The sequence below is a fragment of the Zootoca vivipara genome, chromosome 1 (assembly GCF_963506605.1).
Source record: "Zootoca vivipara chromosome 1, rZooViv1.1, whole genome shotgun sequence".
NCBI classification, from domain to species: domain Eukaryota; kingdom Metazoa; phylum Chordata; class Lepidosauria; order Squamata; family Lacertidae; genus Zootoca; species Zootoca vivipara.
Window position 1 is genome coordinate 97,640,997 of NC_083276.1, and position 144,179 is coordinate 97,785,175.

General features: G+C 41.4%; 3 protein-coding genes across 7 annotated transcripts; 1 reads left to right on the forward strand and 2 right to left on the reverse strand.

Annotated features, from left to right (window-relative positions):
* The first annotated feature begins 913 nt into the window (after window positions 1-913).
* SPOPL (speckle type BTB/POZ protein like) lies at window positions 914-35,341 on the forward strand. Of its 3 annotated transcripts, none has more exons than XM_035130727.2 (11): window positions 914-1,366; window positions 17,961-18,098; window positions 18,740-18,861; window positions 19,835-19,986; window positions 22,297-22,424; window positions 26,877-27,054; window positions 27,140-27,195; window positions 28,041-28,163; window positions 29,339-29,481; window positions 29,577-29,630; window positions 30,880-35,341. In XM_035130727.2, the coding sequence occupies exons 2-11, from the start codon at window positions 18,021-18,023 to the stop codon at window positions 31,022-31,024; spliced, it is 1,179 nt and encodes a 392-aa protein (XP_034986618.1). In that variant the 5' UTR covers window positions 914-1,366; window positions 17,961-18,020; the 3' UTR covers window positions 31,025-35,341. The 3 variants fall into 3 exon arrangements, with proteins under 3 accessions (XP_034986618.1, XP_034986629.1, XP_034986648.1); XM_035130738.2 differs by lacking the exon at window positions 914-1,366 and adding an exon at window positions 3,377-5,567; XM_035130757.2 differs by lacking the exon at window positions 914-1,366 and having other exon boundaries at window positions 8,644-18,098.
* A 15,179-nt stretch (window positions 35,342-50,520) lies between these two features.
* NXPH2 (neurexophilin 2) lies at window positions 50,521-81,741 on the reverse strand. Its single transcript, XM_035130779.2, has 2 exons — window positions 81,605-81,741; window positions 50,521-51,272 (listed from the first exon to the last, which is right to left on the reverse strand). The coding sequence occupies exons 1-2, from the start codon at window positions 81,662-81,664 to the stop codon at window positions 50,529-50,531; spliced, it is 804 nt and encodes a 267-aa protein (XP_034986670.1). The 5' UTR covers window positions 81,665-81,741; the 3' UTR covers window positions 50,521-50,528.
* A 35,401-nt stretch (window positions 81,742-117,142) lies between these two features.
* Window positions 117,143-122,789, reverse strand: LOC118092584 (basic helix-loop-helix transcription factor scleraxis). 3 transcript variants are annotated; one of them, XR_004693558.2, is made up of 3 exons: window positions 122,172-122,789; window positions 121,166-121,263; window positions 117,143-120,123 (listed from the first exon to the last, which is right to left on the reverse strand). XR_004693558.2 is itself a non-coding variant. In XM_035130791.2 (2 exons), the coding sequence occupies exons 1-2, from the start codon at window positions 122,649-122,651 to the stop codon at window positions 121,231-121,233; spliced, it is 513 nt and encodes a 170-aa protein (XP_034986682.1). In that variant the 5' UTR covers window positions 122,652-122,789; the 3' UTR covers window positions 117,143-121,230. The 3 variants fall into 3 exon arrangements, 1 of the variants encoding a protein (XP_034986682.1); XR_004693557.2 differs by having other exon boundaries at window positions 121,162-121,263; XM_035130791.2 differs by having other exon boundaries at window positions 117,143-121,263.
* Window positions 122,790-144,179: the final 21,390 nt, after the last annotated feature.

Genomic DNA, 144,179 nt, shown 5'->3' on the forward strand with positions numbered 1-144,179 from the left:
TCATGAAGAGTGGTCTACAGATACACTCATTGCCTGGTAGCAATAGTAATTATATTTAGGTGGGTAGGCTGTTGGTAGACGAAGCATGTTTGATTTCCATGTTGGCTGTGGAGGAAGGAAGCCTGTCCCCTCTGCTCAGTTGGTAATGGATTTTACAGGTCTGTGCTTGTTACTATGCTCCGTGTCAATGCCAAGAAAGAGAGTGAGAGATGGCGTTGCACACACTTGCATTGTATACACACTTGCATTGTATACCCTCCTTCCCTCTGCCAGCTGAGTGGTCATGGACAGCTGAGCCAAGTGGGACCAAATCTGTCCTTCATGTTGCCCAGGGCAGGCAAATTCTGTGACCAGCTACAGTAAAGGTTTGTGAAGCCTAAAAGACTAAATTTTAACATGGGATAAAAGCATTTGTCAACTAGAGCACAGTTCATCAGATGAACTATAACCCTCACTTGGTGGTTTGCATATACTGTACAGTACATATATTCTCTCTGTGTGTATGTGTAAACGTGTAATTTCCGTTTGTTTGTTTGTTTGTGTATACATCTATATATCTAAACACACACACACACACATATATGTGTGTGGGCTGTATATGCGCCCAAAGGCAAGTTCCTATAATATGGAATTGGGCACGGGCTCCTACAAGTACCTACGTTCTTCCCACAGCAGAACCGGAGCTTCCCTTGCAAGTACCCGGATGGAGGCGTTCGGTTTTTTTTTTTTTAAAAAAAAAACATAAAAATATTATAGTACTCCCCACCCCAAGTAAGTCCTCCTACAGAACGGCGCAGCTCTTTTTTGGGGGGGGGGGACCCCCACACCCCCACACGCGCAAATGCCCTGGCTGCGTCATGACGTCACACACACGCCGCGTCGCTCCCGGAAGTGAGGAAGCGGCGGCGGCAGCAGTAATAGCAACAAGCAGCTGCCTACGGCCGTCGCCGCCGCCTTCTCTGTGAGGGTTTCTCTCTCTCATTTGCTCTCTCTCTCTCCCCCCACCCCCCAGACCCGTTTCCCTCCCCCCTCTTTTTCTTCCTCGTGTACGGGAGCCGAGAGGGGCCCCGCGCCCGTGCGCGAAGGTGGGCCGATCGGGCTCCCCACTTTCGCTTCCCCACCTGAGGGGTGGCCGAGGAGGCTTGTGACGGGAGGAGAGAGAGGGGGAAATGCGGCTCCGCCGCCAGCAGCTCTGCCCGGACGCGACGCTTCCGCCACAGCCCCCTCCGCCGCCGCCTCCTCCTCCTCCCTCCTCGCCCTCTTCCCCTCACGCCATCGTCAGCGGGGGCCACGGACTAGCGGAGCCCCCTCTTCCAGTCCCGTCAGTATGAGGCCGGCCGAGACCCCCCGCCAGCGCCGAACTCCGGTAAAAGGATCGAGGGGGGTGATGATTCAGTCTGGGTCGTGGTCGTTATGGGGCAGCACTTCTCCCCTCTCCTCTCTGTGGGCGGGGGCTGTATTGGCACTCGGGTAACACACTTCGCACACTTGGCTCTCTCTCTCTCTCTCTCTCACACACACACACACAATATGCACACACGCACTTCTCACGGAAGGCTCCTCTTACTTCCTCCCCATGAAATTGTTACTGATGATTCTGCCCCCCCCCTCCAAAAAAGAGAGAGGTTGGTGCCCAAGAGACGTGGGTGGGGGCAGCCTGGGATGTTTGTGCACCTTCTTTTCCGGATACTTTTTTTTTTTTAGGAAATCCCAGGTGCCTTTGCATATTTATACACTTTTCTTTTATCGTATGCTTTCTGGTAAACACACACACATATGAAAGCTTCATTATGATGCAGTGCTGTCATTTTATGTCTAATTCAAACCTCTTTGGAATGTGATTCGTTGGACAAGGGCTTTCTCTACTTGCTACTCTATGAGTCTTCCTCTCAATTTCTGCCTCTGTTTATCTCTCTCTCTCTCTCTCTCACCCCTCCCCACCAACCTTCTTCCTGTGGTGTTTTGCTCTCCTTCATGTTTGTTCAGAAACTAAATATCAGCAGGACTTAATTCCCCCTGTAAGATTGCAGCCTTAGAGAGGCAGGGTCAAGATGTCATTGTAGGTGTTTCATGACCAACTTCCTCAGGGTTTTAATTATAGGACAGTCCTAATCATTCTGTTGAAGAAGAGTACTGTAGTCATGAAAAATACCCGGTGATCTTGTGACAACTTAAAGCAGGCATCCCCAAACTTCGGCCCTCCAGATGTTTTGGACTACATTTCCCATCTTCCCCGACCACTGGTCCTGTTAGCTAGGGATCATGGGAGTTTTAGGCCAAAACATCTGGAGGGCTGCAGTTTGGGGATGCCTGACTTAAAGGCTAACAAATGTGCCTTAGCATAATCTTTTGCGGTCTAAGAACATGTGTCAGAAAAATCTAGACCCCCCCCCAGGTGCTGCAAGAGTCTCATTGGTTAAGGAGTTGAGGCCTACTGATCTCACAGATGACTCCCCCCAAAACCCACACTTTGGCAATGCCTTTATTGAGACCAGCCATAATGTTACAAAAGTGTGACAAGTTTTTGAGTTCTCCAGAGCTTGTCATCAGGCAGGATGTTCTGAAGAACTCAAAAACATGTCATACTTCTGTGAACTTTTGGTTCGTCTCAAAAAAGGTATTGCCCAAATGTGGATTTTGAAGGTTTTTTCTTATATTATTTGAAGGCATATGCTACAGTATATTTGTCTGTCTTGAAGGTGCTATAGGATTATTTGTTCTTTTATATCTTGCCACTCCCCATTCTTGGTACAAATTTGGCAGGAATTATTGGATTTACCAAGGTATTTTGCTGTGAATTTTTACCCACACTTTATTTCAAATTCTGACTTGTTATAAGTTAAAATTCACATTGGTCTCTGGTGTTAATTTTTCTCATTTGTTTCTTTTGATGCCTAACCTTCACTTGACCATCCTGTATTTCAGATGGACATATTTAACTAGTGTTTTGACTATTGTGTTTACAAAGGGGAAGTCCTTTAGAATATTGCCTGATACAGTTTTCTTATCATAATTTGTTTTTTCCCCAAAAAAATTATTCATTTTATAATAACACAACATAAACAAATAAAAACATAATACAACACAATAAACGCTAACAATTAAACAATTTCTTATCATAATTTGAGTACATGCATCCATTTTTTTGAAGGAAGCTCCCCTTGAAAATGTGTGTGGGCAAAGAAGACTTTTTCCATTTGGAGAAATCTCCAGTCCCAAAGTACAGTACTACACACATCAGTCTAGTTTATCCTACCATAAAGTACTATTTATGTTCTTCTCAATGAGGTGCTAGATACACTGTTGCTCTTGATGGGTCTCTCCCTCTCCCTCCCATCCCCCCTCTCTCTCCCCCCCCTCCCACTCCTTCTGTCTCCCGCTTTCCCCTCCAGTGTGGTATTGACATTTTTCTCATAAGTAAGTGATTGGTTGAACAGGTCGTCTTTGGAACATGTAGGGGGAAAACTGAAAGACTAGTTCCTCACCCATTCCTGCCTTCTGTGTGTTTACTAGTAATTTTATGTTTTAGTTTCAGGGCCCGGTTGTTTAAATAACTTAAATAAAAAATTGGCTGTGGTAGTTCAGTTCATAATTTCTTCTTTGTTGTGCATATCTCAGGAATATGGGTTTTCTGGACAATGTTCTGATGGCCCCTATTGGTTAGAATCTAATTTAGAATTGTAGTTTAGTAAACAAAACTTCAAAAAGCCAATTATGTTAATGTTACACAGGCTATACAAATGTCTTGAGTTTCCCCCCCTGGTAACTAAAATTAGATTAATTAAAATATTTGATTAGGAATAATATATTTCCCTTATTCTGGCCTTGTTTGCATGCAGTGCTTAACTATAGTGTATGAACACTTATCTCTTCTCTTTCTGCTGACTGTCCCCATGTGAGGGAGGAAACAAGCCTCATTCTGGCTTGTCATAATGGGCAAAGCTGGCATTTCTACCTTTGTGTTTGTTTGCAAAGAAATAGCCATGAGCGCTCATTTGCACAAGCAAACCCTGCTCAAAATAAACTTGACTTTTGCTTATTTCTCTCCCTTTGCATAACAAAGACAGGAGTAGGGAAGCAAAAGCACTCATACATGTTAACCTATAGTTTATTTGTATTTGAAGCTGTGGTTTCACAGTGTTTACAAATCTGGGAATTATTTATATTTTATGGAAAGTCTTGAAGACATAAACAGATGATATAATACTATTAGCATGCTTAAAGAATGGTACATTATATCTGTTTCTTGAGGGACAGTCAACAAAAAAAATGTGAATGGCAACTTTTGAACTTCGTAAATTGTTGTAATAATTTAAAGTATAAAACTGATTTAATAATAAATTCCCCAACCCCCCATGGAATCCTATCCACCTCACTAGCAATCCTTGCCTTTTCTCATTATCATTTTTTGTTTTTTTAAAAAATGCTTGAATTTTTACAGCAGTCTTTTACTTTAGCAAACCTTATCTGACATGAAGCCTGCTTTGAGTTCTGTAGCTCATGCATTTAAGAATAAATGAGAGACAGAACAACATTTGAAATAGCCTTTTATTTAAGAGGATTTTTAGCACTTATCTTTAAGTCCTAAACACATTTTTCAGGAAACCAGTTACATTGTTCAGTTGGAACTTCAGTGCAGTTTGTTTGGAGCTTGAAAGATTATTATTTATTAAATTTATATCCTGCCCTTCCTGCAGAGGAACCCAGCCCAAAGGAAAATGTATGGCTCAAATTAATCTGTTTTGACCTTCCTCTCCTACACGGGAAATGAATTCCTATTGCTATTGGCTGCTTACACTGCTGTAGTCATATTGTAGTAAATGAATCACTCTTGTTTACTACAAATTATGTGTCTCCACCTTTCTGGCATGGAGGCCTGGAAATCGCAGTAGATTATTCTAATAAATGCTTTTTATATCCACTCAGTATTTCAAATTGCATTGCATTGCTTTATACTTTTAACATAAAGGGAAAGTTTGTGTCATTTGGGAAATAAAATTATCCCTCCAAAATTGGTATGCAAGTATGTAAATTATTAGTTTATCTGGATCTGGCTTTATGTTTGTGAAGGGATGCCAATTGCAACCTCCTAATGTAGATTGCTTAAAAGGTTTGCTTTATTAACAATGGTTACCTTGAAGATGGTTTGGAAGCTGCAACTGACGTACAATGCCACTACTTGTGTGTTGTCAGGAGCAATGCCAGTGAAATATGCCAAGCCGAATTCAAGGGGTTGGTACTAACATATAAAGCCCTAAACAGCTCAAGCTCTAAGCATTTGAAGGGTCATGCCGCCCAGTACCAGCCAACCAGAGTTTAAGATCTGGAGTGGGGAGAGGCTTTGGTACTACTGCTGTTGATGTGTTCATGGGGGAGCCACATGAAGCAGTGCATTCTCAGTGATGATGCCCTGCTTATGGAAATCTGCCCATTTAGAAATCAGGTTGGCACCTACACTGGTTTTGTTTAGGTGTCAGGTAAAAACTTGTCTATTCCTACAGGTCTCTAGCCTGATGACTGAAGACACTTGAAGTTAACACAAAAAATCCTGAGTAAAGTATTAACTTGTAAGCAAAATTAATGTTACCTGCATCACCTGACTAAATTGCTGTGTTATACCTGTTGCAATATGTTGTTGTTGTTGTTGTTGTTTAGTCGTTTAGTCGTGTCCGACTCTTCGTGACCCCATGGACCATAGCACGCCAGGCACTCCTGTCTTGCACTGCCTCCCGTAGTTTGGTCAAACTCATGTTCGTAGCTTCGAGAACACTGTCCAACCATCTCGTCCTCTGTCGTCCCCTTCTCCTAGTGCCCTCAATCTTTCCCAACATCAGAGTCTTTTCCAAGGATTCTTCTCTTCTCATGAGGTGGCCAAAGTATTGGAGCCTCAGCTTCACGATCTGTCCTTCCAGGGAGCACTCAGGGCTGATTTCCTTAAGAATTGATAGGTTTGATCTTCTAGCAGTCCATGGGACTCTCAAGAGTCTCCTCCAGCACCATAATTCAAAAGCATCAATTCTTCGGCGATCAGCCTTCTTTATGGTCCAGCTCTCACTTCCATACATCACTACTGGGAAAACCATAGCTTTAACTATACGGACCTTTGTCGGCAAGGTGATGTCTCTGCTTTTTAAGATGCTGTCTAGGTTTGTCATTGCTTTTCTCCCAAGAAGCAGGCGTCTTTTAATTTCGTGACTCCTGTCACCATCTGCAGTGATCAAGGAGCCCAAGAAAGTAAAATCTCTCACTGCCTCCATTTCTTCCCCTTCTATTTGCCAGGAGGTGATGGGACCAGTGGCCATGATCTTGGTTTTTTTGATGTTGAGCTTCAGACCATATTTTGCGCTCTCCTCTTTCACCCTCATTAAAAGGTTCTTTAATTCCTCCTCACTTTCTGCCATCAAGGTTGTGTCATCTGCATATCTGAGGTTGTTGATATTTCTTCCGGCAATCTTAATTCCTGCTTGGGATTCATCTAGTCCAGCCTTTCGCATGATGAATTCTGCATATAAGTTAAATAAGCAGGGAGACAATATACAACCTTGTCGTACTCCTTTCCCAATTTTGAACCAATCAGTTGTTCCATATCCAGTTCTAACTGTAGCTTCTTGTCCCACATAGAGATTTCTCAGGAGACAGATGAGGTGATCAGGCACTCCCATTTCTTTAAGAACTTGCCATAGTTTGCTGTGGTCGACACAGTCAAAGGCTTTTGCATAGTCAATGAAGCAGAAGTAGACATTTTTCTGGAACTCTCTAGCTTTCTCCATAATCCAGCGCATGTTTGCTATTTGGTCTCTGGTTCCTCTGCCCTTTCGAAATCCAGCTTGCACTTCTGGGAGTTCTCGGTCCACATACTGCCTAAGCCTGCCTTGTAGAATTTTAAGCATAACCTTGCTAGCGTGTGAAATGAGCGCAATTGTGCAGTAGTTGGAGCATTCTTTGGCACTGCCCTTCTTTGGAATTGGGATGTAGACTGATCTTCTCCAATCCTCTGGCCATTGCTGAGTTTTCCAAACTTGCTGGCATATTGGGTGTAGCACCTTAACAGCATCATCTTTTAAAATTTTAAATAGTTCAGCTGGAATATCATCACTTCCACTGGCTTTGTTATTAGCAGTGCTTTCTAAGGCCCATTTGACTTCACTCTCCAAGATGTCTGGCTCAAGGTCAGCAACCACACTACCTGGGGTGTACGAGATCTCCATATCTTTCTGGTATAATTCCTCTGTGTATTCTTGCCACCTCTTCTTGATGTCTTCTGCTTCTGTTAGGTCCTTACCACTTTTGTCCTTGATTATGGTAATCTTTGTACGAAATGTTCCTTTCATATCTCCAATTTTCTTGAACAGATCTCTGGTTTTCCCCATTCTATTGTTTTCCTCTATTTCTTTGCATTGCTCATTTAAGAAGACCCTCTTATCTCTCCTTGCTGTTTTTTGGAAATCTGCATTCAGTTTCCTGTATCTTTCCCTATCTCCCTTGCATTTTGCTTGCCTCCTCTCCTCCGCTATTCGTAAGGCCTCGTTGGACAGCCATTTTGCCTTCTTGCATTTCCTTTTCCTTGGGATGGTTTTCGTTGCTGCCTCCTGTATAATGTTACGAGCCTCCATCCATAGTTCTTCAGGCACTCTGTCCACCAAATCTAAATCCTTAAACCTGTTCCTCACTTCCACTGTGTATTCATAAGGGATTTGATTCAGATTGTATCTTACTGGCCCAGTGGTTTTTCCTACTTTCTTCAGTTTAAGCTGGAATTTTGCTATAAGAAGCTGATGATCTGAGTTACAGTCAGCTCCAGGTCTTGTTTTTGCTGACTGTATAGAGCTTCTCCATCTTTGGCTGCAGAGAATATAATCAATCTGATTTCGATGCTGCCCATTTGGTGATATCCATGTGTAGAGTCGTCTCTTGTGTTGTTGGAAGAGAGTGTTTGTGATGACCAGCTTGTTCTCTTGACAGAACTCTATTAGCCTTTGCCCTGCTTCATTTTGAACTCCAAGGCCAAACTTGCCAGTTGTTCCTTTTATCTCTTGATTCCCTACTTTAGCATTCCAATCCCCTGTAATGAGAAGAACATCCTTCTTTGGTGTCATTTCTAGAAGGTGTTGTAGGTCTTCATAGAATTGGTCAATTTCACTTTCTTCAGCACCGGTAGTTGGTGCATAAACTTGGATTACTGTGATGTTAAAAGGTCTGCCTTGGATTCGTATCGAGATCATTCTGTCATTTTTGAGATTGCATCCCATTACAGCTTTTGCCACTCTTTTGTTGACTATGAGGGCCACTCCATTTCTTCTACAGGATTCTTGCCCACAGTAGTAGATATGATAGTCACCCGAACTGAATTCACCCATTCCCTTCCATTTTAGTTCACTGATGCCCAGGATGTCGATATTTATTCTTGTCATCTCATTTTTGACCACATCCAGCTTACCTCTATTCATGGTTCTTACATTCCAGGTTCCTATGCAATATTTTTCTTTACAGCATCGGACTTTCCTTTCGCTTCCAGGCATATCCGCAACTGAGTGTCCTTTCGGCTTTGGCCCAGCCGCTTCATCAGCTCTGAATCTACTTGTACTTGTCCTCCGCTCTTCCTCAGTAGCATGTTGGACGCCTTCCGACCTGAGGGGCTCATCTTCCAACGTCATAACTTTTATATGCCTGTTGTCTTTGTCCATGGAGTTTTCTTGGCAGGGATACTGGAGTGGCTTGCCAGTTCCTTCTCCAGGTGGATCACGTTTAGTCAAAACTCTCCACTATGACCTGTCCATCTTGGGTGGCCCTGCATGGCATAGCTCATAGCTTCTCTGAGTTATTCAAGCCCCTTCGCCACGACAAGGCATTGATCCATGAAGGGGATCAATGCAATATAGTCATTATGTATTTGCAGTTTTAAATGTAATTTTTAAGACTTTTTGTTAGCATGGTTTTATTAGAAATGTTAGAAATTTCAGAAGGAAGAATGGCGTAGAAGAAAACAACAACAACAATAAAAAATGTGAACTTCTTCAATTAATAAGACACCCATAGCAGCTTAGAGATAAATTTACAGGACTAAAATAAAATCCAAAATTCAGTCAAAAAGGCATAGACACGTATTTCTCTAAAATTTTAGATTAAAACTGTTTACAGCTCATATATTTATTGAAAGGTTTTTGCTATTGAAAGGTTTTGTCATACGTTGGTTCTCAAACAGAATCCGTTCCGGAAGTCTGTTTGACTTCCGAAAACATTCGAAAACCAAGGCGCAGCTTCCAATTGGCTGCAGGAGCTTCCTGCACTCAATTGGAAGCCGCGTTGGAGGTTCAGCTTCCAAAAAACACTCAGTCCCAGGTTTGTGGCATTTGGGAGCCAAAATCTTCGAGTCACAAGGCGTTCAAGAACCAGGGTACGACTGTATACCGCAAAACCTGGAAGGATCAAGAATAGCAGGGTGACAGTGCTTTGAAGTCCCAAAAATCAGCTGATGGTTTGGAATTCAAAGCAAAGTGCAAAGAAAGCTCATCAAAGGAGAGACCTGCTGCTGATAAAAACTGAGCTCCCTTGAAGACAGCAGCATTCAAAGCAGGGTTTCTCTTGTCCTCAGACTAAGTGGTGGTTCTCATGCTTGATCTGTCCAAATTAATTCTGTACTCAGGATTACTTTTTGGTAAACTTCAGTATTTGGTAAACTCCAAGCATCTTCAGTCATATAATTTTGGGAAGTACATCTGTATATGCTGAACACACAGGTTTGTCATATTCATACTTGACAAAATTAAAAATTATAAGAAGGAAGATAATTCAGTGAATTAGCTGCTACTTTTGAAAGAAAACTTGATTTGCTTCTCGGTCTCATGGAGTTGGTATAAGGGTCAGATGACAGAAACCCATATAAGCTGCCTTCAGTGTCTGGGAGATAGGTTATATATACACAGGTGGTGCTGTGGGTTAAACCACAGAGCCTAGGGCTTGCCGATCAGAAGTTCGGCGGTTCGAATCCCCACGACAGGGTGAGCTCCCATTGCTCGGTCCCAGCTCCTGCCAATCTAGCAGTTCAAAAGCATGTCAACAGTGCAAGTAGATAAATAGGTACCGCTACAGCGGGAAGGTAAACGGTGTTTCTGTGCGCTGCTCTGGTTCACCAGAAGCGGCTTTGTCATGCTGGCCACATGACCTGGAAGCTGTACGCTGGCTCCCTTGGTCAATAACGCGAGATGAGCGCTGCAAACCCAGAGTCGGTCACGACTGGACCTAATGGTCAGGGGTCCCTATATGTATATATATTAATGAGAATGAATGATATACAAAATCTAGTTTGATAAAATCATGTCTAATTTGGTAGCTTGGTATTATCTGCTCAGTTACTTTGGCACTGTAGCATTTCTCTTGGTTCTGAACACAAACTGAACTGTGGTTTGACTGCCTTGAAGAAACACTCAGGACAATGCATTCTGCACACTGCTGCCTGTTGTACACTCATTAAGGAGAGGAGTAGTGATTGGATTGTAACCCTCCACTCTTGGTAGATGGTCTCCAGGGCAGCATTTCTGTGAAAGAGGTAGACATTTAGAAGTGCAGTAATCCACTTGTTCTCCCTTTCCTGTATGTGTATTATGATTGCATGGCAGTGTCACTTCATTGATCTTGGGGCTCAGTGATATAGGTAAATGTTTCCTCAAAGTAATTTGTTTTGGTTTTTTTTTTGCTTGCAAGGTTATTCCTTTATAGTTTGGTGAGGGAATCTGCTTATTAGTACTTCATGTGTGCTGTGTAGTCCTAGTTCACTCCTACGGTTATGAGGAGTTGGAAAAGCTAGAACAGCAAACTCCACTACCCAAAGAAGGCCTCTTAGTTAAGAATGTAAGAAACTGTGTATGTTAGTTCCTAAGCATCTGTAATTTAGCAAGTGCTAATCGGGTTAAGCTTTTTCTAGATACTGGTATACCATGGAAGCGCACCATATTATTTTTGTCCTTGGATAATGGATGGCAAAAGGCAAATTTGCATTTAAAGTGCATGATGATATTATATTCATCTGGCTAATGCAGCAGCCTTTCTTATTTTGCCTTCCTGGATCCTAAGTTCTTGATGATGCTACAGAGTTATTTCTTACATTGACACCATTCCATAAATTCTTATTGGCCAGCTAAAATTCATTGCCAAAATGTAACGGCATAAAAGCTGCTGCTTTTCAGTACTGGATCTGTCCACCTGCAGTGGGGAACTATGGTTTGAATATTCATGTGCAACCTTGAGCTCCTGTGCTTCTTCTCCCTGCCCTGGATACACCTGTTCCAGCTCTCATTTCCTGGTTTGATCAAAACATAGTTGGCTGTTGTGTCCAAATTAGGCAAAATATGGCTTGATCAAGTCAGAAAGTGAAAAGGGGAATTTGCCCACAGAAGGGACAGGGAAGTGCATAAGTTCAAGGCTTTGGCATGAATATTTAAATTCTAAAGTGTGAGAATTGAAGGATATGAGGAGGGTGCAAAGTGTAAGCCCAATGTTCCAGCACAAACAGCCAAACAATTGTTTTGCATCATGTGTAAAAGGAGGTATAAAGCCTTCTTGGTTTGGCTGTCTGGGGCCAAGGTGCTCTGGCCCTCTTTACAGTGCCATGACCAAATAACCCCTAGAGCTGGGAAAGAGGCAGGGATTGCTCTGCAGCTACCAGGCTACTTCCCAACCACTGCTGTAGCTTCCAATTGAGACAGCTGGGGCTCATCCCATCTGCCAGAGGTGGTGGTATGCTCACCAAGGCAATAAGAATTATGGAAGACTGCTGCTAATGCTGTTTGGTTTTGGTAATTGTATAAACCTGTGTAATGATGTTTGGTGACATCACTGTCTGGGGTAAAAATGGTTTCAGAAAGCAAGATGAACTCTGATTATCAATTTATTTTGTGGTATGATGATGATGACGTATAAGCGAAAATCCTAAGAAAATAAATATGACTCAAAAGTGTAGACCCATTCTTTGACAATTGACTTGAATTTGTACTAACTTCATTTGTCAATTAACACCTTGGTATATACCCTTTACGTTTTTTACACCAAAAGAGATACGGCTATGTCTCTAGAGTTCATAACCTAGCACAAATCTGAACTTGACTTACTAAAGTAAGTAAAATCCTAAAGCTAATAAGGTAGAGCTGTTTGTGATTTATATATCTTTTGCTCATACGTTTCTGAAACAGACTAAATATTTTAGTTTGATATGCAATTCATAATACCTTTAAATTGGATTTCATGGTCTGTGCAGTAACTTTGCTGTAGTGTTCATGGAGTTATCTGTATAAGATGAGGCTTGTAGACTTGGCTAGATTTTTAAAAGATTGATCTATTGAAGTAGAACGTAAATAAGGTTCAGAAGTTTGTACTGCTCACTCTTTCAATTAAAATAAACATGCCTGTTACATTTTGCATGTATAAACTTGCAGTTAACCATTAGAAGCGGGTATCATATTTCTCAAGGTATGCACATAAAAGGATGCAGGTGGAGATCAGTGATCAATGTTTTGGACTTTTAAATGATATTTCTTTTAAAAGATAACAATTATTATTATTATTTCTATTTGTAGTGTGCCAGCCCAATAGTTAACCAGTGCCTCCCACCAGATCCAAGAATAAGTACTTGATCATCTGGTTCAGCAGAATGGGAGCGTTAAGTGGCTGCACCATCAGTATTGCTCTTACATGTTGCTGCTTGTGGTTATTAAATTAGATTAGTTTTTGGAAATGTGCCCTTGTGATAGGTCTGGGGTGGGAGCAGATGCCCTTGGACTCTTCTCTCCCTTCTTGGAAAATTGGAAGGGTTCTTCTGACAGCTGCTGCAAGGCACAGTGATACAGTCAAGTGCAGGCATCCCCAAACTTCGGCCCTCCAGATGTTTTGGACTACAATTCCCATCATCCCTAACCACAGGTCCTGTTAGCTAGGGATCATGGGAGTTGTAAGCCAAAACATCTGGAGGGCCGCAGTTTGGGGATGCCTGGCCAAGTGCTTCTCTCCCAATTCTGTGCATGCAGAAGACTCTACTATATCTATACCTACAGTTTCCTAATTTTAGAAGTGTGCTAGTGGTTAGTGCATTTGTTCCTAGGCTTCAGTAATAGGATAGAATATGGATGAATATATTATACTGTAGACAGATGTTTGGCTAAAGCTGACAGTTTGTAAACCAAGTTTAAATGAACCCCTCAAATTGTTCCTTGTGGGCATGAGATGCCTGGAGAAAATGTTGAGTTGAGTATATTAGAAAGGTTTGTTTTTAAGGAAGGTAGCATAACACAATATTAGTGCAAAGGAACTAATTTTAGTAGAAGTCCTGGTGATTAATATAATACGAGAAATCTGTGTGTGCCCTCGGTGTTCCAGCTACAGCTGGTCATCTTGAGCAAACTATTTTCTTGCTAACAAGACTAGATCATTGCATTACTGAGTGACTGTATCCCAGTTTGGTTTTGCTTGTACTGTAGAACAAAGTTGGCCTTAATACTAAGGAGTCTTCTTTATTATACAACTAATTACATAATTCAGCAAATGCTGCATCTTTAGCCAGAGCTCTAAAACAATAAAGCTGATTCTTAACTTGTTATTATTTTTAAATATATTTTAAATAAAGCATTATACAATTTTTAACCATTAAATGTGTTAAAAGAAGAGCACGATATTTTATATTGGTGTTTAGCAAAATATAGGAAACAGGATCTGGTGGTAATATGCTACCTGTTGTCCTAATGATACTGTCGAGTTTTATGTGCATTACTGCATTTCTGCATCTTTACACCTGCATTTGTCTGCTTTATGTTGAGCACTGAGATGTTTGCAGCTGTGGGTTTCCAGGGATGCTCATTTGATCAAACCTTACAAGTTTCTTCCTGTTCCCAGGGCACCAAATGCATTGAAGTAGTTCAGTGTAAACATATGAAAAGCGGATGTTATATACCTCCTCAGATCAGATCTATCTTTAAAAGCCTCCCTGTGCTGTCCTGTGAACCATGAAAGAAAGCTTGACAGTAGACAATTGTGAAGTGCTCTGACAGTTATTCATCTTAATCTTACTGTTACCTTGTCTATGTGTTTTGCGCTTCTGGTGTATATTGTCTTTGATCTTGAGTGGAGAAGACGTCAGTCATGTACAACACATAGCACAATGGGACTGCTAAGCATTAATAATGCTAGCACAAATTTAAGAATTAAGGCAAGAGACCACTTGAGGACAATTCAGCTTCATATTTGAGGCTTTGGGTTGTTTGCTGCAAATAGAAGCGGCTAGATTTATTTTTATTTTGTGAAATGAGCAACCCATACTGAACCTATGCTTTAGGAGTCACACTGATTAAATATCTACAATTACTTTTTGATAACTGCTGCAAGCAGAACGTTTAAAAGCATAGCCTGTAACTACCAACAGAATTTCCATAGTGATTTTAGATGTTCGTACACATATTGGCAAAGCTTCAGTTTAAAGCTGTACTCTCTCATTCTTACTGATAATCCATCTGACATAAATCCACACTAGGCACAATCCAGCCAAAGTTAAGCACTTTTAGATCCCATTTATTTAAATGGAAGAAGCTCAGTGTGTACTTGAATGCTCCATAGAAATCAGTGAGATTTAAGCTGCAGTCTTTTATTAGGAGCGAGATCCATGGAATGCAGTGGGACTTTGTTGAGTTTAGGAGGATGTTATAAATTGTTTAACTTGGCTGGGTTGTGTCTATTGTATTAAGCTTTTTAAAAATCTAATTCTGAAGTAGATGACAGTATAGTTTCTTCATGGGCAATGATAGAGTAGAAATTATTTTAAAACAAAAGTATTAATGCAAAGATATCTATTTAGTTTGTAACACAAACTATATGGTGTGCAGTGTCATTGGTTTCCAAAATATATAAACAACAAGGAGCCAATGGGCTCATATTCTTAAAGCATAAATATTTATCTTACAACCAAACTGAATGGTAAAAATATTGATAAAGATTCACACTTGAAAGTTGTCAAAATATGTGCTGCTGTGTATTGTTACAAGTATTGTTGGTGAGCAGCCCTTTACAATCACTTTCCGAGAAACCCAGAGTCACTTCCCATATTATATTAATTATCCAGTCGAGACTATTTTTGACTGGATAATCACATTTTTAGCGTTTCTACTTTTTGTTGTTGTTGTCTGCAGATGAGCTATAAATGTGCCAAGTTTATTCTTTCTAGCTTGTACATAAGTAAAACTATAGCAATTGTATAAATAAGCAACAACATCTATTTTGATTAAACATCCCCAAGCCCATTCAACTGCTGCACACAAAGAATAATAGAATCATAGAATTGGACAGGTTCCCAATGTAGTGCAACCCCCTACAGTGCAGGCATTGCAAACCATGGTCTGTTCCCTATCCAATTCGAAACCATACTGGACCCTGCTTAGCTTTGCAAATGTGCTAGCAGTTTTATTGCACTTACTAGTTGGAGGGATTATCATCAATGTTATTTATTGCACTTACTAGTTGCCCCCCCCCCCAAGGAACTCTGCATATGTCAGCCAGGCAGTGACAATACAATTTTCAATTTCATCTAGGAAAACTAAAAAAAAAGTCGCTTTTTTATTACATTTCTATACCACCATTTTCTTCCAAGGAGCTCAATGTGGTTTACATGGTTCTCCTACTCCCCATTTCATCCTTACAACAACCCTGTAAGGTAGTTTACTCTAAGAGATGGTGACTGGCCCAAAGTTACCCAGTGAGCTTCATGGCTGAGTGGGGATGTATTTTGGCTTAGGATATCCTAAGCAAAACTATATGTTGCGTCAGGAAAAGTGCACTTTTTACTATGCTCCCCTGGATTGATTTTCACTTGAGAAATCACATGGCCATCATTTGTTAGCCAATATGTTAATTCATAAACAAAAAATAAGAAACTTAACAGTTTTAGGGAGTATTTTTATATTCCAGGGTGATTGTCTATAAGGGTGAAAAAAGTCTCAAAATTACACGGCATTTGGGCTGAGTTTTGTTTGAAAAACTTCAAGGGGACAGCCCATTTGTAAGTTTTATTTGCTCTTCTTGGGATGTGTTTTGCTTCAGCCACTTTTTATTTACAGAAAGAAAACTGTAAATGACAAGTGGCTGAAACTTCCATATAGTTGACAATAAATTAAGCTACTTTGTGGGTCTACTTTTATGTAACTTTAATAATGAAAAGTCACCCTGAGTGGGTTACAACCCCATTTTCTGCGGGGGATATTTATTTATAGGAACAGTTATGATCACAGGGCAGCATGCAGAAATATGGCAAAGACATAGTAAGCAGAGGAAAGTGTTCGAAGAAGCAATTATAGGGCTGAGGCATAGGCAAACTCAGCCCTCCAGGTGTTTTGGGACTACAATTCCCATCATCCCTGACCACTGATCCTGTTAGCTAGGGATCATGGGAGTTGTAGTCCCAAAACATCTGGAGGGCCGAGTTTGCCTGTGTCTGGCTGAGATGCCGTTCATTTCATTTCTGCCTTATTTGATTGACCAACTAACTGGTTTCTACTAGATGAAATCTAGAACACACTTGTATCTTTTTATGTGGTTATCTGATAGTAATAGCAGGAGTGGGGGCTTCTTGCTCCTCAGCCCTAGAGGAGTCAGGGTCCCTCTTCAGGGAAATTTTATCCTTTCTTCACATTTAGCTTAGCTTTTAATGAGCATGTGCAGGCATCTTTGAACAGTAACACCACTTAGGGCAACTTGTAAATAAGCCCACAAAAGTTACCAGCCTTTTTTTTTTTTTACTAGTTTGGAAATAAGCTAGTATTTTGTGTTTTCATCCTGGCCACAGAGGCCAACCCCTCTCCTCTGTAGCCAACATGGAGATTCAAGCTACTAGCCTCTTAGAAGGCTATTTAAAAGATCTTCTACTAAGCACATTGGCAGAAAAGGGTTGAGGCAATTTGTCCTTCCTCTGGCAGTCTGCTCACTTGTCTTCATGGAATTTCATATCCTTATATCCATGGAATTCTGGTCTCTTATGACTACCAAGCAAGTTATTGAATACAAGACTGGTTTAGCAGAATGGAGGAATAAATAACACACAGTTGAACATCACAGTAGCCAGGTTATGAGTACCCAGGAGCCTGAGCTAACCAATCATTTGCATTTAATGAGAGGTAGACTCTTCATATTACATAGTGTGATGTTCTATAAAACTTCTTGGAAGGTGTAAAGTCCTAGGAGGCAGCTTTTAAATAATCAAAACAACTTGCTGTGCTCTTACTATTATTGTAAATTGGGACAGGAAGGTTATTCATGAAGAATTGGTAGTACAGTGGTACCTCGGGTTACAGATGCTTCAGGCTACAGACTCCACTAACCCAGACAATTTGGGATTGTTCCATGTAAAGACATGACAGCCATCCTGTAATAAAAAGTAAAGGCAATTGCACATACCAGAGCCTCTGAACTAAAGGGTACTTTTCAGTCAAGAACAGAGTAGAGAAGAACTTTTGGACAGACATAATGCATGAATGACTTCAGGTAGAAATATCTACTCTGATTCAGCTGCTGTAAAAGCCACCTGCTTTTCAAAAGATGGTCTTCGCAGAATTTCTAGTTGAGATGAATACATTTATTCTTCTATAGCACACAAATAACTTAACCAGTCTCCCACTGATTTCACACATCCCCAAGAGTAATACCGGTTTACAGATGTTTAGACAATCTCACTTTGACTGTGTGCCATCTGAAAATTGAGGGATGTCCTCCCCGGGGTACTAAATCACAAAATATCTTTCATTTACATGGGTGGAACACAAACATTTGTTGGTATTTGATATCTGGTCAATAGACTTTTCTTACAGTTGCCCTTGATATTTTTTCAGTAATTTATCTAACGTCTACCATAAGTAGTTAAAGCAATACCTTAATAGTGAGTACTTGGCTGTACCTTTTCTAAATACTAATGCATTGTTTGATCTTAATTTGTGTAGGAAGAATACTGACAATTGAATTGCTGCCTTTATACTGTAAAAAATTGCAATAAAGTGGGGATGTCAAGAGTCTCCACTCCTCCACCACCTGGAGAGATGTCCAGTGGTCCTATAGCTGAAAGCTGGTGTTACACACAGGTAAGCCACATACCTGTATGTATGTGTGTGTCCAGGTTTTGTTAATGACATGTTTAATAGCAGGACACTTTCAGATGTAGCTTCCATCAGTAATGCAATGTGACACCCATATGGTGACTATGAGATCAGCAATATAATAGGCAAGAAATCAAATACTGAAGGTTGTATAAAGTGATTGGGAGGGTTTGCAGAGGTGAGGGCACCCATTGAGAAACAGTCATTGTGCAAGTTGCCTTCTATTTGTGCAGCTATTGAATACAACTGAAGGTTGCTGAGGTGTAGGACAAATGAATTAACCACCTAAAGTCTACAATAATTCAACCTGTGGCTCTGAAAAAGCCTGCCGTTGCTGGTGGATAACTGATCAAATAAGGGGCCCCTAAGGAATGAATCTCGCTCAAATGTCCCAAATTGGTAGCTTATGGAATCCTATTCTGAAACATTGGCTTTTTTAAAACAAGTGCACAATATAAGCTTCAGTGACTCCTTAATTCTATGAGATATCCGCCCCCCCCCCAAAAAAAACAGTTTGAACTTTTCAGTTGAGGTTATTTCTTCAATAACTGTTTTTTTAAAAAAAAAATTAGCTGAAGAAAAGTGAATCTGGTGAATTTACGTGATTGTCTGCATCTCTTATTCAGGTTAAAGTTGTAAAATTTTCTTATATGTGGACCATTAATAACTTCAGCTTCTGCCGAGAAGAAATGGGGGAAGTTTTAAAGAGTTCTACTTTTTCATCAGGGCCAAATGACAAAATGAAATGGTAGGTATGAGTCATTTGTCAGTGGCTTCTCACTTTCTTTTCTTTAAGCATACGGTCTCTTGAGACTCTGTGAATATGTCATAAATAAAATCGCATGTATGGTGGTTTATCCTCCAGTGTTAAAACTGTTTTTATTGATGAAAGTGGGGCAAACTATCACTTATTTTCTGGTACATTGCAGAGATCCGAACAGCTAATAGTTTGAAATACTATATACAGTAGTTTGTGGCAAAATAAGGCAAGATGATGTAATGTGTTGGATTAGGGCCAGAGAGACATTGGGTTCAAATCTTCATCTGTGAGGTTACTGAGAGCAATTTGGGGGAATTCAGGGCCCCAGTTTGCATGTAATACTAAGCCAAGCCAAGTTCCTGGAAGGAAGATTGCTGCAGCTTTGCTGCTCTTTCATTGCAGCTCCCGCCACAGTGCTATGAGCAAAGCCATGGTAGCCCAGGGTAGTTGAATGACTTGCTGTCTTGTGACTTGTCTGGAGCAACATGCATTCCAAACTGGCCTTGTGATTTGCTAAGCAAATTATGGCTCAACTCCCATCCGTGTGGCACTAGCAGGGTTCCCTATTTGTAAACTGCCCTGTGATCCTTGAATGAAGGGTGGTATAGAAATGTAATAAATAATAATAATCTCATTTTGTTCAAGAGGGCCCCACCCTTCTGGAGACACATTTCAGGAGAACACCACTGTATATATGATCGCTCCTTGGAGTATTGAAAGGTGTGACAGCAGGAGAAGAGCAATAGGGATATATAGATATGAGCAACTGGAGGTCATGGGTATTGAATACATATGTAAGTTTAACTGATCTCCAGAACCCAGGGGACATCTTCTATACATGTAAAAAAAAAACATATCACAACAGTACTCCAATTTTTAAATATCTTAGCAGGTTAGGCCTTTATGGATTGGAGAACAAGTTGATGTTTCTAAGGCTTGCTTCTTATGTTCTTTATTTCAGGTGCCTGAGAGTAAACCCCAAAGGACTGGATGATGAAAGCAAAGATTACCTTTCACTGTATTTACTTCTAGTTAGTTGTCCAAAAAGTGAAGTGAGAGCAAAATTTAAATTTTCTCTTTTAAATGCAAAAAGAGAAGAAACGAAAGCAATGGGTAAGTGGATTTTAAAATGCTTCAAGAACGATAGGTTGTTTTCAGTTTAAGGAGTAAAAGGTCTGTCAAATCAGATTTTTATTTATTTATTTAAAAGCTGGTAAACTCAGATTTATTATTTTGTGTCTGTGTACAAGGTCAGTCACAGTGTAATGGCTTCCTCTGGTTTTGGTCAATGGTATAGTTTGGAGAATGGTATAGTTGGCAATTCAGAGGCAATTCAGTTATTTAAATCTAAATGAGATTTGACTGTCTTTCTTTTTGTATGCATTTCCTATTCAAACATGATTACATAAGTTTTCCTAATGTTTTGTGGTATATTTATTTATGATATAATTTTTCAAGTTGCCATGACAAGTATCCAGCTGTTGCCTGGGGAAAGCAGGACAAAGAGGGACTATTCACTGTTTGACAAGTTCTTTAAAAATAAAATCTCCATAGGGTTGGGGGGCCCCCTGGAGCATGTGGGGTGGGGACAAAGGGGAGGAGGAATCATCCAGAATGCTTCTCTCCCCTATTCTGCTGATGGATACTTTCTTTCAGAAGGGAGGAATGTTGGCTATTACCTTTTATCTACAAATCATGTTCGCATTTTAGCCTACAGGGGTTAATGAGACTACCAAGTGTGTTTTGTCGTTAAAAATCAGTTGTTCTGTTTTACATATCCTGAATAAAACTGACTTCAGTTTTTCGAATCCCACTTTCTGAAGTTTAATTTTGTCATAAATTATATCTTGCTAACTTGCACTATTATCACAAGCAAGATATTTGGACAGTGTGTGTGTGTGTGTGTGTGTGTGTGTTTTCAGCCATACTGAAAAAGAGTATGTATGGGAGCTGGTCTTGTGTGTCACCACATCAGGAATGAAACATGTGCCCTCTAGTACTGTATATGGTGTAGCCTTGGGTATATGGTTCAATAATAGACTGGTTCAGATCCTTGTCATTATAAACTTACTGAAGAAAGTGAGGAAATCAGCTGTTGCTTAACTTTGTATCATTCAATTATGGAAAAAATATCCTCTGCCCTTAATGGGATAAGGATTGTAAATTGTTCAAAGCACTAAAATGCTCCTAAAATGTAACAGCAGCTAATTGCAGGAAAAAATCCATTGTCTTTAATGGTCCAATTGCTGCTAACATTTGTTTTTAAAAAGTAATAATGCATTAACTTAGAACCAGAATAATGGGGGGGGGGTACCCTGGGCTGCCTAAGTGCTAGGGGAATTTTCACACCCCCACTGTAGCTCCCAGAAAATTTGTGGTATGTGGGCATAGAAGTGAAATTGGAGGTTGGAATCATGTGAGGAAGGGGCAGAGGGAGGACTAAATGGAATTCTATGAACTTAGCCATCTGCAGTGTCTCTGACATCAGTGGTTCCTCTGCTGCATCTGGGCTTATGAGAGATTTGGGGGGTGATTTATGAACTTCCAGCTGAAACGTGTGGCTGGAATTCTACTCTTGCACCAATCTCCTGTACTAAAAGGCATCTCGGAAAAGGAAGTGGTAATTCTACGAAACTGAACACAGTACTGTAGTCAGAATAATAGCAATTATTGTTATTGTTATACCCTACCCATTTGGCTGGGTTTCCCTAGCGACTCTGGGTGGTTTACAACATATATAAAACAGTAACATATCAAACATTAAAAAGAATCCCATGAGTTAAATTCAAGGCCTCTTGCCCACATGAAGTCCTTGTGCTGTGTCTCAAACCTTTTTTTGACTTTCTGAAGTTATTTCTACAGTGCTTTGGGTTCTGAATGTGAACATGATACGCAAACCTCCACCAACCCACCAAGCTTAATTTTAAAATATAGGGTTGGATCCAGATGTGCATTCAGTGACATTCCACTTGCACTTGGGAGGTGATTTGTACTGATTCTTCCTTCCCAATGCAACCCCTGAAAACTGCACTGGAGGGCTGGGGGACCCTACAGAATGACATGGGGTGTGCTACCTGGGGATGTGGGGGAAATCTGTACTGGAACCAATTCCATCTCCAAACATAGTGGTGGGGACCCTGTGGCTGTCCAGCTGGTGGTGTGTTTCAATTCCCATCAGCCCCAGCCAGGGATGATGGAAGTTGTAGCCCATTAACACCTGGAGGACCACCGCTTCCATGCCCAGGTATAAACAAAAGGAGTCTTTCTCTTAATGAAGGTGCTAATCTGGATACAGCTCATATTTTGCTTTAGTCTTTAGTACAATTGTTATCTTACTAAGTTTGATTTGGTTCTTGGATTTCACTTATTGTGTATGTATATTAAAACAGTTTTAATTGAATGTACTTAATCTGATTTATTTAGAAAGCCAAAGAGCATATCGATTTGTTCAAGGCAAAGATTGGGGTTTTAAAAAATTCATTCGAAGAGACTTCTTACTTGATGAAGCTAATGGTCTTTTACCAGATGATAAGCTTACGTTATTTTGTGAGGTAGGTAATCAACCAGTGCTTTTTAAAATAGAATATTGGTTTCCATGGCTATGACTGAAGAATATTTTCAAATGTTATGTTCATCCCTCTGCGATACAGAAATGCCCTGATAAAATATTTTAGCATAATAGTGGGTTTTTTAAAGTATTCGATGCAAGATTTTTCTATGTCAGCCATTGGGAGCATTCCTGTTTGGCATGTAGAGAAGGGAAAGCTGTAGAATGACCCTGGGATAAAAACTGCACTAGTCTTGTTTGGGTGGAAGAAGGTGTAACATATAAGGCAGGGTTGTGGGATCAATTTCCTAGGTTGGTACTCTATGATGGTCATTGTGGAGCTACAGAGAAGCCACAGTTGGTTTGTCTTTGAGAGGAAGTGAACTCCCCTTTACTATGATTTAAATTAATAATATGTCTGTGTTTAAATTGGACAGTGACAACTGAAGACCTGGATTTTTATGCTCCTGACTGCCAAATGTAGGGCTGAATTTGACATACAAGTGTTAGTAAAATCTCAGTCATCTGGACATAATTACATTATTATTATTAGTAGTAGTAGTAGTAGTAGTAGCAGCATGCCACTCTTCACCCGAAGATCACAAGGAAGTTCACAACATAGAAATATAAATAAGAACACAAAATATATAATAAAAACAAAAACAATAATTCCCCCACCCCCTACCACAAACACATTTAAAATGGTATAGGGTGTTAATCAGCCAAAGGCATGGTTGAAGAGGAACATTTTAGCCTTGTGCCTAAAGGTGTATAATGAAGGTGCCAGCCAAAGCTCCCTGGGGAAAGCATTCCTCAAACAAGGAGTCACTGCAGAAAAGGCCCATTCTCACATTGCTGCCTTTTGGACCTCCCATTGAGAAGGCACATGAATAATGGTCTCAGATGATGATCTCAGGATCCAGGTTGGTTCATATGGAAAGGGGGGGGGGTCCGTGAGGTATTCCGGTCCTAAGCCATTTAAGGCTTTATAGGTAGGGTTGCCAGACTCAATAGAGGACATGACTTCTGTGCCTTTAATTGCCCTGCTCTCTTTTGAGTCTGGAAACCTTAAAGAGAAACCAGCAGACCCTTTGTTTCCAAGCAAAGGGTCTGCTGGTTTCTCTTTAAGGTTTCTAGACTCAAAAGAGAGCAGGGCAATTAAACGCTCTATTGAGTCTGGCAACCCTATTTATAGGTCAAAACCAGCACTTCGAATTAGGCCCAAAAAGTAAATGGCAGCCTCTGCAGTTGAGTCAGGTTTGGTGTAATATGCTCAAACCATCTTCCCCCGGTGAGGAACCTGGCTGCCAAATTCTGCACCAGCTGAAGTTTCTGAACCATCTTCAGTGGCAGCCCTATGTCTAACCTCGAGGTTACCAGAGCATAGACAACAGTAGTTAGATTCAGGCAGGTAGCCGTGTTGGTCTGACACTTCTTCAGATACAGGTGTGCATGCACACAAAAGCTTATACCCAGAACAAACTTAGTTGGTCTCTAAGGTGCTACTGGACAATTATTTATTATTTATTTATTTATTTAAACAGTAGTTAGGCTATCCCTGTTCAGATAGGGGCGCAGCTGGGCCACCAGCCGAAGCTGATGGAAGGCACTCCAGGCCACTGAGGCCACCTGAGCCTCAAGCGACAGTAAAGGATCCAGAAGTACCCCCAAGCTACATACCTGCTCCTACAGAGGGAGTGTAACCCCATCAAGGGCAGGCAGCCTTCCGGTCTAGGGAACTGCCCACTAATAGTGCCTCAGTCTTATCTGGATTGAGCTTCAGTTTGTTGGCTCCCATCCAGTCCATGACTGAGGTGAGACAATGGTCCATGACATTCACTGCCTCACCTGCAGATGTAAAGGAGAAGTAGAGCTGTGTGTCATCAGCATATTATTACAATGTACTCCAAACCTCTGGATAACCCCACTGAATGGTGTCATGTAGATATTAAATAGCATACATAGGGGATAAAATTGAACACTGAAGAACCCCACGTTGAAGGTTCCATGGGGCTGAAGCACCCCCCTCTGGAAACATCCATCCAAGGAGGACGGGAACTACCAGAAAGCAATGTCACCCACCTCTAATTCAGACAGTTGCTCCAGAAGGATGCCATGGTTGATGGTATCAAAAGCCGCTGACAGGTTGAGGAGAATTAACAGAGACACATTTCCCCTTTCTTTCTCCCGACAGAGGTCATCATACAGGGCGACCAAAGCAGTTTCTGTGCCAAAACTGGGCCTAAACCCCGATTAAAATGGATCTGGAAAGTCAGTTTCCTCCAAGAGCGCCTGGATTTAGTCTGTGACTACCTGCTCAAGAACCTTGCCCAAGAAGGGGAGACTAGCAACTGCTGGTAGTTACTTAGATTTTCTGAATTCAGGGAGTGTTTTTTAAGGGACCACCCCGCAGGGAGGCATTAATCAAGTCCCTGCCCCAAACAGCTGTCTCCTCCCTGCTAGTTTTTTTCTTCAGTCAAGAGGGGCTAGGCTCCAGAGTACAAGTGGCCACCCTGAACGATCCAAGCATCTTGTCCACATCCTTGAGCCTTCCTGATTGAAACACATCCAACACAACAGGACTAGGCATTCTTAAAAGCGATTGTAACTTTCCATATATTGATAAGGTTTCTACAGCAATTATCCCTTGATAGCATTAGATATTTAGAAGCAAATTTATTATGGTACACTTCAGACTTAAGCCTGTTAACACAACATTACAAAATATTGGCAACCCCTGCTACACATGAGTGTTTGAGCAAGTGCATTTTACTTAGATTAATTGAAAAATCCAGTGAATATAGATTCTCTGGTGGAATAGATCTTTAGCCTCAGGGAGGAATATATGCACATAGCTAAAAATTATGCCGGAAACCTAAACAGTCTTAGTAAAATCCAGTAAGACTGCTTATGATACAGTACTTAAAAATGGAAGGTTATGATCCCAGTGCACTGAATGTTAAATATACATTGGCAGGTTATCACTGCTGCCCTGGACTGATTAGTGGCTTAGGAGGATGACATATGCTCTAACTGCTAATAAGTTTGCTTTGATCTGTGTATTTACAAGAAATGTGTACACAAAAAAAATCTTGGCAAGATTACAACTTAATTATGTGTCATTATGCTGTGTAGGAAGAATAATTGAAATGTGGCCCCTGAGACTAAATAGTGCAAATATACTGCATCTTATTTTATTTAGATAGACAGGCTAAATTAGCTGTGTGATGAATTTGTTATGAATACAATTATTCAGTTGGTAAGTGGATGTAACACATGTCTAGGTCTGAAAAGGATCCTTACTCCATAAAATATTTCTGATTCAAATAGTTTTTGCTGTAGATCAAAGTAGTTTTATAAGTGAATATTGACTAAGAGGTCAGAGGTTTCTGTAAAAGATGAAATATTTTGCACTGCAGTGGTTTGACTTGGGGGGAATCAAACCTTGCCCTTTGTTTTCACAACTTCTTTCAGGGAGTGCTCAGTTACTGCTTTGTTGAGCAAAGCAAGTCTTGAAGCATTAGCTTCATGTATTGGCTTTGAACACTACCTATCCATGAATTTGCTAAGGCTGATCTTGCTTGCAGGTCAAGAGTTATCCTAGGAACACGGGATGTGATCCAATAGTTTCACCTTGTGAAGCCATTATTTTGTTCCCAGAGCAAGAAGGTTGGATACCATCCATATGACGCAATCTTATTCCAGATCAGGCTATTTGTTGGGCATGTGTTTCACATTCTCTTCTACCTGATTTTTTTTTAAATGTTAAAAATAAAAACAAATAAATTGGATATTCCAGGGATTGAACCCTGGCCCTTTTTCAGTCCTTCTCCAATGTGGACTTCAGCCAGGAGAGGCCATTGTCTGTATCAGTGCCACTTCCTTCTGACCTTGGTTGAGCCACCTGCATTCTGTGTTGTTTTATTGTTTGTTTGTTTAAAACACTTGCTTTATCTCTAAATAGTACTATAAAATGTTAGCTAGCAGAATCTTTTCTGACCTATAAAAGCATTCCCGGGTGTTACAAAATTACGGTACTATTCTTCTGCTTAGTTTCTAATGATACTAACAGTGCAATCTCTTTTCAAGTCTGCTGTATTCTTGAATCTCACTTTCAGGGTAGGAACTTCTCAGGGTGCAAGCTGGAACAGTAGTACTATGTGATGCTGATTTTGTTGGTGGTGGATTTCAAAGAAATGTCCACCCCTGATTTTTTTATTTCTTCTGTGCTGGTTGTATAAAGAACTGTGCCAGTTGAGTGTGAGCTTATAGGGATAGCTGCTTCTGTGCTTCATTTTCTTCTTCCAGCTTATATTGGGATATCGGAATATCTGAACTAAAATGAAGTGTCACTGCTTGAGGATTGAAGAACTATCTATTTGTTTGTATTCTTAAATCTAGGTTAACCATAGGAGCTGTAACATCATGATCACATAAAATTACTGTTTTTTGCTAGGTGAGCGTGGTCCAAGACTCAGTGAATATATCAGGACAGTCCAGTACAAACACACTAAAGGTACCTGAATGCCGACTAGCAGAAGATCTAGGAAATCTCTGGGAAACAACAAGATTTACAGATTGTAGCTTTTATGTAGGTGGACAAGAGTTCAAAGCTCATAAATCTGTTCTTGCAGGTACCTCCTCCTTCTGTATTATAATTTGTTTGATAAAATTATTTTGACCTTAGTGTGGTACTAATGCTTTTGTCTCTTGCTACAGCTCGTTCACCTGTTTTTAATGCAATGTTTGAACACGAAATGGAGGAAAGCAAAAAGGTGAGAGAATGTTATCATCATATGACTTGTAGTCACTTAAAGGAGGATTTTTTTTTTTACAGAAAACTGTAAGCTTTTGGTGTAGATCAAGAATGCAGTAGCTGGGTAACTGGGTTAGGTTAACTGATTAAAAAAAACCTTACAATTAACTTAAAAGGTGATCAAGATTTTAACTGGACATTGTTTAAAATGGCAATTATTTATAGGGCAGAAAAACTATGGGTAATAGTGCCACATTAGATGGGGCATTTTGTCTTCATGCTCTCCCCGGGGGCAGGGGGCGGGCTGCATTTTCAACAAGACTAATGCATGGCACAATATGGCCTAGCTGCTCCTGAAACGGTCATTGTTACCAAACAAAATGAGGGGCAAAGGACATAGTTGCAAGGATTTAATATTGAGAAGCATTCAAATAAAACTGGCATTGCATTAAAATTTAAACTTTCCCTCAGAAATGGAAATGGAGGGACTAATTGTATGAGAAGCATAGAATTAACATGCCTGGCCCTTAAGATTACAACAGCTAGACAGATTCCATCCATTTCAGCAAGTGCAGTCTTATGGTTCAGCATGCTCTAGAAACCTGTCTGAAATGTATGTGGATGTTAAGATGTTAAGAGTTAGGCTCCCCCATTTTTAACTTTTGAATAGGATTTGAATGTGCCCACCTTTATTTTGATGCAAGGATTCCAAGCAACTACAGCAGGAGCTAAATATCTCCTGTCGCGTTACATCAGGACACTTTGGATATGAAATAGTAAGCTATTAGGAATTACACAGTGTAGGTGGATTGTAATATTTTAAGTCGGAACCATGACAAGTTTTTTCCCTGTTTCACGTAACAGAATCGTGTAGAAATAAATGATGTAGACCCTGACGTTTTTAAAGAGATGATGAGGTTCATTTATACCGGGAAAGCTCCAAACCTTGAAAAAATGGCTGACAGCTTGTTGGCAGCAGCAGACAAAGTAAGTAATTGCCTATACAAGGGCTTTATAGGTCATTTGAATGAAGCCCAAAAAGTGTTTGTTTTGAGAGATTTTTATATAGTTAAGAAAAGGGAACTGGATTATTAGCAGTAGAAATGTACTAGAAGACATAAGATCCTATGTAATTTAGCTAAATGCTTCCTCTCAGGTGTTCTGGGTGTCTTTAGAGAGAACTTGAGGAACAGCTGCCTTCCTGTGCTGTTGTGCAAATTGAATGGATTTGTTTACAAAGAGTAAATATGCAAAGACAAGTGATAGAGGACTAATTCAGGCCTATTGCATTTACGCTGTGTCCAGACATTATCACAGTGTCACGGATACAGAAGGTGAGCTTCAGATGCGAACCCTTAACATTTGTTTAAAGCTTGAGATGACAGCAGCAGGCTTTTATAGCTAATAGTGGACAAATTGTATTTAAGCTGTACAGTGGTACCTCGGTTTAAGTACACAATTGGTTCTGGAAGTCTGTACTTAACCTGAAGTGTACTTAACCTGAAGCAAACTTTCCCATTGAAAGTATTGGAAAGTTGATTAATCCGTTCCAGGCGGTCTGTGGAGTACTTAAACTGAAGCGTACTGAACCTGAAACGAACTTTCCCATTGAAAGTAATGGAAAGTGGATTAATCCATTCCAGACGGGTCCGCGGAGTACTCAACCTGAAGCGTACTTAACCCGAAGTATGAGTGTAATTGGTTCTGGAAGTCCGTACTTAACCTCAAGCGTACTTAACCTGAAGCGAACTTTCCCATTGAAAGTAATTGAAAGTGGACTAATCCGTTCCAGACGGATCCGTGGAGTACTTAAACTGAAAGTACTCAAACCGAAGCGTACTTAAACCGAGGTATGACTGTACATATATATATATATATATATATATATATATATATATATATAGGTTCTCTTCTGCCAGAGATACAACCGCCGGGTAACATAACCAGCCGGCACAGTCCCATTTCACCTCACACGGCCACTGAATGTGTGTTTGAAGGGAGTCTGTGTATTTCCTTCCATTAAAACAGTTGGCAATTCTTTGAGGGGCCAATTACTTCACAGTTACTTAGAAAGTATATACCTATTAGAAACATCTGCTTTTTAGATTAAGGTAGGAAAGAACAAATGTGAATGACAACGGGCTTTCTCCCTCTTCCTTTAGTATGCACTGGAACGGCTAAAGATCATGTGTGAAGAAGCTCTGTGTAGTAACCTCTCAGTAGAAAATGTTGCAGACATCCTCATCCTCGCAGATTTGCACAGTGCGGAGCAGTTGAAAGCACAAGCAATAGAGTTTATTAACAGGTATGTAATTGACTTCCTTCCTTTAAAAAGAATTTGCATCCCGTGAAGTGAAATCTCCTGAAAAATTAATATCTGGATATTCTTTCATGCCATAGGTGCAGTGTTCTTAGGCAACTTGGTTGTAAAGATGCGAAAAACTGGAACAGCAAGTATGTACTGGCTACGCTTCAAAGCTGTCTGTAAACAGGGTGTGGTATTTGGTGCAAGTCCTGTAATCGGAGTTGACCTATCAAATATGACTAAGGGTCATTAATTTGCTATACTCTGAGTAAAACATGATTGAATACAACCCAATCAGTTTTTGTTGTCTTGATCTTAAATTCTATCATAGTGGAATAAACAATGTATACCAAATGGAAACAATTAAAATACCAGTATCCATATAGATTTGTTCCCAACTTTCTCTTGCAAAAGAAATGAAGCCACTTTCTGTTAACAATTTCTTCCCTGTTTCTCCATTTTCTGTAGACTTAAGCAGAGTTGAAACTGAGACTATGGGTGGAATTCCATGTCACACTCTTCTGATTGTTCCATCAGCGCAAGCATTTCTGCTTGCCAGATGGAGCAGTCCCTCTTCTCCTCCCCCCCCCCGCCCCAAATGTACTCTTCTGGGGGTTTTCCTCATTCCCTAGAGCAAATTTGGGGGAGTGGGGGCACCATGTTTCAATAATGGGAGCCCTTCCCCTTGCTTCTGCTAGTACACTTGAGTTAGTTGAATCCGGGCCAGCAATTCTTTCCTTGTACATAGGGCACTGAAATTGACAGAGAATACCTTCCACTGTTCTCATACCACAAGTGCAGCGTCTTAAGTCACAGAAGATATTCTTGTAATGTCCATCTGGAACAGAATAGGGCCTTTGCTGAAACCTTAAACAAGCTTCCCATGTTGATCCAGGACTCGAAGATCTGAAAAACAGCTTTTGTAGTCATGGTCAAACTTAATCATGTGATACAGAGAAGCCAATGTTGGACTTACTGCAAGTTTTTAAATTCTGCTTTGGTAGCAGGGTGGCTGGAGCGACCTAGCGGGACGGGTGGGGTACAAATAATAAAAAATTGGCTTCAAATTGAAAAACAAGTTTGCTGCAGATTCTCCAAGAGCTAGATTGTCCTTTGCAGCCAAGTGCACAATTTCTAAAACAGCTGAAAAAAATGATCCTGGATAGTACAATGCTATGCATGCTTACTTGGAAGCAACTCTCATTGAGTTAATGGGGCTTGCTTTCAGAAAAGTATGCTCAGGATCGCAGGCACTCTTCTAATCCATGGCTTAGATATACCAGCAAGCTGATTTACCTGGGAGCATGTCCCACTGAACTTACTGTGTAACTTCCAAGTGGACATACATAGGATTGCATTGTCTCCTGAACCTGATTCTTGTAATTCTTTTATTGACAGCCAAGCCACGGACATCATGGAAACAGCCGGCTGGAAGTCAATGATCCACTCCCACCCCCACTTAGTAGCTGAGGCCTTTCGAGCGTTAGCATCTGCACAGTGTCCACAGTTTGGCATTCCACGCAAACGACTAAAACAGTCATGAAATCTTCCATGAACTATAGAGAGTAAAAGACTCCTCATCCCTGTCCAGAGGGGTTTCCACAGACCATCTGCCAGAATTTGCTACCCCCTGTCCACAGAACAGAAAGCTTTTAAGAGTGGATAATAATATATGGTTTAATAATCAGCTTTAATTTAGACTGATAACTCTCCAGTTCACTGAAAGGCCTTAACGTCAGTTACTCGAGTTCATTTGTGGTTTTTCTTTTCTTTTTTAAATTGTGCCTCGTCTTTTTGACTCGGCTATGTAGGATTGCACTAGCTCCATAATGCAGTAATGCTGATAAATGAAGACCGTTATTGAAAGGGATCTTCCTTTTAAAAAAACAAAAACAAAAACCCATAATGAAGAGTATAATTTGGTCTTGTGGTAACTGGAAGGTTTCAACTAGCCTCTTATTAAAAGCGCTTGAGTTGAGGGGCAGCAAGCACTCCAGTCAAAGTACTGTATTTAGGGTGCATCTGTCTACCTTCAGAGGGTGCTGTCAGGCATGCTGTGGCAATATATTACTCTGAATATAATTTATTTTTCATTGGTTCAGGTGAGTGAGAGAAATATGCAATGTCCTGGCCCAGAAATGTATTTTGCTAGAATTTCTAAATGCTTACTCCGTGAGTGTCTCCATCAGATGTTAAAAGAAACACACAGTAACCCTTTTTGGCCTGTGTTCATTGCTATTTTACATTTACATTGTACTGAACCAGAGCGAAAGCTAGTATGGAGAGAGAACAAGTGATATATGCTGGGGAAGAAGTGGTTATTTCTCACATGGGATACATGGAAGGTCAAGGATGCATAAGAATGACCAAATGTAAATTTCAGAAATGGGCCAAATTATGGATTCTCAGTATGCACTTTTAATGTGTAACTTTTGTATGTTGTGTGGTACATATATATTTTGGTTTTGATAAATATGGTACAGCAATTGTGGCCTAACTTTTGAAATACATTAAGATGCCCACAGCCACATGGGATTTAGTTTTGTTACTGCAAACAAGGAAAGCATGACTTTAGAGATGTTGATTCAAAGTGACTATCTCAAGTGTTCATGTTAGAATCCATTCTATTTTCACACTCTGGGCAGGCTTAGCTATGTTCCTTTAGTGTGTGTATGCACAAGCCTGTTCACACTAGTGGAAGTTGCACAGACACACACTTAACAGGAAGAATAGGAGTCTGAAATGTCAGTATTTATAAGCACTGACTTGCTGTTTTTAGCATTTGCTATTGTACTAGCATTGTGGATGGTATTGAAATTCTGCATAATGTGAAAAGGATATAACAACCTGTAAACTGCTTGTAAAGGGCCAGTTTTTCTATACAAACCTTCGCTTTAATGCCACCACTTCCAGTGTTTTTGCTAGCTTTGTTTACAGTTGGGAGGATTTGTCTGCAGCAGTGCACATTTGTAAACGCTTCTTGACTGATTGACAATGAATTTTACTTTAAACCTGGTGATGTGCTAGATCTGTTGCGTGGTAAAAGTTGTATTTAACATAGGAAAAGGGAATTGCTCTGAATTTTTAGCTAAATATTTTAATTGACCCGTTTGATTCACATGCTTACTCTATTAAGGTTTGTTTACCTTCTCAAAATGTGCCTCCTTTCTGTTTTCAGTGAGGAGCATTGACATGTTTAAAGTTCTCGAGCATGTTTATTAATTTGAGTAAACATTTATTAAAGAACAGTTGGGGGCAAACAGAGTGCTCCCAAGCCAGCACAGTGCTAAAATGTGAAACATACCCACTTTCTGGCTAAACTCACTCTTTAAGGTGACTTGAATGCAGTATTTAAATTATCATCCTTCAGGCACAATTAAAGGCCATTTTAATTGCACTCCTGGTGGTTTCAGTGGGCCCCAATATTATTCAGTGAACCAAACTGATACAGAGATGCATCATAGCTTATAACATTTATTGGCAGTTTCTCCTAATCCAAACTAAGGTTTTGTAGGTGTTTTATCAGGTAAGCTGTGTCCTTCCATCACAGAGAAACTTCTGCTGCAGTGTAAGAAATTATCATAATGAACAGCCTCGCAACGTGAAAGTTGCAGCTATAATATACAGCGTGACTTGACTATTTAATACCGTAATTGTCCATTTCAGCTTATTCAGAAACTGCTAGATAGAGCAATCAGATGGAAGATCTTAAGCATTTTGTTTACAAGTTTTTAAAAAGCATAATAGCACACTTTGTACCAAAAAAATAATAATGCTGTAGGATACATCTCTATGAAAAGTCCACTTGTCAAATTAACAAAATGTATGTCACATGGTACACTTAGCAGCCAATCATGATAACTGATATAAACGCAGGTCCCACTATGGAATAATCTTTATCTGGAATTTCAGTTATCTGTACACAAAGAATTACACCCAAACCTCACTACCCAAATGGCTGATTCAGATATCTGAACAGCCAGAGTTTACCCTCTTCCTTCCTTGTTTGTGGCTTGCTAGTCTGCAGCAGCCATTTCAGGCAGAAACCAGGCAGGGAGATCAGACAAATCATGGATTAGAAATGTTCCCATAGGAAACATTGGAAACCATCAGCTTGTTATGTGAACACTTGCCTAACAAATGATTTCCTGGAAATGCATTGTGTTCTGAAAGCAGGAGCTGTGTGTATATTGTTCAATGCATTTGCTATTAAAAATGCACAAAATGGGTTAAACAAATCCACATCCCCCCCCCTTAGTGAACCACATGCAGTGTTGTCACTCTTCCAATAGTGCTGGCAAGAACAATTTTCTCTGTCTCACTGCAGCCTGATTACATTTCCTCTTGTTCCATATTAAAAAATCCTGATTGGAACTAGACTTTTCTTTCCAGAGAAGAGATCTAAAGTCCGTTAGAGGTTCTCAGTGGGAAAAGGTGAGAAAGGTCATTTTCACTTCCTTCCTCCTTCAGCCTCAGCGCTCCATCTCCCAGCTGTCCTGCAGGTTCACCTGACCCCCTAGGGCAGCTTGGGGGGGTGCATGGGGCTAAGGGAGCAGGGAAAAATTGGTAGGAATCACCCCTTTCTCCACTGGAGGGCCCTGTTGATTTGGTTCTGCCCAGTGATAGTCTTGATCCTTCCCCTAGTGCTGCAGGAGAAAAGGTCTGTTTGCACATGCGTTTTATGGCTGAATACTTGACATTTGGTGAGAATAGGAACAGTCTACTCATTGGGATTTTCAGCACAGTTACCCAAGTGCCATGTTTGGCTTGCCAACTCTGTCCCTTCAATACCCACCGGCCATCACCATCAAACCCCCCCCCCCAAAGGGAGCACCCTGCATGTTTTGTGTAATGGTGTGTGAGTTTTTAACAGATTTATTTTTCAGAAAAATAGGACTCTATTTGCTGTTAGAAGTGGCTGAGGTTTCACTTAATTGAAGTATGTGACAATGTACTTCAGTGAAGGAAACTTCAGTAACCCATCCAGATTTCGACAGTCCATTTACTGCATGCTGAAGTATGAATGCATAGTGCCTTTTTGAAATATAATGGGATGAACTTGTTTTTGAAAATTCTTGGGAAAGGTATATAGGAGTACTGATGTATGAGGAATACATGAATGCAGAATAGAGTGGGTATGTGTACAACAGTTTGTCTATCTTCAGAAGCTACAGATGCAAAATATGTTTCAGATGTATATTTTCTCTGTGCTCAGTAAACTCTGAATTCTAAAATGAGGTTATTGATAGAAGAAAGGCTTAAGACGATTTGTGTTGGGGTTGTGTGTGTGTGTTTTTGTTGGCATGGTTTCATTATTTAAGTATGGAATTTCAATGAGTTTTTGATGACATCTGCCTTCTAAGCGTAAGACAGAGTACAATATCTTTGTTTGTCCCCTTATGAAGAGGCTGTTCCTTCAAAGTCAAGTCTAAGTAATTGTGCTAAGTAAAGTTCCTATAGAAATTGCTAGGTTAAACAGTGGGAGATGCTTTGTTTTTAGGCTATAACATATGATTTCTTAAACCAATTTATGTTTGTCCCAAGTTTTAATTCTTATTGGCTGGGTTGATTGAATTTTCTTAACACTTCCTACAAACTGTTAGGTACTGGTTTGTTTTACAACACAAGTGCATTGAATTGCTTGCTTTCTGCTTGCAGCAAATGGACTTCCCCTGAAATGGACACTCATTTTTGTCAGTGTTTGCTGTGGTTTGCGTTAATTATACTCTGTAATCTAGTTAATTCTGGATTTTTATATGTCAGAATGAAGGTTTCTCTTTAGTTCTGTTTTAGAATCTAAACATTGGAAGGACTTTAAACCTGGGTCTTAGCTGGGAGTTATTCACATTACCTATCATGTTAAACACTTGCATCAAACCATCCAGCCTTTTATATCCGCCTGATGTTAACAGTGAAATACTTTTTGTACCTTGTTGCTGAAAATATTTTTGCATTTCAGGACATCAAGTTACAATAAAGTTGTTACTTATACAGAAATCTTCTGTGTACCTTGTTGTCTTTGAGACACTGACTTTGCTACGTTTCCCTTGACATATAGCAACTTCAACAAGGATCACAATGTTGTTCACCGTCTTGACAATTTTTTAATTCAGAAATGAATAGAAAACAGATCACTTTGTATACACAGGTTTACAACTTCACACACACACACACATTATATTGATGCTGATTTTAGAGCTCCTTATAGACTGCTACATTGTAGGAAGTGTCATAAAGATTCATATTCAAAAGTTTGGAGTGGCATCGGTGTACATCTGCACCGAGAGCTAGCACACTGACCGCTTCCTACTGAATTTTCACTTGAAGAAGCCTTTCATAGCGAATAGAAGGTTGATTTCAGATCCCATTTTTTGGGTGGTGTTGGGGTGTTGGGTTACAGCTGGGGAGGGTAGAGTTGTGGCATGTGTGCTGCACACAACAATATCTCTGGTCTGTCTGGAATACCTTTTACTAACTAATTTGCCAGTTTGCAAATGTTGGAAGATAAAAACAGCTATTTGTCATCCGTGACGTCCAGATCGGACTACTGTAATGAGCTCCAAAGCACATCCCATTGAAGATGACTTGGAAACTTTAGGTGGTACAAAATGTTGCTGTCCATCTATGGAATGAAATGAGATGGTGAGAATATATTAATATGTTTTCAAGCCACCAGCATAGGTTGCCAGTTTGGGGCCTGATTTCAAATCCCTACTTTTGATCTGTAAAATTATCATCTGCCTAAAGCAGGGCTTTCTCTGTTTTGGCACCTGAGCTACAGAGTGCTCTCCCTAGAGAATCGTGTTTTGCCTTCTTTTCCTGGCCTCTTTTAAAATACTTTGGCAGAAATTACATTTGTTAACTTTGATCATTTTTACACTTGTTGGCAATGAGTTGGAGCTAGACCTGTTATCCTACAAATAGATGGACTCTTTCTGCTAGCAGAAAGGTCTTGAATCCAGCAGAAGCTCCCATGAACTGGGTGCCTCCTCAGGCAGACAGGGAAGTGATATATGCTAGACCCCCAACCCACTGAAGCAGATTTTTCTTTTGGGGAAGGGGAACAAGGTATTTGCAAGAGTTACTGGAATTCTGTTCTGTGCAACTCTGGATATTAGTCCTTGCATTACTAAGACTTTCCTTTTCCAGTATTCTTGTTTTAGTTTCACAAAAATGCAAAACGTTGAGTGATGATTTATAAGTATTGTTCATATCATACTCTGCAGGATTTCTAGGTATTTTCACCACACAAGTACTTTGATTGCTGACTTCCAGCTTAAGAGATGCCTTGGCTGTTTAATTGCTTCGTTATTAAAAGCATCTGCTCCGAACCAATAGTTTAAGAGACAGGTATTCATAACAGAACTATCTGCATTTCAAACTATTGGTTTGAAGCAGATGGTTAGCAATTTGATTTCCAGTCAGCATTTCAGCACAAACATTTTCAGCCACGGTCATCCTGGGGTAGATGGCTTCACCCAAAGTGTAGGCAAAGGACTGAAGAGGGAAGGGAGTGTTGTGAAATAATGGCTTGAAAAATAAAACTGCTTCCTTTCTAAAGCAGGCTGGCTTGTGAGGTACTGCAAAGATTGATGCCCAGTTTGGGACTGAGTCTGCCCCCCCCCCCGGCTTCCCAGCAGCACTTCATCCCATATTGTTTAGGAGGCCATATTGTTTAGAAGGTGAGTTTTTGAAAATGTATTTTTATACAACTCTGGATTTATAGCCATAGTTCTTTGCCAATAACATTCAACCGGGAGGCGGGGGGAGGGAACCACTCTGGTCAGGTCTGGTTAATTTGAAAGCAAACATTTTAAGAGGCTGTAAACTTTACTATTTGTTGGAGGGTGAGGTGGGAAGTGGGTGTGGAGCGAAAAAATGCTCTCCAGTCATTTAGATATTAATAGCAGACTCCTACTTTTGACAAGCTGACAGAATTAGAGAATTGAAACTTGATGAATCTTAATGTTTTCTGTCATGTAGCTCAATTTCCCCAAATTATTTCTCCAATTAGTTCTAGTCTTTTGTGAAGGAATGTCTAATGATAATTAATACATTCTTTTCCATTTGCATATTCAAGCTTGAGCATGTCTAAAACATGCAGATTTGTTTTGAGGGCAAGTCAGAATTTCTGCAGAGGTAAAGAAACGTCATAAATGCACACTACATGGATGAGCCCCCCCCCAGATTTTAAAGTACAACCTTTTCCCCCTCCTGAAGCACAGAATATTAATTAGCATACTTTAACTTGATCCTGTTAAGTGAGCTAGACAACAGTCTCCATTTCTCTATACAGACATCCCCCCACTTATGCGGGGTTACTTTCCGGTCCCTGCACACATAAGTAAAATTGTGTAAAAAACCTCTAAATGCCTATTTCCCCCTGCTTCCCAGCTCGCTCCCGCTCTCCAATCCAGACCAAAATATCTAGAGATGAAGCTCTGGGACCATCTAGAAGCTAACAGAAAGCACCTGCTGCTGTGCTACCCAGTATGTCAGCTGTTAGGCGGGGAAGCTGAGCAGTCTAAACAAAGTCCCAATGCAGCTCAGATTTATTCGAGACTTCCTCTGCCCACACTGACATCCTCTTCAGCCCCAGAGAGGGTTTCCTCACAAGCCACAAGGGCTCTCCAGCTCTCTTCCACCATTTCCTGGTATGATTCTATTTGTTTGTTTCTCGGCACCATGCATAAATGTACTTGCGCACAAATAGAATGCACATAAGTGTGTGGTGTGTGTGTCTGTGTCTGTATTTGCTTGCCCCATACCTGGATCTAGGCATCCAGGGAATTCTTTTACAGTATTTTACCATATGTATTTTTCAATTTAGCCAACTTACAAATCCAAAAACCCAGCACCCAGATCCTACTATCCAACCCAGTACTTTTAGGATTCCCAGGTGTAATCACCAAGAATTCTGCATATCAAGCATGTGGGTCCAGCCTGTAGGTTTCAAAGCCATGTCCGTTTCCACCTTAATGGTGTGTCCTCCTCTGAATCCGATGGCAAAAGTAACTTGCACTATTTGTTGGGCAAAGAAGTATGGTAGAAACCTAAACTTTCCACCCCACAGCTGTAATCCTATAGAGTACAGGCAGTTACCATTTTTGCAGGGTTTCTGTTCATGGCCCCTACGCACATCTGGGGAACGCGCATAAGCCTGCCTTGCCCCCATTCCTCCAGGTCCAAAAGGACGCATATGTTGGCAGTCACACATAAATTGAACATGCATGAAATGGTCACCGCCTGTAGCAGAATTGGTAGGATCCCTAAAAGGAGCAATGTTTCTTGACAAGAAGCAGAGCCAAACTTCCTCAAGCCAGGCTGTGATGTTCAAGCAATTTTAGAGGTATGATTAAAAGGCAGCAGATTGTCAATTACAGAGTTGTGTTGTTGTCACTATTAAGGGGTGTTATTTGGATTGATTGATTAATTGATTGGCTGATTATTTATTTATTTTCCTTGGACATTTATGGTACATATTGCTACCTGGTCCCACCAGTTTCAACAATAAAAGTCTGAGACTTATCACGATGGTAATGTTTTGCCAGTATATACATAATGCTTATTTAATTATTTAAATAATTCCTATATTTATTTATTTATTTATTCATTCATTCATTCATTTAAAAACTCGCAAGCAGTTCACAACCTAATTTAAAGCATCAAATAAAGCTTTACAAAATAAATGTTGCATACAAAGGTCAAATATAAAAGACATATTTAAAGCAGCACAGTTAACAGTAAAACAAAAAATATTATCTTAAATTTTAAAGCGTTGCGGATAAAAATCAAGTACAATAAACTCCCCTCAAAACAGCCTCATTCATAATAAAACAAAATAACAGTGACACAAGCTTCACCCACACTTCCCACATATAGTAGGCTTTAAATCTGCATCCCTTGTTTGTGGTTTTCACAAAGCAATTTACTCCACATCGCTGTGAATAGCTATTTACTTGTGTGTGTATGTCATCATTCTAGATGTGCAGCTGCAGGATGTGAAAAGTCAATCGCATGGTGATAGTCACGGTATAGGGTGAATTAACATGTGACTATATCACGCAAAACATGCCCCAGCCTAGAAGGGCTTAGAGAGATGAACTCCTTTCAACCTTGAGCATTGGCTAAGGTGGCTGAGGTTGGTGGGAATTGAAAATCCAACATCTGGAGGGCTTCAGGTTCTCTTCATTGCAGCCTTGACGCCTTTTCACTCTGGGCTGTATTGAAATATTCTCAAGTGTTTTAAACACAGTTTGAGAGAGTTCCTTCTTGCCACAGATATCTAATCAGCGAGTAGTAGTTTGGCTAGGTCTTTTGAACGGAGAAAAAACTTCTCACGCCAGCTGTTGGCTTGAAGATGGATAGACAGCTAATTTTAAAAATAAAAACTTATTCTAGACAAATATTGGAGAGAGCTTTATACTCTTGCACTGCGTTTATCACCCATCCTATTTAATATAGATTTATTACATTTTCTTTTTTATATGGAACTGGAAGACCAAAAGAAAAAAGAAAAAAAGATATTGCTTGTGAGTGGACAGGGAAAGTAATAACTTCCATCTGCCCGAAGTAGCCTTTGATTCAGGAATCCATGCCAACAATAGGAGTGCTATCAACTGTATTTGGACAGACTTTGCCATTACCTGACAAAGGGAGCAATTATGAGAGCCAATGTGAGCAATTTTGCTAATGCTACCTGACTTCATGCTTCTAAACAGAGCAATAATCAAATTTATTTGTGATGTGTGTTGGGGAGAATGCAAATGGAACACTCCACTGAACACTTGTGAACTGTAAATAGAGCATGAAATCACTTTTGCACAGTAATTCTAAAAAATCAGCACTCTCCCCCCCCCATCCCTCCCCCCACTTTTTGCAATTGGAGTTTTGCTGTGAGAATGTAAAATTTGGTACAGTACAATTTTCACTGGACTAGGCATTAGGAAATGGGGTGGAAGTTTAACAAGGAGGAAAGATCAAGTAGAAAGTCCTTTTTGCACAAAAATGCTCCAGCTGTGTTCAGTATAGAAAGTTTATTGATCTTAAGTCCTATTGAAACAATGGACTAATAATGCACTAAATAATGACCAAGTTATCTCATTGGTTTCATTGGGATATACAGTGACCACCTTTTCTATGGAGCGAGGTCCATGGTTTACAGACTGCAGGTTGATGGACATGCATTTTTATTTTGTAGGGGGAGGGATCATGCTGTGGAAGGTTGCATGTACGCACACACATAATTTTGCATCCCAAAGTTGAGCTATAGCAGGCACCCCCAAACTCGGCCCTCCAGCTGTTTTGGGACTACAGTTCCCATCATCCCTGACCACTGGTCCTGTTAGCTAGGGATGATGGGAGTTGTAGTCCCAAAACAGCTGGAGGGCCGAGTTTGGGGGTGCCTGGTCTATAGCTATTTGTAGACTCTTGGGATGGCCTGCTTCTTTCCCAATCTATTCTTTGTCCTAATACACAATTTAAAAACATTACCCTCTTCCCCTACCCCACAGAGGGTACTTCCAGGAAGGTGGAGGGTGGTGGTGAGAAAAAACATTTTTTGTAAGTTAACTTTTTTTAATAGGGACGGTACCCAGGGGCATCTCACTCATGTTCCTATTTTTCAAACTGATTGCCCCTAAAAAGAGGTATTGTGATTTTTATTTTCCAATCCTCAAGCAGTAAAGTATGTTGTTGCAAGAGACCGGTTGTACCTGTCTTTTGGAAAATTGTCACACTTTGCCCCCTCAGAAGAGGCAACCAGCTAGCAACTTGCATCCAATTCTGACAGAAAATAAAAGTTAGGGATTTCTTATTGGAAAAATTAGCCTGAAAATTAGTGGGCTTAATCCACTTGAAGAGTTCCTTTGCCTGAAAATTTCATCCACGTGTGAAAAAAAGTTAGCCATTTTTAGACTTCACATTATTAACAATGGGTACGAGCAGAACTTCAGATTTAACACAGATCATATCTGGACCTGAATGTCAATCTAATTGGGATAACAGAGCGGCTCTAAAACCGATTGCTCTGCTTCCAATGGACACAAGATTAATATTTTGGTCATTGCATACCCCTAGTATATGTCTAAGCCCGCCTCTCTCTCTGCCCCCCATTGCTTTTATGAACTCCATTCAAACAATATTCTCCCATCCCACTTGGTGTAATGCCTTTTCTACCATGGAAAATTTTGCTGCTCTTCCAGCAGCCATCATTAAAGCTGAATTCGGCTGGGAACATGGTCCCTTTTATTGATTGCAGTGCCTATCAAGTGTATTTATCTCACAATTTGCTAAGTTATCCAAAGCTGTATAAATAATCAGTAGTTTGAATAGCTAATCAAGCATGATAATCACAAAGGTGCAAATGTGTGTTGGAAGGATATTTCTTTCATTTAGTGTGTTCCTTCTGTCGTGAAACGGAATGTATTTTTCCGGTGCTCCGTACATTGTGCTTTCATATTCTGCAGCAGATTAAAATGTCAATCATCTTTTCCCTAGTTCATATAGTGTGTGCTCTAAGCCTCAGGGAAGGGGCGTGCATGTCTAGGTTTGCTTCTGCCCCACCAATAAAAAGAGCCGTGTGGAATGAAATATGTGTGAGGCGGCACAGCGAGGTGTCAAATTTGTCCCGAAATAATGAGTTAGCGCCAAATGCTAATTAAATATTGATGAAAGTCATACTTTCAATTATCTTCATTATGGCCTGATGTTTTATGTAGACATTAAGGGCTTGGAGAAGGAGCTCATATTGTAATTAGTTGTGCTGTACAGAAGCACAAGGTATTTTTCTTCTGGGACGAACTGAGGGCTGGGCTGAAAGTGAAGAGGAGGCACATTTTGCAATAATGCTCAGTACTTTCAGATTTCAGCATTTGGTGGCATTTTTTCCAAAGATAGTCAGATCATTTGTATACCCCATTTTCCACAGATTTGTGCTCAAAGCAGTTTACAACACCTAACGGTCTAAATACACAAATACAACAGCCGCAATAGACAATTAAAACTGTTGCAGCACTAGCAGTCCAACAATTAACAAGTATATGAAAATTAATGGAGCATGAAGCTTACCAACAGGTCATTTAATATCCCAAAGGAGCCCTAAATCTAGTGAGAGTTTTTTCTCCGTTCAGAAGGAAGACCTAGTCCTAGCCAAACTACCACTGCCGGATTAGGTATCTGTGGCAAGAAGGAACTCTCTCAAACTGTATTTCAAACACTTGGTGCTATTTCAATACAGCCCATAATCGGGGCGCTTCCAGATGACCTGTTTGTTGAGCATTTCTCCTGATTTGTTTGTAGAGCCATTCGATGAAGTTGTGCCAAAGCAAGTACTGTATTAACCTACACAGTGATGTGTGCATTTCTCCACCTATTCTAAAGAAGCCCAGCACATGGCCTCCAATGGGCAGGGATAAGTATTCCCAAGAAGAACCTCCCACAGAAGTTGCCAAAGCAAGATGGCGGAGATTATGGTAACAAACAAGAACTTTAAAAAATGAAATGGGCAAGCATTAGTCACACATAACCCTGTTACAAAGACAATGAGAGCTGTGTTTAAATAGTATGTCCTACTTTGATTGATGAGATCAAGGAGAGCTTGAAAGAAGCCACTGTGGGCTCCAGGGAATCGCGGTCCCATCCTTGGCAAAGGTGAAGAGCATTTTCTGTGGCAGCACCCCATTTTCAGGGAACATGTGGATTGCCCCCACAGCTGAGTCATTGAAATGACATTTGAAGACTTCTTTTTAAAACTCAAGCCATTAAGTTGACAATAGAACCAGTGCTGTGGTCTAAACCACAGCCTCTTGGGCTTGCTTATTGTAAGGTCAGGTTCGAATCCCTGTGACGGAGTGAGTTCCCGTTGCTCTGTCTCAGCTTCTGCCAACCTAGCAGTTTGAAAGCACACCAGTGAAAGTAGATAAATAGGTACTGCTGCGGCAGGAAGGTAAATGGCGTTTCTGTGTGCTCTGGTTTCCGTCACGGTGATCTGTTGCGCCAGAAGCGATTTAGTCATGCTGGCCACGTGACCCAGAAAGCTGTCTGTGGACAAACGCCAGCTCCCTTGGCCTGAAAGCGAGATGAGCGCAGCAACCCCATAGTCACCTTTGACTGGACTTAACTGACCAGGGGTCCTTTACCTTTACTTTTACCTTTGTTCGTTTAAATAATTGTTATGATCTGAACTGTTTAAAAGGTTGTACGCAATCATATCATTGCAAGGCATCCTGTGTCCTTAAGGGGGGGGTTAGGGTTACAAATAAAGAAAAATAAAATAAACCATTTACAGAAATGGTTCAAACATCTTTCAGGCAAAACCAAGCTACTTTAGGTCCATCCCAGGCTAAGAAGGATTTTTTTAGTATGTGAAAATGTCCTGTCTGAATCAGTCCATTATGCCCAGTATCAGTGGAAGTGACTCTCTGTGGTTATGACATTCTTAAGTGGAGATGCTTTATATCACTTGGAGAATTGTGATAATTATTAGAACTACTTTTTATGAAGAACAATGAAATGCTTGAAGTGACCCTAAGAATAGATACAGTATGGTACTTGTGGTTAGGTGAAAGAGAAAACGGGATTACAGAATACTACCAGCAATTGTTAGACGTTCAACAGTGGAAGCTCTGAATAGGTTGAGTGAGCACATCTCATGATGAGTTTGGGTTTCATCCTGCCTCATGGGAGGCAAACCTCTGAAGCCCTGATCCCAAAGATTCAATGATCCTAAAAATTAAAGCAAATCAGCTGAAGGGTAATAATACAAGTAAAAGGGAGGAGGGACCTGAGTACCAGCTGCTGTGAGGGCAATTTCAACACTCATAATGGTCTCCCCCCCCACTGTTAAAACTCCAACTTCAGAATTCTGCCACCCCACCAGGGGAAAGAAAGCCTCAGACTATGAGAAAGGAATCTGAATATCCAGAGGCGAAAGCAGGCGGAATTAATGATAGAATAATATTCCAAGGGCTGTTTAATTAAACCACTTTTGCTAATAATGCAGTGCAGAGGATCTGTGTTATGTAATTAAAGATAGTACATTGGTAAATGATAACTATGCAAATCCAAGTCATAAAATTTAAATGCGATTGGTGTTAAACCTAATGCAAGAGGGAACAGAAAGCCAAGTGAAAAAAGATTCTGAGTTATGTCTTCCAACTATAAATGTTAATCAAAATTTAGCAACAGGGTGTGATGAGTGTTGGTTAAATATCAAGTGTTTTAACCATAATTTAAAATATCAAGTTAGTATTAGTTTGCTTTGGTCGCCATTTTCTTCCACAGAGTTATTGGCTTGCATGTTTCCTGACAGTTTTCAATGTTTTGCTGATGCCATTTCTCTAGCTACCACATTTCACGGTAATTCTCTGGCAATGAATAGTCTCAGCTATCTATATGAGGTTCTTCACTGTGTCTTAATATGCTCCTTTTTAAAGCAGAGTGGAACCGCATCAGGGGCGACTTTAAAAATAAAAAAAATAGAGGCTTCCATCTGCATTATGCAGTTAAATCAGTACCATAGCACTTTAAAAAGTCGTTACTCCCCCCCCCCCCAGGATTTATGAGAATCGTAGTTCATTAAGGCTGCTGAGAATCATTAGGAGACCCCTATTCCCCTAACAGACCTACAATTCTCAGAGTTCCCTGAGAAAAGGGATTGACTGTTAAACCATTCAGATTGTTCTTACTAAAAACATGCCAATGCTGCTTTTGGGTGTGAGGTTCAATGGGGAAAAAATGCATACACAAAATGCATTGAAAATTCTGCGTTGGTGCATAGAGGGTGGTGGAAGCTTATTTTCTCCTGCTCTAGAGGCTAGGACCCAAACTAATGAATTCAAGTTGTAAGAAAAGAGAGTTAAACCACCAGGAAGAGCTTTAGTTGAACAGTGGAATGGGCTCCCTTGGGAGGTTTTGCTCTCTCCATCTTTGGAGATTTTTAAGCAGATGCTGGATAGCCATCCTTCATGGATGCTTTAGTTGAGATTCCTGCATTGCAGGGGGTTGGACTAATGACCCTCGGGACCCTTCCAACCTTACAATTCTATGATTCTGTAATTCTATGTTTGTCCTCCTCCTTTCACAATCAGGAGTCTTCCAATGAAGCTGAATGCTGGAAGGTTCAGGACAGACAGAAGGAAGTACTTCATGCAGGGTATGCTCATGAGATGTTGGCCACCAACTTGGAGAATTTGAGGATTAGACAAATTCAGGGAGGACAATGCTATCAATTGCTATCAGGATATTGCCTCCAGTATCAAGAGGCAGTATGGAGATCATGAGTGGTAGAGTTACTGCTTGTGTGCTTCCCATATGGATGCTGTGAGCAAGGGAGGACTTTGGCAATCTTCTGTAATATGGAGCCCTTTGCGAGGTCAAAATTTGACACCCCAAAATGGATGTCTTGTTATGAATCTTCACAGTTTTGGGCCCCCTCAGTTCAGCACCTTGTGTCAGGGAACTGCTGAACTAGATAAGCCTCTAGTCCGATGTCAAAAAGGGGCAGGGTGGGGGCAAAGGCAGAATGGGGAAATCCCCACCTGTGTGTCTTGGTGGTGTGCACAGTGGCCCGGAACAGAACCTCTTTGTAAGTGGGGATTCCCCTGTGCCCCAGCAGGACTTGTCTTATGTTACGACATACGGTATTCTTAGCTGGCCATGAACTTTGAAGCATCTTTTCTTCCAAGACCAGTCAAAACCCAAGTCTGAGAATCTTCTGGAGGAAGAAATGAAATGCATAAATGTGCTTTCCCTTAAGGTGGCTGTGAAAGTTTTAAATACAGCAGTGAAAACGATAAAGAAAGTGCTTGCTGTGCAAACACTCAAACATACTCTGGTTCTGCGGATCACAATCGCTGGCAACTATAGCAAACATCGTCTCGAAGAGTGTTTTCCCTGAGTGCTCACTAAGCAACTAAACCAAGGATGGGGGTTCTGTCACTCGCTAAATGTTGTTGGACAGCCCCAGCCAGCATGGCCACTGAATAGGTATGATGGGAATTGTAGTCCAACATTATCAGGAAGGCCACAGGCTACCAATTTTTGTGCTAAATAGTGCCCATTTTAGCATGCTGTTGGTTAATTTCTTTACATGTTTCTCTTCCTCCACACTTCCTGCTTAAAATAAAATCTCAGAGGAACTACAAATAGCGCCCCCTCCCCATCTCTTCTGTTCTAAATACCTGATTTCCAATCTGAAACCAATTACAACATATCACCTTTCAGGGAGATCACCGACTTATGTGGAATTGCTAAGATAAGGTAACCAAAGCTTAATTGCCTTTACTTATGATGAAAGAACAAGTGCTGTCTTGTGGCTAGGAACGAAGCGAGAGAATGTGTGTGCAGTATAAATTGGATTTGCATCTAAGGTTATCAAATTGGGAGTAAAAGCCACAAGGACAAATGAGGAGACTTGAATTGAGGACACAACCATAAATTGATTTGGAGCTTCTGGTGCTGCCTACCTGGTTCAGAATGGAGATATGGCAATGTTTTTATTCTGACATAAAAGGAAAGGTATTCACGAGGAAGTTTGGAAAACATTACAGTGCCGAAAGAATCAGGAATGACCTTGCCAAGTCAGACTAAGGTCAGTTTGGACCAGGAGTGGCTGATCTGTGGCCCTCCAAGTTACTGTTGCTGGACCAGTGGTGCATTTATGATCTGTACGCCGGCTCCCTCGGCCTATAGAGCGAGATGAGCGCCACAACCCCAGAGTCGTCCGCACCTGGACCTAATGGTCAGGGTTCCCTTTACCTTTAAGTCCCATTTAACTTAATAGGATTTAATTTAGAGTAGTATTGCACTGTGCCAGTAAATGCTGGACGTGTCTAATTGAAATAAGCCTTATTGAGTTTAATGGGGCATTATTCCAGGTAGGTGGGTGTAAGTAGGAGCCCTGATGAATTTTGATAAAGCGTCATCATAAAACATGGCATTTCGCTGTTGCATTGAGAAAAATAAATTTCAAAAGGAAATCTGACCTAACAAATGACAGATTTAACAAACTCTCTTTATTTACATAGAAATATGTGTACACATGTGTTCTGTACTTGTACACATACATTTCTAAGTATATATACATGTATAGTTTCCACATACTCTACAATAAATAACTTTTAGCTTGTGTTTTAAACTGCCTAGACTTGGGTAAAAATACATGTTCAAAAAATAATGACTTACGACTAAATTACAAAAGCACCTGAAATTGAACTCATAAATCTTCGCAACAAAACCTAGCTTATATACAGCTAAATCTAGGACACACAACACAAATGTGAACTAGAATTTTAGTGGTTCATTATCTTGGTAGAAAGGAACAACTGAAAGGGAACTTAATGCAAGAAACCAGTTTTCAACCCTGGGGGGGGGGGGGAGAGTAGCAGGGATCTGCTCAGGTTTATGACCAGCCAAATAAAACCCACATTTCTAAGCTGCTACCTTCTAATAAGTTCTCTTTAATAAAAAGGATTTTGGGGTGGAGATTTTACTACAAGGGAGAAGAGAACGGACAATATGATTTAGATGTAGGAGCGGATGTATTGATGACTGGGCGATCCAGTGTATTTGCTGCTCGCCCATTACTTAATCTGAATTGGAGTTTCTCACTGAAAGTCACAGGGGGTTCTCCACTAGACCAGAACCCCAGTGTGATCATACCTTTCATCAGAAGATGGGGCTCTTTGACCATGGAGCCCCAGTTCATCCCAGGGCAGGGTTAAGGACTATCTATTGTGCCTTCTGACAAATCAATGAATTGCTCCTGGAATTTTCCTTCTGTTGTGCTTTTGCAGCTACTTGTCTTCCCACACAACCTTCCACTTTCCTGTAACTCTCTCTTCCTTCCTTGGCATTCTCCACTGCTTACAAAGCAGAGACAGCCCCTCCTGCTCATTCCATATCTCTGCTTATCCCCTCCTGCCTGCTTTCTGGACAAGTAGTAAGAATGCATTGCTGTCTCCCAAATTCATGAAAATTAGGCAATACACTAGCAAGGCTCACCTCTGCTAACAGCCCCCAGATCATATTCTGGTCAGAAGGTAGTCTGATACTGAGAGTTTCATGCCATTTTGGGGTGGGGCCATAGGAAAAGTTGGTGGAGCAGCAAATGTACATTTGACCTTTGTACAGTAGGCTACTTTCTACACACACCTTTTTATCCTTCATCCAGGTAAGCAGGACGCAATATCTGAGTTCAGGGATACATTCCAATAGGGCAAAACAGTGAATGAGGAGTGTGGCCTGGGGAGGGGGTGGCCCCTGAAGAGTCTTGAGGGCCAGATAGAGTGGCCGAAGGGGCCACATTTGCCCTGACCTGAGGTCCCCCACCCCTGCACTAGAAGGAGTGAGATTGCATTGTGCTAATGACAGACTGTATGGATTCGCCTGCTTAAGCACAGCAACCATTTTTAAAATATATTTTTTTTATTTATGTGGCTCCATCGATACAGTTCTGTATGTTCTGACCACTGACATGGGAGGCAAGCTCCCTCTGTTTCCTGCACTTGGCTGATCATTTGTCAAAAGCACTTTTAAACTGCTTCATCTATACAGATGTTGGGGTGGTGTGGGGGTCTCACATTTAGAAAGAGCAAAAAAGAAACAAGCAGTACAGTACAAAGAAATAAACCCTTAAAATACGTCAACAGGTAACTGGAGCAGATAATAAGCAAGGGCAGACTGAACTAAAACAAATTAACTCACTACGCCAGGCATCCCCAAACTGCGGCCCTCCAGATGTTTTGGCCTACAACTCCCATGATCCCTAGCTAACAGGACCAGTGGTCGGGGAAGATGGGAATTGTAGTCCAAAACATCTGGAGGGCCGAAGTTTGGGGATGCCTGCACTACACCCTTAAAATGTCTGGGCTAAAAGATAAATTTTAATCTGGCACCAAAAAGATACTAGCCACACATCTGAAGGGGGAGGACACAGCCTAGAGTTGGGCAGTAAACCCAGTACACATTTTTTTTTTGCTCATTAGTGGGTCTCAGTCACTAACAACTATGAGAAAATGGAAGGTGTCATTCTAAAACATGGCTTTTAAGCATGGCTTCAGAGGTGAGCAACTGACCCACACTCACTTGCATTAACTGGGCTCAGTTCTGCTGTATTCAAGCTCAATGGCAAGTCAGTGACAGCTCTTGTGAATGATTCATTCATGAACACAGTTTATACAAATCTCATAGAAATTCTTTTAAATATTCAATTCCTACAGAACATTTGCCAAAGCTTTAGGCAAAATTCATAGGAACTCTAGGGTTGGGAGAGCCCCTCCCTATAATAGTTCCCCCATCCAAATCTTATGGAAATGCCTGACTTCCCTCTAAATTTCTATAGATGCTCATCTTAATGACATCTCTACTTGAACCTAAATATTTACCCAGACGTGTTTATTGGCAGTAGTATTATGACTTTCCTCTAACACCAATGAAGTGTGTTTCCCTCGTTCTAACTATTAATCTGCCGTTGCAGCAACTTCTAGAGAAGACAGATAATGTGCCATTGCTTGCATGGAGTCTGTTGTTTCTGCTTGTCCATATAGTGGCAGTGTCTGGTATTTCCTCTACAACTGATGGGAACAGACACAATAACAAATGATTATTCCTTTTTTGAAATGACATTTTGGTATCTGAATGCCTAAATATGTATAACAACAGCTTAGACTTAGGGCTAGTTCACATATTCATGAACATCACTTGCTTAGACATTATGTTGAACTTGCAGCTGAAATGGTGAGCTGATTTCACCGAAAGACTTCCAAATGCTATGAAAGTGCCATTTATGGTGTTTGATCTTTGAGGGTGTTCACTGACACATGCAAATTGCCACTTGATGTTGTAGCCACCAAGTGAAGAACATGCACAGGTGAACCAGCCCATTGAGAGAGGATTATTTTCTCTTGGGGGAGAGATTTTTGTTGCTATAACCTGATTAGGAAGCCCTGTCCAAAAGAAGCTTAAAGTGGAATTTTAGACAGTTTATCAATACACTGAATTATCAGTCATTGGGGTGTGTGTGTGTGTGTGTGTGTGTGTGGATTATATCACCCAGATGACAAATACGGTGTTTCACTGTGGTAGTTGTAATCAGGGCAGACTTTTTGCACCAGTTTGTAATCAACGCTGTAAAAAGCAATGTAAATACAGATGACTTTGAATGGTTTAGAACACAGCCAGGACACATGGCTTTGTGTCTGCTCTTGGTAGCAGATCTTCGAAGGGTCAAAATTACACAATGCAGTTTTCTTAGCCCTATCCGTTTTCTCGTATTCAATTCGACAGTTGAAAGACTTGGACTCCTTGGTCTCTAGCGTTGACTGCGGTGAGGATTCAAACTCCACCACCTTGGAAGGTGGCACCAAGCTCACAGAAACATTTCCAAGGCCTGTGGAATTGTGCCGGAAATAAACACTGAAGGTCCCATTGCCATGGTCAACAATTTTCCCTGTTATGAGAAGATTCAGCTTCACAGTTTTGATGTTAGAATGGAAGTCACCCCACCCAAACATTTTCTTGAATTTCCCAGTTTTTACAATTGGTCTGCGTTTAGTTCGCGCAAGAGATTCTTGAACCTCAGTGATGTTGGATAACCAATCCCAAAAGTTGTCTATGCTGTCTGAATATGGCATCTGTCCATGTTTCAGTGCTGGGGATGGCTTAACAAAGAGGCGTAAAGGGTTGATGATCCTCGAATTGACTACATTATCAACTAGTGTGTCTGCAGGATCTTTGTCTTCCCAGTTTAGTAAGTCTGTGGCATGGATGATCTGCTTGGCATCACAAAAGATCTGTTTCAAAAGAGAGAGAGAGAGAGAAGATAAATATTAAAAACTAACATGTGGTATTAAATTACATTAAAAGATTCTTGCCCTGACTTTACTGTGAAAACACTCAAGACAGCTTATATCTGTATTGTAATATTGAGTGATTCTTTTGTTAACTGGGGTCAGTTCTGCTAGGTTCTAGATACATGCTCTGCCCTTTTAGATGTGCCTGAATAAGTGGTGATCACAGCTGACTGCATCTGAAGAGAGAGTGGAGACTCCTTTGTTGGGCAAGATTCTGAACCTCATAAAATCTCCAATGCCGTAGCCCAATCTTTCTCCTGCCATCCTCAGTTACTATTAATGAGAGGCTTCCTAGATGTTTCTGCCCATCTCTCTGATCCTCAAAATAATCACTACCAGCAGGTCCCATCCTTTTCTCTCACAGAAATGGTTTCAGTAGGGCAATGGATTCTTTTGGTCATTCCCCTCCCTTTTTATCTGTAAGGAGCCACAGAGAAATGTGTGTTTTTTTCAAACAACAACAACACACTACATTCTAAGTACTTAAAAGAATGGTAAAATAAAATTAGTTAATAACTAGGTTGCAAGTACTTAATGAGCAGTAACCTTTTTGAATTATTCATACATGAATATAAAAAGATTAAAATCTTATTCTTAAATACCAGTTTTATGCGGAAAGTGCATTGCAGTTCTTTGCTAATCTTCCTCTTAATATAAATCTTTAATTCTTTCTCTCTCTTTTTTTAAAGAAGATTGTATTTGCTTAAAATAGAAACTGATACATACTGGACCTTGGGCAGAAAACTCATTCTGTGATAATGGTTTAGCGTTATATTTATTTCTGTATTTTAGAAAATCTACTTTTTATACAAATCAAGTGTGACCTATGAAGTCTATATCTTTCTACTTAACCCCCCACCAGCAAATGTACCCCAACAAAGCAATCCAAATAAAATACCTGGTAGAAGTTAATAAGCATGACACCATTTGCATGTAAAACAAAACATGTCTTTACTTAGACCTCCTCCTTTCCAGTAAAACAAAATAGTTGTTCATAAGTTATTGGGGTCAACAAAATCCCACAATGTAAAGTACAAACATCTTCTCAAATGATGTGTGAGATCTAAGCCTTTAAAAAAGCTTTAAAAATGTTTAGCAACATACGTAAAGCATAATTATAACAGTTGCACAAATACAACAGTGCAACAATCAGGAGTAACAACAACAACAAATATTGCATTTTCTTAATACTAAATTAATGGTGCAGGTTAACCCTAATGTTCTCCAAGATATGGGGCAGAAGCTTTCACAGAACATTCATTGCTTTCTCTGTTATGTGGATATCGGGGTTATATCCTAGTTCAAGGTTTTCATCTGCTTTATACTAAGGCAATCACCTGTTCATCTAGCTTGGTATTGTCTACAATGAAAGGCAATGGCTCTGCAGGGTTTCTGACACAGGTTTTCCCCAATCCTACATTAAGAATCCAGGAATTGAACATGCCCTGACCCTGAGCTCTGACTAATCATCTCCACAGACCCTGGTGCACCCCTGGAATCTTGCACCGCTCATGGAGATTGTGGTGGCGAGTAACAATATATTCTCTGGAAATGGCTATTGCTTAGTGGCAGGGCACATGCCTTCACATGTAGAAATAGGATCTCAGGCATTAATGTTAAGAAAGAGCTGTAAAGAAACCATTCAAATCACAACAAAAGGAAAATCTCTTATGCAGCCTCAAATTGGTTACTCCATGGTCTAGATTGCTTTCCTCCCCCCCCCTTTTTTGCTCAACTAACTTGAATGCTAGAACAAAGTAAACGTTTACATAATTCATGACTTGACAAAGCTTACTAATTCTGCAAGTGCATGCACATTAGATTCATGCAATATCATACAAGTTTTCAGCATCTTACACTCAAGCCTGGCAAGAACGAAGTCTCCAACTGTCCTCAATTACACTAAAAAAATGCAATCCTAAACTGATAACATTATATTCCATTACAATCCTCCTATTGTAAGAAAATTATAACAGACTCTAATAATTCAACATAATAAGCAGAGCCTGGACCTTACTGATAATTAAATGTGCTTTTCCTAAAGGCAAAGGCTGTGATAGGTTTTGTAGCAGCATATGTGATTGCTGTAAGGCATTAGGAATTTAAGTAGCATGTACTTATTAACTACACTATACTGAAAATCCATACCATATTCATTTTCTGGAATGTATTTTGTACCTGTGCTTGTGGTACTAACCTACAGTTCTAATACCCCCCCTAATTCCCCCACCCCCTGTTGCTAAAGCTTCTTAAACCAAAACCATTCTTAAAACGAGGCGCACTTTCCCTAATGAGGCCTCCCGCCACCAGTGCCATTCCACCATTCGGAATCCGTTCTTAGACCGAGGTAAAATGATCAAACTGGGACACTATTTCCAGTTTTGCGGAGTTTGCAAACCGAATCGTTCTTAAACTGGACTGTTCTTAAACCGAGGTACCACTGTATTCAATCTTATGCAGCAGAACAGTTCATATGTTTTACAGAATAGTAACAGAGTTAAGTCCTGGTGAAACCATGCCCTGAGACTTCTGCTAGTAGGACTCATTAGCTGGATCCTGCCCTTGGTTTGCACATTGTTTCAGAAGGGGTGAATGAGATAGGTTTGCCATTAAATGCAAACTGAAACAATCCCCCCCCCCCGCAATCGCCATCTTCCACTGCAGAATGCTTCCTCTCACACTGTATTTGGATACCTGTTTGGGTTTTTTTGAGTATTGACATTGTAGTCCAATGTTAACTGTGGATTTCATCTTTACACTTGGATCTTTTTAAATAGCCACCACACAATATGTGACTGTACCTATCCCCCCCATCATAGAAGTAATAAATGAAGAGTGAATTTCTGTGTTTGCAGTTTTAAAGTATCATTTGCGTAGCCATCTATTAAGTCAGATCAGCAATGACACAGCTTTCAAAGAAAGCAATTGAAGGCTGAACAATGTCTGGTCCCCTGTCCGCCCCCAGTCCCCAGTAGTATATCATAGGGTTGAGTGGAAAACAGGCTTTCACAAACAGTTCTGGGGTGGGGTGGGAGATCAGGTCGAGCCGCTATCACATTAGGAATGTACAAATTCTGTTTCCCACCCAGCAACTGGTAAAGCATCTTCTGTTATTACAGTTTTATTATGCTAATGAAAAGTGGCCAGAATTCCCTTGTTCAATAACATATATAATTGGATTGCTTTAACAATTCTGTCCTGTCTCCTGTAGTTAACTAAAATGACAAGCTGCTTCAGCAGGAAATAATGATTTTATTTTTTTAAAACCCCTCTCATGATCAAATCTTGCAGCCCATTAAATTTTCTGCTCGTAAATGAATCTTATAAAGAACTATCCTCCCTGTAGAGGTACAAGCATACCAACGTCTCTGCTGACAAAACTGGAAAGCAGATCCAGCTGCACAAAACACAGCTATCAATGATTAGTGGTGCAACTTCCCCCAAAGCCATATCTCTTCTGAATCTTTAGGGAATTGTCAGAGAAGCATAATAGGAAAATGACAGAAAGTAGATGAGGAATGACAGAAGTGAACTATATATCAGAATACTAATTGAAGATATTAATATTTTCCCGTGTAATATATCATTTTCTGAAAAGCTGCTGGTGCTGATAAATACTAATAGAAGCCTGGAACAAAACTCAACAAAGGAAGAAGGGAGATAATTGCAAACTTTGCTTGGCTTGCCCAAAGCTTTAACTTTTTTCTTTTAAAAAACTTTTTAGAAAATACCACCAAAAACTTGTTCAATTGACAGAGGGGGAAAACTTGCCACATTCAGCAAGGAAACTCTTTGCCTTGCGAAGGGCGATATCCAACTAAATCATACTTAAGAGTAGAACCTTTGAAACTAATTGGTCTTGCCTGAGCATGGTTTATATTCAACTGCATCCATTTTGACTCAGTTGTAGTTTTGACCTTGTTATCTAGCACTGCTTAAATAACCTTATTTTGTTGTTATTATACGGTATTTATTCATTTATATCCCACCTTCTCCCCAGACTGAGACTCAAGGTGGCTAACAGATGAAATGGAAAAAGCTGAAAGCTAGGAAAAATATTAAGTTCACACCTCCACATTCTGAAGAAGTGTGCATGCACACGAAAGCTCATACCTAAATAAAAACTTAGTTGGTCTTTAAGGTGCTACTGAAGGAATTTTTTTATTTTACTTCGACCCAGACCAACACGGCTACCTACCTGTAAACATTCTAAATAGTTAGCGATGAACTAGCAACTCATGCTACACTGTAATAAGTTGGGTAAGAAAATAGCAGCAACTGCTGCCATCTTGTTTTTGGAACAGACAGTTTATCATTATCAGAAATCAGTATGTATAGGCTAAAGCTCCCCTGTTGGCTAGCAAGGCTGATCTTAACAATTGTTGATATATACTACTGTTGTACTGTGTATTTGGGTTTATGGACCGCAATAAAGCTGTGTGTGTGTGTGTGTTTATCATGTGCTGGAGGTGCCACTGCATTTCCTTACTTAGGAAAGAAATTCAAGTACAGTACAGTAGTCTGGAACTGTCTAGGCTCCTGAAGGGATGCTGGACCTTTGATTAGTTGCTTTACATATCTTCCCACCAGCAATCGTCCAACAGCTTGCTGTCTCCACATTCTAGATTCTGCTACTTAATACTGCAGCCACCTGGCTAAATAGTGTCATAACGCCACCTGTGTATGCATGACCAGCAAAAGCACATTGAAAGTTTTAGTTTGGGAATCTATTTTCAGTTTGTTTGTTTGTTTGTTTGTTTTTAAAAAAACTTAAACCAAGGGGTAGCTAACATGTGGTCTGAACTTCCATCAGCCCTAGCCAGCATGGCAAACGATCCGCAATAATATGAGCTGTAGAACCACTTTGAGGTTGGTTGGTTTGCAATCAAGGGGCATATAAATTTTATGAAATAAATAAATAAATAGTCCAGCAATGACCAAAGATTAGTCACCTTTAAGCGTAATACAAGCAATATACTCAAACATAGTAGATTTATGTGCAGGGAAACTGGGGGAGAGCTTTGTCCTGAACTCCTAGGATGGCAGATGCGATAAAAATGCAATGCAATTCAGGAAAGGGTCTCCCCAACTGCTGCTTCCTATCTTTACAGTACCGGGGCATCTGCTTCATTCTTCTACAGCAGGGTTGGAGAACCTGTGCCCTCCAGCTGTTACGGCTTCCATCAGCCCTAATCAACATAGCCAATTGTCAGGGATTATGGGAACTGTAGTTCTGCAATATCTGGAGGGCCAGAGGCGCCTCAGCTCTACTCTATAGACAAAAATGATGATCGAGGACGATTATACCTGTGTTCCCCAAAAATGGGAACATAATTTTTTATGTGCATCAACCCTTAGTTAACTGCATGTTAAACATTTTCAATTTACCATTTAAATACTGGCTCCCCAAGAAGCATAAATGATTCCCATTTCCCCAAGAAATTACAATGCACATGCAGATGCTCCAACACCTCTCTGGACAGCACCCAAATTAGTTTTTTGTGGGTTGCTGATTGAAACAAGCACAGTTAGCACTCATTTTCAACCAGCACCTGCTGACCACCCATCTGCTGAACTTTAGAGTTTAATGATTCTCCCCTCCTGCATACTTTTTTTTTAATGCCTGGGAGATTTCATTTTACCTTTGCTAAAATCAGTTCATTAAAATACTAATTTCAAACTGTAATTATCTGTTGGTTAGCTCTGCTGGTTGAACAAGCTATAGTGCTGATATACTCCCAACTGCAGAAAAGTTCACAGATGTTCCAGTCCCCAGGAGGCTCCACTGTGCTCAGAGACAGTCTTGAAAGAGATTTAGGAAATGTGCTTTTAAGAGTGAAGCATTTGCACCCCAAGTGAATACATCAGGAAGAGTCGGGGGGGGTAGGCAGTGGGAGAGACACAGTAACAAAAGTCAGTGCGATCTTAATAAACTGACCTCTTATGAAAATGCCACCTGGTTTTCCTTTATGCACAACAAACCCTTAATTTTTTTTTAAAAAAGCAGAAAGTCTGAACAAACTGTCCTTGCAACTATCTCCTTCAAGACTTTGAGAGGTTCATAAATCCTGACCACCTGGCTAAACAACAGGTAACACTACTGATCAAAAAGGACCCTGTTGATAACTTACAACACTTTGGTCAATGTGTTGCTACAGAGAGTTAAAATAGAACATTTATGTTCACTTAACTTTTTGTAACATTTTGCTGTTAATCCAGCTGGTCCTGGAGACTTGCCACTTTTTGTCCATTTTATTGCCTCAAATACTTCTTGGGCTGTTACTTGGGCATTTAAAATCCCTAATTGTTCCTCTTTTCTTTTTTCCTTTTTCCTTTCAATTTCCTTTTTATTGAATTTTGTTGTATAAACAATCCCCTCATCACTGCCTTGCTTGCATCCCAGACCATTTGTAATTTTGTCTGGCCCTGGAGGTTTATTTCAAAAAAATTCCCCAAGGCCTTCTTTGCTTTTTCCATAAAAATTTGGTCTTCTAGTAAATCTTCACTCAGTCTCCATCTGAATGTAGTTTGGCTTTCCTTTTGAATTTCCATTATCATGGAATTGTGATCTGACAATGTTCTGGGATTAATTTCATTTTTTTTTTTTTACTTTGGGTTCCAACTCTTTGGAAATCCATAAAGCATCTATTCATGAACTGCTGTCATGAACATGTGAATAAAAAGTGAACTGTTTATCAAATAAATGTTTTACTCTCCAAATGTCTATCAAATTTAAAGTTTGAGCCAGTTCAAAAAAAGTCTTTGGTACCTTTATTCTGCCTTCTTTTGTGTATTTTTTCTTAGCTGATCTATCTTTTTCTAGTGATGGTACTCCATTTAAGTCCCCCATTAAAATGATTTTTTGATCTGCATATTCAAGTAATTCTGTTTCCATTTTTTTGGGGGGAAAACCCTGTTTTTTTCTCATTTGGGGCATATATTCCAACTAAGATTATCTTCTCTCCTTGAATTTTTATTTTTACTATTAAAATTCTACCCTTCTCATTTTTTTGAATCAATTTGGGTTCTAGTGCAGGATTAATGTAAAAAGACCACTCCTCTCTTTTTAGCATTGTCTGCTGAGATGAAGTCCATTCCTAATCTTTTGTTAATTGAAACTCTTTTGTGTGTTTTTTGCAATATGTGTTTCCTGGAGGCAAATTATATCCAATTCCTGTTTGGAGATTACATATTCAATTCTGTTGCATTTGGCTTTGTCGTTCAAACTGTTAACATTCCAGGTTAATATTTTAAGATTGGCCATTTTCAGGGCCACTTACAATACCTGCCCCCCCCACTGCTCCTTCCATTGACAGCCGCTCCAAAGCAGCTCTTTGTTCAGCTAGTGGGTCTGTTTTTTCTAGGTCTCTCCTGTGTTTTTCAAAAAATTCTCTGGCCTGGCTTTCTGTTGTCAGCCTGTATCTCTTTCTCATATACGTAAATGAGATCCTCTCTGGGTACTCTCATTTGTATTTTATATCTGCTCTTCTCAGAGCTGTTGTCAAAAACCTGTATCTTTGTCTTCTGATTCTAAGCTTAAACAGAATTTCCCTAAAAATGTACACTTTCTGTCCAGCAACCACAAGATTGTCCTCAAAGTTTTGTTTTTTTTAAGGATTGCACCCCTTGCTTTTTTTTGTAACAAATGTTAATGGCTGCTTTCTCTGTCTTGTTTCTCTCATGCATGTTCTGAAACAACTCTCAATCATTTCCACCACCTATTCATCGCTCTCCCCCATCCATTCTGAAATTGTTTTTGCCACATATGTTTCCAAATTCTGTTCTTCCTCTGCAATTGGTAACCCCCTTATTCTCAGCATTTCCTCCCCCTCTCCCGTAGCTGCAAAAGAAGGATCTGGTCCTCAAGATAATTTTGTCTTTCTTGGAGGCCTCCCACAGTTCCCATGACAGCTTTCTGTTCCTCTTTCAATTGACCCAGTTCCTCAGTGTTTTCTTTTCTAACTTGTCAAACTTAGATTCTAAATTATTAACCTTCTCACCTAGCTTCCTGAACTATTCCACCAATAAGCTAGTAAGTAGACCTTTCTAAAACTGAGTGCTGATGAATGAGATTTTAAAGACAGGTGAAATTCCAGGAACAAGGAAGGAAGCTTATATAACAGTGATTCCAAAGCAAAGTTCAGATTTAATGCAAATAAAAAATTACAGGCCTATCTCATTATTAAATAATGATTATAAATTATTTAAAAACATTTTAGCTAAATAGATTGAATTTTTTTTGAGTGAATATATACAGGTAGGGTTCCTTCCAGGTAGACAAATGAAAGAGAATATAATAAATATTCTGAATGTGATAGAATACCTGGGATTTTTTTTTTTAAAATAAAAGCAGCAATGATGTTTATAGATGCGGAAAAAGCTTTCGACAATGTTTCCTGGGATTTCATGAAAAAACTACTTGAAGAAATTAACTGCAGGCAGAAATTCCTAAAAGGAATACAAGCAATATATTCAGAACAAAATGCAAAATTAACTGTAAATCAGGTAATAACGAATGAATGTACGATACAAAAAGGAACTAGACAAGGATGTCCACTATCACCACTACTGTTCATTTTGGTCCTGGAAGTACTTGCAAAAATATAAGAGCAGATAAAGAGATTATAGGGATAAAAACTGGAAAAAATGAATTTAAATTGAAAGCCTTTGCTGATGATTTAGTAATTATGGTAGAAGACCCAAAAAATCTCTCTCCCTAAGGTAATAGAAAAAATTCAAAAATTTGTGAAAGTGACAGGATTTAAATAGAAACAAAACTAAATTATTAGTTAAAAATTTAAAAGAAGATGAGAAGAAAGATTTGATGCAAAGTATTGAGATAGAAATCCATAAAAAGTAAAATATCTAGGAATTTGGTTAACAATAAGAAATATAAATGTGTTTAAAGATAATTATGAAAAAGTGTGGAGTGAGATGAAAAGGAATTTAGAAATATGGAGCAGAATGAACCTCTCCCTATTAGGAAGAATAGCAGTAGTTAAAATGAATGTGTTGCCAAAGATGCTCTTCCTTTTTCAGACAGTCCCAGTAATGGTTAAAGATGATTGCCTCAAAAAATGGCAAAAGGATATTTCTATGTTTGTCGGGGGGGGGGCAAAAGGCCAAGGATTAAACATAAGATATTTACAGACACAAGAGACAGAGGAGGTTTCGCCCTCCCAGACCTTAAATTGTATTATGTGGCTGCATGTCTGGTCTGGATTAGGGACTGGATAAAACTGGAAAAGGAAGAAGCATTATATTTAGATATGGATTGCATGCAAACTTATGGTATGGGAGAGGGAAGGTACATAAAGGATTTTACAATCATATCATTAGGAGATCATTAATGAGAGTGTGGGAAAGGTATAGAGACCTAAAAGAACGAAAAACACCTTGGTGGTTATCACCAATTGAAGCTTCGTTACTCAAACCGCTTGACAAAAAAGAAAAGTGGCCTACATATAGAGATTTGCTGACAGATCAAGAATGAAAATGGAATATAAAGATTATGAGGAAATCAAAGACCATTTTCAGAGTTGGTTACATTTCAGACAATTACATGAGATGTACAAGGAAGATAATAAAAAAGGGTTTAGTTATACAATTTCTAGATTTCAAAAGGAGGTTATAGAAGAAGATGTGAAGTTATTGAAGAAAGTATATAGCATTCTGCTAGAATAGGAAATGAAAGATGAGGAGGTAAAATTGGCCATGATCAAATGGGCACAAGATATAGGACATAATATGCAATTTGAGGACTGGGGGAAATTGTGGAAAGTAGACCTGAAGTTTACACATTGCTCTTTTTTGAAGGAAAATTACATGAAAATGATATATACCGTGTTTCTCCTAAAATAAGACATGCCTATAAAATAAGCCATGGCACGATTTCCATGCGTTGAAAAAATATAAGACATACCCCGAAAATAAGCCGTAGTGCTACTTGGTGAAGAGGACAAAAGTGGCATTTGCGGTGGAGAGGAGAGGAAGGCACGAAGAAGAAAAGAGGAGCGATTAAAGACGCCTCGTGAATGACCTCCGTGTGCGTCTCTTTTTCTCCCCCTGTGCGCGTCTCTTTCTCTCCCCCTGTGCACGTCTTTCTTTCTCCCCCTGTGCGCGTCTCTTTCTCTCCCCCTGTGCGCGTCTCTTTCTCTCCCCCTGTGCGCGTCTCTTTCTCTCCCCCTGTGCGCGTCTTTCTTTTTCCCCCTGTGCGCGTCTTTCTTTCTCCCCCTGTGCGCGTCTCTTTCTCTCCCCCTGTGCGCGTCTTTCTTTCTCCCCCTGTGCGCGTCTTTCTTTCTCCCCCTGTGCGCGTCTCTTTCTCTCCCCTGTGCGCGTCTCTTTCTCTCCCCCTGTGCGCGTCTTTCTTTCTCCCCCTGTGCGCGTCTTTCTTTCTCCCCCTGTGCGCGTCTTTCTTTCTCCCCCTGTGCGCGTCTCTTTCTCTCCCCTGTGCGCGTCTCTTTCTCTCCCCCTGTGCGCGTCTTTCTTTCTCCCCCTGTGCGCGTCTTTCTTTCTCCCCCTGTGCACGTCTCTTTCTCTCCCCCTGTGCGCGTCTTTCTTTCTCCCCCTGTGCGCGTCTTTCTTTCTCCCCCTGTGCGCATCTTTCTTTCTCCCCCTGTGCGCGTCTCTTTCTCTCCCCTGTGCGCGTCTCTTTCTCTCCCCCTGTGCGCGTCTTTCTTTCTCCCCCTGTGCGCGTCTTTCTTTCTCCCCCTGTGCGCGTCTCTTTCTCTCCCCTGTGCGCGTCTCTTTCTCTCCCCCTGTGCGCGTCTTTCTTTCTCCCCCTGTGCACGTCTTTCTTTCTCCCCCTGTGCACGTCTCTTTCTCTCCCCCTGTGCGCGTCTTGCTTTCTCCCCCTGTGCGTCTCTCTCTCTCTCTCTCTCTCTCTCTCTCTCTCTCTCTCACACACACACACACACACACACACACAGAGAGAGAGAGAGCCCACCTCTCGCTTCCCCCCACCTTTTCCCCCTTCCATTCTACCGGTATGTGCCCAGCCATGAGTTGCCTGTTGATTTCCTCTTGATGGCCGAGACAGAGAGCGAGGCAGGCAAACTGCAGCTACGGTAGGAAAGTAGCAAGCTCTTGCAGACACGCGGGTGGTTTTTTTAAAACTGACATCCCCTCCCTTCTCGTTTTGCCGAGAGACCCAGACAACTTGCATTCCTAGGCTTCAAAGGTTATGCATATGAAAGAGGAGATTAAGGAGATAGATAAAGACAACTTCCTATTATCACCTTGCCTTTGTCCTGAAAGGTAGAAACCTTATGGTAGCCATGAGATCTGGGCATCAAAGGAAAGTACTTAACAGCTATTTGATAAAGCCAATTGTGATCTCAGGCAGCATCTGGCTAATCAGTCCTGAGAGAGAGAAACGTGATTTCTGTTGTACAGCATCTGTAAAATTCATATAAAAAATCATTTCCCTGTTATGATCCAGCCCCCAAATAAGACATACCTTGAAAATAAGCCATAGTGTGTTTTTTTGAGGAAAAAATAAATATAAGACGTGTCTTATTTTAGGAGAAACACGGTAGATGGTATATTACACCAGTAAAAATGGCAAAAATGTATAAAACTGGATCAAATATATGTTGGAAATGTAAAGAAAAAGAAGGTACCTTGTATCATATGTGGTGGGATGTAAAGAAGTTAAAAAAATTGGGAGATGATGTACAATGAACTGAAAAAAAATGTTCAAAGTGAAATTTATAAAATAACCGGAAACATTTTTGTTAGGGATTTTAGGACAAGACCTGCCAAAGAAAACAAAGAATCTATTCATATATGCTACAACAGCAGCAAGAGTCTTGTTAGCACGAGGATGGAAGAATGAGGAAGTCCTAACGAAAGAACAGTGGCAAGAAAAACTTATGAACTACAGTATGCGGAATTGGCAAAGTTAACATATAAACTACTTGAGAAGGACAACTGTGACTTCAATGAAGAATGGGAACTATTTACAAATTACTTAAAAAGACAACAAAGAGACTTGAACTCCTTGGCAGGTTTTGAATAAACATTCACAGATTTATTAGTAGAACATAGATTAGACAAGGCAATGATATGTACAACTTTATAACATGCAGAGAATGATATGTATAAACAAACCAGGGAGGGGAGCTGAGGTAAGTCCTGGGAGGGTGAGAGAGGGAGGGATGGGAGGGAATAAAAGGGGGGAATCATATTTGGAAACATTGGTTGATAATTTGTATTCGACTCAATAAAAACATTTTAAAAATAATAATAGAACATTTATGAGTTTCAAATAAGGTATCAGCACTTCTCTATCCTCCCAGCTCCACCAGTTCCATCTGCTTAAAGAAACTCAAACCTAAGACATTATAGTGTTAGAAACAATCCAAAGGTTACAATAGGATATATATTTTATTAGGATAGAATATTACTAATTGGTGAGCAGGATTGTAGTTTTCCAGAAGGCTTCTTCAAGTTGGACATTAAACGAAATGGGGGAAGGGAGGGAAAGCCAGGCAAGATACTCTAACCCCAAAGTCTGAAGTTTGCAAGAGTACTAATAGAGCCAAGGAGATATTATTTAGAGTTAGTTGGATTTGACTACGAGCAAAACAGGTTTCACGGTCCATTTCCTTCCAGTATTCACATCTGGAAGCACAGCACAGCTAGCTGTGATTTTGTTCCTCTCTGCTTTCTCCGAAGTTTGCAAACCAAACTGACCCACAGCAAGTCAATAGGGAAAAGCAAACTTGTAGTGACACAATATATGAACACTTGATTCAAGCAAGGCAATGTATTGTTTTGATGAATCTACAAAGCCTGTAATAAGAATTTAAGATTGATTATGCATTGTTGCTGTTCATTTTGGATAAGTCATTTTAATACTAATTTGAAATATATTACATGATACATGGATGGGTGCATGATAAGAAACACAAATGTAGCTCACATTTTATATAAGGTTGTGTGATGCTAATTGTAGTACAGTATGCAGATTCTCCTCTTGGCTGTCTACAAAGTTCTGTAGATATACTACAAAGTTCTGCAGATATACTTCATTTGGGAGACATGTTCCTTTGCAGGAAAAGGTAATAACTCAATACTGAGATGGGTGCTTTGCATTTGTATGTCTAAGTTTAGGACAGTTTTTTTTTTAAATCCCAAAACTTCTCCACTCTGTGCATAACTAAATCAAAGAATTCACTTCCCCTAAGGCAGCAAGGGGCGACCAGTCCTCCTGATTCACCTCCACCATTGAAGGTAGTTGCTGGGAATTGCAAACAGAAGTACTGTATGTTGTGCTCAGGTTCTGCTTTGCAGGCTTTTCATGGGAATCTGGCTGGCAACATGCAAGAACAGAGTGCAGGATCAGATGGGCCCTTGTCCTGATCCAGCAGGTGTCTGGTCTTGTGTTTTTAAGGTAAGGTCCAGAAGAAACTCCAACCCCTAACTTTTTTTCAAGGGGCGTGCTGCCACACCCAATACTGGCTGATAAGAAAAGACAGTAACAGAGTACATTTTTTTCTTAGATCCAAACAATATGTGACAGTACCTTTTTTTTTTTGCCTTTGCCTTGCTGTGTGTCAGTGTTTGTTTGCTTGTTTGTTTAAAAAAACATTCCCTGTCTGGCTTGGTTCCAGGCTGGGGGGAAATTGGTTGGAGCTATAGAGCAAAGGCAGAGAAGAGGGGAAGATTTCACTCATGTGAGGCACGGGATCCAGGCCTAGGGCCAGTTGGGTCCAAAGGGAGAGAGGTAGATGTCACGGTCTAAGATGGGCAAGCACATAATGAGGATCAAAGTGTGGCACGACCAGAGGAGTCGGTGAACCTTAAGCTGTTGCCTAGCCAAAGGAGGCTAGGGAATCCTGATTGGCCTGTGGGAGTCAGCTGACAGTATAGTACTGAGGTCCAGGGGGAGCCCTTTACCCATAGAGCCAACAGGGTTTGCCAGAGTTCTTCTGGAATAGGCATTTAAAATATCAATGACTCTAGTTTGAGACCACTTCTTCACTGGAGATTTACATCTCCCTTCTCCTGTGCACTCCATCTCATATAAAATAATAATAATTTCAATCTCTGCTTCATATGTGTACAGAACAAGTGTGTGAATAAATAAATAAATAAATGGGGTTGTCTGATATCTGCTCTGCTCCTTCTTCACTGAATACTTCTCAATAATTTGAGACAACTCCAGTATAATAATGTCCTGTCTAAGTCATGATTTTACTTTCTTGGGTTAGATGTTCACTGCAGATGGTGACAACAGTCACGAAATTAAAAGACACCTGCTTCTTGGGAGAAAAGCATTGACAAACATAGACAGCATCTTAAAAAGCAGAGGCATCACCTTGCCGACAAAGGTGCGTATAGTTAAAGCTATGGTTTTCCCAGTAGTGATGTATGGAAGTGAGAGCTGGACCATAAAGAAGGCTGCTCGCCGAAGAAATGATGCTTTTGAATTATGGTGCTGGAGGAGACTATTGAGAGTCCCATGGACTGCAAGAAGATCAAACCTATCCATTCTGAAGGAAATCAGCCCTGAGTGCTCACTGGAAGGACAGATCCTGAAGCTGAGGCTCCAATACTTTGGCCACCTCATGAGAAGAGAAGACTCCCTGGAAAAGACCCTGATGTTGGGAAAGATGGAAGGCACAAGGAGAAGGGGATGACAGAGGACGAGATGGCTGGACAGTGTTCTTGAAGCCACCAACATGAGTTTGACCAAACTGCGGGAGGCAGTGGAAGACAGGAGTGCCTGGCGTGCTCTGGTCCATGGGGTCATGAAGAGTCGGACACGACTAAACAACAACAAGAAGATATGATCTTACTACCACAAATTTGTCACAAACTACTTCCCATAACAGGCACAAAGTTCTTACAGCAAATGTTCTTTTTTATTTCCTACTTTTTTTCTGCCTCTCATCTTTTAAACTAGGGAATAAGAGTTTAGAACTATTTAATTAAAGCTAAAGGTATACCTTATAGCTCTGGTAGGCAGAAAGCTGAGTGAATTCCAGAACCTCTATTATTGTAACACATAAGAGATAATTAACAAAGGAAAATATTACAGTTATCTGCACCCTTTGAGAGTGTACCTAATGAACCTCTAACAGCTGCTCCTGAAAAATCAGCAACACTATCACTATCAATTTCTAGACAAAGCGCAGCTGACAGATGCTTGAAGTGATAAATCAGTCTACACAAGGATTAAAATAACAAGCCCCAGAAGACCTCTAAAAGACAAAGGTGTTGTACCAGACTACTTCTAGGTTCCCTGGATGCTGTTAGAATGCAGATCAAATTGGCTTGCAAAGCACAAACGGTAGTGGGAAAGAAATCCAGCAATCAGTGTACTTGCATCAAACTTGGCAGTTCAAAAAAACAAAACAAAACCCAATACAACTATCAATATATATATGAAACAGAGAGAGCCATGCTGTACTGAATTTCATTTCTGGTGCTATGGATACATGAAGTAAGAGCACTTCATTTCCCACACACATTTTAATTAAGCCTGTTTTAAGTTGGGCAGTTGTTTTAAAATGCAATGAATATCATTACTGAAACAGGGTATATGTTATTTCATTTTCTTTGTAAAAATAAAAATTTTGGGGGGGGGGGGCAATCTCATAACACATTGCTAAAAATGACTGATGTGCCGAGAACTCATTCCCTCCAACGCTTTATGTGCCAAGTGAGATGGGCGAGAGAGTCAAAAAGTAGCAGAAGTGGCACCTGGGAAAACTTTCGGTCTGGCATGTCAATGACAATATCAGATACGACAGGCGGGCTGACAATGCTGACACCATGCAGAGCACGGTGTCCATGACATCCCGGTGGATACTGAAATACAGTCCTGACTGGGTGCATCGTAGGCTTGCTTTAGCTGCTGCACTTTTTGCTTCTGTATTTATATTGCCCAATGTATTTCTTTTAGCAATAAATTTCTATAAAAGGCAAAATTATGTTGGAAGCTCCAACCACAGAACTATGGCCTCATGTAAATTAGTTAAGATATCTCTCCCCTCCAAACTTTCCAACATTTCTTTTATTTATTTATACTTATTTATTTATTTATTTATTTATTTATTTATTATATACTTGCCACTTCAAATAAAATACCGAGGTGGTGCACAATGTAAAATGCATTAAAACAATATGCTGTAATCTCCACTTCTCAGAAATTGGCATCACTCAGGGTCAACTAGAAGGGACATTAATGCTGAAATAGAGACTTAATGTTGTCTCTGCTGCCATGTATGATCTAGTGTGTTTATAGGCATCTATGTGTATGTTTCTTAATATGTCTCTTAATATCAGAGTTAGCCCATTGAAATTGATTGACATGACTAATTTCAGTGGGTCTACTCTGAGTAGGACTTAGCTGAAAGCAAACCACAGCCTTTATTAAGATATGAAGTGAGAATGTAATGCCATCCAGAATATTTTAGCACAGTAAATTACCAAAGTGGATTTCAATTTCAGTGGACTTCTTAAAAGAAATGTGTGCATGTTGCTAAGATGGACTGGAATACTGTCAAGAGAAGAAGAAGAGTCTCTGGCATACATACAAGGGTAGTGTATATAGTCGTCGTCATCGTCGTCACCCTCCTCCTCCTCCTTTATTATTTATACCCCACCCTAGGCGGCTTTGAATAAAATATTAAAAATGCATTAAAACACCAGTCATTAAAAACTTCCCTAAACAGGGTTGCTTTCAGATGTCTTCAAAAAGTCAGATAGTTGTTTATTTCCTTCACATCTGCTGAGAGGGTGTTCCACCGGGTGGGCACCACTACCGAGAAGGCCCTCTGCCTGGTTCCCTGTAACTTTGCTTCTTGCATTGAGGGAACCACCAGGAGGCCCTCGGCGCTGGACTTCAGTGTCCAGGTTGAACAATAGGGGTGGAGACACTCCTTCACTAACTTTTGATGAACTGGAAATTATTCTTAGAATATGATTCTGTCCAAAGATACTCTGGTTCTAGTGGGGAATTTCCTCCCAATGCAAATGGCTGTATGAGACAATGGATTTCCCCCAAGACTGCAGCAAGGAAGGAAAGAGTTAAATTCCCTTTCTACCTGCTATTCATTATTTTAAAAACCTCAAACCATGCATATTATGGGGTTGGATTCAGCTAATCTGGTGGACAATCGGGACTCTTTCCTCTGTGCTTCCCCCAAATCCACTCCAGAGGGTCAGGAGAACCCCCAGAACAGCATACAGGGGAATGAAATAGGAGGTCCTGCTATCTGAAAAGCAAAAATGCTTGCATTGACAGAACGACTGTAGTAGCACCAAGGTGAATGTCCAGTTTAGTCCTTCTGAACTCTTGTTCAGAAATACAAACTCAAGGGCCCACGATCTACGGAGGATAACCAATAGGGGTTATAGAGAAGAAAAACCTGTTTGATGGAAGCAGCTGTTGCACTGGACATGATACAGAAGGTAAATGCTTGCAATACTGGAGTCCTGTGACCAGAGCCACAGAAAACACAAAATAAACATGTACCGAATAAGAAACAGTTTGACAAAACGGAAAAGAATTGGGAAGTGAAGATGATAACACTGTTAACTTGACAGAAATACAACTGAGATTTAAAAAAAATTTTTTAGAAAGCTCTTATACTAACAGACACCCAATTCAGATCAAGGCTGCAGTGACAGCAAAGGATTAAAGCCCCTTTCAGGCCACAGTCCCAATCCAGATAGCCTACACCCACGCCTGCTATTTGATTAAAATTGTGAATTTCAGGAATGACATGACACCTAGTTTTGTCCTTGAGTCACCATGAACTGGCTTCTCTGTAGATTGGATCAGCAAGTCAGCAATGCTTGCCAAAGCTCCAATATTATAATATTTGCAATGTTCCAGCTACAGAAAGATCAAGATCCGACGTTGCTTTACAAAGTTCTTCATCCCGATGCACTCTGGGATGTTTACAAATAAACGGATCAGGATATTTCCCATCCATGTGTCCCTCCATAACCAAAAGTACACTCCATTCTATTTCTGCATTAATCTGCAATTCTCTACCCTCACCAGAAAATGTATGGGAATTCAATATAAATATTTGCTTAAATAAATATTTTAGTGCAAAATTGTTTATTTAAAAAACAGGTCTTTTGCCCACATGTTAAAATGTGTTTTGATGTGTATGTGTCTTGAGCTGAGACCTATTTCATAACATTCAGAGAAGTGCAATAAAAAAAAATTCCTGATCTGTTTATGAATCCAGGAAGTGTGAATTAGGTTGATTCACTTAAAAAGGTGGATTTGAATAAAATCTTTCTCCCTTCAGAAATAGGTCACTAGGTGGGGTGGAGCTGCTATGCTAGCTTCCCAGCAGGTAGGTCACTGTTGCTTAATGGCAGGGAGAGGTGAGGTCAGGGGTGTGCGCAAACATACTGGTACCAGTGGAGCCAATCCATCACTCCTGCCTGTGTATTTGAACCACCACACCACTCTCCCTTCCATGAACTTAGAATAGCAGCTCTACCTCACCTGGGAAGCCATGTCTCCCTCCATTCCTATTGCAACTCAAGGTGTGGAGACTTTGCGGCATAGTTTGAAACAATGTGATGAACAAGCCATTAATGGAACAACAATTGAGATATGAATGCCCTCTTTTAAAGATAGCTTCTTTCTTCTATGAAAGTAAAGGTACTGTTAACCCTAGTTGATTCACTTACTAATTCTACTGATAAACATACTTTTCTCCATTTAATTCTAACATGGTTTACAGTGTACAGTCGTACCTTGGTTCTTGAACAGAATGCGTTCGGGGAGTCTGTTCAATTCCCAGAACTATTCAAAAACCAAGGCACAGCTTCTGATTGGCTGCAGAAGCGTCCTGCAGCCAATCAGAAGTCGCGGAAGTCGCACCGGACGTTTGGCTTGTGAAAATCATTAGAAAACCAGGACACTCACTTCTGGGTTTCGATCGTTCGGGAGCCACGACGTTTTAGATCCAAGGTATAACTGTACTGCTATACAAATATAGTCAGAAATGAGTTCCATTAAGTCTGAGTATGTATAGATTGCAACCTTGGCTGTTTCCTAGGTTTCCATTTCATCTGGTGTTGGCAATTCCCCAAATCTGGTGATTTCAGTGTGAATTTGCAAAGCAGAACCCTGCAATTGTACACCTTCAGTGAAGTGAAGCATAACACAGAGGGCTTGTAGTCATCCTCAAATGAATCTGCTAATTAATTTTTTTCCTAGTTTGCTCTGGTTTGTTGTATAGTCCAATTAAGTTGCTAAGCCAGTCACATCAGAGTAAATCAACCATACAGTTACATAATTTTTTCCTAATAAACAGTAGTAATTACATGTACTAGGTTCTAAGGCCGCCAGATGCTCTAACGCAAAAGCTTTAATTTATTTCATCTTAAAAAAAATTCAAAGAAACAACCCATTCATGTGTGATAGTTTTTTTTAATAAAACCAAATAAGTTAATTCTTATTTCAACGTAATGTAACTCAGATGCATAAAAGAAAAATAGAGAGGATAAAGTAGCTATATCCTGCTCTCGCTCAGTTCCTTGCCTATTTATTATCACTATATATAATTATGCACACACAATATGTTAACAAATCAGTCCTGTAAATGTCTCATCAGAAGTCAGGCCCATTTAGCTCAGGGGAACTTACTCCCAGGTATGTATGCACATGATTGCATCCTAAAGACTTCTTATGCTATAAAACTATTATAGCAAACACTGCCTGAGCGCTAAGAGAAACCTGACACAATAAATTCCCCCCCCAAAAAAACACAGCAGTAAAAACTAGAATTCAAAAGTATTCTGAAGAAGTTGGTCTTGCAAGCTGAACAGGGTTCACTTCTGAGCTTGCAGTTGTTAGGCTTGGAATACCACAGAACAAATAGTAATTGCACTTTGGTTTAGAGGGAGGGCAGCATTCTCTGTCAGCTGTGACTCCTCTGCCTGAATAAGCACCAGAATGTCAAGACTGGGGAAGAACTACCATCTGTCAAAACATGGGTCCTTAAAAACTAGCAAGAAGTCACACAGTAAGTGGAGAAAATGTAATATAAGCTAGGTAGTTGTGTAACCAACTTAACAGGGATGCACAAGCACGTCAGATGATTTCAGAAGTCAGCCAGAATGTTTTGGAGCACATGGATGTGCTTATCTGGGGCTTTCAGTATTATAGTAAATAACTCTTGCACCCCAAAGACTGACAGCACAGGACTGTTTCTTTAGAGTGCAATTTTATGGATCAAGCAACATTATTTTTAGAAGTAAAAGGACACAAATGTAGTGAGGCTTCTGCAGCGTGCTCTGGGCAAGATGTAACTGGCAGTTAGATATTCCAGTAAGTCCACAGAGAAGCATAAATTGGAATCTCTTACACTTCTGGGCCTTGGGACTTTTCAATCCTCCAAAACAGAGGAGGCCAACACAGTGCTCTCCAGAAGTTTCTGGACTACAACTCCCATCATCCCTGAACATTGGGCATGCTGATTTGGGCTGATGGGAATTGTAGTCCAACAATGTGGAGGGCGTCACATTGGTTATCCCAGCTCTAAAAGGCTCTAGAGGTTGCATAATGCTAGTGTTTATATAATCCCACAATATTTACATTCATCTAGGTGGTTCTTACTGCAGAAGAGCCTACCTCCTCTTCACCTGCCTTCACCAAATGTTGTGTGTAGTATGGTTTGCTGTCTGGCTGGGGGCAATGAAGGAAATGAAAAAAAAATATTTGTATGCTAAAATGCTAACAAGCCACAGCAGTGAGCATCTAGGTTTTAAAGAAACCTGTTCTGATGGCAACAGTGAGATTCTGGCACACCAACTTTAGGGAGCTGAGGCATTTCTGCCCCCCTAAACGTTGAGGGGTCTGAGGAGGCCAAGTGTGGTGCAGCTTCAGTGGCCAGGTCCTCCAGAATGCTTGGCCTCCTTCAGACAACGCGACGTTGCATCATGTGTCACGTCTCTCTCACACACAATGAAAGCAGGGCCCCCTCAATCTTAGGGGCAACTTGGCAGCTCTGCCTCATGTCACATGTAACTCCATCTATAAAATAAGTGCGACCTGAAACAAAATGTTGCAGTATGCAGTGCTCCTGGTCAGGGTTCTAGCCAGTCATACCCATTTCAAGGATACTCTATTCCCCTTCCCCTTCCTTATTTTCCTCCTCCAACAGTCAGGCCTACTGAGCATGCTTAGTCCTCACTGAGTGGGTTTTTTGGGGGGAGGGGGTTCCCCCTAAACATTTTTCATACTTATGCAAACCTTGGAGTCACCCCAAACCTGCTGACATGTTTTGCATGTGGGTGGTGCCATATTATTTACTTACTTATTTTAAAGATTTATACCCTGCCTACCTGAATTAATCTCAAGGTGGCTAACAACACAATAGGTTATAATAACACACACACACATACCCAAAATAGCTCACGTATGCACACACAGCTTCAAGCTGTTGACTGGTGGGTGGAGCCGGGACATGTTTTCCTTTAGTTCTACAGTCCCAGGGTAACAAATTGTTGGACCAGAAGATTCTTAATGAAGTTTTTCTTAACGTTTAGCTGAAATGAGTTTCTTTGCCATCTCTACACATCAGTTCTAGTCTTGTCCTCTGACGTAACAGAGAACAGGTCCACCCTATCTTCTTTGTGACAGCCTTTCAGGTACAGTGGTACCTCTATATACGAATAACTCTACTTACGAATGTTTCTACTTACAAACGGAGCTCCGTCCACCATCTTGGATGCGGTTTAGATAGGATTTTTTCTACTTATGAATTTTTAGATAGGGTTGCTTCGACTTACGAATTTTTTCTCCCAATGCATTCCTATGGGATTCGACGTACTTTTTTTTCGACTTACGAATGTGTGTTCGGAACGCGTTAAATTCATAAGTAGAGGTACCACTGTATTTGATAGCAGCTCCCATGCATCCCTATAATCTTCTCCAGGCATAGGACTTGGATAGCCAACCCCTCACCCTTTCTGGCAGCTCTCGTGTAGGGTCCCTAGAGCTACACTCACCTATGGACCTGTAAAATTCTAAGCCTTTTAAGAGTGAGGGGAGATTCATATACTGTATGTTAATTCAGTTATAAATGCTGCATATCAATTCTCGTTTGTGTTCTGGACTGTCTTCCAGTGATACGAGCTGAGACATTTATCACTGTTATACCCAGATATAAAAATTCCTGTCACCACTAGAGCCTTACCAGTAGCTATTTTACCAGTATTATTATTATTTCCTGTGACACTAACTATACTTTGTCTATATACAGAGAGAGAGAGAGCTTATTTCACACCTCAAAAGTCTAGTTAAATTTTATGCTGTATTACACATGATCTCCTTCAACAAAGAAACTGAACACTATAGTTACATTTAAATTTGTGGGCACTGGTTACATGTTTTAAAAATGCATGAGCGTTTATCAGCTTTATTAACTCCAATTAAAAATCAAGTCCCTTTGCTGAATTATAGACAACTCAATCCATCCCACCTCAATTAACATAGCAATCCTGATACACACATACAATTTAGCACATTCCTCGTATTTTACAATCATATTTTTTATAATAAAAACCCCCAGTCTTATGCTAAAATTACAACAATAAAAGTACATCAGTACAACAGACTATAAATTTATCATAAGGGAAAATATAAAGTTTTTAAACAAGCATTTTATATAGAATCTGAGATTCCTCCTTTCAATAATGAAATAAGCCAATAAAATGAGGAATAACCTCTGTATGAAGAAAATGTTCAATAACAATTCTGCTTTAAATAAACTATACACAAATTGCAAACTGCCTAAAGTCTTTAAAGAGTAGGCATTGGCTGATATAAAGAACTGAAGCACTTGTGAACTAAAATGTACTTCTCGCAACTAACTATTGCACAAGATTCAAAGGATTAATCTCTCTCCAAATCCAGAAATTATTTATAGAATCAGCGATGCTTGCCAAGTGTCCTAAAACACTGCATACATTGCAGTAATCTAACCTAGAGGTTACCAGAGAATAAACAACAGAAGTTAGGCTATCCCTGTCCAGATAGAGGTACAGCTGGGCACTCTGCACCACTGAGGCTACTGAGCTTCAAACGATAGCCAGGATCCAGCAGTATAATAATAATAATAATAATAATAATAATAATAATAATAATAATAATTTATTTATACCCTGCCCATCTGGCTGGGTTTCCCCAGCCACTCTGGGTGGCTTCCAACAGAAATATTAAAATACACTAATTTCTTAAAGATTAAAAGCCTCCCTAAACAGGGCTGCCTTCAGATGTCCTCTAAAAGTCTGGTAATTTTTTTTCTTTTTGACATCTGATGGGTTCCACAGGGTGGGTGCCACTACCGAGAAGGCCCTCTGCCTGGTTCCCTCTAACTTGGCTTCTCGTAGCGAGGGAACCGCCAGAAGGCCCTCGGTGCTGGACCTCAGTGTCCAGGCAGAGCGATGGAGGTGGAGATGCTCCTTCAGGTACACTGGACCGAGGCTGTTTAGGGCTTTAAAGGTCAGCACCAACACTTTGAATTGTGCTCGGAAACGGACTGGGAGACAATGCAGGTCTTTCAAGACCAGTATTATGTTGTCTCGGCGGCTGCTCCCAGTCACCAGTCTAGCTGCCGCATTCTGGATTAATTGTAGTTTCCGGGTCACCTTCAAAGGTAGCCCCACGTAGAGCGCATTGCAGTAGTCCAAGCGAGAGATAACTAGAGCATGCACCACTTTGGCAAGACAGTCCGCAGGCAGGTAGGGTCTCAGCCTGCATACCAGATGGTACACCAAACTATGTACCTGCTCCTTTAGACCATCTCCCATCGATCCAGTCTAGGGAACTAACAGTGCTTCGGTCTTATCCTGACTGAGCTTCAGTTTGTTGGCTCTCATACAGTCCACTACCAAGGCAAGACAATGGTCCAGCACATCCACTGCCATACCTGCAGATGTAAAGGAGAAGTAGAGCTATGTGTCATCAGCATATTGCTGACAATGGACTCCAAAATTCCAGATAACCCCATTGAACAGTCTCATGTAAATGTTAAACAGCCCAGGGTTGCTTGTAACCACAGGAGAGGAAGAGTGCTTTTGTGCTCAAATCCTGCTTGTAGTTTTCTCACAGGCATCTGGTCAGCCACTGAGAGAACAGGATGCTGGCCTGGATGGGCCAGTGGCCTGATTCAGCCAGCTCTTATTATGTTCTTATGTACACACTTTTGCATTTAAATCATATGACTCTCCTCCTACTGTAGGTTCTAACTGACTACTTCATCTTGGAAATCATAGGAATGTTTTCACTGTATCTACTTCCACATTTTTAACCAGACTCGCAGTGATCCACTTGTTCATAAGCGGCAATGACAAATAAAAATAGTCCATTGTGCAGGGTTGTGATATCGGTCAGTTGTGCCTGTGCTAAAATATGGCCCAAACTTCCACGAAGAATGACATCATGTGATAAAGGGCAAGGCAAAAATGCAGCTAACTTTTTTTTATTGCCTCAAGGTGTTGAGGAGATATCCCATGGGAGAAAGGGCTCTTTGATCGCCACCTTCCACATAGTTCATTATTAGCAATAAATAATACAGCTGACCTGAATTTAACGTCACTGCCCTCACTTATTGCCATTCATTTATTTTTGTAATATCTCCCTCTTTCTTGTTCTGGTACTAATAAATTCATGCTTTAAATAATGGAACATTATTTGATAAGCTTTGCCTAGTCCAATGTCCAACTCTAGTTGGCTTTTTTTTAAAGGGGGATCTCTGTCTTTCTAGAGCTCCTGTCTCCTTGCTTAGGTAAGACACAAAGGCAGCCCTAGGTGCTGCCTCCAGAAAGCAACCCTGTTTTAACATGGGACTGTGTTTTGTACAATGTATTCTCTTTATTTCCTTCAGATTCCATAACCTAACGGAAGAATGACAGAAAAAAGCTCTGTGTGAAGTATCTAGAATGCAGCCTGTTTAAATGTTTCAATGTTTGCATACAAGATTGAGAACCACGTTTGCTAGCACTGCGGGAAATGCACTGTGCAATGCTGATGGCTTCTGCCCTCCTGGTTTCTTTCTTGTTATCTGGGAGACCAGGGTAGAATGATAGTGAAAGGTGAATTCTGACAGAGGAGCTGTATATGGTAACAGGGAGATGGGCGTGGGCTCAGAAGGGAGGAGCAGGAGGTGGGTAAACACAATCTGGGTTTTTATGTAGGAGTCTGGGCAATTTTCACTTTAAACACAGTCACATCCTGTACCTTCAACGTTTTTTTACCAAAAATGGTACATTGCAAAGGTGCCTAGCATTGTGACATAATTTTGCACATATTTAAAGTAGGCTATCCCAGGATGGAGGGGAGCAGTATGAATATTACACTTAAAACAACAACAACTGGTTGGCTATAGGAAAAAAACTCTTTTATGCAAGACACTTAATTTACTTTTTTTTAAATAATAATAATAATACTTGTTTTACTGTATAGTCCATGCTTGTATGAGAAGCACCTCAATCATCAAGACGTTTATTCTTAATCTATACTGAAAAATAATTATATTTAAAAAAAAGAAAACATCAAGACAGCTAACTCTGTAATGCACACCCACACCCACCAAAAAGCTAAAACACAGATAGGTTGTAATCAAAAGATATCAAATTAAATATGAATAATAGAGAGCAACAGAATACTTAACAAGTTAAAAGAGAAAACTTTATTGCCAGACAATGTTGCAAGAGGTTTTTTCTTTTTTCTTTATCTCACCGTTTGAATTTAAAGAAAACCCCTTCGCTCACACTATGGAAAAGGCTTTTTAACCAAATAACAGCACATTGGATCAAGTTACAAATAAGTATTAAAGATACATCAGCACTTCTGTTAGCTATAAACATCATCAAGTGCTTTTGAAACCCTTTTCTGTATCCATAGGCAATGCAAAGTTTAATGCACCATTTGCAGAACCAGTTCATAGTCTGAGAACATCCCTTTTATTATAAGCCTGCGCTGTGATTCATTTCTTGTATGGGTTTAAAATGTGGAGTGTAAAACAGCAAAGCACTGCAGCTATGTTTTGACAGCAACACCATTATTTAAATTTCTGTTTTTTTAACCTTAAATTTTGTTCATTTGGGAGCTGATTCTTAAAAGACTGTTTTGAAATATATATATTTGGCATCTTTGGCTTTGTTTTATTTTTCATTTGCAAGCACCACCAATGAAAATTGTAATAGATATCACAACAAAAAATAATATACCAGAATTTGATTGCAGGAACCTGTTAAATAGGTTTGATTCAGTGTTAACATCAGTGCCTTAGGGAATGGGCTGTAAAATCCTCTTATACAAGGCACTTTTCTACTGCTAGTGCCTAAGACTGCACGGGCTCCTCTAACCTAATTATTAACATGACACTGAATAATTTGTAGCAACAAAAAAGCTGAATAGCCATTAACAGTAGGTTTAAAGAAATGGTATGCTGTGACCTTAATACTGGACAAAGCATTTTTTTTGTTTTATTATTTAGCCAATAACTACCCAGATTATTATTGACTGGGAACAGCAATATTGTTTTACATATATTGAGTAGCATAATGTTAAACGAATGGTGAATTATGGTGAGTTTAATTCTCTTTGATTAGCTACTATCTAGTTTGCAGGGGAAATAGATGGTTTGCAATATTTTTTACCACCAACAGCACTTTTTACTGTCTACACAACCTGTATTTACTAACAACACAGTCTTATAAATGTGTGTATAAATACTCAAAAGATAGTCCCACTGTATTTAACTGCTCTCACTCCCAGGTAAGTGTATATATGACTACAGCCTTAGTGTAAGCAAAAATTAATAACTAAATGTTTAATTGTAGACATACCTACACAAAGGTAAGCCACACTGTGTTCAATGGGGCTTCATTCCAAGTAATTGTTTGCAGGGGGCTGCAGCCTGGGGGTGGGGAAATAGGTATAACCTACAAGGTGGTATACCAAGGACACCCTATAAGTTGTAGTAAATGTTTTTCAACAACAGAGAGACTAATTTGTTTGCAGTTAAGGAAAACTCATTGAATCATTAACAAGAGGATAATTTTGTAAAACTTGAACTTAAAATAGCATCTATACAAGGAATAAAAATGGGTACAGCAAAATTAAATAGGCCTTTTGAATTTCTCTGTGCAGACTTGCCAATTCATTATAGTTGCCATAAGATACTGCCCCCAATGTTTGTGGTTTTTTAAAGTTTTGTACTCCACAGTAAATTTCACCACAAGTAGTTCTGGTTCATTCATATATATATATATATATAAAATATGTTTCTTTCTCTCATTGGCAAAAATGCTTGTTACTGTTTACGGATATTTTCCATGTCTATCTTTGAATGTCCATGTCATCTGGCTCTGACTCTAAAAATTGTACACCTGGAAGGCACTGGTCATTTAAAAGTACATGTGGACAACTAAATACTGTAGTCTATGATATGCAATAAAATGTTAAGCACAGCTTTGTATTTGTAATTAGCATATGCTATTGAGTCCCATAGGGCTTACTCCCATCACAAGAGCTTCTATGGGAAGGGGGAGCATGATAGAAATCTAAATAAATAAAATTTATTAATAACCCCTGTAGGGTTGCAGGGTTACTTGGATTTTTTTTTAACTTTAGGACTACTTCTCTCTTCAGAATTATATGATATAAGTGTTTCCTTACACCACTGATGGAGATTTATCTAAAAGCACAGAAAATGAGCTACTCCCCATGGAACTGTTAGGCTATCAGCTGCAAACAGGTACTCCCTTGTGTGCGTTTCCCTCCCCTTAGAAGAAAACAGCTTTTGATCCTTTAAAGTAATCAACACAAAGCAATTGTTGTAAAGCCACAGCAAAAAAGTTGACATCATCCAATAAAATGTGGAATAAAACCAATGTCCGTCAGAAGTTTTGATCAGTTCCTTTGATTATCTGGTTGATTTAAAATAAAAAAATAAAAAATGGGTAGGGGTGTTTCAATTTACCTCTTTCCTGACCAGCAACTTTGTAATCCATTAACTGTTTTCCATTCACATCCCTAACCCCTTGCGTGGCGTTTAGCTGGAAACTCTGCTCTAAGAATATAAACAGCCTTTTATTGTTCAAAAAAGCAAAGAGCAGTGTGAAAGCAAATATGAGTGTCTTATCGCAGAGCTGCAGCTCCGCACTTCATTGCTATGATAAAGTGCCACAGCAAAAAAAAAGGAAAAGGAAAACAGCCCCACAACATTACAAGACAAGCACAATCCACAACCGGATTAGAATTTGACATAAGCTTCCTCAAAAACTAATCAATCAACTCATGCTGTAATATTAGAATCCAGCTCTTAAGGAGGCTGTCTAATCCCTTCATGGTTTATTACACATCCCCTTATTGACTGTAGTCACACACACACACACACACACACACACACACACACAAACTTTCAGCCAGAATGCAGCCATGAGGAAAAAAAGAAAACTTTGCATCCTGTTGTGGGCAAACAATTAACAACTTCCTGAAATGGAGTATGATGAAATACGATTTCAATGCTTTTTTTTGTTTGATTTCGCTCCTTTTGCTGCGTTACTCCATATATTTAATGCCCCAAGTTAGTTATTCAAGTAAGTTTGTTACAACTATTTATCCTCTACACTCTGATTAGTAGCAGTGTCTCGCTTGGAGTTTTCCACAACTTCAGCAAACCAGCTTTTGCCATTTGCTACTGACTGCTGTCTTTAGTTTACTCCCATTATATTCTGCAGGCTTTACTGCTAATTACAGCAAAGGTATTTACAACTGAGCTGTAGTCTACCCCAAAGCCATAGGATACCACAAGAGAATAGACAGCAGTACTGTACTTTTACGTCATCTATAGGATGTGTAAAATGAATTTTGAAACTACGAAAAGCAAAAAGATTTAATTTAAGCTGCAATCCTGTGCAGTTACATGAAAATAAAGTACCACTGAAAACAGTTGCTCCAGAGTAAACATGCACAGGGTCCAGCTGCATGAGCACCAGATAATTGCATAAGTAGTTTATTGTTTGAGTGAGTGGCTGTCAACAAGATTCTTATTTACAGGTAAATATTCTCAGATAAAACAAAATAAAATATCCATAAATCAAAATAAACTTATTTGCAAATTGCTTAGGATCAACCAAAGTGGACTCTAGTCCACAAAAGCTTGTGCCATAACACATCTGTTAGTCTTCAACGTACCACAAGCCTACACAAGGTGATGGTGGTGTTTCAATGTACTTGTGTATTAAATAAGCATGTAAGACTTTTAAGTAAAAAGTTGCTTCACAGTCACACCACACAACATCCTGTTTAATAACATTGCTTCAGATTCTTACTACTGAGGAAACAAAGCCTGCAAATATATGAGCTACCAAAAAACAAATCTGTTCAACAGACACATGATTTCTTGTAAATTAGAAAACTGTAACAAGCAACAGTGTAACTAACTTTCTCTAGAGCCAGTTCTTTATCAAAATTTCCAAAGGGCTTGTTGCAGTGCAACCCTAGGCATGTTCTACTCAGAGGAAAGTACCTCTGAGTTCAGGGTCGCCTACTCCTGCGTAGCTGTGTTTAGAGTTGCAGCCTTACTTTGGTTACACTAAGAACACATAAATGGAAGATCCGAGAACCTTAGTCCAAAGCCGACAATATTCAACATGTTGGACACAGGCCCTTCGGGAATCCCAGTTGAAAACTGAAAAAACAAGACGATATTGTTAAGCAATCCCGCCTTTGGCTTTACTGGGGTGCTCTAACTCAACCGAATTCTTTCCCCTCCGAAAGCGAACAGTTGCGTGTTCCCCGTTGAAACGACAGCAGTCGCCGGGGAAAAAACGCAAGGTGCGCCCAGGACCTCGTTAGGTTTCTTTAGCTGCTAAGAAAAGGGAAAAGTTTCCACCAAGCATCCGAGCCCAAGCGATCGAATTGAAACGCTCACCCTCCTCCTTCGCAAACCAAAGACACACCAGGCGCGGCTAGCTAGTGAGAGATCTCGCCATCGAGGCGCGCGAAATGTTGGCGGCAGAGGCAGGTGCGCGCCCCATTCATTCCCTGGCATCGCTGAGATGGATGGTCCACTCCCCCCCCCCCAAAAAAAGAGAGCAAGGGAGGGAGAAGAGATGGGGAAGAGGAGAAAACACGAAAAAGAGCAAGGAAAGACCTCATGCTAAAGCCACCCCGGTTCATTACGAACTTATCCAGCGTTTCTTAAGCTTGCACAGAAACAGGAAGGCAAAGAGCGCACTCCGTTTGCGCCCAGGCAACGCGGGAGACTTACAAGCGGGAGGAAGCTGTGCATCACCACCAGGAGAGGCAGGGGCTGCCGCAGGTGCGCCATCCTGGCTCGGGAGTCTTAAGAGATGCTCTCCTTTCCTCGGGTCTGGCTCATCTCCACTTTAGGGGGCAGGACTGAGTCCAGGGACATAGCACGGCGCGGCGGCGGCGGCTGCTTCGTCGCCGTCTTCTTCTGCCTCCAGAAACTGCCACGACACGACAGACATACACGCGCTCGCCGAGAGGCGCGCGCCCGTCAGAGCGGACGGGCGTAGAAGAAGAAGAGCCCCCCGCGAAGACCCCGAGGCAAATCCTCCGGCGCTCACTCGCGCAGGCGCCGCTTGGGGTCCACTTTCGCGCAGGGGACAACGGTCACGTCTGGCTGGCGAGAAAGAGTCGGCGAGAGCCGCGCAAATTGCCGGAATCAACGGCGGAACGTCGAGGGGTCCCTGGGAGAGGTGGGAGGGACGGGCATTTTCACACACGCCCCGTGAAGTGTGTGAGCAGGAGACGGCGGCGCAGCGCTATGCAAGCCACGCGCGTCAAGCAACTCGGCGGCGCCTCCCCGGCTGCCTGGAGCAGGCGAGGGGGAAGGAGGAGGGCGCTTTGTTCGCGCTTGGCGGGAAAGCGCTCTGAGGCGATGGAGCGGGGAGGGGCGTGGCTGAGCCCGGGGCGTATTAATGAACGCAGTGGGGAGCAGGGATGGGAAGTGTGTGAGGCGGTCGGGGTAGGGTGGGGTGGGTGGGCGACGGTGGCGGTTCTTGGTCCTTATGGGGACCCCTTGTGGTAACACGCTTTTGGACGAGCTCCCTTGCAGACGGAAGAAAACCTTCCCAGGTGCAGAGGGATGCCTCAGGTGTGCCAGGTGGGTGGTCCCACCTCGCCTCCACCCAGGAAGGAGAAGGGCGCTGCCCAGAAAAAGAAGGAGGCAGCCAACTCTGCCCGTTTGCCAGCCCAGGGAGGGGGAGAGCGCAGGAGTCAGCTGAAGTGGGCAAGGCAGCAGTTCAGTAGAAACGTTCCTGTCTGAAACCCTGCAGAGGTTCCGGTCAGTAGGCAATAATGAACCAATGGTGCTAACTGAGTATACGCCAGGCAGCAGCTTCCGGTGTTCAGGTATTGCTGCTGCTTCTCATCACCAACCTGCCAGCCTCTCTGGCTCTGGGATGGTCTGCCTGCTGGCTCTCTCTGGGCAACAAAGTTAGGGAGAATTAGATACAGTTCTCACCACTGCGCCTTCCATGCAGAGGCAGCGCTAGTGAGCAAGGGGATGTATCAGCTTCCTTTTATACACCTCCATTTTTCCCTTTGGGCACTGTGCTGCTGGTAGTTGAATGTACCATCTTGTGAAGGGGTGGATGATCACCAAGGGGACGGAGGCGTCTTTCAACCTCTGTCTCTCTGCCTACCCAGGCAATGCCACGGCACCCAGTTCCCCACATGTGGAGCCCAGAAGGTGAGAGGAAGAGCAAGCTGGGGGAAGTAGCAGTGCTTCTGTAGAGCAACTTTGCCAGCTCCACTTCTCCCCACTATGCCAACCAATGAGGCAAAGGAAGGTGGAAAGAGAGGTGTCTGCCTCTGATGCTGAACTTGTCAGTGAGAAAGTGGAGGCATGTCCTACTGCTGTTGCTCTGCAGAAGAAGCTAAGTTCCTCTGTGGAGCTTGAGGCGTTACTTAGAGTAAACACACTGGAATAAATGGGCATGACTAACTTCAGTCTATTGATTTCAGTGGGTCTACTCTGAGAATGAATGAGTTGGGTGCAATCCAGAATCTACATAGATTTTCTAGAAAAGTTTCATGAACAGCTTATTTGCCAACTCCTATCTAAGCTCAGCATCCTTGTGGATTTTCAATTAGAATCTAACCTTTTCTACATCTGTTCCTCAGAGGAATCATTTTAAATATATATATATATCTGTACAGGGCAAGTGTATTGGACCAGCCTCTTACCATGTGCTTTCACAGATACCTTCTTTATTTTAAGTCTGTTATGTAGAATGAAAAATGTTCCTAGACCAGGGCAGTTCACAAGTTGCCCTGCTTCAATTAGACTCTGGAGGTATTCTAAACAAAAAATAGCTGTCACCTAAGGTAAATTATTTGTGTTCTCTCGAAGCAAGAATGTATTTTTGGTCTCTAAAGCATTTTTTCAAGAACACTTAAATACCTTTCCATTGTTGGCGCAGACAAGGAGAAAATCAGAGAGAATCGTATGCACAAATTGTTTCTGCAAGGAAACGTATCACCTCAGTAGAAGACAAGTGCATTAATATGGGACTAGATTAAGCAAGAGTTAGTTTTGCCTTAAGAAGTTTGTGCAAGAACATTAATAAAACAAGAAGGGAAGACAACCCTGAACAGAATCTTTAAAGAAAAGCGGAATCTGTAAGTTTGCATTGTGATGTGCAGCCACCTGTCAGCACATCAGAGACAGGGAATGATGGGCAAAAGAATATGAGTGAGTCTGATGTAACTGTGCAGAACATTCATTTGGACAGGACCTTCTTTAAATAGATCAGTGTTACATCTTGCCAACTTCATTACTTGTGTCTTGTCTGGTGGCTGCATTGCCTAAAACCAATTGTACATATTTCTTCTTCCTGAGTCCTAGTTTACTTGCTTTACCATGTAACCATTAATGCATTTATTAAGTACTAGTAATAAAAGCATCAATGAGTTTTTCCTCATTTAGAATGTTTATGGAGCGTAGGAATCCTTATATAACAGGGATATATATATATATATATATATATATATATATATATGAATAATTGTCCAAAAGAATACATATTACTGATGTTGCACTGGTGCAGAAAATAAAGCTTCAGAACTTAAAAGTTAATACCCTTCCCAGATTGCACCATAATCCATCCATTTCCCCCCCAACTTTGGACAGCCAGCTGCTTCTGGGAAACTTACTTATCTAGAGGAATGTTTAATCCACCATTCAAATAATTTCCATTACTGCTTACAATGCAAGACCAACATTTTAAAAAGCAGCAATCAAAACATAAAATGCATCTGATTCTAAAAGTAACAGAGAAGCATAACATCATCACCAGAGCTAAAATTAATTAGCATTGCAATCGTATGTTTAGGATGGTTCAGTTAGAAGAAATGCCCATTCTGATCAATGGTGCTTACTCCCAAGTAAGTATACATTGAATTGCAGCCTAAATTAAAAGTTAAAATGCATGGGAAAAATATTTCTTTGCTTGCTTGGCAAAAAAAAAAAAATGACATCAAGGTAGGCACTACGCAACTCTCTGTATATGTTTTCCACAGTACAGCCCTGGTAAGAAGCTCACTTTCTTAGTTGCCAGCCAATGTATTTCAAATCCCAGAGGATGACCTCTGTTGAAGTCCTTAGCTGTATATGAGATACATGTAGGCAGAGGGGCTGCTTTAGGTAACCTGGCCATGAGCTGTAAAGAGCTTTAAAGGTCAAACTACTATTTTAATAATAATAATAATAATAATAATAATAATAATAATAATAATATATTTATACCCCATCCATCTGGCTGGGTTTCCCCAGCCACTCTGGGTGGTTCCCAACAGATTAATAATAATAATAATAATAATAATAATACAGTAAGGGATAAAACATCAAACATTAGAAACTTCCCTAAACAGGGAATTGAGCTTAGAAATGAACTAAGAGCAAGTGCAGTCAACAAAGCACCATTGTAATATGACCATAACTCCTGGTCGCAGTTATCTATTTAACCAATATGATTTGAATTAAATTGTTTCCAAATCATCTTCAAAAGTACGCACACTTATAACCTGGGCTTTTTTTTTCCAGTGGGAAGTCACCAGAACTAAATTCTATAACCTCTCAGGTGGGTGCCATTGCCATTCTAAGAGAATGAAGGAGGTCTTCATGGTGAGTTCTAACACATTTTTTCCTAGAAAATAGCACTGCATAATTTGGAGGTTATGAGAACACAGATAATTGAAGATGGTCCATCTCTGTCCAGGTGTGGTTGCAGCTAGCATACCAATCTAGGTTGGTAGAAGGCGGTTTGTGTCACAAAGGCACCTCCAGTAACAAAGCTGGATTGAAAATGTGTCCCTTTAGGAATAGTGCAAACCCATTCAAAGCAGGGTGAGTTTAGGTGCTTACCAACAGCACCTCCATCTTGTCTAGAGATCCCTTCAGTTTCTTGGCCCTCATTCATGCTATTATTATAGCCAGGCACTGATTAAGGATTTACATTGCCTCGCCCCATTTATATGTAAAAGAGAAGAATCTGGCTATCTTCCACATACTGATAGAATATTAGCTCAGATCTCTAGAAGACCTCAGTCAGTGGTTTTGTGTCCATCATAAAAATAATTGGGAACAAGAGGAAACCCTGTAAGACTGTAGCATAAAAAGGTGAGCTGTAGACTGCCAGCACCATATTTTGGAATCGGCCATTCAGGTAGAAATGGTATCACCACAATAAGGTTCATCCAGTTCCCAAATAGGACATCCATTCGAGAAAGGTATTATGGCATGTCTAATAGTCATTGTTTCACCTTTTCTTCTTGAATTTGTCTAATCCTTTTTAGAGGTATTGGCTACTGATCATATGGCAGTGAATTCCGTAGTTATGAGTTGTGTAAAGAGTAAATGCATATTTTTTACTGAATGTACCAATCAGTTGGTAGTATTGCACCCTGTAAATATCCTTAAAGAGCAAAGAGTTAGGAAAATTGAAAGAAAGAAAGAAAGAAAGAAAGAAAGAAAGAAAGAAAGAAAGAAAGTGCAAAGAGTTGGGGAAATGAAAGACAACAGCAAGAAGAAGCAGAATTAGAAAATCTGAATACTCATGAGAAGTATTATTATATTATTTTCAGAAGTCATACTTTTCATACATTATTATTTGTAGGATTTATTTCTAAGCTAAAGAGCTTTAGAAAGTGGTTGTACAGAATGTGTAATGTGGGTGCCAAATATATATATAAACTAATTATTGGATTAAGGAGGGGCTGCTCTCCACCAGTGGAAAAACCAATAAGAGTTAATTCACTATGACAAAATCGATCCTGGCCCAGTGCGGTCACAAAGAGTGTCCCCATTTCTTGCTGTTTATAGGGGAGAAAGTAAACAATATGCACCCCTTTCTTATTACCCTGTCTTTGGCAACATATGCATGCTTCCACATGTGCATGGAAAACAGTTAAGTCAAAGCAGCCAACTATCTACCTCAGCTTAGCAAATCCTGGGAGCAAGTTATTGGTTTGGTACATTGGAAAGTGCCTCTGACCAAAGAAACTGTGTACCTGAGTGCTGGCAGCAATAATAATAATAATAATAATAATAATAATAATAATAATAATAATAATAAATAATTTATTATTTATACCTTGGCCATCTGGCTGGGTTTCCCCAGCCACTCTGGGCGGCTTCCAACAAAATATTAAAATACAATAGTCTATTAAACGTTAAAAACTTCCCCAAACAGCTCAGCGATCAACCCTAATTGCCACCGTTGTAGCTCCATAATTAGTGGCAACTCTTATAGCTTCAAATAGCAGTCTCGTCAAGTCTGAAAACAGAAGATTAACTTGATGTTTGCAAGAATAGAGAAATGGCAACATCTACAATTCTCTTACAATTGGTGATGTTAGATTATGTGCCTAATCCCTGTGCCTCCAGGGGAAACAGACCCTAGTCATGGTGTACTGATTTAGGGTAGGGTAGCTGTAAATAGACGCAGTTGGGAAAAGACAGTGATGATAGTGCATATATATATAGGTGTGTGGCAAGTAAAGGAATTTATGAGGGACCTTGACTATGGGTAGTCAAGAGGAGCTGCCCCTTTCCTGTGATCTGAATCATATGATTAATAAGTCTTAAGAATAACTTTATCTGTGGCTGTCTTACTAATTCTGTTTAGTGGGTAGCTATTGTTATAAACAGCTAGGCAGGCCTATGTGTTGGAATGCCTAGGCATTCCAAAGGATGTTTCATCTTTCATTTTTTTAAGTTATTAATCGTACATATTCGTTATGGATGTTTTTAATGTTTTGATGACATTATTTCATTGCATAAATATCTTAATTATGTGTCGATATATTTTTAGAATTTATTTCACATTTGTAAACCGCTTAGGAGTCATTTCAGCAAGTAAACAGTATATAAATTAATATAACAATAACAACAGTATTTGTTTGACCTAAGATGCTGTAATTGTTATGACACATGCAAAAGAAGGCCATAACAAATTATTGTTAAGATACAGCATTGTCTTTCACTTTAGTCTTGAATATAGCAAGGAGCAAGGCTTCAAAGCATTCCCAGGATCTTTCCTGCACCAAGTGATGTCAGAATTGGCATCCTTAGATCCTTTCTCCTGTATTGGTATGTCCCCCTGTTCATGTGCCTCCTTCACTGCTATTATGTCAGGCATTAAAAGAGATATACCTATAGCCCAACACAATACATTCTTTCAGGGCACTTTATTTTCATAGCACTCCACTGAACAAATATCATAGGTCCAGCATGAACCTTATATTTGAAATATTGATCCGCCATTTTTAGTAGCAATTTCCAGTGGTTTTGGAAGCCACTCACCTTTCACCCTAAAGCTGCAAAAGGCTCCTTAGGGAGTCTGAATCTGTATGTTTGGAACATGGGGTGAGGAGTCTAATTCACTTTGGGCCAACCTATGTGCATACAGGCCTTGACTGCATGATTGATTTCTGACTTTTAGCTGAGCTATTAATGGCAACATGAAATTCAAGTTCCCTGATGTATTTTATACATGTAGACCCTAATCAAATGTGGAGGGTTGGGGATGTTGGAGTATGCTCAAGTGCACCGAAAGCACAGGTTGGGAAGGCATGCTCATGGTCTCCATATATATGGGATGGATGCGAGACAGGTATTTATCGACTTGGACTAAAGTAGAATAATTCCCCCCCCCTTTCATTTCCCAGCAAACATCCAAATTCAAGAAGACAGGGATCCTGTTTGGAACAAATTTAAATGTAGTTCCTCGTTTTATTTTTATTTTACTTGTTTAAGATACCAGTGAATACTTGAGAGCTACACCTGTCTTGCAAATACCATAAATTGCAGGACTGCAATAAGAATGTCCATCTCCAACAGGAAACTTAATTACTCCGCAGGCTTCATGTAATTAAACTGAGGAACACACCACAAATGCATGGGCGGAGGAAGGGGGGTGCAGTGGATGTGGGCCGCCCTGGGTGTCACCACTAAGGGGGGGGTGACAAAATGCTGGGTGGCACTCACCACGGGGCCTGCATCCCACCCGAGCCATGTGTCTCTCCTGGGAGTTACGCGGTGGCTTGGGTGCATACAGGCTCCATGCTGCCCAAATGATCTGCTCCCTGCTTCCCCTCCCCCAGCTGTAGGGCAGTGACAGGATATGCAAGACATTTAAAGTATTTCTTATGTTCTGTTCCCACACTTCAGCCAAAAAAAGGCTCCTAGAGTGGCTTACAAGCGTTAGCATTAAGATAGTCCCTACCCTCAGGCTTACTATCTACTATATAGAATACTATATAGGGGTACTTTGGGAAGCTATTAATTCTGGAACTGGACAAAACTTCACGGTGTAATTTCTTTTCCTGTGTAGGACAGGAGTACTGAGCAGACAGTACTTAGTTTAGGGTCATTTCAATAGTGTAACTGAAATGGTTAAATTTATAAATGTGCAATACTACCAAAATCCCCTTTTTTTCTTCCCCATAATTCTAGAGGGAGAACAGTTTTATGGCATGTGTACATTTAACCTGTTTTTCTTTTTCTTTTAAATAGTTCACTGGTATATTACATGATGTAATGCAGTGTTGCCCACCTGACAACCCAAGACTTGTGATTCTGTTGATCCTTCGGATGGAGAAAATTGAAGGCAGGTGGCATAACCAGCTGTTTCATCACATGGTGGGTAACATCATCATAACCCTGGAACATAGATGCATTTCTCCATAAACTGGAGTCCACGAAACACTATTAATCAATTTCTGAGTTGTAAGAGGGAGGGAAGTTTTGGAGTTGGATCGTTGGGAAGACATGAGAAGAATTGCTCATGTTGTTATAGGAGAGAACAAATACGGTACTTAACCGATGGGCAAGTAAAGGGATGCAGGAGTAAATGGCTGATCACCTGACACAGCGGCACATGTACTCACTGGAAGTTTTGTTCATTGGAAGTCTGAGCATGCACCCAGGGCAGAATATAGCCATTTCATCATTTTCATAAACATACACTTTTTCAGTTGGCACACACATGTCCTTTATTGATGTTGCTGCATTGGAACTGGCAAGACTCATCTTTTCTTAATCCCAGCATTATCTATGATGAGATAACCAATCTGGTACTTGATGGCTACTACTATTATTGCAGTGTGAAGTTATTTTTCATTTCTTGCCTTCATGTGTGGAAATTAATTCTGTTACTCAATCTGCCAATAGCTGAAAATCCCACGGGGACAGATCCCTACACCAGGGATGGAGCTGTCACCACTATTGCTGTCTATGTTGCTGGGGCTTGGTAGCTGCTGTTGTTCTTGTTGACTGTCTAGCCCACATACTAGATTCCCAATACATCCTGTTTATAGAGCGAAGTTTGCACAAAAATATGATGGGAGGCTAAAAGAATAGCAACGACACCTGCAAGAATAGTAATCTCTCATGCCAATTTTTTTTTTAAAAATAATTTTACATTTTCAGAAAGCTCTACAGTTTCAGTAAGCTTATTGCTAGTTACTAGCATATTGATACTCATAGTGGGACCCAGGTGGCGCTGTGGTTAAACCACTGAGCCTAGGGCTTGCTGATCAGAAGGTCAGCGGTTTGAATCCCTGTGACGGGGTGAGCTCCCGTTGCTTGGTCCCAGCTCCTGCCAACCTATAGCGGGAAGGTAAACGGCGTTTCCATGTGCTGCTCTGGTTTGCCAGAAGCGGCTTTGTCATGCTGGCCACATGACCTGGAAGCTATACGCCGGCTCCCTCAGCCAATAATGCGAGATGAGTGCGCAACCCCAGAGTCGGTCACGACTGGACCTAATGGTCAGGGGTCCCTTTACCTTTAGTAGTATGACACCTTATTGAAATATAGGAATATTTAATTAAATAAAGACTTGGTTCAAAGCTAAAATATAAAAACTATTGCACCAGAATGCTGTTACAAAACAGAATACTGTAATGTTCCAGTGATAATATCGAAATGTGGTGAGGGTTGAAGGTCTTTGCAAAACTGGAAACAATTATACTTAACCAATAATAATAATAATAATAATAGGAAGAAGAAGCACTGTCTCATTTTTGATTTTGAAATAAATTAGTATATAATCTAAAAAATTAGCAGCATGTGATGAATCAGGAACAATAGTTAATGCTAGTGAAATGGCCAGGTCAGGATCACAGAATCATAGAATTGGGAGGGACCACAAGAGTCTTCTAGTCCAACCTCTTGCAATGCAGGAATCCTTTGCCCAATGTGGGGCTCAAACCCACAAACCTGAGATTAAGAATCTCATGCTCTACTGCCTGAGCTACCACTTCAAAGAACAACAACCCTGGCTTTGTGAGATCAATAAATATTTGTTTCCACACCACTAGAAACAGCAGCTGACACAAGGGTCAGTGTGGTGTAGTGGTTAGAGCATAGGCCTAGAGAGAGAGACCCAGGTTCAAATCCCCACCAAACGATGAAACTCAGTAGATGACTTTGAACCAGTCACTATTTCTCAGCCTGATCTACCACACAGAGTTGTTGTCATAAGAAAAAGTGGGGCAGGAAAAATGTATGGCCACTGTTGATGGAGAAAGAGGTGTTGGATTCAATTGTTTGGATTAAAGGTGGGATAAAAATGTAATAAGAGGGATTGGTATTTACAATGTAACTCCCCCCCCCCCCTGTAAAATAGGTGAACTATTTCTGAAACGAAGGGAGGTTTCTGAAGCAGTTTGTTTTACTGGAAGAATGAAACTTCCTTACTAAGCTGCATCCCTTTGGATTCCAGGCTGCATCTGATAACTTCATATAGGGAATTTGCAATAACTTTCCTATGTATTTCAAGCATACATGATTGTTGATTTTGCTGTAGCAAAATAATACTTGAATACATGAAAATGATTTGTAACAAAGCAGTTTGGTGATGTGCTGCATCTTGGGATCATTGCTAAGTACAAATAGAGATGAATGTGTCTGGTGCTAAGCACAACAGCAGTGATACTGTTCCTTTCCCTGTTTGATAAATACAAGCATCTTGAGCGCTATCTGCTGCACAAAGGCGGTATTACCTGGGAAGACAGAGGGAAAGAAATCACTAGCCTATTGTAGAGCAGGCTTTATTTCCAAGTAACAGCTAAGACAGGAAGCAGGCTGAAATGCGTATTATACAATTAGAAAGCGGATGGAGAGGGGAGAGAGATTACAAAAGCTACGTTCAGATGATGCATTAAGAGAGAGTTTTTAAAAATGTTAATCTCATATGCCATAATTTAAAGGAAAATGAATTCCCTCCATTGCCTTTTAGAGGAACAATAGGGTTTAAACTAGTTATATCCTATTAAACATGATCATACCCAATTTAAATAGCATTAAATTTGTCACACAGTAGTGATCAAAATTTGGCCTAAAATCGTACTCTCTGAGATTAATTAAAATATAATGTTCGTATAAAACCCTTTGGAGATATAAGGGGAAAGCATTATGCACAGACAGTATTCTTGCTATTTCAATTGACCCTAAACAGTGTATTAAGAAAGACGTGCAGTGCAATCCAATACATAACTACTTAGAAGTAAGCCTCACTAAATGCAACAGAACTTACTCTCAGGCATGTGGGTATAGGAATGCAGCCTAAACATTTTAAACATAGTAATTCCCTACCATTGGGACAGCCATTCATAGAGCCTGCCACCCTTTAACAAAGGCAGTGAAACACTGGAACACAGGCCCACCTTCACCCATGCAAGCCATATAAATAATACCATGCAAATCATGGCAGTCCTAACACCTCTTTCTCCATCAACAGTGGCCATAAATCACATAGTATAATGCATGGATCTCAATTTACTACATTTGAAGTGTAGCGCTTTCCCATTCCCCATGTAAAAGTTATATGGCTATACTGTCCTTCTGGTTTTCCATAAGGAAGAATGCAGGAGCAGAAGTCTGTGTGGTATTGTATAGCATGAAAGTGGATTCAAGTGTGGAGAAAGGCACAGGCAGGTGAAGGAATGGCATAGAACTAGTTATACCATTATAACCAATAGCCCCAAGTCATAGTGAGCATTGGTTCTCCTGTGCACTCAGGAAGCTAGTTGTATGAGGAAGGTGCAAAGGTGGATGTTACATGTGATGCAATGCCCCACACCTACAAAAGGATCAGGGCCATGGCATTTCAACTCTACTTTGTATATCCTCATTCTGTTGTCTGAATAAATAATTGTGTATGCTATACTTAAAACAGCTCTCTTCCATTGTCTCCCATTCTTTATCCCATATGAATAACATCCGGGTTCCCACGAAGTGGAGCCACATCAAGCCAAGGTCAAGTCCCAGAAAGACAAGGGCAGATGAAACAGAGAGGCAATCCAGGTGAGGCAAAGCAGAGGTCAAAGATCAACAAGCAACAAAGAAAGGTGGATAATACCATGGATAGCTCCAAGTGGAGCTTGGGCTGTAAGACAATTGAGGTGGGCAGGAAGCCACACCAAGTCTCACTTGTTCTAAACTGAGTTCATTTTTCCTTTTAGTGTTGTAGACATCTGTTACACATAGAAATGTTTTTGCTTTAGAACATCAAAAGCATCCAATTAAAACAGGGCAGAATTCTGTTTCCAAGGGGGAACTGTTTTCCCCTGGTAACAACACCAAGTGGCACATTGCCTGTGTAGTAGCTGGTATTTTAACAATTGATGCAACTTTATAGTGCTCCTAAGAAGACTTTGGGATGCGGGTGGTGCTGTGGTCTAAACCACTGAGCTTGCCGATCGGAAGGTCAGCGGTTCGAATCCCCGCGGCAGGATGAGCTCCGGTTGCTCGGTCCCAGCTCCTGCCAACGCAGCAGTTCGAAAGCACATTAAAGTGCAAGTAGATAAATAGGTACCACTCCAGTGGGAAGGTAAACATCATTTCCGTGCACGGCTCTGGTTTGCCAGAAGCGGCTTAGTCATGCTGGCTACATGACCTGGAAAAAACTGTCTGCGGACAAACGCTGGCTCCCTTGGCCAATAAAGCAAGATGAGCGCTGCAACCCCAGAGTCATTCATGACTGGACTTAACAGTCAAGGGTCCTTTACCTTTTTTTTGTTTTTTAAGAAGACCTTTAGGTGAAGTGAGCCCAGGGTGCTGGGAAGTGAACTGCCTGTGAGATGAGAGACTTGGAGGCAAATCAAAGATGTGAGCAGACAAAACTTTATTAGCAAATAAAACCCTTTGAAAACACAGGCTTCCTAACCAGATATGCTGACCCAGCTTTGAACAGAGTGCTTAGAATACGCTCCTAATTAAAAGTGAAATGGATGCAATAATGGTAATCAATGCATTCAAAGCCTTTCTATGAGCATGAAAGGAGAATAAAAAGGGAAATATAGGAAAGGTAATGACCAGTCAGCTGAAGCTTAGTATTGGGAAACTACTTGAGCAAATAATAAAGAAATTGATTGATCTTGGAGTATTTTAGGACCATCCGATGACCAACATGCAGACTTGGTTTCAAAGGAATAGAATACATCAGTAAGAACTATCACCCTCCTTTAAGACTAATTAACAGGGTCAGAGAGCTTAACTCAACAGGGTAACATTGTTCACGTTATTTAGGCATATTCTGCAGATCCCATGTAGAACCAGAGGTTGACAAAGGAGGGTGGCCAGCAGGTACATTTAGCACTGACAGAGGCATGGCCAGAGGTTATGATCCCACCTCACCTATTCTCTGGGCATGTGGGGTGAAGAACACTTCAATGGCCTCTCCAAACCTTCTGTTCTTCCCATGTTGTTGAACGACTACTGCTATCACCACTGATCACTGGCTATTCTCTTTGTGGCTGATGGAAGCTGGAGTTGAACAACATCTGGAGGACACCAGCTTGAAGAAGGCTAATCTCGCCTAATACAGTGTTGCAAACCTCAACTGGCAAAACAGACTTCGCATGGTTTCAGGCTGAAGCATTCCTCAGTGAGCAAGATGGAGGTGCATAGATCATAGCTGCCAAGTTCTCCCCTTTTTTAAGGGAAATTCCCTTATGCTGAATAGGCTTCCTCGCGAGAAAAGGGAAAACTTGGCAGCTATGGCATAGATCCCTATGCTTGCAGAGCATGAGCTGAACCTCTGAACAATAATCTTTCAAAAACCAAAGAGCTGTATTGAACTGAATAGTCACATGACTATTGGAGAAAGTACAAGGAATCCCACTAGCATAACGGGGCTTTCTCTCCTACCCCATGCACCCCCAAATCTGCTCAGGAGGAAATCAGGAGAACCCCCAGATCAGTGCATGGGGGTGGGGGGAGAAAAAGTGAGATTGTTGCACCGGACAAGTAGAAATTATTGTGCTGACAGAGCAATCATATTAGTGTGACATTGATTTCCTCCTGAAATGTTCAGACTCAACCAGGGTTACTGTGGGATTGCATGTGCAGATTTTGCCACATTTGAGATGCAAAAGTACCACCATAGTCTTCTTGCTTTCCATAGGCCCAAAGGAAGTTCTGGGATGACTTCTGGCAGAACTAAACCTTCATCTCCGGTGGAAAATGCCTATTTTTGTTTCACTCACCATCTTAGATCTTCCGTATGTTCTTCTTTTGCACACAAAAATAGAAGACAAAAGCCTCATAAAAGACAAAGCCTTCATCCTACTCCTCCCTCTGCTGCAGTACTGGAGCCAATTAAGTTTTCATTCACACTAGGAGCAGACAAGCTTGTGAGATGCAGTTTATCAGCAGGGAAGTAACAAATTACCAGTTTGGCTTGACTTTAGAAATGCAGGAGATATCCTAAACTGGCATGCTCGTTACTGGTCCCTGCTGGGCTTACATTTCCCCCTCTCTACATCATTCATCAAAACTAAATGTAAGTGCTTTGATACTATTAAATGGAGAAAATTAATTTATAGAAAAGGTAACAGGCAAACTGGCTTAATTAAAGTACTTGAAAGGTACACTGATACCCTACTGGTAACTCACCTCACTGCTTATGCAGCTGCATGAGTTAAGTACGAAGGCCTTCAGATGTTTCTCATTCACACACACACACACACACACACAAGTTTTCTTCAAATTATGCCCAATGTAGGAGAAACTTATTTTAAAAATTTACTGAGTCTTAGCACTTTTGGGAAATGCTTCCTTACAAAAGATTCTTTACCTGGTGAGAAAACCCAGCACAAAACACATTCTGATCACAGATTCTGCCTGTTTCTTTATTTTTAAAGAGAAACTTAGGGTGTGGTTATCGGGGAAGCTGGATCTGTGTGTTCACCAGAAATCAGACTGTGTGCTCTACTTTTTATGAATTTAATCGTTGAATTTATTTATTAAATGAATTTGAAGGCACACGTATTTTCCTACACTTATATTTTATTTACTTTTTTTAATGTGCCATATGAAGTGGCTCTAGAAAAAGATAATGTGCATAAACTTATAATAGGAATTTATATGAAAAATAATGTTTGCATGTGTTTGTAAATGGGCACAAGAGAGGAATGGGCATAAACAGATGGGTGTAAAATAGGGATGGGCAAATCTGTCAGTTTCGGTTTCTCTCAGTCTTTCCAGTCTTAAGTTAAGCCGCTCCACATTTCCACATCAAACTGCATATTTTTTTAAGCTAAAAAGAAAAACCATCACATTTTAATGTGAATTTCTCCTAATATTCATACGTTTGTAAAGCATTTTGCCTAATATATCATTTCCCTCCTTTTTTGTCTTTTTGCAAATGTTTTTGTGGGATGTTCAAATAGTACCAAAGTGATTGTTCTATTAGTTGAAGCTCTATATGATACAGATCTGAACCTGGAACCTTCTGCACACAAAGCATTGGAACACAGAAACACAGGGAGCTGATATACATAGAATACATAGAATACAGCTAGCCTACAGCAATGGCTTATCCTAGCACGAAAAGAGGAGCAGAGCTTCACTGCAAAATCATAGCTGGCTGCGAGGACAACACAGTAACTGGCTTGTTACTCCTGTGAGCTCTTAGTGGCAATCTGAGCTACAATAAAAAAGGTGATCTTTGTTGGGCAGCTCTTATCTGTTGGATAGACATTAGAACACTGTGATATAGTTGGCGCAATGTGTTTTAGTGATTTCCTATATTTAATGCTAAATATATAAGATGAAAGAATTATAGCCAATAACGCAGGCTTGCAGAGGCTAAATTTGTCAGCAGCTTTTAAGGATTCTAGCCAGTCACTCCCAGAGTGATGTAGATGTTTTCCAATTGATTTCTTCTCACATGACAGAACAAAGTTTAGTTGCACTCAAAACGTCGAAAGCGAACATTATCGTTTCGGGCGACCTGGCAAGTTAAGAACGAGCCATTTAAAATCTCTTAATTGTTCTAATAAGAGGGTTGCATTTGATTTTACGTCTTCAATAACTTGCTTTTTACATTGTGTGCCCAATGAAGGCAGACAAATTGACATTTTATTGTCTTCTCTCTAATTTAGTAGAGAAGTTGGAACTGCGTGTGTGGTGCCTATATAAGGGAGACACACACATTAGTTATTCCTAATTACATCAGAAGGGTAGAGCTTCTTTGCATGAAGTTAGGAGTACCTGGTGGAGGCAACATACTAGGTTCCCAGGTTCACTGACAGCTTTTTTAGAATGCTAAGCACTGAAAAAGAAAAAGAAGAAGAAACAAACTAGGTGGTCTTGTATTCTGAACTTAACGGGTAATGTTTCAAAGTAGGCATGCCTCAGATTGGACTGTTGATTGGTGGATGGGGAAGAGACTGGCCCATTCATTAAACTATTGCCCAGTGTGGGCTATGAAGAGGAAAACCCAGCTTCATAGGGAATATTAATCTGCTGGCCAGTGTTTTGACGTGGAATGCTTCATAATGTGAAAGAGGGAGCAGGGGCCAGGTGGCTCAGAAGTCAATGGTGCTTGCTATTGCAAAGTTTTATTTTTCCCAGTTGAGAGTATGAGTAGTTGCTGTTCACTTCTGTGGAGCAAAGCAGCATACATTGAGAGGCTGTTAGGGGGGCTGCATGTCTCAGGAAAGAGAAAGATTCATTCCACCCCCGCCCCCACCTGCCAAGGGTTGCTATAATGCATGGGCCCTTTCCATTTTAATGATCATCGTTTTGCTAGAGTGTGAAGTACATCTCTGACCAGGTAAAAAATGTTTTCCTTTTCTGATGGATTGAAGGGACAAAGTCAAAACAGGAGGAACTGTATAGCCAAATATGTACAAAGCTATAAATCAGTCCTAGAGTCCTTTAAGACTGTACTCTCTTTCTGAATCAGTCAGTTCCATCTGCTAAGTGCTCACTTGCACAATCTATTTTTCTCTTGCCTTGTTTCTCTCAGCTGCATAAATAAATCCTAGCCATTTACAATGAATATGTATTGCTGCATTTCAGCTGGGGTTATGTCAGATGGTTGACTTTGTCTGAAATCCCATGTACAATTGTTTTAACCTGTTGTGAATTCAAATTCCCGATATGGAGGAAAAGCGGGCTATAAATGTTAAAAACAAATGCATTGAACATTATTCTATTTCCAGGTATTGTATGACAGGGATGTGTAAGTACTTTTTCCATTCTTTAACGCCATTCATTTTCTTCCTTAGTGGGCACACTAGTTTGATTATCGCACCATGCAAATTATATTCATATTACTGCCCATTTGTTGGACTTATATTTTATTTGTGATTTGCAGTTGTTTGCTTTGGGTCTCCCGCACCTTTACTTTTTTCATTACTGTGTTGTCACCACCTATAGCAATGCCATCAATAGAACCAACTTTGGCAGCTACTCAAAAAATTATCTTTCTTCTTCTTCTTCTTCTCCTCCAGACATTTCATTTCATGTCAGGGAGTTGGTGGTCACTACTAAAAAAAAACCCAAAACCTCCCCACCCCTTTTTTCTGAAATACTGTGATTGCTGGGGCAATCTGGGGAAGAGGAAATGGCCAGCAGCAGTAGTGACCATGGAATCCAGCTCATGCCAGTGGAGACCAGTAGATTGCCCACCCCTGAATGGTATGGGAGCAACAAAACAGTGCCACCTCCTGTTTGTGAGCTTCACATAGGCATCTGGTTGGTGACTATAAGAGCAGAATGCTAGACTAGATAGCATTCTAATCTATGTCGATAACTCTGACCCAAGAGGGTTCTTATTAGGTTCTTCTATCCCTCTGTACATTTTGGAACACATTTAAATGGAACCTCTTGAGCCCCATTTGCAATTGCTCCAATGTTCTGAAGTGAATGCCCATCCCTATTGTACAACCAAGTAGATTCCGCCCTCCCCCCATCAGTTTTGATTACATATGCATGTTTTCTCCTGGTCTTGTGAACTGTGTAACAGGAACACAAATTGTCAGCCTAGATCAGACATAGGCAACCTTGGCTCGCCAGATGTTTTGGAACTACAACTCCCATGATCCCTGACCACTGGCCCTGTTAGCTAGGGATCATGAGAGTTGTAGTTCTAAAACATCTGGAGAGCCAAGGTTGCCTATGCCTGGCCTAGATTTTAAAAACAGTTTTCAAAATTAGGCAGTGACCTTGAGATTTTGCCCAAAGTCTGATCCCATTAGTTTCTGTTTGGGGGAGGAGTTTTGAGGATTCATTCAAAGCTCAGAGGCAACTTTCGCATGCTCATCTGCTGCCCATTGGTTTCTCCAGTCATTGCTATATTACATACACTGAGAATGTATCCCCAGAGCTATTCCCAGCACTGAAGTGACCCTTGCAGATGAAGTTTACCATGTACACATCAAAGTCATAGTAAAATGAAAGTGACTGCAATAGCTTAAGTAATTTATAAAATTAACCTATTTATTATCCCAGCTCAAACAGTGGCTAAGTGTGAATGTGTGAGTAGGCACAGCAAAAATAACACATGCTTCAGTTCTCCTGCTGTTGCTTCACTACCCAGAGGTAAGTCATATATTGGCTTCACATTACATGTGAACTGGAAACCATGGTTTGCATCCACCAGACAAACAACAACCAATAAGCCAAGAACCAACCTTGGCTACAGCTCATGGTTTGTCTGGAAGAAGACGAGATGCCAGCCTAGGTTCAGATGTAACACTAAGCCAAACCATGGTTCAGTTCCAGGTAGTGCAGCAGCAGGATGATTGAGGAAGGAGTAGAGAAGCCACGATTGTTGCCGTGAGCACACTTGCATGTTCATGCTTAGTCATGGTTTGGCTTAGTGATTCATGCAAACTGGGCAATTGTGTATTACTATATTACTGTTATAATATTTTTGTAATTTAACTTCGCATTCTCCCTGTGAATTTTGCTTGTACTCCTTTAATCCTTTCTGTTTTTCTTTGGATAATAATATCATTTAATAATAATTTTTATTCTAAAAAGAATATGAATCATCATACATTTATCTTTCAATTTCGTTCATTCATTTTAAGCTCAGTGCTGCGATCATATTCTCTTTCATCTGCTGTCTCATAAGTAGGACTCGGCTCCAAGTTTTACCACAGGTTTATAGCTTCACATTCATTCATGTCTAAATTGGTTCAGGAAGAATGGCATCCTTTACATTTGAAAGCATTCAAAATTAACAAAAAGTATTGGATTTTTCCATTGAAGTGAGGCTTATATCTATTGAACTCTGACCAAGAAACAGAAAATATTTTTTAAAAAATAGGAGATGAACTGGGGATCCATTTAAAAGAAAAACCATGCGCTGCATCATTGCAAAGGTTACACTGAGGTAAGAAGTGTGGTGATAGAAACCTGGCATATACTTCTTTGTAACAGCTGGTAGAGTCTGGCATGCCTCCTTTTGGACTGTTAATAGCAGTTAAATGCACTATTACTCCTGTGCCTGCTGCCACTCCTTTACCTGTGTACTGCTAAATGGGTTCTTTGGAAAGATTCCTCTTCTTTTTTCTATTTTTTCAGTATTGGAAAAAAAACATGGAAGAAGACGGCAGTAGACGTATACAGGAAGGTGTGGCTAATAGGAAAGAAATCTGGGTAGGGTAGTTGAACTGAAGATAGGGATGGGGATAAATTCAATTTTGTTTGCATTTTAATGAGAGGCTACCTAATTTGCACCATTTCATACCGAATGGGCACACAATATGTGAGCCAAAACAACTACCCTATGAAATTCGCCCTGCTCTGAATTCTACAATACACTTCTCCAAGCAAACCAGCATGAAAACGACATATTAAATGCATTATATTGGGGAAAAACAGGTAGCAAAAATGTGTATATTACACAAAAACCGAATACAGAAATGTACGGTATATATTTGGAGAAACTCACAATGAAATGCTGATGAATTTTCATGAGGATTGATTTTTTTTTTTTAAAAAAAAGCAAATTGCTGCAGAAATGTGGAGAACCGAATTTAAGACTAAAAAAATGAGAACTTGAGTGAAGCTGAAAGTGATGGCTTTGTCTGTACCAGCCACACATAAAAGAGATAACAGGAGGATTAGGAAAATGCCAAGGTTTGCAAGAGTAATAAATAAATCTTTGAGGGGAGAAACTTCTTGTGGGGGGGGGGGACCTTTTCCTATACCCCAACAAAGACTAAGCCTGCTCAGTGATCATGGGCTGCTGGCTCACTATTGAGTAGGCTGGTGGGTGGAGGAGGAAAGACAAATAAATGGCAGAGAGGGAGATAACAGAACATAGAATCTTAGAAGAGGATATGGCCGCAGAGACATATTTAGGGCATTGTGAGCGGTGTGGTTGTGCTGGGTGCACAGCTGAAGAAGGCACCTTCTCAAAGGCTGGGAAATGCTTGCCCAGCCTCAGGAAGGAGGTGTGAGGGCTCTGATAGGGTCCTAGAGTCCTCCTTTCTCCTTCCCAAAGCCAGGCAGGTGCTTACCAGGCTTTGGGAAGGAGATACGAGAGCTCTAGGACCCTGTCGGAGCATCACACTTCTTTCTCAAAGGTTGGCTTAAGGTGGCACCACGAGGTCTGTGGGGAGGGCATTAAATGGCCTATCACAGGATGGCATATTACCAAGGTGCACCCTGATGGCTGGCTGGCAGGCACCGTAAAGAGAAGCATTTCAAACTACAATATTTTGTTGCAGATCCCACTTATTTCATTACTAGAAAACAAGGAAAAGCAATTAAGAGCCACTTTTTTTAAAAAAAGAACAAAAACCAAACACCTCATGTTCCAATTTGACTGTACAAGTGTGACTTCACTATCCTCCATGAATAAGAGTTAATTAAATAATGTCATTAATACTTTCCCACAGTTTTTATTGTGCTTCTGAAAGTTGGCACAAAATGAACTGCACATTATGGCACTTAGTGGCAAGTTTGGCAATAGTTATTCATCCCGTGCTAATGCAAGAATGCTCACTGGAAATGTAAACTCCTAGCTTATTGTTCAAGAAAAAAACAGGAAGGCATTCTGAAAGACTTTAGATATATATGACTACTTTTGTGTGTGTTTCATGCCACTTATATCCAATACCATCGCATTTCCCCACAGCATTTCTTGCTGGCCCATTCCCAATCAATTTTGTCCTTATTTTCAAAAATGTCCACTAAATGAAACTGAAGCAAAACACAAATCTGTTTCTTTCACTTGTTTCCTCTCTGGATTTGGTCTGTCATGGGCACAGTACCAGCTAAATGGCTTTATACTGCCATCTCCTGGTATTTTATATCACAATCTGTGCAATTTTTTTTTTATAAAAAAAACCCTGCAAAACTTTACAGCATACTTCATTCTGCACATATGAAAAATGGAAAACAATGGAAGTACATTGATTTAGAAAAAAGCATTTTTTTGCAGTTTGCAGACAGGGAAATTACATCTACACAATTGCGTTTGTGTAGATATTATTATTATTATTATTATTATTATTTATTGTTTTAAGTATAAAATAAATATTGATTGATTTTTTTAAAAAAATTGTTCCCTTTATAAATATAAATTCCACCAAGGCAGTTTACATATGAAACTAAGAGTACTGTATATCAAATGAGGTTGAATATAACACCTCCCCTGAAACTCCCAAGGACAATTCAGCTCTATTATCATAGTTCATAAAAACAGCAGTAAAAGATCCCCACAACTGAACAGCACTGCCTATCTAAAAGTACGGTAGCTATTACTACTACAGTCATATCTCAGGTTAAGTACGTTTCAGGTTGAGTAGTTTCAGTTTAAGTACTCCGCGGACCCGCCTGGAACAGATTAATCCACTTTCCATTACTTTCAATGGGAAAGTTCGCTTCAGGTTAAGTACGCTTCAGGTTAAGCATGGACTTCCAGAACTAATTAAGTACTTAACCTGAGGTACCACTGTACTACTACTAACTACTACTTTATATGCTACTTTTCTACTATTCTACCTAGGGCAGCTTTCATCATCGATAAAAACTACTATATAACCACAAAAATTCACAGCTTGGTAAAACATACAATATAAACACATACAATATAAACACCAATTCGTGTTGTACTAAATGGGACTTGCTTTTTTCTAAGCACTCCCCCCCCCACGGTAAAATATCAATAGGCAACTGCCTGGCGACCACTGGTCTACTCCCAGTGTAAACTTTTAATACCCTTATATCGTTTTCATTGTACAGTGGACGCTCGGGTTGCGAATGTGTTAAAACCCAACCCACAGTGTTCGCAACCCGCAGCGCCACATCTGTGCATTTGCGGGTCGTGATTCGGCCCTTCTGCGCATGCTCACGATTTAGCACTTCTGTGCAGGCGCAGGCACCGAAACCCAGAAGTAACCCATTCCGAGACTTTATTCTAGGTAGTCCGCCACAATTGTATCTGTATAACATTTGCCTGCAAGTACTTGCTCATGGTAATTCCATTTGCACATGATGTTTGAAGCATGGTACGGGCAAGACTTAAAAATGTCAAGTATGGTGTGGCTCAGAATCTGCATATACACCCAATGCGGTGATATCACGGTATCCTCTTTCTCTGGAAAGACAGCCATCAATGGTTATACTAGAATTGGTAGGTGGTGTTTTTTTTGTGGGTTTTTTTTGTAGGTTTTTTTTTTTTTTAGTCTACTGAAAATCATTCAACAGTATTCCCTCTTGTAAGGTGTTAGAAGGCAGAACTGTTTTACAAACCTGAAACGAAAGGTACGCAGTTAATGGGGAAAGTGTTCCATAAGCAATGCTTAGAGAGGAAAGGAATGAAGGAAGAAATTACACTTGAAATCTCTGGGGCACTATTTGAGTGCACCAAGCAGGCAAGAAAAATGTTACTGATGACTCTGTCACTCAAAGTAGCTGGAAGGAGACGCTGAAGACTAGAACTGGGGCTGCTATGCATGCCATCATCCAATCATCATGTGTGCAAAACACTTCAGCTAAAACAGAACTCTATTCCCCCCTTTGCTATTAAGAATACATTATGAACTTACATTATATATTTTTCAGACAACGTACTTCACTTGAAGTAAAATACATTTCAGGACTCCAGTGTATTGGAGGTTTTTGCAAAACATTTTCAATGTTTCTGAGGGCTTCCTAAGCAGAAAACTGTGTATTCCTTGTGTGATTTCACTGCGCTGCTGATTGCTTTAAAATGTTAAAAACAAGAGGCCTATATTCTCTCAGATAGGCCCTTTCCCTAATTTGGGGGTAGTTTTCATTTTCTCTTTTCCTTCTTCTCATCATGCGTTTAAGAGAGTGAGCACAGGGTAATGGTTAGTGTGTAGGATGAGGACCAGAAAGAACACCAAGCTCAAATTGGGACATCCTCTCCCTCCCTCCTCCCCCCTCCCATACAGGGCAGGGCTGTTATGAACATGAAATGTGGGGAGAACTTTTAGGATAATAATTCCCCCCTGAGCTCCTTGGAGGAAAAGCAGGTTGGAAATGTAATAAATAAATAAAGTGAGACTAATATCGAATTCTGTTTTGGAAGGAATAATGTAGAAAGTGTTAGTTTTTTGCACAAAGACGGACAGCATCATGTAGAACAGGTCAAAGTCAATTAGTTTGAAGGCTTGTATATTTCCCAATAATTATACCTAATGATTCCCTTCAGTTACATTCCACACAGCTCTGGTTATATGTGTAGTAGCTAGAACCCTCTTCAGCGTGATCCTGGGGATGATAGTAGTATTGTATGTCTCTCCTGTTTTTCTTTTGCAGGCCCACAACCCTAAGAACACAGAGGCAACCATCACAGGTCAAATTTGCTACTGTACTGTAATCAACCTAGTACCAAACTGGCTACAGCCAAAATAAACCACAATGACCAAGATTCCTGTTCTTTTGCTCTCCATTTTGCCCAAGCGAGCCAGGCATGTCCTTCAATCAAGTTCCAGAATACCATAAGCACATAATATGTTCTCTGGCAGGAAAACTGAGAAATTCTGGTGACAATTTCCACCGGCAATAACCATCTCTTCCTCCCCACAAAGTAGGGGGTGTCTGCCAGATCCCCAATTCCTGGTCAGGAAAAGAAAACTGGGTAAGATGAATAGAATGGCTATAATTCTGAACAGGGGCTGCTAACACTACAACATTTTGTTGCAGGTCTCGTTTGGGGAAGCATTTTTTGAGAAAGCAAGATGAGCTCTTGAACACCTAATCATGACAGCAGCTTGGCAAACATATGGTTCTAATTTGGATTGTTACGCTCACAATGTCAAAGTGGTATAATCAACCCCCTGTTTATAGAACCCATTACATTCTTCTGCTTCTCTTAAAAACCTAATGCAACATTTATGTAATATGAAGGATCTTATTCTTGTAATGGGCTCAGTTTTCCCCTGAAAGCCTCTATAATCACTTGCCGGAGTTCAGAGATCAAAGTACCCTGGAATATCCACCTCTTAGAGTGAATCATTAACTCAAATATTCTAATAATAGTAATCTGAGTTTTTAAAAATGTCATGATTTATCTGATTATGCAAACAAATTAAAAGACAGTCTCCTGAACCGCAAATCACTTGCTAATGCAAAGTCCTGCTTTCTGCAGAATGAATTAGAATTACCTGCAAATATTTGAAAACATAAGTGCCATTCAAGTTGATGCCTCTCATTTACAATTTAAAAGCCCTGCAAAGATCAAAGGAACTTGTGCAGCTACCTAAAGATTTGCCTTTTAAAACCCTACCTGCATACATTTGCATTTTCCATACTTTATGAGATTTAAAAGTGTCACGGGTCTGGTACCAAAGTATTAACTCATACAAACTGCTGCAACGCTGATGGATATTTTTGTTGTGTTGAATTGATTGTCACTTGCCCAAACAACTTTTTAAACATACATTTGTCTTACAATAAGTTTCTCAAATCCTACTGTGAATGCTCTTTTCCACAGTTTGCTTCCATAAAGGCTGTTTTGTGTGGGGTTGGTAATGGACAGAAAGAGGTTACCTAAACATTTAAAAAGGTTATTTTGTATTCAAATAATTTAAAGGAATCTGTCCAGTGTGAAAAGCTTTGCAGTTTTCTGAGGTACTTCAGACTGTACATTTTAAAAGTCACATAGTCATTACTAACTCATTTGTGTAGAGGAAAACCACAGGGTAGGAGAAGTAAAAGCTGGGCCATCAGAACAACCAAGGCTCAGCCCTAGATAGTGATTTTTGTTGTGTTTCCCCCCCAAATTTGAAAGCCATCCCTCAGAGGCATCTCTTACCAGAACAGACTCTGCACCTGTGGCCAGAATGTACCTGACACTTTGGACCACATAATTTTGGATTGCCCTCTTTTTAACATCTTCCGTGATGATCCTTCGGTGTCCTCTCTGTGGCTTGGGGCCCCCGCCAATAAACAACACTCGGTGCAGTCTCTACTGAGAGATGACTCTCCTGTTCTCACTAGAGTTATGGTACAATTTTTGACCAGGATCTTTGAAGTTAAATCTGGGGTAGTTTGGCCTGTATAATAGTGATTGCCGAGGATTCCCTCTTTACTGTAGGTTTCAGAATTATAACACATATGGACAGTTTATATGGTTTTTATTGTCTTATATATGCTGTTGAATTAAAGAAGAAGAAAGCCATCCTTTCATAATCCATTTCAATGTAGAAAGAGTCCACTGAGCCTCTTGGGCTTGCCGATCAGAAGGTCGGTGGTTCGAATCCCCGCAACAGGGTGAGCTCTTGTTGCTTGGTCCCAGTCCTGTCAACCTAGCAGTTCGAAAGCATGCCAAAAACTGCAAGTAGATAAATAGGTACCGCTCGGGTGGGAAGGTAAACGGCATTTCCATGCGCTGCTCTGGTTCGCCAGAAGCGGCTTAGTCACACTGGCCACATGACCCGGAAGCTGTCTGCGGACAAACGCCAGCTCCCTCGGCTTATAGAGTGAGAGGAGTGCCGCAACCCCAGAGTCATCTGCGACTGGACCTAATGGTCAGGGGTCCAAGTTACTTAAGTCCACTGATTTCAGCAAGTCTACTTGAGTATGATGAACAATGGCTATCCCCTGATCAATTCATTAAATATGAATATAATCAAAACCTCAATATAGGCATCTTTCTGTGATCTTGAAGAAAGTGTAAGATAACATACAATTTAATATACAAAACCTACCACTCACTGTCAGAAAAAATATCTATATTTAATATTTTCCTTTTCATTCCCCGTAATATTTTCATTTTCATTACATGGCAAAACCAAAGTAGCCTCATTTTTTAAAAAGCATTTAACTCACAGCACCATCAATTCAAATTTGCCCTCACCAATTCACATTGACCCTGAGTAATCAACTAAAGCTTTGATTAAACTACTGATTAAACTTTACAGCCCTAATATCAACCCATTCCTTATGGGTAAACTGTAGCAATTATCTTGTTATTTTCAAGAAAGCTTGTTTTATGCTGAAGTGTTTTGCTCTGTATTCCAATTCATGAGCAGCCAGTATAATTTGGCATCTACTGAGCAGCTGTATAGTTGATTATATAAGTGATATACAAACTTCAGGGAAGTTGGGTTGAATCACCCAGGTTGTACTGTCAGCCCCAAATGTGGACTGTTAAATCTTAGCTTCTGAGATGCATTGAATGATTGGTTCGATAAAGGCTATTCTAGTGGGTTTCAGAATTCATTGCTTATCTTCTTCTTCTTCTTCTTCTTCTTCTTCTTCTTCTTCTTCCTCTTCCTCTTCCTCTTCCTCTTCCTCTTCCTCTTCTTTTTCTTCTTCTTTCTCCCCCCCTACTAGATTTACTTGGCCTTCTAAAGGCACCCTTTATAAAGCCTTTTTGCTTTCTTGTGTTGCTTCCCTTGGGATACATTCCTGCTTTGGATAAGCATGGAAAGCAGCGGTTTCCGTCTGTTTGATTTCCTCCCACGCTCTTTGCTGCTGCTGGAAGTAGAGAGCTGGCCAGGGAATTCAATATTAAGACAGCAACTTAGATCCTACAACCCGTGTTGATCTGTTGCAGCTAATATTTGCCTCCAGGGTGCCCCAGAATTGCATGAACACAACTGGACAGGCAAACAATACAGTTTCTGATGGAGCAGAGCGTGCTTTACAAACTTTTAGGATTATCATGCCTGCAAAATCTTGATCAGAAAGTGGTCTACAAAGTGAGCAGATAGATTTCACTGTCCAAAGGTTCATCGTTCTGCCCAGTAACATGCCTCCCCTCCTGTCCCCTGCCATTCTTTCATCCAGCTCTATATAGCTTGCTTGCATGTCTCATTCTTTCTTCCTATTCATCTTAAAGGGTCTTAAGCAATTTCTTGGCAACTGCAGCAAGAGGAGGAAAGGGGAGCTGTATCTTGGTTCATTTGTCCCACACGAATAAATTTGAAGACATACTTTCTTCTGACCATAATGCATCTCAGGACCTTGGGGGTGGCAGCAGAATGTAGGCTCATCTTTAAATTCACAATCTGAGTAAGGATGGGTTTTTTTTCCATCATCATTTTTCTTTCAAGTATGCTCTGCCTGACAGAACAGCACATTCTCTCTTTCAGAGAAAATGGACTATTTCGGGAAAGAAAAGTGAAATCTAAGCTATGCCCCCCCTATAATTCCAAGTGGTTCTGTGATATACGAGGAGCAGGCACAACCTTTATTCCAGGAGTTGCTAACATTACTGGTCTCCGCTGTCATCTCAGGCTGGAGACTGTTGATATGGATGATGGAAGGCACTAATACAGCAGAGTCATATAACCTACTCATCCTTGTATAATATATGTGTCCTCTGTTCATGCATGATGCAGGTGAATCACTTTGCTGCAGGGCTCCCCCTCCCCGGAACTTCTTTTTCTGGAAAAGTAGCACTGCTTTGAAGTGTTATTATTTCTGCTTCTGTTTCTCCATCATTGGCTGAGTAAAGATCTAGCCGCTCAGCTCCACTCCCTTGGTTCAGGGAACAGAAGTGGGGGAACTGTTGTCCAGCAACTCCATCAGCAAGGGAAAACTTACCTCCATCTTGAACTGAGCAAATTTCAGCAGCTCTGCCCCATACCTTTCGCTCAGAGATTATCAGCAGCCTCTACTGCTTAGTATGCTGCCACCGAAGGGCAAAACCAGGGAAGACCAAGGATAAGAACAAAACATGATACCCCAGCTAATCCTGCCACAGTAGAAGAGGGAGGCAGTATACCCAAAGATGGAACTCCTCTGTTTGAAAATCCCTGATGAAGGGACCTAAGAGATCTGAACTTGTTGGATAGCAAACATTTGTTTTCCTATCATAGGAATACCATGTTACTCCCGCTGCTGGAACAAGATTCGAATCTGTTTTTGTTTTGTTTTTTTAAAAAACTGTGGGAATATTGTGTAAGCTGCTTTGAAAGTCTGCTGGGGCTATAAAGTTGTAAAGATAAAGAGAGATAGGCTATTGTCCTCCTTTGGATCTGTATACACCTGGGATTTCAACTGCTCGCATCAGTTAAACCCCTTTGGGGGAAAAACCCTAAAAGATAAAATAGGCATGGTTGAAAGTGTGTAAGTAGCAGAAGGTCTGCTTCTTGCAGATGCTAATCTTCTTAGAACAATGCTTAGGCAGTTTCCTTCTCAAACAGCTACAAGTAAGGGATGGTATAAACCTGCTTCAGGCATCTTTACAGGCCCAGAGCACTCTTCCTTCGTAAATGTTGTCCTGGCAACCTGAATTTATAATCTCACCCAAAGTGTTACCTATAAGACATGACACAAAATTTAATTTTAGAATACGTCTATGATAATTTGAAGTGCTGCATTTTATTTTTTTTAATAGCATGATTTATTTTTCAGGTAAGGCTACCCAGTTGAAACCTTGATAACAATTGATTAAAACGTTAGCTACACATTTATTGAATCACAGCACAGTGCAATTTTTAGTGGAACTAAATATATGAGCTCCCAATGGAAATTATCATTCAGGACTTTTGTAAAGTTCAAATATCCAGAAATTCTCGATTCCTTTTATTCATATATTGATCAGCTTTTGGTTGAATCAGGTACGAGTCTTCTCTGGACTGTTTGTAGTGACCTTAGAAGGCTAGCACACATCACCTGTTTATATAGAACTATATTTTCACCCTCTATTTATAACTCTCCAGACTTGAACAAAGTATTGGACTACTCCTGACCTTTGCTGGGTCACACCTGTGTAGATCTCTGAGCAATATCCAGTTTGGTGGTATAATCCAATAGAGCCTGACCTTTCAGAAAGACCAAACATATAACCCCAATATTAAGCAGCACAGAACCAAAGAAAATAGATTATCAGGACCCTGAGTATGGAACCAGAAGACCTCCATGTAATGCATAAGTAACAAAGCGGCATTTCAGTTTTCAGTGTGAATAAATTTAATATTCACTTCCATTCACATTTTTAAATGTCAAAAGTACTCAAATTAATGGGTTAGACATCTATATTTCCTAATAGAGCTTTCAAAACTTTTCATGTTGGTGACACACTTCTTAGACATGCATCATTTCTCAACACAATAATTCAGTTTTACTAGCAAAACAGAGGCTAAACTAACCCCTTTCCAGCCCAGGGAGGAGCATAGGTAACATTTGTGTGACTCACCTACAACACTGCAGCCGACACACTAACATGTCGCGACACACATTTTGGAAAGTTCTGTCTATACAGTCTGTATACTGTATACAGTCTATACAGTAGAGGAATTAAAGAGTCCTAATTGGAGTTAATTGTTAGGTGCCTACAGATTTTAGCTCAAATGCCTGAAGGCTGAAGGCTGAATTGATATTCTGGCAAGGAAATGGTCCGACTATCTCCTGCTAGTCATTTTATTGTAAATCCATATATGTTATGGAGGGAGGTAGAAATAGTTGCACTTTGAAATAAATGAATGCTAATTCTATAACTCTAAATATGACTGAGTTCAGTGGGGGTGTTGAGATTTATTTTCCTCCATTTGTATCAACCAGAGATAAAGTGCTTATTTTTTTCTGGTTTGTATTTAAAACTAATACAAGCTGGTATATATATATATATATATATATATATATATATATATATATATATATATATACACATACACACATACACACACACACACACACATCCATCAATCTGTCCCCCCCACACCTGTGCATACTGCAATTTCATCAAAAATATCAAAGTTTACAACCATTATATATGCACAATAAAAAGCACAGGTTATTCTTATTTAAAAAGATTGCCAACTTACTATTACAGAAAGTGTTTAATCTTACTTGTCTGCATAAGCCTAGATGCAAAGGAAAGTTTTCAGCAAACATGTAAAAGTCAATATTGAAGGTGCTTGCTAAATCCCTGCTGGAAGAACATTCCACAGGGCTAGACCAATTACACTAAAAGCTTGGTTTTGTGCTAATGCCACATGAGCCTCACTAACCTGGGACACAACCAGCAACACTCCTACAGATAGATCACAGGCACCCCCAAACTTGGACCTCCAGATGTTTTGGGAATACAATTCCCATCATCCCTGACCACTGGTCCTGTTAGCTAGGGATGATGGGAGTTGTAGTCCCAAAACATCTGGAGGGCCAAGTTTGGGGATGCCTGAGATAGATGATCCCAGTGACTGAGCTAGGATATAAAGGTTCAGGTACTCCCTAAGTGACTTGGACCCAAGTTGTAAATTAATACAAAGACTTTGAACTTGGCTTGGTAGCAGATGGGCCGCCGGTGTGGTGTAGTGGTTAAGAGCGGTAGACTCGTAATCTGGTGAACTGGGTTCGCGTCTCCGCTCCTCCACATGCAGCTGCTGGGTGACCTTGGGCTAGACTTCTTTGAAGTCTCTCAGCCCCACTAATCTCACAGAGTGTTTGTTGTGGGGGAGGAAGGGAAAGGATAGTGTTGGGTGCTTTGAGACTCCTTCGGGTAGTGATAAAGCGGGATATCGAATCCAAACTCTTCTTCCATGCAGCGGGGGGTGGGCAGCTGTGTACACTTGCCCTGGACCTTGGAGGGCTAAACCGGCTGTGGAGCGGGGCGCTGCCAGGGACTGGCTGCTTTTTCTTCTTTGATCTTATAATTTTACTCTTAACAAGACTCCTGCCCCAGGCCTCAGACAAGCTCTGCACGGTCCTGCAACCAGTGCAGATGTTTTAACAATGGTGTCTCAGCAGAGCTCAGATGTCCTTTGAACCCGATTGCCCCACCAACCATGAAACATTCATGGATCCCCACTTGTGGATTATCTTCCACAGATCTAAATGTACTAATTTCTCCTCTAAGAGAAACATGGCAATGTGGCTTGAAAATGAGCAGATTAAGGATATATCCAGATAGATGTTTGGGTCTCCTAGAAAAGACAAGAATAAGATAACATTAATGTCTGATATAATGTGTTTTCATGTGTCCTGACACCATGATGATCACCATTTCACTGCCACATGTAGTTGGCTGATACCAACTGGCGAAGAAACACAGAATGTTGTGCTATTCAATATGAGTTACTTCAATTAAATTATTAGGGTCAGGGAAGTTTATACCTGGCTATTTTAAATGACACATGTATATTTAGTGTCACTTCTAGCCAATGTAGCCATATTTCTTCTTCTAGATTTACTTTGTTTTCACATTTTTCACAAATGTACTTTTACATTTGCCCCGATGTATTCATGTTCATTGGCAATACTGTACGTGTTGCCACTAACACACCTGTCTGACTGGAACACATTTTATAATGCATGGCTTATTCAAACCCTTTGGGGTTTTTTTTTATTGGCCGAAAGCCCATTTGAGTTTGCTGTTCTTCATTCTGAACATATTGTTTCTTTCCTAGGAAGGCTCAGCTTCAAAGTACAAAGCCCTCTTTCAGGTAGAGGAGTCCCAGCTGCCTGATCCCATCTAAACCTGACAACTGCCTGGCCTTTCCCTCAGGCAAAGTTCTTCTTTTGGCATGGTTGCTCTTTGGTCGACAGGTTCAATAACTACTGCATACGTTTGGATGAAGGATGGCGCTGGGTGTCTTGAAGGATCTGTTGCCAGGTTTGTAGACAGAGAATATGCATTAACAGGCAACAGTGGCTTGGATTCTGCTGTGAGAGAAGAAGGTGCTTCTACTAGTACAGGAGAGGCAACCAATTCCATTTCCCACCTGGACCTAAGTGCCCTATCAAAACAAGTCCCACTACAGGAGTGGAGAACCTGTAGCCTTTCCAGATGTTGCTGGACTACAGCTCTCATTGTCCCTGATCATTGGCTATGCTTGGCCAGGGCTGATGGGAGTTGGACTCAAATATGCTGGGAAGACCACAGGCTGTCCACCCTTGCTCTACTGGGTAAGGGCACCTTTCAGATAAGTTTTCCAAGTGTTGCAGAGAGCTGCAGTTTGTGTATAGAAGGAAAGGTTGCCCCTGTGAAGTGTGTTTTGCTTGGGTTGCAGAATCTTTGGATACCAGCTATCAGCTTTTCGAAATTGTCTTTTCCTGCAAACTCAACTTTGCAAACGTTAATTATGTATCAAAGTGCTTTGTTTTTGTTTTCATGTAAAGGAAATGGATGTCTCTCAACCTAGAAATAAATGTTCTGAATGGCTGTGCTTGCCCAGGACATTTCTGAACTAATTCGGAAAGATTTATGTAGTGTAGGTCTGGTGTGCAATATTTTTAGCCAGTGAAATAATTTCTCAGACCTTCCAGAAAGCCCTGCTCGTTTCAATGGAACTTGCAAATAATGTGTGCTTGATGGGCTACATTGTGGGCCCTAGTTGTGCTTTGTGCTTGTGTTTCTGTGTGACTGCTGTAGCCTTATTCACATCAGATGAATGCATCAAATTCAACAGGTATGTATGAACATAGCAATGTGGAATTGTATCAGCAACAAACCGTGTTGTTGTTGATGATGATGATGTTGATGATGTTGTTGCATTGGGACATATTTCTTTAATACCATAAGGCTATTGGTGGGAAAAGACACACACACACACACACACACACACACACACACACACACACACACACGTCATACATCTGTTGGTTCTATGATTTCTTGATGGAAGGGATAGTGTTTGTTGAATGTTTGTGTTCTTCACAAGTATGGCAGCAAGTTTGGTAATAGAAACATAGACATGTCTAGTTGGAAGGAATCCAAAGGGTCACCTAATCCACCTGCAGTGGTCACCCCCATCCCAGTGCTTCCATTTAAATGTGAAAAAGCAATGCCACAAGGCTTGGGACCTCTACTTTGAGTTGCAGCTCAAAGGTCCAGAGATGCCTGGGCCACTTCCAACTTTGGAGGCCCCTAGCCATAATAATAATAAGAATAAAAATGGAAACAAAACAGGGCACCCAAAATTACATCACATCTCTCATTTGTTTAAATTAGCCACTCTAAGCTGAGTGAAGGTGTTACCGTATAAATTTACCAGTGTGGAAGAAGGCTACTTCATTGAACATCAGTGCTATGTGGAAAGTGCCACCACAGAATTTAGACATTCTCAACTCTACACCAGAGCTAGGGAACCTCTAGGCTGCAGGCATAATTTGGCCGACAAGGCCATTTCTAGCGAACTCTACCCACTCGTCATTCATGTGATGTCACTTGATGTCACCTGTCAGTCATGTTGATCTACTACTTTCCATGGCTTTCCTTGGGTTATGTTAAAAATCTTACATAACTTATGTGTATGTGTGTATAATGTATTTAATTTCAGCAGTTCGAATCCCCGCAACAGGGTGAGTTCCCGTTGCTCGGTCCCAGCTCCTGCTCACCTAGCAGTTCGAAAGCATGTCCAAGTGCAAGTAGATAAATAGGTACTGCTCTGGCAGGAAGGTAAACAGCGTTTCCGTGTGCTGCTCTGGGTTCGGCAGAAGCGGCTTAGTCATGCTGGCCACATGACCCGGAAAAACAGTCTACGGACAAACGCCGGCTCCCTCGGCCTGAAAGCGAGATGAGCGCCGCAACCCCAAAGTCGTTTGCCACTGGACTTAACTGTCAGGGGTCCTTTACCTTTACTTTTTTAAGGGGGATTTAAATATAAAATGTATGCAAAAATATGGTAACTTTTCTGCCTCACCTCTTTTTTTGCTTCTAGACCTAAAGCAGCCCTCAGAAGCCAAGCCCAATTTCAAATCCAGTGCTTGGGCTGAAAGTGGTTCCCTGTCTCTGCCAAAAACATATCTAGTTGTTCGACCCTTTGGGTGTGCATGCAAATTGGGGGCCAAGCTAGCAGATATGGTCCTCCTCACTCCCATATAGAAAGTGAGAAACAGCTGCTACACCACTAACCATTCCCCGATGTTTAGCATAAGCAACCACCACCCATTGCTTGGGCGTCTTATCTAAGAGATATTTTTCAACAGCAAAATAAAAATACAGAGGAAAACGTATGTTTAGAATTATTTTAATGTTAAATCTGTCTTACAAAAATACACTTTATTTTAGAAGAAATTTTCAGGCTTTTTTAAACAAACTTGTCTCTTTTACACAGGCATTGTTACTATTGTTCAACCCAAAGGGCAGTAATAATAATTTTTTAAAAACCTGGCTGTTCTTATAAGAGCACAAATGGGCATTTTGAACCATTAGTAGTAGTTAGGTAGTACGTTTAAAAGCTTTCGTTAAAAATATGTTAATGATTCTCCTCTTTCGGTAGCATCAGCCTTGCGCATAAGCCTACAAAGTTTAGTAGCCTGTCTTTATTTATTTATTTTACAACTCTGACAAGAGGCTATTACACTATGTTTCCATGTTGGTGATGGAGACACACAACCCTCTTACTTCAAAGCCAGCATGGGAATGCAGGGTACTGGACTATTAACAGGCTGGAAGAGGAAGGACAGAGCTGATGAATGGGTTCCCTTTCCTCCACCCCAGCACAGAAACCAAGCAGACTGCTGAGGACGAATGGCATGGAATTCTGTGCACTTGGCTTGCATGACATTCCTTGTTGCCACACAAGTTGTAAAATGTAAGGCAGAGTAATGCCTAGGATACCACATTAAGATTTTATTCCTGAGCATTCTGATTTAACCGGCCCTGGTGTGCTTTAGAATGACATTAACTGCCTTACATAGCAGCCGTACATGGAATAAACAGAGATGCTTGGATTTGAAAATTAGCACATTAAGCAACATCAGTATACAACATACTTGGTTATGTACATTTTCAAGAGAACTAGGCTTTCCACTTCTCTTTTCATAGATCTATACAAGGCATCTTAAAAGTGTAAATTCAAGATAGAACCCAAGTGAACTGAAACATTTTATAGCATAGTCCGTCTGGATATTCTGCTCCAAAGAATACCCTTTTGCACAGCCCCTCTTCATGATAGTGGGGTTTATTATGGAGGTGAGGGAGTTCCAGCTGTGTGTTGGAGCCTGCATGTCCAGAACAAGCAGTTGGCTTGCAGCAGGTAAACGGTACTCACTTCTTCTTTCTACCCATATGGTTAAAAAAATGCATAAACTATGACAGCATAGTAGGTGCACACATATAGGAACACAGCTACAAGGTTAGTGTATGGGGTAAAAAGGTAAAGATAAAGGTAAAGGGACCCCTGACCATTAGGTCCAGTTGTGACTGACTCTGGGGTTGCCGAGGGAGCCAGCGTACAGCTTCCAGGTCATGTGGCCAGCATGACAAAGCCACTTCTGGCGAACCAGAGCAGCACACGGAAACGCCGTTTACCTTCCCGCTATCGCGGTACCTATTTATCTACTTGCACTTTGACGTGCTTTCGAACTGCTAGGTTGGCAGGAGCTGGGACCAAGCAACGAGAGTTCACCCTGTCGCAGGGATTTGAACCACCGACCTTCTGATCGGCAAGCCTTAGGCTCTGTGGTTTAACCCACAGCGCCACCCACGTCCCAGTGTGTGGGGTAGTGAACTGCAAATTCAGAGATCCGATGGTGGACACAGAGTCTCAAGGTTAGTATTTGGAAACCCTGACCTCTAAATTGCTGTAACCAACTGCACATGGCCAGTTATCACCAAAATAACATTGAAAGAGCCCCAAATCCCAAATGGGGAAAGGACCCTGGAGTTGTGAGTGTGACCCAGAAGCAGATGCAATGGCATAGCAATGCAAAGTTGCAACAACCTTGGCAGAAGGTAAATGGCTGCTTAAGAAAAAGTTTGTGCGCTTTCGATGAACTTTAGGTATGTTTAGGGTAGGCTGCATCCCTCAGCTGCCTGGAGAGGCCTTGGTGTGGGGAAGCTTCAGAAGCATAGCTGCTTATGGACTCAGGAGCCTTAGCTAGAACAACTTGAAGATTAAAGTCTTGCCTCACTATACACTGTAGGATATAGTAATCCCTTGAGTCATATTCATTTGATTGCTGACTTTCATGATCTCACAAACCAAACGCTTAACTTCTGTTAGTAGTTATCAGCATAAATATTCATGCAGGGGCCCAGTAGAAAGAACTGTAAAACCACTCAAATGTTCAGGAGGAGCTATTTAAATATTAGGATTAAGGACAGAGGATGACTTTGTTTTAAATGGATTTATACGCAGAATTTGACTGTTCAGTTCCAATCGAGCCTTTGCCCATATTGGATTGTTTCTTCCATTGAGCATCCAGGCTGCTCATGCTTTTTCTTAAAGCCAGATTATTTGCAAAATGTATGCCCATCATGCATTCCAAGGATTCAAGTCCCATGTGGGACTATATTTCTGCAGCATAATTTCATGATGGCTAAGTATTTTTGTACAGTTATATGCATAGCTCTAGGTCCCTGCTCATGTGCAGGGAAACCTGGACTGAACATTTATCTATATATATGACATTATATGTGTAATTAAAGGGGGGGGATAAAACAGTCTGGGTGGATGAGCTTAATATCTCTATCTGTCTATCTGTCTATCTATCTATCATCTATCTATCTATCTATCTATCTATCTATCTATCTATCTATCTATCTATCTAGGGGAAGCACATCATTCAGATGTTATTTACCTGTTTATGAAAGGATAGTGTGGATGAAGCGTAGTGTAATGGAATAGTTTACTGTTTCTGGTAAAAACAAACAAAACAGCAGGCTATACCGTATTTATTCCAATTGTAAAAGACTTTAAAAAAAATTAAGTAGCACAGACTTCAACTTCTAAGAAGAAGAAAGCGCTTATGTCCCTTTAAGAGCTCTAAAGTAGAAACATTCAGCAAGGGTATTTTTTCCCAACCATTACAACATAATAGTGGGGAAATTGGCCTGTTTGGAACACCTGTTTTCTTTAGAATTGACAAAGGGTCTTAATCCGGTCCTCCTTTAGAATATGATTATTCTTTCCAAAGCAATTGAAAGATAATTATTAAAAGTGCATGTAACATTTTGAAAATTACAGGAGTGCAATAGAAAATGAAGGAGGGATGTATGCCCAAAATGTGAACAAAATTCATATGAACCAGTCACTAAATAGGACCTGATGGCTGACACTTTTCTTGTGCCTATGATGACCACTTTGTTATAAATGGGTCAGCATGAGGCTTGTTAACAGCATGCAGGCCACCTCTACTCAGTCTGAGCTGTGTAGCTTTGTCAGAGGTGTGCAAAATCCCCAAGTCCGCTTAAGGGAAATATGACAGTTGACTTATTATAAGCAAAGAGCTGTCATGTGCACAAGGGAAAAAATGGCCATCAAAACAGGGCACTGACCCCCAGACTGTGGAAGAAGTGGAATGTGTTTCATATTCGTTCACACTGCCTATCAACACATCCTAGCTTAGTAGTTTGTTTTTTTAAAAAAAACAACAACACTCTGACATGCTGGCTTATTTTGTCTCCAAAACTGGTAGCTGTTTTTAAGCTTCCTGTCAGGAAAAGCCACAGAAATTTGGATGGTTGTGAGTAGGACCACAAAAGTTGCTTCACTGAAGGGGAGAGGTTTACTCAGGGTTAAACCAACCTGTTCTATATTGTTCCTTGACTATAAGCAAAAGTTATGATGAAGGATTTGTGATAGCTAAGCCTAAGTGAATTAAACATTCATCTACATTGTGAAATGTATGCCACAGAGCATTACTTTCATGTGGCTTAACTCAGGGATTAATATTTACATATTATTATTATTATTATTATTTAGGAATGCTGAGGAATCATTATCAGAGCGTTGTTTATCTCGACCGATTCCCCCAATTTATTTCTTTTTCCTGATTTTTGTATTTATTTATTGGTTTGTTTATTTATTACATTTATAACCCAGCTTTCCTCCGAGATGCTCAGGGTGACATACAGGGTTCTCCTCCTCCAATCCTCAATTTATTCTCACAATAACCCTGTGAGGTAGGTTAAGCTGAGAAATAGTGACTGGCCCAAGGACGCCTAGCAAGCTTCCCAGCTGAGTAGGATTAATTACTTTTAGATATGAAAGATGAGGCCATGTGTTATGGTGACATACCACAGTGCGAAAATTATTCCACGCACGTGCAAGCACACTGTAAACACATGCATATGTCTCCTTAACGAAAGCTCTGTCTGACCATTTTAGAAACCCCTCTACTGTGAACTGATGTTGTTGTTGTTTTTTTATTCTGCCTGTGTTTGGAAAAGTGGCTTTTTTTAAAAAAACAACCCCAAAACTTGCTCAGCTTAATTCAAAATAAAGATTGCATGCTTACATGACGACCAGCAATCAGATAGCACCAGTGATAATGTACAGGCACAACTTGTGAATAACCTAGGAGAGCAGATAAATTTAGAGGGCCCATGGGAACCTCCCCTGCTCCACACTTCAATGATGAACAAATTTAGAAAGATCCCACACGGTTTCAAGAATTGGCCTGAGTCACTCAACAGCCCTTCTCAAGTTTCAGGCCTAAGCGGAGAACCTCCTCTCAGTTTGGCTGCATCTCCCTCCAGAGCCATTTGGCCAAGCTGATTTGACAGCAGAGCTGTGGTGCAAGTCTGTGGCTACGTTCACATGGCCAAAGATGGGTTTGTTCTGAAGCTGACACCGGGGTGCTTTGCTCATTTCAGTACCATGGCTACAAAGTTACATGACGGCTTCCCTCAGCATCTGCAGTAGAGAGACGATAAAATAGACACGCTTAAGCCACCTTGTGAGGGAGGAGAAGCAAGCAGTTGTAGCACATGCAGGTTTTGACTCGTTGCTACACTACATTGTCTCTCACACACAGCAAAAAGCTATCTGGCCCTGGGCTGACTATGATTGAGGGGCACAGGATGGATGTTATTTTGATTCATTTTGAGCAAATCTTGACTGGACAGAGGAAATTCCTGCCCTTTCCCACTGTGACTGTCTGGGGTGGGAAAAAACTAAATGGTACATTAAATGGACATAAGCATTTAATGGGTTTTGTTTTACTTTGAAAGTAAGAGCAGTGGGTGATCATGGTGGTGTATTTTCACCAGGATGGTAGAGCAGAGGGGGGAAATGTCAGTTCTGTCCTGATCTTCCTCACAGCTACTATTTTTTTAAAGAATAAAAAACATAATATGCTAAATGCAATAATTTCTTCTTGTCTGGCCTACAGACTGACAAGAGGAACCGCACTGTGTTGACCAAGAAACAAAATTGGTACAACCGCTCTAGCCTTTGTGTGTGTGCTTCTCCTGTAATTTGCGTACAATCCTTTAATGTGCAATTTTAGTGGAAATCCTTGAATCTGCTAGCAGAGGCCAATGAGGTTTTGACTGAAAAAGAGAGAGGGCAGTGTGACATGGCTTAGCCGTCCAATGGTAGCTAGAGGCTATGAGCCTGGTGCATTATGAGAGTCTCCCATTAAGAGGAGACGCCGGGTGTTTGATAGCTCAAGTTCCATCATGTGACATAGGTCTAGGAGGCATCAGTATCAGGGCTTGGCTGCTTAGGTTTAGCATTTCTTGCACGAAAATAGCTGCCACGCCAGGTGCAACTTTCCCCACCGTGTTCAGTTTCAACTGCAAAAATCCCCTTTGAATAAGCCTGTGGCAATGGAAAACAAAGTACAGATCAGGGTTAGTCCTCCCACCCCCTTTCCCTTTTCTATGTAATTGCACAATTTCAATGTAAACATTATGATATGAGTGGCAGAGACACACAGAGAGAGGTTACCTACAACTGTTCTATAACCAGTCCGGTATTTGTGCAAGCTTCTCTTCTGAATCAATGTCCACAATGCTTTTAAAGAGACAAGTGTTTCTCCCTTTCTCTGTGCTGCAAATAGAATAAAGGCATCCATTATAACGAGGCAGTGCACATAAACCATACATTAAAGTTTTATTTATCAGTTGCCAGTGGCCATCTCGCCCAAATTTTACCTGTTAATATAAAAGGTCCTAGCCACCAAAGCAGAGATAAGCTTCACCTGTGCACTTCACGGTTGGTTGGGGTTTAAAAGCCTGAACATTTCAAACACTGACAGTCTCAGTTTTGAAATGCAAAATTTATGTATATAAATTCTTTTCAGTGCGAGCTATAAAATAGACCAGGCACAATGAAGCTAAAAGAAAAGGGGGAAATATTCTTTTTTTATTTTTTAAATAATCTATTGAGGAAGAGAAAGAGAAAAATCTTCATATAGCATGGAACAAAATAAAAGGAAAACACACAAAGCCCCCCAAAATGTAAACAGGATGTTGCACTTGGCAGGTGATGATGCAAATCCCAAAAATAAGAGGGAAATGCAAATTATTTCCCCCAGCTAGAACACAAAGCAAACTGCAGCTTTTGCACATTTATTCAAGCAATGCTCACATGAAGGGAGTGAGTTTTTGTAAGGAACATGCTTTAAAAAGAAGGAGCGTGTGCACACACACATGGTGCCCTAACAGTTTCAGACAAGGATTGTCTGCTCTGTACATATTTTGGTTCCCCAACTGGATGCACTGAAAAAATGAAAGCTCTAGTTCACCTTTCTGATACATTCCTCAATTTGATGCCACTTCAGGCACAGGCTTTAAAGCTGATGACCAGAGCAGAGGCTCACCTTGTTGCAAAATTCTCCCTTGCTATACTTCTGCTGAAAACAACCCCAATCCGTGCAGGCCACAGCTTGCGGTGTATATGTGTGGGGGTGGGGGTGGGGGTAGGGGGTGTTACTGAGTGCTAGATGCCAGCCTTACCAGCTTCCTCTGGTTGCTCAGGCAGAAGGTACAGATTGGTCTTGGTGCCGTTGCTGTGCCGCCGCCCTGCAGGAGAGGCTGGTATTGCAAGCAGGGCTGCCTCAAAGGCAGCTGTTCCTCCCCCAAGCTCTCGCTCTGTTGCGGTGGCTGCTGCTGCTGCTGTAAGAGCAGCATGTTAGCCAGGTGGGAGATGTAGCTGGAGGCCAGGCGCAAGGTCTCTATCTTGGACAGCTTGCGGTCTGCAGGCTCGGTTGGGATGAGGGTGCGGAGGGTGCTGAAGGCTGTGTTCACGCTGTGGGTTCGGTCCCTCTCCCGGGCATTGGCAGCTTGCCTCTGCTTGCTCAACCCACTCAGCCGAGGGCTCTTCCGCTTGCGCTTCCCTTGGGCTCCGGTGGAAGTCAAGGATTTTCCGGAGCTGCTCTCGCTGCTGCCACTCTCCAGTTCCTCTAGGTCGGATGCAGCACCCCCGCTCGACTTCATGGTGAGCCCAGCAGCCCCTTGGCCCCATCACTTTTATGCACAGCAGCTGCCACATTGCTCCTGTTAGCATCAGCCGCTGCTCTCCCAACTCCCCTCCAGCAGCAGGGTCATTTTTTGAATGGTTGCTCCTTTTAGATCTAGCATATGGTTGCTCTGTAAATAAGGCAAAGGAGGTGGAGCTGCCACCTCAAAGTAGCTGCACAGCTACGCCGGAGCTGTGCACCTGTTTCCCCCTTGTCATGTAAAAATGTGCAAGCTCTCCGGGAAGCTGCAGTGAGCATGTGCAGTGGGGAAATGGAAGCCCTTTCCCCAACCTTTGCCCTCAATTTCAGCAAGTGCTTTCTCCTCCCTTCAGGTCCTTGAGCAGGACAGAAAGAGACCCCCTTGCCTCTCAGAAGCTGCTCCAGTATCTTGCTTCCCAGTATTAAGAGAACAGCCACTTACTAGACATGAAGAATCAAGATTTTCCTTTTCGACACCATTTCGCAATTTAGTCACATATTTTAAATGTTGAAATACTGTACATAGGAAGCTGCATTATACTTAATCAGACAATACCGAGTCCATCTAGCTTGGTGTAGTGGTACCTCGGGTTACAAACACTTCGGGTTACAGACTGTGCTAACCCAGAAGTTGTACCTTGGGTTAAGAACTTTGCCCCAGGTTGAGAACAGAAATTGTGTGGTGGCGGCGCGGCAGCAGCAGCAGCAGGAGGCCCCATTAGCTAAAGTGGTACCTCAGGTTAAGAACAGTTTCAAGTTAAGAATGGACCTCCAGAATGAATTCAGTTCATAACCAGAGATACCACTGTATTACCTATAGTGGCTGACAGGGCCTTTCTCCAGGGTTTCAAGAAGGAATTGTTTCCAACTGTACTCTGAGGACACCAGGAATTGAACCTGGGACTTTTTGCATGGGAAGCAGATGCTCTACAACTGAGCTACAGTTCTTCCCTGGTTTCTACTGTTAGGAAAGACATGCATTTCTGGGACACATTTTTAAAAGTGTAGGTGTTACTCTTACATCCAGGTACATTCATGGTTCCCCAACATTCTTACACGTGCTTCCATCCATTTCCACACACAAATACTCTGTGTATCCAGCTTCTTTTCAACAGGCTTTTGAAGGAATAGCTCTAATATAATAGTTCACAGATTAGCCTTTTTGTAATACTTTGCAAAGCACTCATAGTCCTACTATTATCTTGACTTAAACTGATGGGCACCTTACCTCAGTCATACAGTTTGCATGACTGAGGTTCTATCTATCTATCTATCTATCTATCTATCTATCTATCTATCTATCTATCTATCTATCTATCTATCATCTATCTATCTATCATCTATCTATCTATCTATCTATCTATCTATCTATCATCTATCATCATCATCATCTCACAAGAGGAATATATAAAAAAGCTAAATGGAACGGAGAGAATTTTTTGATGAATAGTTTTAATGTAATTAACTGGTGCATTTGGAATTAACTGTTGGTTGATTTTTCCATACCTAAAATAGGGCTGCCATATGTCCAGATTTTTCTGGACATTACTGGGATTTCAAAGGTGGAATTGACATCTGGGGAGAATTTCTGAAAGGTAGCGCTTTGTCCCAGATCTTATACAAGTCAATCAACAGAGGCACTACAAATATTAAGCATATGCCTTAATTATTTGGGGTAATAAGTTTACCATGAATGTCCTTGAACTACAGCCATTCACCCCTTCTTAATTTGGACTGTGTTTTCATTCTTTCCAAACTTCAGGCAGTTCTAGGCCCTGTCAGCCCTCTACTGCCCCCAACTTTCCCGATAGCCAGTCCCCCTGTCCCAGTCATTTTGTCACATTCCTGTTTACCAAAGTTCCTTTTCGGCAGATGTGTTAAGGGTGAGAAAGCAGGGTTGGCCAAACCCATTTCACCACCTGAGGTGAAATGGGAAAGTTCTGCTCTCCCACCCCTGCTGCTGAAGTCTTGCTTACCGGGGTCTCACATCATTATTGTCTTCTGGCGAGATCTCAAGCGATCACATGACACTCTTTAGATCTATGCAAGATCTTTCTCGAAGCTGCTTCTGCATGACTTTCGTGATGCCCCATGGAATTCCTCTGCCTGAGGTGACTGCTTCAGTTATCTCATAGACAGGTGAGACCTGTGTGAAAGAGATGGCTACTCCTTGGGCCTCAAACAAGAGATGTTCAACTTGAAGACGCCTGGGAATGGTAGTTTATTGAGGTCTCCATGTTCAAGGTTCTAGTAGTCATGGCATCTTCCATTTCCTATTATGTTTGAGCCACTAACTATAAGGCTTTCAGATTTAAGCAACCTTCTCCTATGCAGCCCTTTTGTTTCTGCTGCTTTGATTGCAAAAAGGTCAATCCATGAGAGGGGAAAAGGATCTTGGTGAGGACAGCTCAGAACAGGCCAAAATTATTCATGAGCTGAACTGCAATTCAGAGAGATTTGGGTTCATGCCCTTAATTTCCAAGCTGTAGGGGGTCATTTCTGAATCACCTCTGTTCCGAAAATCTGCAAAGTCATACTATGAACTGTTTGCCTCCAGTTCAAACAACAGGTGCCCCAAGATGGGAAGGTGTGTCTTCATGTGCATCATATAGTCAGGGGCGTTGCAATGGGAGGCGATGGGGTGGTCCGCCCCGGGTTCCACTCGGGGGGGTGTGCCACTTGGCACCCCCCACCCCTGCGACTCCCAAGCCGAGCCTCCAGCCTCCCGGTAAAAAGTCCGCTCGGGATGCTGCACATGCGTCATTACATGGCGGGGTATCATCCCCCGCACCTCCAAAGCCACGTGCCTCCAGCTACAAACTCCAGGTAGAAAGCTCGCTCAGCATGACACACCTGCCATGCTGAGCGGGCTTTCTACTTGGAGTTTGTAGCTGGAGGCGTGCGGCTTTGGAGGCACAGGGGGCTGCAATACCCCACCATGTAACGACGCATGCATCGTTACGAAGTGATGCCGTGCCCCCCCGGGTGCATGGCAATTTGCCGCCCTGGGTTTCACGGCGGCTCGCTACGCCCCTGCATATAGTGCATGCAGCCAGGTCAAGGGTGTCTGGATAAGCACTGCAAGGAACTTTTGTATAAACACTGACCAACATGCCAATATAAATGCCTTTCCTGCATATACATAGACCTCTTATCATTTTGAACTGGACAGATGATGGCTGGGGGAACTTCTATCACTTTTTCTTCCAAGCACCAGTCATGCATACTTAATATGGACCATTTTTGGCCGTTTTCAAAACATGCCTTCCTCAACCATTTACTTATTAAAAGGTTAGCATTTGCACTCATTCATTATGCATGGCTTTTCCATAAAAAATGACAGCGCCATCACACTTTAAAGCCCCAGAAAGGTCACAGTCCAGGTTTTCCCAGCTGAATCATCTGACTGGCACTCAAACTAATTGCCAGAACTAAATAACCATTTTTACGTGACCCCCCCCTTCAGAAGATTATTGTCATTGTTTGTCTAAATATTGATCAGCTTTTCCACTCTAGTGTTGAGTTACCAGAGATGCCTCCCTCTTATCACACATGCAAATGCTCCAAAATGGCCAGCTGCTTTGACATTCTTGGCCTAGAGAGTCATCATGCCACCATGCAAACATTGCTAATGCCTATTTGTGGTTTCGTGACAGCCACACAATAGTCTCACTATCGCTGTGTGATGTAGTCCTTCAGGCTCAGCATAGATGTTTCATGGTTTAAGCAGAGAAATCCACAGAACTGAACGTAGACACAAAAACACACTCCACAAATTGTGCTTCTTGTGCAATGTATTCATTATTCACTTTAATATAATCATTGAAATGACATATTGATAATTGATTTCAGCCAGGCTCCATGTGGCTAATTCCAGGAGAGCAAGGAGGGTTTTAGTTTGTCGTTCTTGAACAGTACTACCCAATGCAGCATGGCCACCTTGTACTTTTTGCCTATTGATGGGGAAAATCCCCTTTGCTTAATTTGGAACCAATTGGTACTGAGTAGCTTTTAATGAAGCTTTCATTCTTTTCCAGCAGTGTGGAGCACAGCTGTATAGTTACTAGCCTGAGGAAATACCCCAAGAGGGAATATGGAAGAAATATACTAGAAGATTATAAGGCAGTATATTTTCTCCAGGTTTGGAATGCTGGTGCATGCACTCTTAAAATACCGTGTACACGACCATCACCCTGGGAGTCACTTTTTAGTTTAAACTGCCCTGTGCCAGCCATAGCTGAGAGTCTCCTGGAAATCCATCCAGCAATATTCAGACGCATACAGAAAAATAAATTGAAGAACAGCCCACATTTCTTGCCAGATTCCAAGCAATTTCTGTAGTTCTTTATGTAGACTTACAGCATCATGGTCATATCATACCAGTCCTTGTATTTTGTAGGATTGCCCTTTGCTGTTTGACATCTGAATCCAGGAAAATGGGTATCACTGAAAATTTCTGCATCTCATAACAAAATCAGCCCAATATCAACACATATAGGTCTCAGGGGTTGGTTTTGTGATAGGGAAATTTAAGAAACACAAGCCAAAGTGGCAAGGTGTTAAATTTTATTCTAGCATTTCATACCCTCCAACATTCCTCAGATGAAAGTAGGGACATTTCTCACTCCCCTCGCCCCACAACTGACCCCCATTTTTGTCACACCCCCCCAGCATTTCCTATCAGAAGAAGGTTGAGTGCCACCACCACTACACCAATGGGACACAGCACACACACCCTCCACCGTCCCTTAATTCCAATTTTATTTTTATTCTTTTCTGACAAAAAGAAAAACACACACCAAACAGGCATGGTTAGACAAGGATGCACAAAGCATTTTAAAACAAACAAACAAACAAACAAACAAACAAACAACTCCAAAACTCCTTGTACTCTGCTCTGTTCCATCTTGCTTCTCGTCCAGGGTGGCCCTGCCCTCTACCTGCCCTTCAGAATCAGTGCATCCACAGAACTGGGCCTCGGCAGCTGCAGCCTTTATTACTCCTTGCCCACTCTCCAGCAGCCACTACAAGCTGCCCAAGGGAGGAGGCCCACAGCACTGGCCATGGAGAGGCTCCCTCACAGCCATTGCCACCGCTGCCAGTCTCAGGACAAGCACTGGCTCACGCTCCTCCTTGAGCTTGTCAGCGGTGGCTCTGGCAGAGGAAATAGGGACATTGTGGGATCAAATTAGAAGCCGGGATGGCTTTCGTAGTACCAGGACTGCCCCTGGGAAATTGGGACACTTGGAGAGTATGGCATTTTAGGACCTATTTGTCATAGAAAGCTTGGAGAGCACACCAGCCAGGAAGTTAGACAGAAATTTCACTGTCTCTTTTAAGCAGGAAGAACGGAACAGCTACAGGAAACCCCTGATTCCACCAAGATACAGCGAATTCCAGTGCCATCTAAGCTCTATGCAGGACATTACAATGCAACATTCAGAAGGGGAATGGGAAACCAGGTGGAGGCAATGTGCTATATCTGCTCTCCCCCTCCCCCTCAATAATTCCTATTATTCTCAACTTGCGGAGAGTGACTGTGGAAGGTCCCTGCACATTTTAGAACTCTGATTTTCCATGGTTCTCAAAAGTATAGGGAGCCTCCACAGATACTGGAGGCTGCACACTGCAGTCAGCTCCCCCCTTCCAAGTTAAGGGTAATGGGTTCAATGACAGAGAGGGGTGAGAGCTTTCATGCTCATCCCCATTGCACTCCTCATGTGTTTTCTGACCAACCTGCATAATGGCACTTTCCACACACCCTTCCTGAACTTCTTTACTTCTTTTTTCTGGGTTAAGGAAGGAAGGGAAATTTGCAGAAGGACTTGAAAGGAGTGAAGCTTTGCAGCTGATACAACAAAGAGCTAATCCAGTAATTAAGGACAAGAAAAGAGACTTAATGATCCTTGTTTTTAACCCCAAGACTGCTTGAAAGTTCACCAGGAAATGGCTAGAGAACTCAGAGAGGCTTGTAAAACATCCAAACCGTTGGTGGCTTTAATTGCTTCGTTATTGATTGAGATAACATTTAGGAAAGCGCTGTGGGGAATGAATCGCCTTAAGGAAGGTGTATTAGCTCAGAGCTGGCATTGTTGCTTGCAACTAATAACATAGGCAAGACTAAGTCTCTGCAAATCTCTCATCATTTTACAGGCAACATTTTAATACCCAACTGACAAAGTACAGCCATGGAATTAATAGAAAGAGCCCAAAATTTAATCCAACTCCATGTCATAAGGGCTCCTCCATAATAAAACTTGTTCATTCAGTTTTCATTCTGATTCACTTGCACAAAGCTTGCACGACTCTGTGAGGTCTTTATTGGTTGGTTTATGGGCCGGTTGTACAACAACAAGCATTTACCCAGCACTCATTCTGATTTGTTTGCTGGGTGTTTACCTGTCTTTTCGGTGTATTTTCTCATCACTTTCCTAGCCACAAAAGTCTGGGTCTTTTAGAGTGGATTTGTCGTGCTACAATGATAAGGCACATTACTTTAATTTCATACACCTAAAGTCTGAATCCCTCCTGCAAAATAACGATAGTCTGGAGGTTACCCTAAGGCAAGAACATCCATTCACTAATCGACACAAAATGGCCCCTGCAGATCACTGTGCTCCTTAAGCAGATAGAAAGAGTTTGAAGAGCTGTGTTAAAAGGGGGAAATGGCTTGGGATTCCTTATACCAAGGATGTTAAACCTGTGGCCCTCGTGATGTTGTAAGGCTATAGCTCAGGCATAGGCAAACTCGGCCCTTCAGATGCTTTGGGACTACAACTCCCATAATCCCTGACCACTCGTCCTGTTAGCTAGGGATCATGGAAATTGTAGTCCCAAAACATCTGGAGTTTGCCTATGCCTGCTATAGCTGCTTTCATCCCATACCATATTGATGGAAGTTAGCATCCAGCAACAGAAAGCAAGTGACAGATTCCCCAGATCTGACATATACTATGGACCCAGAAAACCCTAAGATTTCAAAGGAAGCTTCCTCAAGACACAGTTTGTGAACCACACAGAGTTAATGACTAGAACAAAAGAAATAACATGTAAAATTAATAATTTCATTTTATGCCTTCATTCAACTGCATCTGAATGCTGAAATTGTGAGTCTGGAGCCTGCACTTTATAAATTTCTTTCACAACACCAGCTCCTAAGGCTGCATACGTTAAAAGCACATTTACACCATATCACTGTGCCCCCTTAAGAACTGCAGGAGCTGTAGTTTACCACTCACAGGTGGAATCTACACACATATAAAGAAACGCTGTGAAAATGCTTTAAAAAAAGTTTTGAAAAATATATTGAATTTGCCATAGCTCACCATCGCCATCTAGTGTCATATTTATATATTGCACTTTACAACACACAAAATGTTTTATTTGCAGCTGTATAACCGAGTCCACAGAGCAACAGTTCCTATGATTTCTTGGGGTGGGGAGGGTTCTTAAAATGGCCTTCAAATGCCTGGTGCTAACTCACAGATAATTTCCCAGGCACATGGTTTTATCTACATGTGATTCAAGTTACAAGAAAGGAGATTCTGACTAAACACCAGGAAGAACTTTCTGATGGCAAGAGTTGTTCAGCAGTGGAACAGACTCCCTTGGAAGGTGGTGGATTCTCCTTCCTAGGAGGTTTAAAGCAGAGGTTGGATGTCCATCTGACTTGGATGCTTATTTGAGATTCCTGAATTGCAGGGGCTGGACTAGATGGCCCTTAGGATCCCTTCCAACTCTACAATTCTATGATTTGAAGTGTAACTTTTACCATTTATGAATGGGTGTGCTCCAGCGATGACCTTTGAATTTTAATAGATTAGTTACTGCTTCAAATACTGTACGGAGAATTTGAATATATAAATTCTAGAAATGAGGCAACTTATTTTTACTGTCTGTTACTTACCTGTGTTTTCCCCTTTTGAAGACACTGTCTTATAACTTTTTTCCTCAAAAAAACACAGGGTGGCTTACTTTCAGTGGGATGTCTTATTTTTTTATTAGCGGTATGGTTTTTACGGCTCAGGGCGCTGCTGGGCTCTCTTGAGTGCTCGGCGCTGCAGCAGCCACCGGTTCCAGGTGGCGGGGCGGCAGGTGTCCTTGGCCGGGCCAGGTGGAGGCCGTTGGCTCAGGCGCTCCGCCCGCCGCTGCAGGGCGCTCCAAGCTCCTTGGCCGGGCCAGGCAAGGAAGAAGCAGTGAGCCCAGCGGTGGCGGCAAGCACAGAAGCTGCCCCCTTCCAGAAAACTGGAGTGTAGTAAGAGGTTTTATGGATGCACATTTTCAGTGCTCCTTTTCATGTACTTGAAGCGACACTGTGTGAATGCAAAGGAAGCCAATAAAGCATGAAAGAAATGTAATCCGGTGTATAATTACGGTACGAGCATACTTCTCTTACACTTGTGCCCAGGGCAGTCTGCGCTGCTCCCTTCCTCTCCCCACTGCTTCCTTGAGTGGCCTCTGCAGAGGTACTCAAAAGGGCTGATCTCTTTTAGGTATTCCACCTTGTTCTGCTTTTGCCTTACACTGAAACAGGCTTTTAATCTAGCTAAATGACTGGAACTGTGACCCTGAGCCTTCGTTCTAATTGAGCTTTTCACCGAATTAGGTCTTCGCTACGCTGGATTGAAATCAGCCCAGGGAGGAAATCCCTTGAAGTCTTGTAAAGACATGCCGAATTTTCAACCCCTGTAATTAGAGCGGAGTCAGGAGCTCGCCATTTATCACTCCATTACGCTACGTAGCTATCCTATTCACGCCAGATACTGTACAGGGGGACTGTGAAAGCAGTTATTCCAGCCAGCCATTCTTGCTATCTCTTAAACCCATTGAAGTGGATACATATGCAGCACACATAAAAAAAGGAAGCCTGCCTTTTTCAACTGAGAATACAACACACTGTTGTTGTATGGCAATATTATAAAGTGTGCAAATTGAAACTATGACGAGTAATCGGACATGCCTGGTTTAACAATTCAAGTCCATCATATATTTCCAATGAAGTGCTTGGCACAAACTCCCATATCCTCCAACATTTCTCTAATGAAAATAGGGGCAACCTATTCCATCATCATCATCATCATCATCATTCTAATAATAATATTTATACCCCTCCCATCTGACTGGGTTATCCCAGCCACTCTGGGTGGCTTCTAACACATATAAAAACATAATAAAATATTAAAGATTAAAAAGCTTCCCTAACCCATCACATGCCTTCTAAAGGTTGCATAGCTGCTTATCTCCTTGGCTCAGGGGTCTCATAACTCCATACCCTCCAACATTTCTCCAATGAAAATAGGGATGTCCTAAGGGAAAGCAGGGCATTCCAGGATCAAATCAGGAACCAGGACGGCTTCTGTAAATAGGGGCACTTGGAGGGTCTCAGCTCCTGATTCCCATGACCTACCCTTGAAACTCAGCTGGTAACTGTTGGGTCTTCCAGGCCCTGCCCCTTTCTTAAGCCACACCCCCTTTCCCAGGCTGCACCTCTCTCCAGCTCTGCTCTGTTCTCTCATTGAGCACTTTGCCTGGCTGGCATGTGTCCTTGAACTACTTGCCTGGGTAGACGTGAGAGTGACCACACAAATGTAAATGTGACATCTGCTGCTCTGACCGCTTTTGCCTTTGGCTGCACACACGCTTTCCCTTTCAACTCTCAACCACCACTGGAAGATTGCCCATAGCTGCCAAGTTTTCTCTTTTCTCGCGAGGAAGCTTATTCAGCATAAGGGAAAATCCCTTTAAAAAAGGGATAACTTGGCAGCTATGAGATTGCCCAGGAGGAAAGCAGCTCTCAATTGAAAACATTTCCCTGTTCCTGCTTTACACCAGCTGTCTTTGTTTTAAAAAGGAGATATACTTCAATAAGTTGGCTGACCTGTGTTGAAATGGAACATGACCAAAGTAAGATGCCCTGTTCATTTCATAATATTGGAAGACAATGTGCTCGTATGCTGGGGGTTATTTGATTAATGAGCATCTTGGGAGGATTTTCATATGTTGTCAAAAAAACAATGAGGAAAACTTGAATTAAGTGGCCTGAGTAAAAATGACATGCTCACTCATTATTATTATTTTTAAAAAAATGACCCAGGGGCCTATTGGCACATGCTGGTTACTTTTACGTGCATACCCTAAATCATACGTGAATTAATGTGCCTTATATAGAAGTGTTCATACAGCACAGCTCATTCCATAAAAAGGCATTATAAAGACCTCATTTTTTTTAAAAAAAATCAACCTTCCCAACTCTCTATCATAACAACATTCAATATTCAACATTATTCCGTATTCAACAGTATTAATCTTCTGCGCTAAATCTAGTTATAGCTAATAAGGGTTAATAAAATCTCACCCTCTGAATTTTGCAAGTCCATCTGAAAAGTGAGCAGAGTGAAACCTGAAACTGAACCCACAGAGTTATAACATAATAGGGGAAATCTGTGCATTCTTATTTATAGCTATAGTTCTGCATTTTAACCTATTTTCTCTACCCTTGCTTAATTTTTGAATGCATATGTATCCAATAACTTTTAATCTAGGAAACCTGAAGAGCAAATCTGTGACCAGTGCTTCCTTATATAAACTTTCCTGGCACATAGAAAACTAGCATGCCGGGGGGGGGGGGAACGACGACGAAACAGAACACTTTTCTGGTGTTGGAATATTGGGCCCTTCTTCAATCTGAAGTGGTATAGCCCAGCCCCAAGAGCTGCACCATGTCATGATCCTGATAATGCCGACAATTTCTTATTGTTTGCCACAATCTGCCAAGAGTTCTTATAAAGTTATTTTACTCCTCTGATTTTCAAAAACTCCCTAAGGATCTTGTAAAAGTAGAGTTTTATTTTTGTACTTGGCAATGGAAATGTGTAGTTTCATTCTGGAAAGGTGCCTTTAACACATTCGGCAACTAAACTGAAGGCGGTCGTATGATTTTGTGCAGGAAATATCTTTCCTGAGAAGCCATTTAAATGAAGTTCTCGAATTGTCCTGATAACTTTTTTTGAGGCAAGGGATAGGCTGCATTGCATAATTATTTGCCTGCTAGGCATATCTACATGCTGACCTACTGTATAAGCTGCCTGTCTGAGAGGGGATATATGAAAGGATTATACCTTCCTTTCTGGGCAGACTCAAACAGGTATCTGGTCTGGAACGCATCCCCTTGTTTGATGACCTGCCTCTAAGGCATCTGTCTAGTTATCTTTCTGCTCAGCTTGGAGTTGTGTTACTGGCAGATTGAACTGTTGCCTGCCTTGGGGGGGGGGGTACTCTGACAAAGTACCTACTAGGCAATTCTGAACAATTTTTCAGCTTAAATGTATCATCTTTCTGAAAGATAGCAACTGCTTTGCAGTTTCCAATTACTGTATTTTCATATTGTGCCTTCTTGTTGGCACAATAGATTGGCCTCAACTATGGCCAGGGCCTTTTCAGTACTGGCCCCGACTTGGTGGAAAGCTCTCTCACAGGAGACCAGGGCCCTGCAGGCAGGCCCAGCTCGCCCATTGACTCTAGTGGCGCAATGCACCACGGCGCCTGGGCAATCAGGGGGCGCTGAGGGGCACTGGGGGGGGCCAGCAAGCGGGGGAGCTTCGCAGTGGTCTCCATTTTCCCTCCACCAGCTGCGCCATGAGAGCAGGGAGGGAAGCGAGCAGAACAGGGGCACTAGGACCCTGTTCCGCTCTGCAGCGCCAGGGTCATCCCTCACCCCGGCGCTGCGTTTCATTGGTAGAGGTGACGCCACATGGCAGCACCTCTACCAATGAAACGCAGGCGCCTTGTTGGCGGGAAGGAACCCGGCGTGGCCCGGCCTGCCTAGGCACCCTACTCCGCTGGGAGAAGGGAGGAAGGCTGCGCGGAGCAGCGGCGCCCCCTCCCCCACTCAATCCAGCGGCATTGGACAGGCAGGCGGCCTCCGGCACAGCACGGCCCTGCTGTGAGGTGCGGGGGCCGCCGTGAGGCTCCCGCCGCCCAGTACGCCAGGTAAGAGTTTTCCCTTTTTTTTAAGAGGGGGGGCGTTCGAGGGATCCCTGCACCAGGGCGCCCGATGACCTCAAGACGGCCCTGCCTGCAGGATTTGACATCCTTCTGCAGAGCCTGCAAGACACAGCTGTTCCGCCTGGCCTTTAGGCTGGACTCAGTCTGACCCCTATGTTTCACTCCCTTATGGTTTTGATTTGGGCTACCTTCAAATGAGGCTGCATTTTTTTAAAAAATAAATTTTAAATTTAGACTGTATTTTAACCTGTATTTTAATTAATTGTTTTTCTTTCTTTTACGTCTTATTGTAATTTTACTGGTGTTAGCTGCCCTGAGCCCGGTTTTGACTGGGGAGGGTGGGGTATAAATAAATTGTTGTTGTTGTTGTGCTCAGTCTCTTTCACCTTCGTTGCGTATTTACAGTGTATCATCAGCATCATCTTAATTAGTGGTAGTACAGTGGTACCTTGAGTTTCAACTGCCTCAGGTTACAAACGCTTCAGGTTACAAACACTTCAGGTTACAAACTCCGCTAACCTGGAAGAGTTCCCTCGAGTTGAGAACTTTGCCCCAGGATGAGAACGGAAATCGTGTGCTGGCAGTGCAGTGGCAGCAAGAGGCCCCATTAGTGAAAGCATGCCTTCATTAGTGAAAGAACAGTTTCAGGTTTCAGGTTAAGAACAGACCTCTGGAACAAATTAAGTTAGTAACTAGAGGTACCACTGTAATATGTCCCCATCTGAGTAAAACACATGTCAAAGATACTAGAAGCAAAGAGAGGCATTCGCCTCGAGGAGAAATCTCAAGGAGAGACATGTAATCAGTTATAGTGATACACCTGAGGCATAACACCTGCCTATAATTTGTCACCCCATCCATGACGGATGAATTTGGGGTGTCCAATGTCATGCCACTGCCCAGTTTCAGAGGCCATAATTCAACATCCAGACTGGTTCTGAAGTGGGAGACAAGGACTTACAATGGTGATGCTCTTTCTGCTTCCTTCATTTTTAACACAGGGGTAGGAGATTTTATTTAGTCTGAGAGCCTTGTGGGCAAACTTCTAGGACAAATGTGGGCGGAGCAATGGAAAGAGTTGTGCTCCTCCCCGTATGGTTAAAAAGATTGTGACAGAAACACCCTCTACTTCCAGGATGATCTCCTCTGAAAACAGGCACAATGAAATCCTAAGATCTTCCTGAGTGAGTTTGGATTTGGCAATTCTTGGGCTTTCGCAGGGCTCATCTGGGGCTGTATTGACATATGTCACCCTAGCTCAGCAGGGGCTCAACTGGCCTAACTTACACATTTGTAAGACCCCAAAACTGGGGGTTCCAGGGTGTGACAGGACAAGGAGAGACTTGTATCTATTCCAAACAGCACCATGCTCAGTTATATGACCAGGCAACCTGCTCAGCCAGCAAAAAGGGTGGTGTAAGTAAAATTCGTTTGGAATAGGAGTATTTTAAGCCCCCATAAGTTACACCTGCATAAATTGTGACTGCTTTCTATAGCTATGATTGCTCTGTAAGCTGTATAGGACTCTCATAACCAGCTTCAGGGTTCTTTGGATTCTGGCACCTGACAGTACTTAACTAAGTTGTTGCATACATGGCAAGGGGTCCACTTGCCACAATGGGAATTCCCTTCTCCTCCCACACCCTGCATCCCATAAATCTGCCCCATAGGGTTGGGAAAACTCAATACAGGCTTTGGGGGTGCTCGGGAGCAGGAGGGGATGAAATTCCATTGTGTGAGTGGCCCTTGTTCCGTGCATGCACACCTCTTTAACTTAAAGAAAACAAAAGAGATTATTGTAGACTTCAGGAAATGTAAATTGAATATTCAGCCACTTATTATTGAGGAGGAGTGTGTGGAACAGGTCTCGGTGTTTCGATTTCTGGGAATGGAGTTGAGAGATGACCTAACCTGGGGAGAAAACAGCAAAGACCTGATGAAGAGAGCACAGCAGAGGTTATACTTTCTGAGAATTCCCCGGAAAAATAATCTCTCAAAGGACCTGTTGATGGCTTTTTACCATTGTAATGTTGAGAGTCTATTAATTTATGGTCTCTGTGTGTGGTTCGGGAGTTGCATGGCCAAGGAAAAAACAATGCTGTCCAGGATTGTAAAGAGAACAATTGGGTGTACTCTTCCCACCTTGGATCAAATCTATGCTTCCAGGTGCCATAAGAAAGCCGCAGAGATAGTGAAGGATAGTGCGCACCCCGGAAATGATCTCTTTCAGCTTCTGCCTTCTGGAAGAAGGTACAGGGTTATGAAGACTAGAACTAGCCGCCTGAGAAACAGTTTCTATCCAAATGCGACTATGGTTTTAAATGCAGTGTAAGGTAGTCTTTATGGGTGTCACAGTGGCCGGAGTGGACTACTTCAGAGTAACGACGCTACGCAGCTCTGCATTTTATTCTTTTATTGGTGCTGCGTATTTACAGTGCTGAAGTCATGCTATTTACACGGAGTGATGTGATCAGTCGGTTTCAGAACCTCCTAATGGCTTTTGGCGCGTCTTTCTCCAACACAAAAGCTTTGGCAGACCCATCCTCTTTCCCCTCCTCTTTCTGCGTAGTTCTGGTGTTGGGGGGATGGGTCTCCCCCCCTTATTCGCCCCTTCCTGTCCCACCTGGGACCCTGGCTCCTCTACCTTGCCTGAGCCTCGGACACGACTTCCTGCTTCCCCACTGGAATCGGAACTCTCTCTGCTTTCCCCTGTGCTCGGTGATTGGCTTGAACTCAGGAGGGGAGGGACTTCGCGATATCCCCTGTCCCTCACATCCACCCCCCTCCCAAGCTCTCCTTCACCCCTCCCCAGGTCCCCCCCAGGTGTCGGTGACGACTGGAAGCCTAAGAACTCAGTGCTTTCCGAGCCCGTTGGTGTGAACACCTCCCCCCAGTCCTGCACGCCCCCCCCTTCCGCCTGGGAGGATTGGAATCCCAAAAAGTCCGTGGCGTCAGAGCTGGTGGGGGTAAAAATATTCTGCCAATCTGCTCCTTCCTCTGACTGGGTGGATCTCGGTGACACCCATACCTCATCCTCTGGTTCCTCAAACTCCGCTTCCCAGCGCCATGGTGAACTGCTCTCCCGTGCTCCCTCCCCCTCCCCCTCCCTTTCCATGTGCCAGGGCTTGGGTCTATGGGGAAAGAGGGCGTGAAATTCTTCTACCAGGAATTCCTCCTGTATCTGAGTGGCTGGGACCCATTCATTCTGGGACGGTGGAACATCCTCCCATGCCATGAGGTACTCCAGTCCCCCCACCCCCCACCTTGAATCCAGGATGGCCGTGGCCTCATTGAGTTGCTCCCTGCCTTCCCTCTCCCCCCCTCCCTCAGGGGTTTGTTCGCTGTCTCGGAGCCTGCTGCTTTCCCTGTATGGCGACAGCAGCGATCTATGAAACACAGGGTGCACCCTCATGTCCTCTGGCAGTGCCAGCCTGTATGCCACCGGGTTGACCTGTTGCGTGACCGTGAAGGGGCCCAACCTTCTGGGCGCCAGCTTTTTGCATCGCCCTCTGATGGGAAGGCCCTCCGAGGACAACCAAACTTTGTCCCCCACCCTAATGACCTCCCCCGGTCGCCTGTGGCGATCTGCCCCCTTCTTGTACGCTTCCTTGGCTCTCTCCAAGTGTTCTCTAAGCTGCTGGTGCACCGTCTCCTGTCTCACCCCCACCGCCAGAGCCGCTTTGCTCAGCTGATCCATATTACTGGGCTTTGGACCTCTCGAGAGCTCATCCTTCACCTCCTCATGCAACCCCAAGTAGAACGCTGCTTGCATTGGGGGTGACTCTAGTTCCCACCCCAATCTGTGCACCAGCATGGTGAATTTCGCCCAATACGCGCGAACTGTCATATTTCCTTGGCGTAAATTATGAAGTTCCTCCTTAGTCTGGTCCATATGACTATCGGACGAATACATCGTTTTCAAACCTTCTAGAAATAGTTTGACATTCTTCATGCAAGGATTCTTTGTTGCGATTAACGGTCTTAGCCACTCCCTGGCTGCCCCGGTAAGGTGCTCCACAATAAACGCTACCCTGTGCTCATCATCAGGGAACTCATCGTGGTGCAGCTCAAGAGCATACACAATCTCAGTCTCAAAGCCCTGATATTCCCTCGGGTCTCCATTGAACTTGCTTACTAGCGTCCCGGCTCTCCTTCCTGGCAGCACTTGGACTTGGGGTGCCCCTCCCGCCTTGTTTTTCTCTGCATCCAGCTTGTTTTGGAGGTCTACCGCCACCGCCCTTAATTCCTGCTCTCTTTCCTGTAGCGCTCTCACCTGTTCCGCAAGTTGTAGCCGGTCGTCCTGGACCTTCTTAGTCTCTTCTTTAGCTGCCTTCAATTCCCCCTGCGCCTGCAGCGACAGCTGCTGCAGTTCTTGCTGGGCTTGCTCCGCGATCTGCCGCCATCTCTCCGCCTCTGACACGCTCATCCCGGCAACTCCAAAGTAGCCCAAAAAGGATTAGGAGGTTGCTGTCACAGTGGCCGGAGTGGACTACTTCAGAGTAACGACGCTACGCAGCTCTGCATTTTATTCTTTTATTGGTGCTGCGTATTTACAGTGCTGAAGTCATGCTATTTACACGGAGTGATGTGATCAGTCGGTTTCAGAACCTCCTAATGGCTTTTGGCGCGTCTTTCTCCAACACAAAAGCTTTGGCAGACCCATCCTCTTTCCCCTCCTCTTTCTGCGTAGTTCTGGCGTTGGGGGGATGGGTCTCCCCCCCTTATTCGCCCCTTCCTGTCCCACCTGGGACCCTGGCTCCTCTACCTTGCCTGAGCCTCGGACACAACTTCCTGCTTCCCCACTGGAATCGGAACTCTCTCTGCTTTCCCCTGTGCTCGGTGATTGGCTTGAACTCAGGAGGGGAGGGACTTCGCGATATCCCCTGTCCCTCACAATGGGGGTCTGTTGTATTTAATTATGGGGTATCAGAGTCTGTAGGGGGGATAATCAGGATGGGATAGCAGGCTTGTTGGTTTTGAATGTCTGATGTAGAGTTTTTTCCAATTTCGTTGTTCTGTATAGGACAATGACAATAAAGATTATCTATCTATCTCACTTAGTACCATGTTGAATTCCACCCAATGTGTATTTATGTGGTGAGAGAGAGCAAGGAAGAAAACCTTCTTACAAAATGCAGCATAGTATTTTAGAACTACTTGTTGTACCACATCTCTCAAGCATGTGACTATACAGCTTGAAATTCATAACATCACTGTCAAACTTGCATTTTAAAAAATAGATGCCAGTAAATTGGCATTGCTTTAAAATTTGAGGTAAAGGAAAATAGATGCTGCATGCAGTGTATTCCAGAAGCATATTCAGAAGCATCATCCATAAACAATCCTAAAATATTTATAAAGGGCGGTCTACTGCAACTTTATTTTCCACAAAATAAATGCCATAAGCCTGAGATGTGTAATAAAGGTCTCAGATTTATTAGTGGGGAAAATTGAGCAGACATTGCTAAATTATGAATGATACCGGAGTTTTCTTCTTATCCAGTCTAGAGAAAGATGAGATGGGATTAGGGAAGAAACAAGAAACTAGATAATCAAGAACCACATTTTTTGGTGTGGTGGGGCAGGCATGGTAAGACCATTTCTGATGTCAAACTGTTACTGATCCTAATATCTGATGGTGTTATAGGCCAGGAGTTGGCTTCACCTGATGATCAGCCTTCTTGCTCTTGATGAGAACCAGCTGGCTCCAGCTTTCTTAAGCAGGGTTTCCAGCCTCAGTCAGTTGCTGGAAACAACATTAGTTGTTCCTGACCAGATCTTGCTGCTTCTTACTTCTTGTGACCTTGGACCCTCGGCTTTCTTGACCCCCGGATAGTCTGACTACGTGAACTGAGATACTCCTGACGTCAGGACTGGACTGGAACTTGTATACAGACTCTGCCTCTAGGTAAGTACCCACCCTGCGACTTGGCTGGTTGGCTGGCTTCTCCCTCCACTGACAGCACAGGGCGATGGCAAGTGGTGCTCATTAGCACTCGGGCAAATTCATTCTTCCTTATTCTAAAGAGGTTCTTCTGTACTATGACTTGTCTACAAATAAGGACAATTTAGAAGTAGGGGGATGGTGTGGTAGGGCTGCACTGCTCACCTAAGCTCTCCCTAATTTAGTTGCCACTGCATCCCAGGTCGGAGAGGTAGAGGGATGAGGTTGTGCAGCACAGGAGTGTGGGATGAGAGCATGCCTGCCCCTCTCTCTCCATCCTGGTATGCTGCAGCAAGTCAGCTGAATGGAGGTCAGATGAGTGATTGAGCCCCACCATGATCTCTGCTACTGCAATCTAGAGCAGTGTTTCCCAACCTTGTGCCTCCAGCTGTTTTCGGACTACAATTCCTGACCACTGGTCTTGCTAGCTAGGGATGATGGGAGTTGTAGTCCCAAAACATCTGGAGGCACAAGGTTGGGAAACACTGATCTAGAGGAAGTTAAGTCACCAAAGGAGCACAAGTGGAACACACATGTAGGGGTGCCTCGCTCATTACAGAAATTCCGAAGTGGAAACCACCATAGCACAGTGATATCCATGTAGATTATTTCTGTATATGACAGGATCATAGGTGTAGGATTAAACATGGCTGGTGTTTTCCTACCCAGCATCCTCCAGATATTGTTGCAGGACAATATGTCTGTGTTGACCATTGTCTATGCCAGGCATAGGCAAACTCCGGTCCTCCAGATGTTTGGGACTACAATTCCCATCATCTCTGACCACTGGTCCTGTTAGCTAGGGATGATGGGATTTATAGTCCCAAACATCTGGAGGTGCCGGAGTTTGCCTATGCCTGGTCTATAGTGACTGGGGCTGATGGGATGGAGGAGGACTATGTGCATGCGTGAAGTGGCCCTCAAAATCTTTAACTTCAGTGATCCTGAGGAAGGAACTCATCTACCTGAACACAGAAGGGTTTGTTTCCTCTCCCCACTCCATCGGTATGATGGATCCCTCTCCTCCTATCACAACTAGAGGCAGGGGAGAGTGACCAAGCAGCCTACAGAGTGATGCAGACTGCTGCAATTCGAGAGACATAAACAGGAGCCCCACTGCATGTACAGATCAGTCTGTTTCTCTTGCTTCTCTAGCTCGAAACTGTTTCATTTTGGTCTAGCTTTTCATTTTTTATGGTGCCAGCTGGTTGATATCTCTGACAGAAATGTTAGCCATCTCTGTTTCATATACAGAAGAATCGTGAAGATATCAACGATTCAGTACTGCTCAGCCAGAAAATGGGAGTCTCCTCAATTCTGCAACATTCCCTTCATCTTCCTGTGTGACTTCATCTTCCTATAGGATTGTGGCAGTACCTGTCAAGGTGAAGTGGCTGTTCAGGGCCATGTCTAGCTTTAAGGTGGTCCACAAAGCCAAGCTGCTGGCCCAACCCAATTCTTAATTTATGTCATGCACAGGAAATCTGGATGAGAAGTGATTAAGGATTTTGGGGGAAAGCGAGCAGTATGTTACATCCTATATAGGCCTCCTTACTGGTGTAGATCAACTGTAGGAATCTTGTCCTGGGGCCCAGTTTTTGGATCTGGTCCATTTTGGGATCACATGTTGCAATACACCAAATACATGGTTAAACACAATCCAAAACGATAAGCTGATTTGTTTGAAGATACCTTTTTAAAAAGAGGCTAACTCGTATATCTTCACTTGGAGGGTTAACAGAAAGAGTACAGCTCACAGGAGAACTGAAAGCATGTACAACCACCAGCTGCAGCACGGAGTAATGCCCAAGTATTGTTGATCAGATGTAACTCTAATGGAAATAAACGGTGTCCTCTTGGCTTACTCTTTCGATATATCACCTCCTGTTTCCCAAAATGGTTCCACTCTATGAGGAAATAAGACATCAGCAGGACAAACAATTTTCCATGTAAGAGGCCTCTAGAGAGTCAATGCCTGTGATTTCCCAAAGTGTCAGTTGTGATTGGGATCTCTGAAGAAAGGAGTAGACTAGCAAAAGTCTGGCTGATGCAAGCCCAGGTGTCCAAGTTGGAGACAAACTGCTACTGGTAGGAAGTATATGTCACATGCAAGTAATCCAGGCACATTTAAAGCACATGACTCCCCCCAAAGAAAACTGGGAACTGTAGTTCACCTCCCACAGTGCTACAATTCCCAGACCCTTTAGAAATCTACAGTTCCCAAGATTCTTTGGAGGAAGCCATCTGCTTTAAATATAAGCTGTTGATAGCTTTTAAGATGATACAAATGATTTGGTATGAAAATGTGTATGTGCAATGCTTGGGGCCCACTGACAGTTAGTTTGGGGATGTGCCTTATTGGTTGTATCAAGATAAGGATGCTGGTGCAATGACACTTTCTCATTCCCTCCTCTTCATTGCATTCCCCAGAAAGCTCCTCTTGAGGGTCAGTAGTCCCCCTAGAATACTGTGCAATGGGATGTGGCGAGGCTGCAGTGGGTGGGGGAAACTGGTTGCTGATTTTTCTGCCTTTCGTGGCAGCCACGTGTAGCTCATCATTCTGGACATCAAGGTTGACCTTTTGGGCAGTACAGAAAGCTGCAGTGAGGCAGCAGGGCAAGGAAGTCCTCCTTCTCACGCTCCTTTGGAGACCATCCATTGTGCTCCCACGGTGAGGTAGATAAATTATTAGTCCCATTATTTGTAGGAGACTTAGCTGTGTCAAATGACCAGGAGGTCTTGTGGCAATGTCTTCTCGTGTTGTATCATCTTACGTGGAAGATCATTGTTTTGAAAGTGTGTCCCAATAAAAAAACTTGCCATTGTGCGGCACATTTTTGCCAACTTCCTTTACATATAATTTTGCCGACATCCTTTAATTATAATTTTCCCACCTGACATAAACTCTCCATTTGGACTATCGTCTGAGAAAGCTGTGCCTAATAATAATAACAATAATAACAATAATAACAATAATAATAATTTGTTATTTATATTCTGCCCATCTGGCTGGGTTTCCCCAGCCACCCTGGGCGGCTTCCAACAAAACATTAAAATACAATAATCCATTAAACGTTAAAAGCTTCCCTAAACAGGGCTGCCTTCAGACATGAGATGATGCGCACACATTTGAATCTACTCTAAGGTTGAGATTCTTATCATACTTGTGCGTAAGTTAAGTTGAAGCCTGTGAGAGGTATAAAATGCTTTCAGTCCAAACATTTCAGTTTAACTAGTTTACTGAACTACCAGATTAAAGCAGGCCACTTGGCAAAAAGCACACCAGTGAGTCAGAATATACATCTAGACAGTGCTTTCCCCCCTGGGGGTACGCGTACCCCTAAAGATTTTGTGAATCTAAGTTTGGCCTCATTGAGGGGCAGTATTTCAATATGAGTAGGAAAATGACAGTACCCCCAAAACATTTTTTTTAAAAAAAGCACAGCATCTAGATCTAAATATACTATATTTAAAGAATTTATGTAGCACCCTAAAAGAGTCTCTGCTGTCCAATAATATAAAACAGGTTACATAAAAGTGGAGTAACTCCTGTGATTGTTGTTTAGTCGTGTCTGACTC

Coding starts and splice junctions, on each gene's coding strand:
- LOC118092584 (XM_035130791.2), bottom strand. CDS start 122,651: ATGAAGTCGAGCGGGGGTGCTGCATCCGACCTAGAGGAACTGGAGAGT. Junction 121,264..122,171: donor TGAGCAACCAGAGGAAGCTG/GTAAGGCTGGCA, acceptor TTCTATTTGCAG/CACAGAGAAAGGGAGAAACA.
- SPOPL (XM_035130727.2), top strand. CDS start 18,021: ATGTCAAGAGTCTCCACTCCTCCACCACCTGGAGAGATGTCCAGTGGT. Junction 18,862..19,834: donor CCAAATGACAAAATGAAATG/GTAGGTATGAGT, acceptor TCTTTATTTCAG/GTGCCTGAGAGTAAACCCCA. Junction 28,164..29,338: donor TGTTGGCAGCAGCAGACAAA/GTAAGTAATTGC, acceptor CTCTTCCTTTAG/TATGCACTGGAACGGCTAAA.
- NXPH2 (XM_035130779.2), bottom strand. CDS start 81,664: ATGGCGCACCTGCGGCAGCCCCTGCCTCTCCTGGTGGTGATGCACAGC. Junction 51,273..81,604: donor TGCACAGCTTCCTCCCGCTT/GTAAGTCTCCCG, acceptor CTTTTGAAACAG/ATCTTTTGTGATGCCAAGCA.